Source organism: Coenobita brevimanus, chromosome 51 (genome assembly GCF_032717465.1).
Source record: "Coenobita brevimanus isolate Jiangsu-jjx chromosome 51, ASM3271746v2, whole genome shotgun sequence".
Classification (NCBI taxonomy): Eukaryota; Metazoa; Arthropoda; class Malacostraca; order Decapoda; family Coenobitidae; genus Coenobita; species Coenobita brevimanus.
Window position 1 is genome coordinate 30,882,132 of NC_137004.1, and position 144,179 is coordinate 31,026,310.

At 42.3% G+C, this 144,179-nt stretch overlaps 2 protein-coding genes and 1 non-coding gene across 4 annotated transcripts in view; 1 reads left to right on the forward strand and 2 right to left on the reverse strand.

Moving 5' to 3' along the window:
- Window positions 1–7,440: 7,440 nt before the first annotated feature.
- On the forward strand, window positions 7,441–104,598 carry LOC145400196 (uncharacterized). The gene is made up of 16 exons (XM_080272711.1): window positions 7,441–7,567; window positions 15,741–15,873; window positions 26,972–27,040; window positions 33,584–33,801; window positions 50,201–50,341; window positions 50,610–50,936; window positions 51,077–51,280; window positions 54,372–54,566; window positions 69,964–70,065; window positions 76,731–76,922; window positions 81,198–81,394; window positions 84,507–84,664; window positions 87,142–87,332; window positions 91,291–91,372; window positions 102,448–102,575; window positions 104,404–104,598. Exons 2-16 carry the CDS (start codon window positions 15,765–15,767, stop codon window positions 104,596–104,598), a joined length of 2,508 nt encoding a protein of 835 aa, XP_080128837.1. The 5' UTR covers window positions 7,441–7,567; window positions 15,741–15,764.
- LOC145400341 (5S ribosomal RNA) lies at window positions 16,091–16,209 on the reverse strand. The gene has a single exon (XR_013897429.1). It is a non-coding gene; the product is annotated as a 5S ribosomal RNA (ribosomal RNA).
- A 15,354-nt stretch (window positions 104,599–119,952) lies between the features above and the next one.
- The window catches only part of LOC145400101 (vesicle-fusing ATPase 1-like), a 116,529-nt gene continuing 92,302 nt past the window's right edge, over window positions 119,953–144,179 (reverse strand). For both annotated transcript variants that reach the window (XM_080272610.1, XM_080272609.1), the window contains exons 4-8: window positions 140,338–140,569; window positions 139,426–139,562; window positions 137,092–137,278; window positions 134,982–136,261; window positions 119,953–121,633 (exon numbers count right to left, since the gene is read on the reverse strand). In XM_080272610.1, coding sequence (XP_080128736.1) covers window positions 121,463–121,633; window positions 134,982–136,261; window positions 137,092–137,278; window positions 139,426–139,562; window positions 140,338–140,569 — 2,007 coding nt within the window. In that variant the 3' untranslated portion in view covers window positions 119,953–121,462. The remainder of the gene's footprint in view (window positions 121,634–134,981; window positions 136,262–137,091; window positions 137,279–139,425; window positions 139,563–140,337; window positions 140,570–144,179) is intronic.

Genomic DNA, 144,179 nt, shown 5'->3' on the forward strand with positions numbered 1-144,179 from the left:
GGGATACTATGGTATTCTCCGGAATATTCTGGAGTACCGTATGTGTGTCTGTTAAAGCCACGCATTTCACCACCGTGTTCTTGAAAAAAGTCACGTCCCTGTGGCTGGAGGTGGAACGCTAGAGTGTTGGAGGTGGTGTGAACGGGCTGGAGGTGTCGGAGTGTGTTCTGCCAGGCGACAGTGTAAGAATTTTCCTCCTGTGCTTGGTCATAGGTGAGGAAGAGGGCGGAGGGGGTGGTGGTGTGCTGGAGGATATTTAACAGGTGGTGTGGCCCGCGGAGTCGGTGGTTCTTGGTAAGGGTAGGGGCCCATATGGCCCGCTTAATTCTCATGTTGCTTGGTGTGGCTGTCGGTGTGGTTGGAGGTTGAATGCTGGATAGAGTGGGTGAAGGCTGGGTTTTGTGTCGCGGTAATGCGGCGTTGAGTCTCTGGGGAGTACAGGTAGGAGGGATTTGGGCCTGATGTAGCTTGACGGTGTGTGTGTATCGGGTGGGTGGGCATAAGAGTCGGCCGGAGGGGGTGGTGGTGGTGGTTCTGAGGGTGGGTGTGGGTGGGGAAGCAGGCGTGCGGGGTCGGTTAGCGCGGGCCGTCGCGCGCGTTGGGGACGCGGAAGAAGGTGAGAGCGTCGGAGTGGGCGTGCGTGGGTGTGGAGGGGAGAGGGCGGTGGTAGTGGGTTGTCCTGCGGGGGTGGCAGGGTGGGCGGGGCACGTGGGCTTGGGTGGAAAGGGTGAGGCGGCGGAGGGAAGGGGTGAGGGTGAGCGAGGCGTGGCGGGTGAGATGTCAGGTGTGGTGCAGGGGGTGGTGGAGGCGGTGGAGGCTGAGGTGGTAGGGGAGGTGGAGGGGGATGACGAGGAGGAACCATCGCACTCGTATGTGGAAGTGACAGGCGGTGTGGGAGCAGGGGGGGGTTGGGGTTGTGAGGTCGGTAGTGGTGGTGAGGTGATGGCGGTGGGTGGCGCGGGGTGGGAGGTGGAAGGCAGTAGACGGGGGGAGGTGGTTTTAGGAAGTAGGTTAGGGGAAGATGTGGAGAGGGTCCTAGGAGGCCTGTGAAGAGGGAGGCCGGTTTTGTGTTGCGGGAGTATAGTGGTGTGTGGGGTGGGAAGGTTAGAACTAGGGGCAGGAATAGGGGAAGGTAGAACAGAAGAGATAGTGAGAGGGGGGGAAAAGGAAAGATAACGTTCTCCCCTGTCGTAGACTGGGGGAGAGGTGAGGTGGCCCCCGCCATTACGGTGGGATGGGGGGGCAGGGGGGCGCTTTTTGTTTTTCCATTTTTGTTTTTCTTCCCCTGGGGCTTAGGGGAATTCGCGTAAGGTAGGAGGTTTGTAAGCGCCCTCGTGTCATTTGGCTGCACTGGGCAGCTTCTAGCTGCTCACGGATGTCGTGGATCGGACATCCGTGGTAGCACGGAGAAAATTCCCACGGGTTGATGGTGATGAGATCAACGGGGAATTGATTTATTTCGCTGATGCGTTGAGGGGTGGCATGGACGGCTAAAAGGCGCCTCATTAAACTGATATCTTTATCCATGTCTCCTGTTGGATCATGGATAGTGAAGTGTTGTCTTACAACACTTGGGAGTACTCTGAGCAGAGTATTAAATGTGTGTTGATCCCGGGTTTCTTCATCTGCCTCCGGGTAGGCAGCAGTAACCAGGCGTCTTGCCTGTAACAGGGTATTATCTAAATCCCCGTCATAAGTAAAACTATCCAATTTGGATAGAGCCACCACTTTCCCTAGTGATGGGGTGATGGCTTCGACAGCGAACTTGGTAAAGTTCTGCCAGGTGAGTTCTGGGACAATTTTCGGCGCAATATTCGCTGCGGCTTTACCCAGTAGTGGTAGTGTGACTGCAATTTTTTGTTGGTCATTATCGAAGCCAATATCTAGTAAGGGTTTAACTATTGCAAGATATGTGTGCATGTCATACTGGTCAGGGTCAAACTTGGGTAACTGGACGTGCGGTTTAGTTGCCATTTTTCCAAATATTTCCTATTTACCTCTCTTCTACGCTCGGATCTAGAACCACCGCTGGCCACCAGTGTAATGCTGAGTAGAATTTGGCTCGACTTCTCGTCCCAAATCAACTCAACACGGAGCGGGGTCCTCTTTCGAGACCGGAGCTAGTGCAATGAAGAGAGGCAGGACATAAAAACCTTCGGCAACACCATACACGTGTATTATTTCAGTCAGACACAAGACATTTCAGTAGACATTACATCACAATATAGAGCAATACAAAACCTTATCTAAAATATTGTGTATCTCGCAGGATACTAGCTTCCTAGATATTAATGACAATACAACAAATCTTAGTACTAGGAGTACAGTAAATACCCGTGCGCGTGGAGCGCGTGAGGGGAGACGGCGAGGGGGAAGTTATGGTAATATTTAATGAGGCCCGATATTAGCAAGGGAGTTTAGATGTTTTCTGTTGGCAAGAATTCTTTGACAATTAACTCTGGTTCTTATTTGGACTTTAAGAGCGGGGGTGAGGAATGGAGAGAGTTTTTAGGGATAGCGTGTGGAGCAGGGGAATATAGTTATTACTCGCTGTCCTCGTTGTTTTGGTGACACTAGGTTTCTGTCGGCACAACTTTTATATTACACATCTCCCCGGTATGTTATGTAGACTCGCACTTCCCAACGCGTAACAAAGTCGGAACCCTTGTAAATTCTATTCCACTATATTACTCAGAGCTTAGCCAATAGCACTCCAATAATGTGTTAGGGAGAAGTCCTTAGAAAACTTCAGGATGACACTCACACGTATTTTTACTTGAGGTCTCTACCCACATTCTCGCCCTTTAACGGAGTATTATGTCCTGGTTTACCCCAATGGAAATTACATGAAATTATTGCACTAGTCTTATTCTAAGGGGGAAGGAGTCACACTTAACCTACTTCATGATTATTACAGGATCACTCGTATTTCTCGTGGAGAGAAACACGGTTACCTCAGTGATGATCCGGTCGGACTGAGGGCGTCGTCAGGGTAGGGCGAGCCGGGAGGGCACGGGGCGACTCGCTAGGGCGTCCTCTCACGTCCGGGGGTTTCCGGACTGGGCTCCGGTGTAAGGCCCTTGGGACTGGGGCCGAAGAGGGCTAGGAACCTCTGGGTCAGGTCCCGGCGTCGCGGGGGCGTGGTGAGGTCTCGCCCGGGTGTCCTAGGGCGGGCCGGAAGAGGCGACGGACTGCGGTCTCCTATGAGCAGGGGCGCCGACAGGGGAGGACTGCGGCAGCGGCTGTCACGGGGGCCCGACAGGTGGGTCTTCTCAAGGGCCTCGCACAGGGAACAGAGGCCAGGGGAAACAGGGAGGTCTTTCCTCCTTACTATACCCTGGGAGCGACCATCGATCGTCTCTACCGGAGTGCTGAGGGAGCGACCGTGGATCGTCTCTACCTGAGCTTTCAGGGAGTGACCATTGATCGTCTCTTCCTGATTTTTATGGGAGCGACCATAGATCGTCTCTACCTTGTTTTTATGGGAGCGACCATTGATCGTCTCTACCGGAGTGCTGAGGGAGCGACCGTTGATCATCTCTACCTGAGCTTTCAGGGAGCGACCATTAATCGTCTCTACCTGATTTTTATGCGAGCGACCATAGATCGTCTCTATCTTTTTTTATGGGAGCGACCATTGATCGTCTCTACCGGAGTGCTGAGGGAGCGACCGTCGATCGTCTCTACCTGAGCTTTCAGGGAGCGACCATTGATCGTCTCTACCTGATTTTTATGGGAGCGACCATAGATCGTCTCTACCTTGTTTTTATGGGAGCGAGCATTGATCGTCTCTACCGGGTTTTGATGGGAGCGACCATAGATCGTCTCTACCTTGACACTATAGTAGCCGCAGCGAGAACTGAACGCTGTGGTGAGGCAGGCGGGATGACCTGGGATTCCCCCACTGTTGCCATATCCACATGTCACCGACCATAGAGGTAGGATGTCACCGACCATCGGCCACCGCTGCAGCCCCGCTCCATGATCCTTACCCTGTGTCTCTGGCTTTCTCTTTCTCTCTCGGTTTCTATATAAACTGGTGTATTTCCGAAACTAATTATGAAATTATTATGACTTTTGTTCCACACCACCACTGAGGTAAAAATCAAGGAGAGTTTTCTGTATAAAGGTTTCCCCCCCCTTGTCTGAGGGCAGGTCAGTTCTGGCGAGTGTATAATTATAGGTCAGGCGGAGGTATCGGCAAGGCCGCACTCCCCCGCTCATATGCCACATTTAGGAGGGGGGGGAAACCTTTATACAGAAAACTCTCCTTGATTTTTACCTCAGTGGTGGTGTGGAACAAAAGTCATAATAATTTCATAATTAGTTTCGGAAATACACCAGTTTATATAGAAACCGAGAGAGAAAGAGAAAGCCAGAGGCACAGGGTAAGGATCATGGAGCGGGGCTGCAGCGGTGGCCGATGGTCGGTGACATCCTACCTCTATGGTCGGTGACATGTGGATATGGCAACAGTGGGGGAATCCCAGGTCATCCCGCCTGCCCCACCACAGCGTTCAGTTCTCGCTGCGGCTACTATAGAGCGACCATAGATCGTCTCTACCTTGACACTATTAGAGCGACCATAGATCGTCTCTACCTTAGGGGCGCTGCCTGGAGTATAGTTTCTGACTCCACCCCTAGCTAACTCGGTGATTCCGCCACGCGAAGGTAGTGTCTTTCGCCTACGGTGGCGGCGGCGTGGTGGTTGAATGTCACAGGGGCGCACGGCCCGGGCTGACATGCGTCGTTGTTGCCCGGAATGGTGGTGGCTGGTGGCGGCTACCCCGTGGGGTCCGAGTGGGGGTGTCGGCATTCTCGTGGGCGAACTCCGTTGTTTCTGGTTCGCCTCGTTGTCGGGGATACTATGGTATTCTCCGGAATATTCTGGAGTACCGTATGTGTGTCTGTTAAAGCCACGCATTTCACCTATTATGCATGAAATATTTATACGGCAATACAGAAACGTGGCATAAATATTTTAGTGTTGCTTAAAAAAAAAGTAGTCACTTTTATTGGCTTTTACCGTATTTCTGGGGTGGGTAATAATGTCACAATTGTGATTATAAGATAATGTGCAGGAATATAAGTAAAAATATGCCAATTTCTTAGTAAAAGAAAAAATAATACATTAAACCCTCGTGAGCGGCAACACTCAGACCCAGACTAACTCGAGAGCTTCCTCGTGTCACTTTGTGTCCTTACCTCCTGGGAGGTGTGAAAATAAAGTCAAATTTACAATATGTACAATATAATGTTAAAGAAAATAACCAAAATGTATCCTAAAACACCATAGATGAGAGAGAGAGAGAGAGAGAGAGAGAGAGAGAGAGAGAGAGAGAGAGAGAGAGAAGGGGGGGAAGAAGGCAGGCGAGAGGAGGTGTTGAGGGATGGAGGAAGGGAGGGAAGGAAGGAGAGAATGATTGAATGAAAAATCATGGCGCCGCACCAGCGAGGTCATCTGGCGACATATGCAAAACAATAATAAATATTTTTAAATATAATTAGATATAATAAAAAAAAAATAAAGAAATGGAAGTCACTTATAAAAGAAACAAAATTCCCCAGGGTGACGCATATCTCCCCTGGGAGAGAGAGAGAGAGAGAGAGAGGGGGGGGGGTGGCATTGCGCTATGGAAAACGTGGCAACACTGTACAGAGCTTCGTGCCCCACCCTAGCCGCAAGTTGAGATTTGTCCTACTTGTGACTTGTGTGGAAGAGAGTGGAACTCTCTCCAAGGCCGTCAGGGATACGGGTAGGGTGCTGTACAAGCTGCACTAGGTATTAAGGATAGAAAAGATGTAGGCTTGTTCACCAGGTGGATCAGTGAAAGGAGACGAGAACCAAAGGTTGTGGTGAACATTGAAATCTCCTGGAATGGTGATTTCAGAGAAAAAAGAAATGGATAAGACGTGTTCCATCGTAGAAGTAAGATAGTCAAAGAATTTTTCAGTCAGTAGAATTAGGGGATAAGTAAACAGCTCATATATATTAGTCCGAGAATGACATGAAGGCGAAGCCAGGGAGTCAAGAATTCAGAAGAATCAAGTTTAGGAACACAAAAGCAAGATAAATCGTTGCGTACATACACACAACAGCCACCTTTGGTAGTTGGTGGATGTGGTTAGGTTGTGTATGTGGGTAGGTGGTGTATGTGGGTAAGTGATGTAATGGGTAGGTGATGTATGTGGGTAGGTGATGTAGATGGAATACATAAGTGAATAGATGGTGTACGTGGAATATGTGGGTGGGCGGTGTAGGTAGCGTATGTGAGCAGGCTGTGTAGGTGGGTGGGCAGTGTAGGTAGCGTATGTGAGCAGGCGGTGTAGGTGGGTGGGTGATATAGCTAGGGGGGTCGGCAGTGAAGGCAGACTTCAGTGTTGGTGAGTGGTAAGAGTGGTGTGGGTGGGTAAACAGTGTAATTGGGTGGGTGGAGCAAATGGATGTTGTCAGTGTAGGATAGTGCAAGTGTGGCTTGTATAATTTTTATCAAATCTGCGGAATGAGTTTTCTTTTTTACGTGCTTAGCTGCAAAAGATCATGTACGGTGATAAGGGCAGTGCCGTTTCTAGCCTTTTGGGGGCCTATGCGAAATGCTGTTTGGGGGCCCCTATTTAGTAAAACTATGGTGGAGGGATTCCAAACCCTCTAAGGTGGTCCGGTGGCACGCCTTTAATATTTAAATGCATCAATCTGGTGCACTTTGAGAGGAAAAGAGTGACTCAACACATTTTAATGTAAAAAAAAAAAAAAAAAAAGCCAATAATGGCAGCTTGGGGGCCCCCTGGTGGATTCGGGGGCCCTATGGAACCGCGTAATTCGCACATAGTAAGAAACGGCATTGCATGTAGCAGTAGTACTCGTAGTTTTCAGAGTCCGCGCTGGTTTGATCGGGAGCACGCTTATTTCGCGATGCATGTGCCCTAGTTCCAGCCTCATGCTATGTGGTGCACATTTGAAAGTGGGTGCAGGTTATGTGCCTTTACATATGCTTGCATTTGTACGCACCCTGTCGATTTTCGCCGGCTTGGCGAAGGGTTACTTCAACTAGCTATCACTTCCTTCACGAGGACAGTCTTGTTTTGCAGAGGACCTACGACGTCGTACCGATAGGCTACAGATGACTCATGGAGAACAGGGAATACGGTGTCGCAGTTATGCTTGATATCTGGCTACTACATTTTGTACTTAATGATCACATTGTAATTTTAGATTAATGGACTGTTACCACAAAATCGAACAAAAACAAAACATGACCTAATAAAATATAGGAATGCTGTACCCTTTTTCTACTCCAATTGGTGAAAAACATGAACAAAATTGCTTCCAACTAAACTTTGCAGAGGCAGTAAAAGTGTGTCTACAGCATCTCCCTCTTGGAGAGTTGCCAATTCGCTTCCCGTCAAGCAGTTTACGTTTCTCTTCGCCAGGCGCCAGCAGTGGTTCGTGTGTGGGAGAGTGGGGTCTCTAAGAGAGGGGAGGCACTGCTATACCAATTTCTCAGTTTACATACATGTAAGTCTTCAAGGAAGGCATACAGCTTCAGAATTCTTCACAGTTAACAAGGTAAGGTGAATGGCTAAGCTATTTGGTTGGTGGTGATGGTCAAGTTTTCCTAGGGGACTTAATGTACAGTACAAGTGTCGTAAACGACATCTAGATTTCTCACTGACAGCTTTTGAGTGAGTGACTGTTGTTCACGCAAAATCAAAACAACGCTAATGGATGTAGACTTAGGAAAACTGTGAATGAGGTGAATACTGTACTGTACATCACTAAAATTGATATACTACCAACCGTGCGGGGCGACTATTTGATGACAAGTTTCCAGACGTCACCACAATGCAGTAAACAGCTGTGTGTGTGTGTGTGTGTGTGTGTGTGTGTAGTCTCGCAGCACTTAACGTACGGTATACATTTTTCCCTCTCTACAGTATAGCACCATCGAAAAGTATGCATTAAATTTCTCGTATTTTGTCAGCTATTATTTTATTTATCTATTTGTTGACTAAATGTGCAGCTGTTCGCCGTCCCATTCTCACAGAAGGGCTTTACCGTGTCATTCTGTTGAGATGCACAGAATATAATCGAAATCACATTCCCAGCTCTGAGTGTGGGGTGCATTGCTTTTAATTTCATAGAGGTTGTCGTACCTTACGCGCAGAATAACTTCTTCCTTCTCCCAACATTCTCTTCCTCACCATTTAATCTTTTCTCTGTCCCCCTACTTCCCACCGACTTTAGCAAGCCTCACATTTTCCTTGTTTGGTGCTCTCCCCATGAGCTACTCTGCACTAGATTCTAGCATGGGGAATGGCTGAAATCACATGCCATTTTATTTAATGGTAATAGCGTAGAGCAAACATAATTCCCACGTCTTGTTAAATGGTGGTCAGACGTCCGGCTTTTAAGCGGTGTCATCCATCCCACATCCATCCGGTGCAACGGGTCGGTGTTTTCACCGAGGGCCACACTATTTTTCTTGTATGATCGTTTTGTCTTTCGCATCGACGTACAGTACATGAATCACATTGAAAGAATATCAACGTCTTGTCTGCAGGAGAAAAAAAAAAATGATGAAGGATGTCTTCACCGAGGCCCACTGAGAGCCACCAAACCTAGTCTTATCTTTTCCTCTAGAGCCACCGTGCCACCTAACCTAACCTAACCATGCTTTTCCAGTGGCCCGCGGTGAAGAGACTCACCGGGTGCTACCACTGGAGCCGGACATTTTGGGGGTCTTGATAGTAGCCTACCGGTGTATTTTCAGAATTCCTGTTATCATCCACGGTGAGCTTTTGCTGGCTCAGTACCGTATGTCAGAAGAAACACATTGCTTTGTTTTGTTAACGTAAACGAAGCAACACATGATAATAGGAAAAGACAGGTGTATATATCATATACAAGGCGTCACATTGTGTAGTTGATTTGGGCTTTCATTTCCTTTTAAACAGTTTGTGAATAAGAGTTCCGTTTTAGTGAATAACTACCGCCCTCTCCCCCCCATTTTTCCAGTATCCCTATTTTTTAAGAGATGATATGTAGAACACAATGATATGTGGACATTTTGAATTCAGTGAGCTACGAGTAGAATCATCTTGATCCCAACACTTGTATAGGAGTGAGACTGACTATAGAAGAGTTAGTGACGTACTTTGAAAGGATGAGAGGAGACCTAAAATTAGGTAAATTAATTATGTAAGAGAGGGTGATACTGTGCCGCTGGAAGAGGGTCATTGCTGCATAGGGATAGACGCACTGGGAGATCCGCAGAGGTCACTCCTCACAAGATGCGGTGTCAAACAAAAATTTGTTAATAGGCTATAGTATTCACACTGAGTCCGGTAAGTCAAAGTAGTCTATATACTCTGCGGTGAGTGATCGCTGCCGTGTTCTAAAGGTTGTGGAAGTGGCCACCGTATTCTGTTGAGTGGGGATGGAGGGCTGGATACCTCATTGTAGCCTACTCTTAAGAGTAGTGGCATTCCCACCGCCCAGCATCTGTTGCAAGCATTAACTATCTTGTATGTCACAAGAGGGGAAATTGTTCCTGGGACTTGGATTCTCTTATCCATGACCCAGCAAAGTTGCAAATAACAATGTTTTCGTTTTCCTATCGTCATGCGAACAGATGCAACAGAGTATTTCTTTCCCCCCTCTGATTTGCAGCGTTTATGTGGCTCATCGGAGTGCCAGAATAAGTGAATGGTCGAATATATATGAACCGTGCACACCAGTGTTTGTTTACTCTTACATACCTGTACATATATTCTAGTACTGTGAGCGCCATACATGTCAGTCATCACAATGATAAAGGAGTACCTTTAGGTGATTATAAAAATGGACCTAGGATGACACGAGAAAAACAAAATATACATCATAGGTAATATAATGCATAATATACATAAGCAAATACATAGTCACAAAACTGGGTCCAGGATGGTACTGAGACTGCCAAAACAGTTTAGTCATTATGCCATATCACCCTCTCTCTGTCTCTAGGCGTAGGCCACATCACCCTCTCATATATATATATATATATATATATATATATATATATATATATATATATATAAGTGGCACTGTGTACTTAGGTAGACCACATTACGTGTGGGGGGAGGGGGTTGAAAGAGTTGAGAGTGAGCCCAGAAGTTCACATATAGTTCTTAACAAGTGCTCGTGGGCCCTTCGGGCCCCTCGCACATGCTCCTGCGGAGGGCTCTCGCACTGCTATATTTCAGTTATAGCTGTGGGCAAAAAATTCCACGGAGATCCTATGCCGGGCGCCTGGAGCAGCGTTTCTTTGTCAAAATCTGATCGCTCATTAAATATAGTAAAGTTTTTCAATCGTGATGGGACCAAGTTTTTCACATCAGGGATTTTTTTTTTTTTTGTGATTTTTGTGCCAGTTTTGGTGCGACCGTTTCAAGTAATGCGGTTTAACGATGGAACCTGTAAAACTATGAATTGCATTGTACAGTTCACTGGAAAATATTTGCCTTACGAAAATAGAGCGAACATCATCAACGTTCAGTGTGAAACCACCAGTCACCTGATTAAAGATACTTTTTTTTTTTTTTTCCGATGTACAGTTGGAACCAGTAATAATGCTCTACTTTCCCCTTCATCTTGGCCTTGGGCGTACACCTTTTTACCAACATGTTATAGTGGGGTGGTAGGAGGTGGAGGGAAGGGTGGGCGTGTGTGGAAGTAGGATAGGTGGGAAGGGATGGAACAAAGAAATGAGTAGGGTCAGGATTAGCTCATTCTATGTAAAGAGGGATCATCTTCATGTGACATGCTTTCCCGCACTGAGAGTGAGAGGTATGAGGAAGAATTTGGCTGGTAATGTCAAGTCAGGGAAGCTATCTGGATTTTACTTGAGACTGATGGCATGGAGAAACTACTGGTTGGCAGACTTAAATCCATGCATTTCAGGTTTGTACTGTATTCATGAAACTAGAAGTAAGTAAAATGTATCTAGTAGACCGTGGTATCCAGATTTACCTTTTAACATCAGTAATTGTTTACAACTCATGGCATTGCTACTGGAGTCTGTGTTTATGTGTAACTTTGACGACAGCCAGGGTTGGGGCCAGCGCTTTGGAAACGGGATAGTGTGTGCGATTCCTTGCAGAATTACTACAAACCTGAATTCGTTCTGACTACCAGATTCCTCAGTATTAATATACCAAATCCATCTTTTCATTAAATGATTATGTGTTAATATGCAAAATATAAATTGCATAACTATTTTTTGGTAGCCATCATTTTTTTCATATAAGTAATCATTGTTTTGCCGAAATGGGGGGGTGACTCCCATCTTATATCCGTGTCTGATAACATTAGTGTGGAAGCTAGTCACAGGATTCTATATTTTCGCCTTTTAACAGTGGAACACAATTAGTGTCGTTATCCCAACCCCAGTGCCCTCCTAGGGGATTGGGTGTGGTATTATTAATAAAATTGTTATGTTATCTAGGAACATTTACTGCAAGGTGCTGAGATTAGGCTAATGTTCGGTTGTTCAGCCAGTCCACTTAGACATGGTGTTTCACTTACCACGACTTAATGAGCATTAGCCACTAAATAGCCCGTCCTTTATAAATGTTTTAGTGTCCCTTTTTCATACCGTTTAATACCCCCTGGAGGATGGAGCCTGGATATTTCCAAGTGTTAGTATCGTGGATGTTTACCCTGAAACTTGACATCATGTATGAAACTCGGCAAGAAGGGGAACGTTGGGTGGATGAGGGGTGAATATCGAGTCTACAGAATATCAGAGTTTCCTGTGACACTAGGGTTCAGAACAGCATTAAACTCGGAGTAGATTCTTCCTGTGTTTTAAGCACTCTATTGGGCAGTCTTTCAGTTGAGTATAAACTACAAAACTGCATTCTATAATGGGATCACGGCCTACTTTTTTGCCGCACCGTAGGGGCGGCCGAATAAAGTGCTTGTCCGTGTCACCCCGTTCTTCCCTCACTCACTGAGTTACTGTACTTTCCAGTAGAACAGGGTCCAGGTTTTATGGGAGAAGTGGTAGGAAAACGAAATTTTGCATAGTGGAAGACCTCTTCACGGGCAACGTTTCAGACAGGGTGGGTCCCCCTCGAGGACCCCACCACCCACGGCGATTTTGCTTTCCTTTTTTTTTTTTTTTTTTTTAATATCTAGGAATATTAATTTTTGAAAAGTTGTAGAACGTCACTCGCGCCAGGCTGTAAGTATGGTGGAACCACCGGGGACTGCCCTCCACAAGGGGGGCGGCTCTTAGTGGTCTAGGGCAAAATCGTTATGCACGGCCAAAGTTTCTAAGCAGAGAACATGGAGTTTTGCATATTGATAGGTGTTCGCCCCGGTCACATTTTTGGAAGGCTAGAACCACCGAGGATCACCCCTCATGGGGGAGGGGACGGCCCCTGGGGACCCCGCAAACCCAGTACAGTATGCACGGTGATACTCGTAGTTTATAACCTAGAGGCACGAAATTTGGCATACTGGTAGGCGTTTATTCCGGCGCCACGTGTTAGCCCACATGGGACCCCAGATGACCACCTCCCACCTCCCACGGGCAGGTGGGGGTCAGTGCCATAGTTCAGCTAAGAACAACTTCGCACACTGGTAGATCTTTACTGGCGCCACGTTTCAGTCAGGGTGAGACCCCGAAGACCACCGGGGGGAGGGGCGGTCCTCCCCTCTCGGGGGGTCCTGACCAAAGCATTTATGCACGAGCGTGGTTTTTCACATATGAACACGATATTTTGCGTACTGGTAGACGTTCATCATGGCCACTTTTAGACCGGCCCCCACGGGGCGAGGATTGTCCCCAGTGGGTACGCACACAAAATTTTGCATAGTAGAGATCTTAACTCGGTCCAGACTGTAAAGAGCGTGTAACTTCCTTGGTCCGTCTCCCCCTTACACTACTGCGGGGGTGGGTACGGCTATCTAAGGTTTCCCGTTCTGTTGCTTTAAACAATAAAGCTCGTGTATAGTTTTCTGTATGGGTATATATTCACACGAAGTTATTTTATTCTTAAGTCGAATAATCTGTCTACAGAAAAACCTCATCCACTTAGTCACAGTATCACAGCACTAGTTTTCAGCAGAGCTGGGTAGTACTGTATTTAAATACACATGTGTATTTAGAACTGTATTTATAAATGCACTGGTTTTCATGTATTTAAATATAGTATTTAAATACTTTAATGAGTATTTAAATACAGTGTATTTAAAGCCTCAAAATATGAAAAGGTAAATACTTTTTTACCCGTTAATTTGGCCATAAACCCGTCCAACTATCTGGCAACCCTGAACACCGAACACGGTGTGAGTCACGAGCTCTATCAGACACGGTTGCCAGGTGTGGCATAATTATGCCAGTTTGGCTTTTTTCGGGAGTGGTTGGCATGAAAATGTCTATTCCATATGCAAGGTACCGGCTGACTATATTTCTGGCATATTTTTGGTGTGAATAACAAACTATATTTTTAACTGTTCTCTTAATTTTGGCATTTTAAGCTTGCAAAAGTTCAAAAAGCACCGGTTGAGCGACTGTTCTCATGTACGAGAATCACTCATGACTCCCAAAAGAAAGTCTTTCAGACGACTTTTGAAAGATTGGTTTTGATCCGCAGCAACCGTGAAATACAGTAAATAAAAGAGAATTCGTAAGATGCCGTATGTTTGTCTTATGTCTCATCTACTCATTAATTGTTATAGTTATGTTACTCATTATGCAGTGATATGTGTATAATACTTCACTGGATGTATTGTACATTGTAAGTTCTTTTGTTTTTTGTTTCGTTTTGTTTTGTTCTAAAAAAGGGAAATATATATAATTAGAAATTTTCCTTTATTAAGCATTTATATTGTTAATCATGAGTTACTGAATACATGTTAAAATCTGTATGTATTTAAAATGTATTTACAAATGTTTTTAAATACAACTGATGTATTTAGTATTTAAATATATAATTTCATAAAATGTATTTAGAATTTTATATGTAAATGCATTTCTCCCATGTATTTAGTATTTAAATACATTTAATGTATTTAGTGCCCAGCTCTGGTTATGAGTCTCTAACCTCTAATGTTTGTCAATGAATTATGGAAAAAAAAAATAAATAAAAGCAAGCTTCTGTAGCAGTTGAGATGGAGCTACAGGATCTCTCTCTCTCTCTCTCTCTCTCTCTCTCTCTCTCTCTCTCCTTGAATGGGGAGCGCGGTAGCACAGAGGTAGCGCACTGGACTTGTGATCGGGGGATTGCAAGTTCGAGCCTCGCCCGGGCTACCGTGCCGGGAGGGGTAGCGCCCTCCTGTAACCCTAGCGGGGCTATATAGTCCAATACAGGGCTTAGCTCGGGGGAACCTCATTTCTCCCATTTCTCTCCTTGAATCAAATAACTGTTTATTTCTGCTATTTCCCGATGAGTTTATTAAACCTGGGAATAGCCGCTAGAAGCCAATGAAAGGGTTTAATGAATGCCATATGTAATTTATTTAGCTTGGTAGGAAGGCCACTTCTAAGTAAAATATAATCGTCGAAAGGGAGGTGGCAGTCATTTGGTCTGAGAAGTCTTGCCAGACGACTTAATCCCGTAAGGGGCGGCCACAAACAAATCGCCTCCATGTCGCCCTGTCCCCCGCTATTTCACTGCCCTGCTTCCAGCTCACCCCCCCCCCCTCATGTACCTCTCCACTCCACTCCATCCCTCCATCGCATCCTTTGTCTTCACCTCACTCACATACATTTTCCTCGTCAGTCGCTCACTCTCCATCTTCTCCTCATGACCAAAGCACCTCAGTGTGTTTCTCCTAACGCATCCTGTCACATCCACATCCACACCACAACGCTCCTTCACTTTCCTACTCGTCAGTCCGTCCCTCCGCTCTCCGAAAAGCCGAGAGTTCGATCCCATGCTGCGGCAATAACTGTTCAGGTATTTGGATTTTGTAAATACAGACTTTACTGATCTTCCATAAGACCCACCGAAAGTTCATAAAACTACCCTGCTAACACTTTCACACCGGAACTTCTGTACAACGCAGTTTGACATAGCTGTAGAATCTTCATTGTGAACGGTGGACATTCGCACCAGAGTTGTGACATTGAAGATGTGTGACTTTTAGGGATAGGACATTCATGTTTGTAATGTCTCTCGTGCCCACACGCATGCACGTGCATAATAATAATAATAATAATAATAATATTATTATTATTATTATTATTGTTCCCAGGGTGATGAGTTAATAAACTGGGAAAGAGGTGCTAGGGATATGCTAAGTCTATGAGAGTATGGCCACCCAGGTTAGAAAAGGTAATTATCTATGTCTGTATGGCGCATTTGATCCTGGGACAGCATTACCGTGAAGGGAAAGTCTACGTTTTCCAGCATTCATGCATCACTTCATTCTCGTTACTGCCCTCAGCAAAGATATAAATATGTTAAGGTTAAACCGTTTTCACTCGGTCTATACTTTCGTCCTTTTGCTGCTTATATCACGTAGCTGTGTGACATTGACACTCTACATGTTTTACATAGCACTTCTTAGTGACCATTATCATAATCTAGCGTTAATCTATTCTTACAACTCTGCATCCAACATGGAGATGAAGTAAAATGAGTATAGGTGTGCTGGTACCAGCTATCAGACTGTTACATATTGATGTTGTCTCAGGGTAAAGTGTGGTTAAATGTACAATACTGAATTAATCACTAACATAACCCGCCAGTGTGTGGTAAGGGCTCCGGGCAGGATGAGCAGCGAGGCAGAGTATGGCACGTGGCGGTCCCCCATTACCTCCCACCTGGTCACTAGGGGCACCACCATCATCTCAGAGCCGCCCTTCACAGACCCAATCACAGGTGAAGAAAAGTGAGAAATGTACCAAGATAGGTGACGGAAATGCAAGGACAGGTGACCGAATGCAAGGACATACTGACAAAAATGCTATGAAAATCATCATTCATTTATTGCTAGACGCCATGTATCCCAAACAGGGTGGTCAAGGGCTTAGAGTTAATTGTTTTACAGGGAGGGGCACTAATCCTCCACCAACCCCACTTAACACGTAGGGAGTTATGCCAACAGCATCTGGTGTTCCCAGGCGGTCACCCATCCAAGTACTAACCAGACCCAACGTTGCTTAACATCGCTGATCGAACGGGAAGCGGTGTACTCAACGTGGTATGGCCGTTGGCTATGAAAATTACGAGGGTAATTAAAATGTAGGAATTTGGAAAAAAAAAAAAAAATGAAGGCGAAATTACAACAGGTAATGAAATGCAAGGACGAGTGACAAAATGTGATGAAAATAGGAGACAGTAAAGAAAAAGGACAAGATGGAAGTCTAAGTCTACTAGATGGAAGTATTGTAATATTACCTTACTGGTGTCGAAACAAAGACCGGATACTTAAAACACACATGACTCCTTTATGAGAGTCATACCTCACGCTTGGATGTTGTAAGTGCACTCCATCAGTACTCAGAAACATTTAAGTTCCCATATTGTGATGTCATGTAACTGAGTTTCAGATCTTAAATGGCCTTGTAGGTGTCAGTGAAACACAAACTGGAAAAAGTTACCGTAAATCTCTTTAATGTGACTCATAGAAAAACCTCTCGCCCCCAGCAGAGGAGTTCAAAGCTGGGAATATGCAAACAGGAAATGAACTGGGTTGAGGAAAATATTCTGAATGAAGAAAAATGGCAAAGAGGTAGATAAAATCACAAATGAAGGGTTTCCATGTTATACCATCACACCGGAAATCGGTCATGTTGGAAGCAACAGTACAGCACACTAACCTAGTGGCTTCGCTATTAGCGAATTTAGCGACGCCATAGGGGGCTGAAGCGCTCCCATTAATCCTATCACCCCCCCTCTACCATAGGTCCTTCTGACTCTGCTACTTGTTGCCTCGCTCTTTCAGCGCTTGGGTCGCCACAGCTCCCCTTTGTTCCCAAGAAGCCCCCCCCCCCCTTGAAGACCTCCCTATTAAAAAAATGAAAAAATCCTAGAGCCACCATTGTATTATCTAAAATAGAGAAACTACTGATGTTTCCAGAACTGCCATAATAGGCAGGATCGAGAGAATATACGAAGATAGCCCGAAATGAGGAAAAAAAAAAAAAAAACAGGAAAGCAGATACTTGTGGCTTGCTCTGATGAACCCTAATCGCGAAGAGGGGAGGTTCATATCTGAAACTGTGTGGCCTGTTTTGTATGTGGTACATAACATTACTATTTTTTTTTCTGTTGGGAGGGGGGGAGTTTTCTGTTGAACAGCACGGTAGCACAATGAGGTGTAGACCTTCATCTTTGAGATTACAGTAACAGTTTCTCATGGTTATGGTGAAATATGGGCCATTAGATATTGCTTCCCGCAGTGACCTTATGCTTAATTCCAACGGGAACTACACAATCGAATGAACAGAGTGGAAATGTCTGTTAACTTAGGGGATCACTTGGATCCCCGATTAGGTAACAGCTTTGTCTCGCACAGTTCCCCACATGCAGCATACATATTTGGGCATACTACTTTTAACAACTGGTAATGACAGTCACCAGTTAGGCATTTTCTATTAATTGTTTCGACATCACCTCGAACCCATCCACGAACCATTTGATTTTAGGCTTCGAGATTTTAATACATTCGGAAGTGTATGAGCTCAGTGAGTTGACCAAATAAATCACGATTTTTGGGCAAAGTATCTTAGGAAACATTATGATCAGTTAACTTGTCCGTAGGTGGCACATTCCAGTTAATAGACAACTACTCGCCCCATGTGGATCTTCATTTATATCAATTTTTGCTGTATAAAGTTCTTTCTCTTCAGGTTGCAGACCAAAATTGTACTGTACATGTAAGGAGTTGCGGGACATACTTTTTGTGTTTTGGCAGCTTGTAACATAGAGGCCCACTAAGAATCGAAATTTTGTTGGAGACTGTATTGGCTTTTGTGTTTACCGTCCTGCCAAATTGGTGACGCATGTGTGACTTAATGCAAACCCTCTAAATCAGAGGCACATCTGGGAGAGATCCATTAAGGAAAAACAAGGTTGCAAAAACGAAAGAATAGGTATGGAAAAAAATTACGCAGAAATAAAAAAGAACAAGTAACAGTGAAGTACGTTTGAGTCATAACATCTATCAGCTCCTGTGTATACCCAGCTACTGTATATGGTTGCTGGTTGTTATGGCTTAGCTGCCATTGGCTCCTGCATCAGTGGGCTGAGCTGTTGACTGGCAGAGCACCCATCAGCCGGTTCTCTACTGAAGCTTTAGCGAACTCATGACTGCCATACAATATCATAATTGTTTTGAGTAGGATATGAGAGCTGGTTTACTCAGTTGCTTAGACAGTTTCAAACTAATCACCAGAATCACAACACAAACATGGAGAACAACACCAAACTCTCTTGCCAATTACTTACCTGGTAGACATGCACATGTTACACCAGGGATAGCCATCATGAACTTCCCTAACGGATTTCCACATGGGTCCGTTCTTACACCTACACTTTCAGCCTTTACATGCATGATACTCCCACACCTCAACCACTCACAAACATTGCCTCATATACAGACAACATTAGCATAACGCCCACACATCACATCACAGACAGCCTGTACATTGCAATATGGTTACGTCATCACACTACAGTCATGAGTCAAGGACAACGGGCTGAGGATCCCTCCAGAGAGAGAGAGAAAAAAAATGCAGCAGCAAACATGAGCACGGGTACACCTAACATTACGCTAACATACCTGTGTCATTGCCACCCACCACAAGGATCCTTGGAGTGACATGACACTGGACTCACCTTCAGAGACCACCCCCAGACTCAGTGTATTAATGACACTTACAGGGACAGACTTTGGGGAACAAAAAGAAACACCTTCCTAATATACATGCAATATATATATAGGATCAATGATGTCCCATGCCTCCCTGGTATGTGCCTCCATCCTCACTAACACTTGCAACAACGCTATGCAGACCATGCAGAACAACACCGTGCATCATCACTAGTTGGAAGGATACCCTTAGTTGTAACCAACTCGCCTCCCATTTGACCAACTCGAACATATTTGGCCAACAAATTAGATATAGCACCTATACTATTTTAAGAAAAAAAAAATAGCCCTAGGATAACACACACACACACACACACACACACACACACACACACACACACACACACACACACTCTGTAAATGCACCCTGAAGAGTTTTTTCATTCATTCATTGCCAGACGCCATGTATCCCAAACGGGGTGGTCAAGGGCTTAGAGTTTATTGTTTTACAGGGAGGGGCACTAATCCTCCACCAACCCCACTTGACACTTAGGGAGAACGTTATGCCAACAGCATCTGGTGTTCCCAGGCGGTCATCCATCCAAGTACTAACCAGCCCTGTGAATATTCATTGGACTTCACAATATACCCTACTCCATGTGTTGGAAAAGCTGCTTGTCTTTTTTTTTCTTTTTTACCAACTGTGAGCGTTTGACCAACTCTGAGCCAAGTACGTATTGGGGGGTAACACCCCCCCCCCCTGGTCGGGCCATCTCTGCCTTTACTCAAATCCACCTGAACTTGGACCCAAGCCTGAATTATTGTTGACAAGAAAATTGACACCATGTAAATTATTTAGTAGTCTGATTAAATGAATTCACCCAGTCTTGATGTTTGGAGTTAATGGCCAGACTAGCAGCAGAAGTGCATATAAATTTGCCCGCATCCCCTTGCTACCGTTCCATGGGTGAAGGGGGTCCAGGTCAAGACATGTTGATTAATATGGTACTCGATTTTGGCCCAGACCACAGTATTCTCTTGACGGGAAGGAAACTAAAGTATGATGTATCTTGTCCTCTAAATAGACATATAAACAGGAAAACATGTAAAAAAAAATATTTGTCCTCTCGGAGACCTTTTGTTTTATGTAAAAAATAAGTCTTCTCCATTTTCTACCAATTAAGTAATTTTTTGACCAACTCAAAAACAAGTACTGGAGGGGTGACCCCCCTCCCTAGTGAGGCCATCCCTGACCAAAACCACTCTCAGCTCATGTACACTGAAACTACCTTTCTGTTACAGGTTATCTTCACATGACAGGTACGCGATTCTACACACAACACCCACTGTCGTCAGAGCCACACAGCACAACTAGGCTAGGCATATAAAACCATCACCACATAATCATTACCAAACTCTCTTCAGCAACATCTCTTCTCCAGATATTCAAACACTAGCAATGAAGAAGCATCTACATATTAATTTCACATGTAGGAGCAATACAACACCTTGATCAAAACACTACTGGTATATTATAAGCTCCCCCCAGCCCCGTATCCACTTATCAGAGGTATCCCTAAATAGAGCGGACCGACTTCGACTTCACCTAGCCAAGCATAGTCATGAAATAACCCAGCCCCCCACAGTTACCAGCTTAGATTTATGGTGAGTGGAACCACAGATGACACATACTCTGCATATATAATAGGCCCATCAACAGAACCCATGCAGTGGAACTCTGCTCAACACATGCCACACTAAGGTGCAGACATAACGGTGTAGAGAACCAGTTATGGAACAACCCCATAGCCATAGGCCATAGGGGCAGTTGCATACCAAGCACTAACAGGTCTGCTCGACCAGAAACTATCTATCTATCTATCTATAGCCCGACGCCCTAATCCCGCAAAGGGTGGCCGCAGACAAAACGCCTCCAAGTCACTCTGTCACCCACCATTTGACTCCCCTCCCCCCAACTCACCCCCCCCTCCCTCATATACCTCTCAACTCCATCGCTCCACCTCATCCTCGGTCTACCCCTCCCTCTCCCTCCCTCCACCTCACCTACATACACCCTCTTAGTCAGTCTTTCATTCTCCATCCTCTCCACATGTCCAAACCACCTCAGTGTATTTCTCCTAATCTTTTCAACCACATCCACATCTACCCCACAACGTTCCTTCACTTCTTCATTCGTCAACCTGTCCCTCCATGTCACTCCACATGCTCCTCTCAAGTAACTCATTTCCACTGCTCTCACTCTTGACTTGTTCCCCTCTTGCAAGGTCCACGCCTCGCTTCCATACGTCAGGGTAGGGATCACAATACCATCATGCAGTGACTTCTTACCTTCCATACTCACCTCCCTATTTCTCATCACTGCTTTCAGTGTGCCAACAACCTTCCTTCCCTGCTGTACCCTTTCACGTACTTCATCCCCCAAAGTTCCATCCTTACTCATCACACTACCCAAGTACTTGAATGCACTCACATTCTCCATATCCTCACCATCCAACCTCACTGCACACTCTGTGACTTCATTCCTCTCAAACACCATAACTTTACTTTTGTTTACATTAACTTTCAGCTTCCTCCTCCTACACACTGTCCCAAATTCATTCACCAAACCTTGCAACTCCCATTCATCTTCACTCAACAATACTGTATCATCAGCAAACAGCAACAGAAACAATACCGGATTAAGCTCTTCCTGGGGCCCTAGTTACCAAGATTTTTAGAGTCCCTTGTATCATTATACTAGTGAACAACAAATTCTCATCAAGGTCAAAAAACATTGCGTGGACTAGACATAACCCTGCAGTTGACTTTGTGACCTCGCACATAAGGTTTAGTGATACTGAGCTCCCTCACTTGAATATTTCCGTGTCTTAGGAATGTTGCGCCCACTCCTGCTGTGGTTTGGGCCTACCATGGTAAGTAAAAAGAACCAAATTAATGTCCAAATATCATCTGTGATGACCTTGTACAGGTATAAGGTAAACAAGTGTGAAGTAGATTTTAAAAATTGTGGGGGTGAGTAAGCATGGTGTACACCGGTGGTTGAAGAAGTACAGGAACGAGGGCACCAAGCCGATGCCAACCCACATGTGACCTAGAGGGAGGCTTTGTTTAACTTTGCCACATAGTTTAACACTGTTAAAGAAATACCAAAAATAGAACTTAATCCACGTCAGATAGCCTGGGAGTTAAAAGAAAAGAACCATCTCTAGCTTGGTAATGTGTTAAGTGAGAACTTTTTTTTTGTTATGCTGGGCGTTTTTAGACCGACTCCTCGCTCTAAAGAAACCCGCGACTGAGCGGGGTCCTCTTTCTAGACCAGAAGTAGAACACTTATATATATATATATATATATATATATATATATATATATATTAGTGGTAGGTGGTGGCGACCATCATCCACTCACTTGATGTAGTGCTGCCTACTTCTTCCTTAGCCTTTATCATTCTTTTTCTGTGCCAGCCCTCCTCTCTTCCTGTTTCTCCCATCTTTCCTGTCACTTCTTATTGCTTTTCTTTCCATTACAGGTGGCTTTACATTGAGTGACAAGCCAAATGGTTTCCTGTAAGCCAAGAAACCATTTACAGTGCTGGGTGGTAACCATATAACCAAACCATATGTGCTCCCTACGTGTCAGCAAGTAGGTTGGTGAAGGGTTAGTGCCCCTCCCTGTAAAACAAATAACTCAGAGTCAAATGGCCACCCCTTACGGGATTATGGCTCAATCGGTAGAGAGTTGGCCTGCAGTCCTGACGGACCCAGGTTCAAATCCCGCTGAGGCAGGGAACAGTTTAAGGATTTGAATTTCAGAAAAATCAGACTTTACTGATCTACCAGAAGGCCCACCGACATGTCGTAAAATACCCCCGCTAATACCAATACACCAGTCCTGTATGAGACAGCCCTAGCATGTATTCAGTATGGACGGTGGGTGTTAGCACCGAAGTGGTGACATGTAGAGGTGTGCGGTACGTAGGAGGACTACTGGGCCTTGAAAGCAGGCTGTGAAGCCTATGCCTAGAGTCGGTCACATAAAAATATATATATATATATATATATATATATATATATATATATATATTATATATATTATATATTATATATATTATATATATATATATATATATATATATTATATATATTATATATTATATATATTATATATATATATATATATATATATATATTATATATATTATATATATTATATATTATATATATATATATATATATATATATATATATATATATATATATATATATATATATATATATACATTATATATATATATATTTATATTTTCATAAAGACCGGCATGCTGCTTGCATGCGTTAGTCATAGTCATCAAATGGCGGACCTCTACTCCGGTTGATCTCTGGCAGCCTTTGTTCAGTCTCATATCCCTGAGGTCACACTGTGATCTCATACCAGGTCTGTTCTTGGTCCGACTTATAACCCTACCCTCCACAATCACACCTCTCACCTTCCACAGCTAGGTTTCATCTAACATTATCTCAGCATGTGCAAACCATCTCAATCTACCCTTATTACAACACCAGTGCATTCAAGACCCAATCTTCCTCTCAGCTTATCAGTCGCATTCCTAATGTCAAAACTTAAAAGGCCTCTCATTCAAGGATACACTACACATCAAATTGTTATAATTTATGTATATTTGAGCCTACAAATCTCCTCCTCTTTTACTGCCTAGGTCCCACCACAATACAGCCCTGCATTCCTAGCACATGCTGCATACAAGGACCCCTTAGCACAGTGGGAGAACCCTCTCAGTGTCAGGAGAGGCAACATATCCCAGAGCTTCTTCCAACCATTCCTTTCCCTAGCCACAGAGCTAGCTCCAGCCCCACCTCCAGCATATCATGTGTCCCAAATAACAGAACTCCTCCACACACTCAAGAGCCTTTCCAGCAAGGTCAATCATATCACCCCTCTTTATGTGTTTGTGAACTGCAAGTCGTCAGGCTGGTGGAGGTTAGTGGCCAGTTTGATAGATTGGTGTGCAGGTGGGTGGACTGATGGGCAGATGAGTGGAATGGGATGGTGGGTGTGTGGAGTGGGTAGTGTGGGTGGTCATGTGGACTTTGGACAAGGTGGACAGGTAGCCTATGTGTGTTAGATGAATAGGCAAGGTTGGTTGGGTGGGTGGGTAGGTGGGGAATGGGGTCTAGTGGGTGGATGGGCAGGTGGGGAGTGGGGTGGAGTAGGTGGATGGGTGGTAACTAGTGAGAAAATGGGTCCATGGTGTGAATAGGCCCATGGTAGGAATATGTCCTTGTGGGAAAAAGCTGTAGCTCCACAGGGAATAAATGATGTCTATAGGGAAATGGCCTAAGTAGGAACACAGGTCCAGTGAGTAAAAATGGGTCCATGGGGGAGAGGGGTCCAATGGAGAAAGCAGTGATATTTTGGATACTATTAAGTGGTTACAACATGAGTTAATTGGGTTAAGTGGCCATAGAGGTTCACTCAAGTTTGACTTCAGTTGACCCTCACCAAAAGGACATTGTCAAAATATATTCATTACATGCATAAAGCTACAAACTACCTGAATCAGAAGTCATACAATAAAAACACCTAAATCTTCACAATACAGTACTCTTTACCTGTACAAGCAACAGACATCTTAGGCTGTACATAAACACAGAATTTACTTAACATCAAGAGTGAACTCTTACCCTTGCTATCCCATGTCTGCCATCTTGGGTAAGCCAGCTGATCAGCTGATATCAGAACAGTCTCTGAAGACAGAGTTTGCTCTGTGACATTACCCAGCCAGTCATAATACGGGTTAACCCCACAGTATAGCCTAGTTGGGTTATGTTCCTGGAAAACTGATCAGATAACGGTGAGTCGTGTAGCGAGGCCATTATAACAAGTGTTCAGTGGGGTCCATTCTTGGCCAATGGTCAGTCTCCAAACATAAGTCTAAAAATAAGTTTTCAACTCGCCTAAACTGGTTCCATGTCAGGTTCAAGTCTTCATCATGGGCCCATCTCAGGCTGGGGGAGAGCTGGTATCCCAGGGCATTCATCATCTTTAAAAGCAGGTGGATGGGTGAGGATGGTTGAGAGGAAGTAACTTTTTAAATTGATCTCCGGGATATTTTTGCATTTGGCTATCTTATAGTGGTTTTCAGATTGTGTTTAGTGGTATTTGTGGCTCGGAATTAGCAACCCTATGCTCCTGAAAGGGACAGTCCCTGCTGAAGGCAGAGGCTTGCACAGGCTAGGCTCAAAGAGGCTAGAGCCCCTGTCCCTTTGCCCTGACAGTTACAAAGTGCCCCCTTTTAGACTGTTTTCTCTCTCTCTCTCTCTCTCTCTCTCTCTCTCTCTCTCTCTCTCTCTTGTAGTAGTGGTAGTAGCTGTTCCCTGGGTAGTCTGGCCGAACAGCCCCGAGTCGCTAAGGAAGGCCATGGCCGGGACCGGGCTTTCCCACAGAGCTCTCAAGGAGTGTATTTTGTGTTGTTGGCAAAGGCGACTGTGTGCAATGCAGTCTTCCATAATGTGCTTAATAGTATGGGGTGCTGTGTTGCATCCTGGACAAGCATCAGCGACTGAGTCATCCAGCCTCTTCTGATAACTCAAGAGGGCTGGATGATGTCCTCACGAGGGAGGTGGGATTCAGAAGGGTGGATATCAGGAGGCCATGCATGCAGCTGTGTGTTGTCTTTGAGTGACTGAATGGAGCGGCAATTGACTTGAGTACGGATATGCTTGTGGAAGCTGGTTTGAGGGGGGAGAGATGACAGTATTTGTGTATAATATCATGTGCTGGGTATTGTTTTGATGTTCCTTTGTGTGTGTAGATGTGCAGCCATGTAGTGTAGTGGATGGTGTGGGTTTGTGGAGGCTGCAGCAAGAATTTGTGTGCCTCTCATGTCTAGATGATCCTTGACTTGAGGACTTTGGTTTCTTGGTGTAGGTGGTCTGTATGTGCAGTAGCTGTGCAGCCTGTGATTATTTTTAGGGCCTTGTTCTGTATGGTTTGTAGGGTGTTGTAGTGTGTTTTAGTGAGGTTAGAAGCCAAAGCAGGGCTCTCGTAGTAACTGGCAGAGGGTGTGTTGCCTCCCCCCCCTTTATTTTGTTTTTAAGCTAGGGCCCCTGCCTCCTGGCTGAAAACATCATTTTTGTATGGAATTTCATAGTGAGAATTTGAATCACTGGGAATACTGATGTGAATACTATATTGAGGTATGGTGCAAAAATGGCAGTTTCGATAAGCAAAAATTTGGATATCTGTCATTTGGATACTGTGGGGTTATCTGTACCTGGTATGTTAGCTGGTCTTGATAAAAGTAGGTTGTATGACCAAATAAAAATATAGTGTGACTAAAATAGGTGGCTTTAATAATAAATGAATATGGTTAGTATAACTTAAGCACTAGAGATAAAGACATATGGTACCTTTTAACAAACAGAAGGGGGCTCCAATCGGATTGAGCCGGTGAAGGTTTATATCCAAGGGGTAGTTGGGGTTTATTGCTCACGTAATGCCACTCAAGGATGAGTGAGGCTGGTCACTCTCATCTTAAATGTCAGGACCAACTGCCTAGCCCCGGGCTCCTACACTCCTCATGGGGCAACGTAGGATTGGATGATGATGGATGGATGGAGAAGGGGGCAAGTGTTATAGTGACAAATTCCTCTGATGAAAGCCCAACAGTTTACAGATATTTTTTCCTTAATGTAGATTGTACAGATAACTTTGTTTTAATAGGCTACCGGTATGTGATTTACTTCAAGTACAGTATTCTTTTCAAGAAATTCCAAAGTGCTTTTGTGTATAGCTTCTGTAATGGGGAAATATCGGCAAAAGTTTCAGAACAGTAGCAGTAGGTCTGATATAAAAACAAAACATGGAGATGTGGCCAGACTCACAATATATGATGATCATCTCTGAAGCATATAAGGTTGATAGATACAGATATGTCTAACCTTCAGGTTTTGTAACTGACTATACTTTGATATGTGTGATGCAGCTTGATCTCTCCAAAAACAATTCAGGTGTCCCATAAATGACTGTCAGAAATTAAGAGCTTGCTTACACCTTCATGCACTCAGTTTTGATAATGTAGCCTTAAGATAGAAAAGTCTAAAGCCCTTTCTTGATCTAATGAACAGGTCGAGTGTTTTGGTGTGAGCAGCTGAGCAGTGAGGATGGGAGGAATGTAGTCTTTCACTTCGACCCAGGTAAGTTTAAACTCTCTCTCTCTCTCTCTCTCTCTCTGTCTGTCTCTGTCTCTGTCAGTCTGTCTGTCTGTCTGTCTGTCTGTCTGTCTGTCTCTCTCTCTCTCTCTCTCTCTCTCTCTCTCTCTCTCTCTCTCTCTCTCTCTCTCCTCTCCTCTCCTCTCCTCTCCTCTCCCACCACCATATCGATCCCATCTCAAGACTCTCTCTCTCTCTCTCTCTCTCTCTCTCCCATTTACATTTAACAGTTAAATTTTCCGGATACTAGACTCTCCCTATAACAGATTAATTGAGGGGATGGGGAATGCTGATCCAGTAAAGCTGGAAATCCATTATATCCAATGGCCCCCTCCTGAGGTGGTATTTCATGTACATGTTTGAAAGTAAATGAGTACAGTAACATATTCTAGTACCAAAAATGAGAGCTACAGCCATGTTGCACTAACATGGCCCATAATTTTGCCATTCTGCAGTTTATTTCACATCCTTGTCATTGCATTTCTTCATGAACCACATGTATTGCGCCTCATTTGACAGACATTGTTTGTTATAGCCAACGGAAGTCCGGTGACTTTGTAGTTCCTCTTAAATCCAGTATCTGGTCTGTCTGGGTATGCTAAATTGATGGTTTACTGTACTTACTCTAGGCCCAAGCTTCGTTAGGGTGAAGTTTAACTTCTCTCCAGTTCAGGTGTGCTGACAACATTTGATTTATTTATTTATTTATTTTTTATTTTTTTCTTTTAGGAACAGGAAAGGATGTGTGGCCTAGTGGTCAGAACATGTCAGTCACAGTGATAGTTTTTTTTTTTTTTTTTCCAATATGGGTGGGTTCAGGCTGTAAAAGGTGATTGAATTTTTTTTTTTTTTTTTTTTTTTTTTTTTTTAATGCCACCAAGGGGGATGGGATCACCCTCTACCTTTAAATGTACAGTATATCCTCATAATTTGTGTAGGCAGGGTTTCCCAAAATCTTTGAATACTGAAAAGCACAAACACTCTTACTGACATAAATTTACTCCATGTTTTGCTATAATCATATAGGAGTCATCTACAATCATCATATTGTATTGTACATTACAAAATAGCGTAAAGTTGTTTCCATTCCCTGTAGTACCATAAGCAGATGTTGAGAATATATATAACTGTATAAGTGCAGTACGAAATGAATAACACAGTTACTAGAAATAATGGACAGTAAAATTAAAATGGATAGTCATAAATGAGTTCACTACTCACCATTCCAAGCATAATACACATGCCTAGTGATGTGGTTGATTGAGTGCAGGACTCCCAGTAAAAAAGAGAAGAGTTCAATCCTGCTTTAGGCTGCACTGCTAGCATGAGGGAAGTGAACTGTCTCCTGTTGGGTGTACCTCAAGATGCACTGTGGTGAAAGACCCACGAGGGTCTGAAGTTCAGTGGGAATACAGATTAGGTGATCTGTCTCCATGTACCTGTGCTGCACTCCTGCTTCAGTGAGAATAGGAGCCTCCACAAACTGGAAAAAGATGCCACCACTCGCCAGATAACTTAATGTAAAATGCAAAAGTGGGGTCAACTTGAATTACCCTCTGTAATACAAGTTTTGTGTTACTTTACTGAAAATAGGATATTTTTTTATTTATCTACATCTAATACTGGAGAAAAAATGGCTTCTTTATCAAAATATAATAGATATGGAAGGTTGCGTCCATCTCAGTTTAGGGACGGTTTACATGCGATTATTATGTTGCCTGAGTATTGATAACAGTCATTTTTTTAGGTGATGAATGTACATCTGTAATCTATATTTGAGTATAAAGAAATTGTACCTTACATAAGAAATGAAGGAAATATGTTACTTAAGCAGTCGAAGATCGTTTGAACCCACTGAGGTCATATGGAGGCGCTTTCTTATGGGTAGTGTGGCGTAGTTTGTACGCCCACCACCAGGGGCCCAGGGTGGCGCTGATGGTGTGTATACACCACACCTGACTCCTGCGCCTTTTGAAATTACCCGATGATTCCGGAAAATATAGTGTCATGGTCCACTGCACAGGTAAAATGTATGTGGAAAAATAGACTAGCAGAACTGAGACATTTTCTCAAAGCAAGAGGAATATCACACCTTTAAAAATTTGGGTCGGCTGATCTTGACCCCGTAAGATTTCGGCCGTACAATTCTTACTATTATTTAGTGTATAATGGATAGAATCACGTCAGGATTTGCCAGATGAAAGATTACGATCTCTGGAAACTGTATGATATATTTTTCCAACAATTGTGATTCATAACACTTGGTAAAAATGTGCTGAATGCAATAACACACAGTAAGCTTTCATGTTTTCTAGTAAACTCCATGGAGAGCTTTTCAGTGTAAATCTCATGTAGAGCATCAGTAAAATATCTGCGATGAATATAATACTGGTATAATGCTTTATGCATGAGTAATAATCCCAACAGAAATTTTTTTAAAGGTAGGTATACCAGCTCTGAGTGGGTAGTGACCCCATGCAATTTAGTGATCCGGCGAACACTGGCAACTTTCAGGAGTTTGTGGGGGCTCCTATTGGTAGAGTGTTGGTGCTGTTCAAGAGCAACTATGGTCAGCTTTTATACCTCCATAGGTTAGGATACTAACATAAGGCACTGTGTGTTTTCAGTAATTGGTTATAGTGGATTTATTTAAAAAAAAAAAAAAAAAAAAAAAAAAAAAAAAGCACAACAGCAGCAAAAACTTGCAGCACAAATTTTCATTCATTTGAAATTAAATTATGGATGAAAAGCACAATATGTAGTTCCTCTGATAATGAAAGAAGCATATTTTGAGGCATTTCCAACTTGGCTAACTCTGCTTATTTATCCTATAGTATCTGTTTGGTCCATTTGATCTAGCTTAATCTGTGTAGTCCACTTACTTGGCAAATTAGTCAGTAATGGTGTGCATAAAAAATGTGAGGTGAATATAAAGCATTTTAACTGAACATAACAGAACATGTTGTAACATGTTTGTATTCTCATAAAAATTTTATAAGTAATTATTGTATCTCATTCTCAGTAAAACTTGTTCTACCTTTTGTTTTTAAAAATGTATATATTATCCCTCTTCATATACAGTACTGACATGCTGCCATAGATTGAGTCATGGCATCTAGTAAAGAAGATGACCTTAATTTCCACAAAATTTGTTTTGTGGGTGTAATTGCCAGCAGTTTTTTGCATATTCTCTCATTTAATACCAGTAAAACCAAATATATACAATTTACTAATGGACAGATAATGCCAGATTCTTATATTACCTTCAGTGCTGCTAATACTCCTATCACTAAAAGTATTGAATTTCTGGGTGTTTCACTTAACAATGCCCTCAGCTGGACCACTCATGTCAGATCACATGCCAAAACCACCTCAAAGAAACTTGGATTATTGTACAGGGTCCATAGCTTCTTCACTGATAAGCAGTTAGCTATAATTTATAAGAGTCATTTACGCTCTCAGCTGGAATATTGCTCACCTTTGTGGAATTGATGTGGAGAGGTTGCACTAAAACAATTAGACAGCATTCTGAACGAATCTGTTAGAATTATTAATGATCTTCTATCACAGATAAACTACCTCCCATACAAGTAAGAAGGAATGTTGCCTTCCTTGTATGATTTTACAGATACTTTTGACGAAAATGCTGAGACGAAGTTGCATTCATTATGCCACCTCTCCATGTCTTCTGCCGTGCTACACAGGCATCTGGTAGCATTCATGACTGGAATGTCACACAGCCATATTGCAGAACTTCTGCCTATCAGAATACTTTTATTCCCCGAACTGCATCTCTTTGGAATTCGCTTCTCCAGAGTTGTTTTCCCCCAAACTTCAACCTACAGCTGTTCAAATCTAATTGTTGCAGATTTTTTATGAATGGAGGACACCAGTAATCTGGTGTATGGATTTTTTTTATTCATTTGTTTTTCCTTCCTCTGTTCTGTTATTGAAAGAAAAAATAATAATAATATATATATATACTGTATATATATATATATATATATATATATATATATATATATATATATATACATATATATATATATATATATATATATATATATATATATATATATATATATATATGTACAGTAGGCTCGCACAGTGCGCGAGAGATTGGGCGGTCCACGACCTCGCGCACTGGGAATTCACGTACTGGGAATACATAATCTTATGGGAATAATTACATATGGGCGGTACCCCCTCATACCTGGACATTTTTTGGCCCTTAGAGACATAATAAAGGTAATATTTTTTAGACATTGTACTAAAGCTATAGCTACAATAACAAAAATATGGGTAGTCACCTTAACAACAGTAGACAACAGGCCTGATGACCTTAAGTAACGGGTTCCAAGGCGCGGCAACGCTTACAGCGCCGCACTCCCCACTGCACCTCCCACTGCACCAACACTTCCCTCCACAGACTCCTCTTGAGCACGTTCCCCAGGAGCATCAAAGTCACTCACTTCGGCCATAAACCCTTCAAAGCCCAATGCTGACACTCCTGACTTTGCATCCTCTTCATCCTCAACAGGAACAGGAGCAGACGATGTCGCTGGTTCCGCAATTTCACCAACTTGAGCCCGCTGTGTGTAGCATGTTATGAGCGTCTGTCATCTCCTGTTTATTTTTTCCCTGTGCCTGTCTGTGTAGAATCGGAAGAGTTTGTCGATACCAGAAGTTCCTCCATTCTTAGGTTGTTCACTTCCTGTTCCTTCACCTCTTCCTTGAGCTTATCCATGGCAGCAAGGATCTTGCTAATGTTTGACATACACAGCTCAGTCCTGCCTTCCATCACGCTAGGCTGCTCAACTTGACTCTGCATGGCGTCGGGCTCTGCGTCAGCCTCGTCTATCCGTTGCAACACTTCCTTGGGAGGCTGTGCCTCAGTAGCAGTGTGCACTTCTTGTATGTCCGCCAATGTAACAGTGGCACTGTTTCCTTGACCCTCCTCCTTCATCTTAATGATCTTTAACTTGGTGACGTGCGTCAGAAGTTTCTTAACTTTTGGGGTTGGAGCCATGGTGTGGCAAAGTACAGGCAAGGATGGAGCAGTACAAAAATCACCACACATTGTACACGACAGGTTAGCTGTAGAGAGCGGATCCGCACAGTGCACGAGCCAGGACTGTTATGGCGTGCCCGCTCCCTTGTACCCCAAGCTGCGCAGCAGAATGCCCGGGAATTTCTGCGCATCAACATGACGGCATGTGACGCACTATGTGAGGGGTGGTTGCGCACTAATAGAAAATGGCATTTTTGAGCCACTCCTTGCCTCTGCCTCGCGTTCTGTGCGGAAAACTCGCACATTCAAGGGTTTTTGGTTATGATTTTTGGTCACTCGCTCACTGTGATGACGCGCACTGTGCGAACCTGCTGTATATATATATATATATATATATATATGTAGTTACCTGTAAAGGTAATTGTTTAAGAGCACAGGAGCCTTGTGTCGGATTACAAAACTTAGTTTCGGTGTAAAGCAGCAGGAGAAATAGTGTTTATTCAGATTCAGTTTTTTTATCCATTTCCTGCCTTTGAGTGCCATCCCTCGGTGTCATTATCAAACATTGACACCCTTTTTGTTTTATTCTTGCTATTTACAGACAGTTTATTTTAGCTTTAGGGAGGCCTTTTGAACTGTATGGGTTAGATATAGGGCACCTCTCCTGAATAAAATTGATAGTTAACAGCAAGAATAAAACAGATTGAAAAGGTTGAACACATTCCTGTGCTTTACATAATTCAGCAGCTCTGCCAAAGCTCTGGGCTTTCATTATGTTGTAATCATGTGAACATGCTCAAAAATTCTGCAGCTGGACTATATGGCACAGACAGCTATTGAGATAAATTATTTGACCTAATATTACAGCTGAATGCAGTCTGTAATTCAAGGTCTTGAACCTTTCACCATATTGCCTAATGCCAGTAGAAGCTTCAGCCACATATTGTTTTGGTAGTTGGTCATACAAGATTAATGATTATTTTCATGAGGTACAGTACCTGTTTGCACCAGCAGTAGCATAAGTGTATGTGTGTGGTGAATGGTATGGGAAAGGGTAGAGTAGATCCTCAGTATGTTGTCTTTTTTTGACATTCTTTTTGTTGTTAATCCCATGAATATGGTGATATACGATCCATTTTGCTGGGTATTCTGTTAATTGTTCCCCAGCATTTATTCATTATTACTATTTCTCATCCACTCCAGTTATGTTTTAATGGAAATTAATGTGAGGAAAAAGTTGATTATTGTAATGTCACACTTGCCTCTAAGCTGATACTGTAATAGATATAAGCCTGTAATCTCATTGGCTATGGTACTCCCTAGCAACTGTTCCTACCAGTCGGTTTTTTTATCTGGTACCTTACTGTATGCACATGTATGTCAATCTAAAAAGATACAAACAACATACAAGAGAATCATAAACAGTAATAAGCAAATTATATTGCCAAGGCAGAGGTGTTAGAAAACCTAAGCCATTAAGATTATGGTTCGTAGAGTAATATTTCTAATGCTTACAGACAGCTGTGAAGTGGTGCGGTGGACTCCCAGTGGTTATGACGTGAAGACGAAGGCTCATGAATATGGTGGTGGGTCATTCACGGTCCACAACAACATCCTGTTCTTCTCCCATGCCACTGATGATGCCCTGTATCGCCAGCAGGGCCACCAGGCAGCCCCCACACGTCTTACACAGGCACCTGGCAGGAGATATGCTGATGGAGTGTACTGGCCACAGGTGAGCTGGGACACTTGAGAAATAATGGAAATGTAATTATATTATTAAAACTGAATACCAGTAAATGAAAGTATAGGCAAGCTCCTGATAAATGACAGTTAGTTTTAAAACTTCTGTGAGGATAGGAAATGATGAGACTATATTCTGCTTTGTATAATTCATGCCGGGTTAATAATGGGGAAGACGGAGTTGAAAGGAAGGGTGGGACTTGAATGTATTGGTGTTATGAGAAGTGGGGGTAGACTGAGATGGTTTGGGCATGTTGAAAGTATGGAAGATGACATTTGGGTGCAGAAGGTGAAAGGTGCGAACGTCAAGGGTTGGAAGGTGAGAGACAGACCAAAAAAGACCTGGGACTGGGTTATAATGTGTGACCTCAGGGATAAGGGACTGAATAGGGGGCTACCAGAGATCGAGCAGTGTGGAGAGCTGCCATTAGATAAGTAAGGCCAACACATGCAAGCACGTTGAGCATTTATAGACTATACAATATAATGTAGTTAGCAATGAAGAAGAAAGATATTCCTTTTATTTTCCATCATGCACCTTAAGAAGGGTGTCAGAAATGGCGGGGTTTGCTTTCCTATTGATGATCTCCAGTTTATTAATGTACAGCACATCCCTGGAAAAATTACCTCCAAACACTTGACCACAAAACATACATCAGCAAACTGTACAAAACACTAAACAGCATCACACTTTCCAACAGCAACACCACACAATTTCACGCTGCCATCACAACAACAGACACCATACCCTCAAACAAACAACAAGCAAACATTCTCATCAATCACTTTTCACAAGTCAGACATCTAAACCCCAATCCCGAAGACCGACGTATCATCCGATGTAAGAGACAGTTCCCCACAGACCCAGACTACGCACCTTTCAATTACAGCCAGACGAAGCACATCATTAACAACTTCAAGCACTCATCTGCCTGTGGACCAGACAACATAAGCAACATTCACCTTAAACACCTAGGACCACAAGGCATTCAAGCACTCACCAACATATCAAACTACAGCTACTCACACAACATAATACCCAACATCTGGAAGCATGGCAATATCATCACTATCCCTAAACCCAACAAAGACCCCACGTTACCCTCCTCACATCGCGCCATCACACTCCTCTGCATCCCCTCTAAAGTCACTGAACGACTGGTACTACAACAAGTCACACCTCACATTCCCCTAGCCCAGTCACAACGTGGCTTTAGGCCACTACACTCCACACACACCTTTCTTACAGACCTTACACAGAGAGTTTTCGATGGCATGAATTCAGCTAGGCCACCACACAGAACAATCCTAATCACAATAGACATTAGCAAAGCTTTTGATGCCATCCCCCGCCACAACCTCACAAACAAAATACTCAACACAAACATGTGCAATAACACAAAAAGATGGCTGGCAAACTACTTAGCAGGCAGATGTGCACACGTAACATTTGCCGGTCAGTCTTCTAACATCAGAAACTTCACAAACGGCATCCCGCAAGGATCTGTTTTGTCCCCTCCACTCTTCAACCTATACATGCACGACATACCCACACCCCACACACCACAAATACACATAGCTTCCTATGCAGATGATATAACACTTACATGTATGCACCAAAATGCAAACACAGCTGCACCATTCAACCTTACCTCAATACACTACATGAATGGTTCACCACAAACAGGCTCAAAATAGCCCCAGCCAAATCTACAGTGACTCTTCTCGCAAACTGGACAGCAGAACACAGTCACATCCCACACCTCACCATAAACAACACTCCCCTACCACACACACACACACACACAAAATCCTTGGTATAACATACAATACATCAATGTCATTTTAACAACACATCACAAACATTAAAAATAAAATAACACCAAGACTCAATGCCTTGAGGTCACTTGCCCATACAACATTCGGACACAACAAAGAAACCACCACCACAGTATACAAACAATACATACGTTCAGTGATGAATTATGCAAGCCCTGCCTGGGCTTCTAACCTTTCCAAAACACACTACAACACTCTATAGACCATACAGAACTAGGCCCTAAAAATAATCACACGTTGCACAGCTACTACACCCACAGATCACCTACATCAAGAAACCAAAGTCCTCAAAGTCAAGGATCACCTAGATATGAGAGGCACCCAGTTTCTTGCTGCAGCCTGCACAAACCCACAGCATCCACTACAGTACATGGCAGCATATCCACCCACACCAAGGAACATCAAAACAACACCCAGCACACGATACCATACACAAATACTGTCATCTCTTCCCCCTCGCCCACTACAGACCAGCTTCCAGAAGCATATCCACACTCAGATCACTTGCCGCTCCATTCAGTCACTTAAAGACAACACACAGCTGCATGCACGGCCTCCTGCCATCCATCCTTCTGAATCCTATCTTCCTCGGGAGGACAGGGTCCACCTGGCCAGGCTGAGATGTGGGCACCATCCAGCCCTCTTAAGCTACCAGAAGAGGCTGGATGACTCCGTCGCTGATGCCTGTCCAGGATGCAATACAGCACCCCATACTATTAAGCACATTATGGAAGACTGCATTGCACACAATCACCTATGCCAACAACACAACATACACTCTTTGAGAGCTCTGTGGGAAAGCCCGGTCTCAGCCATGGCCTTCCTAAGGGACTCGGGGCTGTTCGGCCAGACTGCTTAGGGAACAACTACTACTACTACTACTACTACATCCCTGTTATCCAAACTCTCCATGCAAGCATGTTGAAGTCTTTATAAACTATGTGATATGATATGATAATGCAGTTAACATTGAAGGGGAAAGATAACACTCCTTTTATTTTCCATCATGCACCTTAAGAAGGGGGTCAGAAATTTGGAGTTTACTTTCCCTTTCATGATCTCTGGTTTATTAATGTACAGCGCACCCATTATCCAGTTTCCCTATAATTGATAAATTGCTATGATGATGTGACATAAGTTAGGACCTCTTTCTTGTAGACAATGTATGGCTCCCACTGTAGTGATGACAGATGAAGGCCTGCCATCAGTGCCAACACACATGCAAGGTGATCATCAGCTGTCGGAGCCAAGATGGCTGCCAATGTATATATACGCAGAAACCCATTCTGATGCTTCTGTTAATCCATTCAGTGCTGGAGCCTTTGTCGGCTTTTGTGCCTAGATTGGCGAGGTTCAGGGCAGCAGAGTTGCCTAAAATGCCGGTTGTTTTCAACTTTCCTTTTTTTCTTTTATGAATAGACCTGAAAAATGGTCAAAATATGCCTAGTGATAGTAAAAGTGCTCACTTCGGCTGTTTTCTGCCCGAAAACAGGTGTTTTGGTCAAGCACGCCCAGATTTGTGTTGGATGACTACTTTCAGATACTGCCAGCTGCTGATGTGGATAGATGGTCCATTTGGTGTGGAGTTGCTGGATGTGTGTAGTACTTGTAGTATGAAAACGCAAACTGGTTTATGTAATGCAGCCAGTCGAAACTATGATGATGGGAAGTAGGGGTTCCATGCTAATTTTACATATTTTCACTGTTGCTTTTTTTTAATTATATTGGTATAAGGCACTGTAAACACTCATATAAGGCACAATAAACACTTATGCAGCACACAGTCAGATTAGTTACGATAAATCACACTTTTCTTATTTTCCATACATTACTTGATTTCAAGATTTACTTGTATTTACCTAACATTTCCGTATACCACCTTCACTATATACACTATTTGCACATCACTGAATTAGTTCATCATTTGGAAGGTCTCCAACTTCAAATGGAAGTTGGGATTAAGCACAATATCTTTGGCAGAGCGGCATGACCCAAATTTGCGTCAGATGGCCACATTTATTTACTGTCAGTGGCTGATGTGGATAGATAGTCCATTTTGGTGTAGAGTAGGTGGATCCATGGAGTATTTGTAGTATGGAAATGCAACCTGGTGTATGTAATGCGGCCATAGTCAAAACTAGGATGATGGGAATTTTTGGTTCCATGCTGATTTTACATAGTTTCACATTCACTTTTATTATCATATTGGTATAAGGCATGGGAGGGGAGGAGGGGTGTCAGTCATCCCATTATCTGTCACACTCTAAGGGCAGACTCAGACAATTTCATGCAGATGTGTGAAAAACTGTGTTGGCCATTTAGGGTACTATGAGTTAGTCTGTATATACAGTGCTCGTCAGAAGTATTGAGCGCCTATGGCAGGGCACGCAATACTTATGGCCAAAAAAGAATCACTCGTTTTTGGTACTAAAAATTGAGCCAGATGTTTGCGGCGCTAGCATGACGTCACGGTAGCCTGAGGCCTTACTGCACACTGGTTGGTTCCCGTCTCAGTTGCCTACGGGCTGCCTGAGAGAGAGGAATTCCGCCGCATCTCCCTCTCTTTTTGCGCCATTTTTAACCGGGTATCTTGCAGTGTTTTGGCTTTCGCCACTTTGTTATGGCACCTACCCGTCAACTATCGAGTGAAATCATATCCCAGATCATTGCTCCAAAGGAGGCAGGCCACCAAATGAAGGAAATTAGTGAATTGGTTGGTGTGGCTCGATCAACTGTGGGTAGGTGGTGCGCCCATTTTCGAGTGGAAAAAAGTGGTGACGTTCCCACAAAGAAACCGCTGTCTGGTAGGCCTAGGAAAACTTCCCCAAGGTTTGTTAATGTTTTAAAACGTGCAGTGGAGTCTAATCCTCGTGTGAGTGCAAGGAAAATAAAGGAGAGCAACCCAGAAGTGTTTGGTGAGGTTTCTGTGCGCACAGTGTCTTGAAGGGTCCATGAACTTGGTTGCACAAGTCACAGGCCTGTGAGAAGGCCTCTTCTCACACGTTACCAGCGACTTCGTAGGCTTGCCTTTGCTAATAAATATCTTAACTGGGGTAAGGAGCAATGGTTGCCAGTGTTGTGGTCTGATGAGGCAACGTTTAGTGTTACCTGTAACCGAGGAGCACGTGTGTACCGACGCAAAGGTAATGACCCGCTTGACACACGTTACGTGGAAAGTACAATTAAACACCCTGATTCACTCATGGTATGGGGTTGTTTTTCTGGTAAAGGTTTGGGGAAGATTGTTGTGAACTGCAGAGTGAATCAGCACATTTATCTGGAGCTTCTGTCTGATCATTTACCAGACTCCTTCGAGCTCACAGGTGCACGAGTGTTTCAGCAGGACGGTGTACCTGCTCATAAGGCCAAATCGGTCACAAATTGGCTTCGTGACTGCGAGGAATCATTCATGAAAGTCTGAGGCAATAGCCCAGACCTCAACCTGACAGAAAACCTCTGGTACCTCGTAAAGAAGAATCTCCAAGGGAAGGACGTGAACTCTCTGCCTAAGCTGGAAGCCGCCATACGTGACTCCTGGGACAAAATACCCCTCCAGCACCTAAGGAACCTTGCCCTTTCACTTCCAAGACGTCTCAGGTCCGTGAAGAACCGTAAAGGATACTCTACGAAGCACTCAAGGTAAATAAAATGCATTATTTATATGTTTTTTCAATGTTGAAAGGATTGTTTCGTAGGAGGGACACAGGGCGCTCGATACTTCTGACGAACACTGTATACGGACTCGGCAATTTTGACAGTATTGGTTTGTTCGTATACAGTAAGCTCACCCCGAACACGTTCTTGCCGAACGCGCTTGCAGTTATACGCGGTAAGTGCTGGGGTACGTATAAGACAACATAAGATTAAAGAACCATTACGAAAACTATAAATTTACGCAAGAGAGGCCTTTGAAAGACCAAATCCTCGAACATCAGCATAGCACCTCGCACGGTTTGTCTTGATCATGTGATCATGTCCTGCTTTTCCACAGTACTGCACTGTATTTGTAAGTTAAATATTTACATTACTGTTCTGGTAAGTTTATGTGCAAGTTAAAGTACTATTAAATAATGTTAAAGCAAGATATAAAGTCTTATAACCAGTTTACCTGCTAAGTGTTGGAATATTGCCTTTGTTCTTTGTTTGTTTAATATTTGCTGTACTGCTTTTCCGCAGTACTGTATGTGTAAGTTAAATATTTACTATTCTGGTATGTACTTGTAAGTTAAAGCACTTAAATAAAGTTAAAGCATTAAATAATGCCTTATAACCAGTTAACTTGATTTATGTGATTACCCATGATTGGCGTCAAGTCAGTTTGCTGTCAGACAATTCCCTGTCAAAACATGGACGATCCCCATCAGGACAATTCACACCTTGGATGATTCCTCATCATTCTTTAAAAATACTTATTATTAATTAATCAATACTTTTATAAATATACTTATTATTATTTAATCAATACTTTAATAACTATATTTCAGGGGGATCCATCAAAATCTATGTTCAGTAGTGTAGGCTTTGGATATTATTTATTAGTTGCACCTTTAGTCAATAATTGTTTCTTCCTCAATGTAGTCGCCTTTGAATTATATTTTAGCGTCACCCATAGCTGTCTTCAATAATGACAGCAAATTGTCTTGTTATTGTTGTGACGGTCCCAAAACCAATCGGCTTCGGAATGTTGCCTTGTGTTGACGTATTTGTATGTTGTATTTGTAAGTTATATCATTAAATAAACCTTCTAACCACTTAAAATGCTTCATATTGATTACAATTGGCAGATAACAGCAAAATACCACATTTAGGGGGTCTAGGGAGCAAAATAAGGAGTAGTTAAAACTTACGCGGTTTCGCGCCGAACCCACCACGTTAGGAATGAAACCCACGCATTTGAGGTGAGCTTGCTGTAAATATAACGGCACGGAACGGGTTAAAGTCCGATAGCTCCCACCACTCCACAGGTGGGCCACTCCATCCCTATGCTCTCTCTCTCTCTCTCTCTCTCTCTCTCATGTCCTGCAGCAGTGATTGCATCTCTTGTGTTCATTGTGTTGTATTGTTCATTCACTCTCCAACACAGCATCACACACCTGCTGCAGTAATTTGTGCGCAGTGCTAGTTATCAAAAAGTGGATTTTTTATTTTAACACGTTGACCGCTTATCGGGCCATTGATGTACCGAGCAGAAGTTTCCCCCTCAGCGTATTGGTACATCCTTGACCCGAATGTCCTTTTTCAAAAGCTTTTGAAAACGTAAGTATATAATCAATATTTATTTCCATTTGCATTTATTAAAGCTACAGATGTGCTGCAATGGTATTATTTAATACAAAAATACTTATACATAGGTAAGTTATTGATTAATAATCAGCTAAAAATTTATTTGTTTTTCGTTCATCATTTTTTATACAAAATCAGTTGTCACACAATACAGTTAGCTCAAATGCATTATAATCAATATCATAGAAAGGGAGGTATCAAATATAACACTTATGAATGCATTTCTTGTGTAAAAAGTAAAAAATCAACACTCCGTTTAAAAAAAATTGAGATAATATTTCATAAAATAAAACATAGTTCCAAGATGCACAAGAAGCCTGGTAACAATTTATAAACAAAGTAAATGAATTACATAATGTAACAGTAAGTAACTGTAAAGGAAAATACTGCTAAATTAAAAGAAAATATAAAAATTTAAATCCTATGATAAATGAAGGTTATATAAAACATACAAAAATAATTAACTATTACACTATATGACTCGTAATTTGCAAAACTGAATATCCAAATATCTAATTTTTGCCCTGTATAATATAACCTATTAGTATGAAGCTGCATGCTTTTCATTGAAACATGAAATACAAAAGTGGGGTTGTCCATCACACCCAACACAGAAGGTTGATACTCTCCTTGGAGAGAGAGAGAGAGAGAGAGAGAGAGAGAGATGTGCAGCTTATTGAAATAATAAGACATATTTTATAGGTACTAACAGGTATATACATTAGAAAATACAAATTTTTCTAAACTAATGAAATGGTACATCAACGCACCAAGTCGCAGAGCAACAAGATATGATCAGTAGGTCGCGTATTGGTACCCAGATGCACCGAGGCAACCTCGGTACATCGATGCACCAATACGCGAGGGGAGAAAAATATATTAGTAGTCGGCGATTCGGTATACATATGTACCACGACTTTTACTTCTCTAACCAATGCACCACCCTCTAAGAGTGAATCATACCTCCTTTCCCTCCGAAAGTCCAACGGACACTGGCAGGAGAGCGAAGTGAAGTTGATGCTGGGAGGGCGAGAGTGCAGGGTTGCCAAACGCGGCGAACGTGTTAATAAAATAACTGAAGTCTGAACATTTCTGGTCGAGGTGCCACCCTTAGTGGAAAGTGTGGTGCTCAGAGTGCTGTCCCTGACAGAAGGAAGGTGAAGCACTAAGGAAGAGGATGATGAGTGAGTGCCAAGGGACATCACTTCTCCCTCGGCTCAGAGGGGGGACCCATGACGATGATTCATTCGCTTATAGTTAGTTATATTTGTTTCCAGACTTTATGACCGTAATTTTCATACTTCTGCTCCACCTTTCTTATTACTTTTTCTGTCATACCCATGGTTGATACAGTGAGGGAAAGTTTTCTGTACCTCTTGGTCTCAAATGTAACCTCATTGAACCCGTGTTATAGTTGTCTCAGTATCCGATAAATTTTTGTCCAGTACACTTTACATAATGTAACCCCATCAGTTAACAGGGATGTACCAATAACACTCAGGCTCTTATGACTCACTCTTAGCTGAATAAATTGCAGTCAGGTCTCGTACATTTATTTGGCATGCAAAAAATCGACAACAATGAATTAAAAGCCATACCCATTTTTGTGATACTGATATTAAAATTTGCTCATATGATAACTGTGATGGCTGCTTAAGACAGTCTATGTGGACGTGGTGACGCACGCAGACTGACAGTCAAATGTTTGACTCAAGATTGCCACCCAGTGTTTGCATGCTTAGAACCCCCATCTCAGGCCTCTGATCATGTGACCTCTTTCATGCCACCCCTTCGAAGACCCCATCACACTTATCCTGTCACTCACATGTCCTACACCTGTGATCGTCTCCTTTGCATTCCCTGAGTTACCTGACCATTGCATAAGTGCAAGGCCATTGAAATAACATTGCAATCACCAAGTAACAGTGCAAGTGCACAGTGAATAGTGCAGTGTGCGATAATAAGTGGAGAGAGAACTTTTTTGTGTGAAATGCAATATCTGAAACTTGTGACATAGATATAATATCTGGGGCTACCCCTAGTGGAAAGCTTAATGCTGCTGATGCTGCGAAGGACAAGGCTAAAAGGATAAGGCACAGCCTTTTCCTTGATATGAAATTGGACTTTATTAAGCTACATAAGGAGAGGTAGGGAGCTTGCAAGATCGTCAAGGCCCTAAAGCTGCTCCAGTCTCTACTGTAATGAAAAAATCAGATGCTGTTCTAGTAGCATTCCAGAACATGCCTACCCTGACTGCTAAGCGTGTAACCAAAACTATGGAGCTAGGGTTGGGCTGATTAATTGGCAGGTAATTGGTAATTGGCCTGTTTGGCCACTTTGCTAATTAATCGGTAATAGGCCTTTTGACCGATTAATCGGGGCCGATTAGCAGAAGAAGCATATTTCTGTCTTTTATACTAACCTGCATTATGTATTAATGTCAGTATGTGAGTATAGTGATATTACCAAAATTCTGATACCCTCGTCAAAGGATTTGTTTCAGACAAGTTCCTATACAAATGTATATTAGTTACCGTATATTATCTGTATTAGTTTTATATGCTCTTTCTGTTTATTTTTACCATTTACCCTATTATGGAACAGATTGACAGATAATGAAAATAAGAGAACTGAGGTTTTCATCTTGTTATAGTTCTTCTTAAAAATTAACAAAAAAAGAATGAAAAAAAACTCTTCATTTCAAAACTTTTACTGATCCATTTGTAGTAGAGAAATAGTAGATGCAGTGTTGGTGACTTGGTGTGTCATGTATGTTGATGGTGTCATGTTTTCTTAGAACTGTATGTTCAGGCAAACGTATATTTTTGTGCAATTAAAAAAAAAAAAAATACAATCATGTTTTTTTTTATTAGAATATACAATCAGATTGTTTTTTTTTTTAATTAGAAGTAAAAATCAAAAGCAGTATTTAAAGCAAACACACACTATGTTAAGATCCCAGAATAAGAAGTTAATAGAGGGCTTGAGATTTTGATACAATTTCTGTACATTACCATTTCAAATAGCATCTAGGATCACCACAAGGGCAAGAGAAATGGCAAATTTTAACAAATTACAACCAGGATGCAAAGAATGAGATGTTGCAACAAAGCAAAACTCTACTATAGAAGAGAGGCAAATGAATAAAACTATTACGTGCCATACAGGAGATGGCAGTTTTTTTTTTTTTTTTTTTTTATGTGTCCGACTCTGGGCATAGGCTGCACAGCCTGCTATCAAGGCCCAGCAGTCCTCCTACATACCATACACCTCTACATGGCAGTAAACAAGGTAAAAAATAACATTAGGGTGATGTCTTTAACTTTGTGCCACCAATAATGTTATGAAAATTAATCACATTTATAATTTCTAAACAATTGGCCAACTAATCGGTATCGGCCGATTGTTGACCACTGATTAGTCAGTAATCGGCTGTTGGCTAAATTGCTTATCGGCCCAACCCTATAAGGAGCCCATTATGGAGGAGATGGAGCATTTCCAAGCACTCGTTTCGTTTCGTTTCGTTTCGTTTTTAAAGGCTCCAACATGCTTGCATGTGTCGGCCTTGGTCACCTAATGGCGGCTCTCCACGCTGCACGATCCATTGCAGCCTCCCTGTTCAGTCCCTTAACCCTAAGGTCACACTTAATGACCTCGTCCCATGTCTTTCTCGGTCTACCCCTCATAACCCCACCCCCAATATTAACACTTCTCACCCTCCTCACCCAATTATCATCCCCCATCCTCTCCACATGTCCAAACCACCTCAATCTACCTCTCCTCATCACAACACCAATACACTCCAGTCCCATCCTACCTCTCAACTCTTCCATTGTAAACCCAGCCCCTCCAGGCCTTGGACGCAGGGACGCACTGCACATCCACCTAATCATTATCATTTCTGTACGCCTGAGCCGGCGCATATCTTCCTCCTTCACTGCCCAGGTCTCACTGCCATACAGCATTACACTCCTAACACATGCTGCATACAAAGACCCCTTAGCACGTAGGGAGAGCCCTCTCAATGTCAGGAGAGGCAAGAGCTCCCTGAACTTCTTCCAACCACTTCTCACCCTAGCCACAGAGCTAGCTCCAGCCCCACCTCCAGCACACAACATGTCTCCCAAATAACAAAACTCTTCCACACACTCAAGAGATTCACCAGCAAGTTCAATCCTTTCATGTCTGACAATCTCCACCTGCTCACCCCGGCACGCCTTACACATAAAATCAGCATTATCTCGCAGTCTACCTCTGATACCACTACATCTCTTATGCACCCATTTATCACACACACCACACAAGATGGAATTACTTCCCACACCCTTGTGGCAAACTGCACATGGCCACTCTCCCTCGTCTTTGACAGTACCGCCACCAACCCTAGATATCATCACTTTTGTTTTATCTGCATTTACCCTTAAACCCTTTTGCTCCATACCATCTCTCCACTTCCTAAACCTTTCCTCCGCCTCCCTTTCATTCTCTGCAATCAACACCAAATCATCAGCATACAACAACTCCCACGGGAGTCCGTTTCTAAAGTCACGTGAAAGGGCTTCAAGTACCATGATAAACAACATGGGACTCAAGACTGACCCCTGATGCACACCAACATTCACGGAAAACTCATCACTCAAATCTCCATTCACTCTCACCTGGGTGAGCACCACCTCTCCTTCTCTAAACCTCACCTTCTTTTTCTGACGGAGACTCAGCTGTCTGAGGCAACCGACAGCAAACCCTTTTCTGTATCCTCCTACTTTCTCTATACTCATTTCAAAGCCAAAGGTGGCTGTTGTGTATACATACGCAACGACTTATCTTGCTCTCGTGTTCCTGAACTTGATTCTTCTGAATTCTCCACACTCTGGCTTCGGCTTTCCTGTCATTCTCTGACTAAATATATCTGTGCTGTTTACTTATCCCCTAATTCTACTGACTATCAAAAATTCTTCGACTATCTTACTTCTACGATGGAACACATTCTGTCCATTTCTCCTTTCTCTGAAATCTCCATTCTAGGAGATTTCAATGTTCACCACCACCTTTGGCTCTCCTCTCCTTTCACGGATCCACCTGGTGAACAAGCCTACATCTTTTCTATCCTTAATGACCTAGAGCAGCTTGTACAGCACCCTACCCGTATCCCTGACCGCCTTGGAGAGAGCTCCAACATACTTGACCTCTTCCTCACAACTAATCCTTCTGCTTACTCTGTTAATCTTTTCTCTCCGTTGGGCTCCTCCGATCACAACCTTATTACCTTAACATGTCCTATCACTCCAGTACGGCCTGTGGACCCTCCAGGGAAACGTCGTCTGTGGCATTTTGGACCGCGAACTGGGGGGCCCTCAGGCAGTACTTCTTTGATTTTCCCTGGAATGATTATTGCTTCCATGGCCGTGAGCCATCTGAGTGTGCCTTGCGCATTACGGAGGTTATTCTCTCGGGCATGGAAGCATACATTCCTTTCTCATATCCTTTGACTAACGCAAGAAAGCCTTGGTTTAATCACGCTTGTTCTAATGCTGTCCGCAACAAGGAGAAGGCCTACAAAAGGTACCGGAGCCAACCCACCCCTGAATCACATCATCTTTACGTTTCTGCCCGGAATCGTGCTAAGTCTGTTCTTCGCTCTACTAAAAATAATTTCATCCATACTAAATGCTCTCAACTCTCCAACTCGAATTCTTCCCGCTCCTTCTGGCACCTTGCCAAAAATCTTTCTAACAACTTTACCTCATCATCCTTCCCTCCTCTTTTCTACTCTGATGGTTCTGTAGCTATTTCTTCTACTGATAAAGCAGATCTCTTCGCACAGACTTTCTCCTCCAATTCCACCTTAGACGATTCCGGTGCTGTTCCTCCATCACTTCTCCCCTCTGACTTCCTCATGGCTGACATTAAAATTTCTTCAGTTGATGTATTTTCTGCCATCACTGGCCTCAGTACTAACAAGGCATATGGGCCTGATGGGGTCCCTCCTGTTGTTCTCAAGAACTGTGCTTCTGTGCTTACACCCTGCCTAGGCAAACTCTTTCGCCTTTGTCTGTCAACTTGTACCTTTCCTTCTTGCTGGAAGTTTGCTCTCATTCAGCCAGTCCCAAAGAAGGGTGACCACTCCCAACCCTCCAACTATCGTCCAATTGCTTTAACGTCCTGTATTTCAAAAGTTTTCGAGTCAATTCTTAATAGAAAAATTTTAAGGCATCTTTCCTATCACAACCTTCTTTCCGATCGTCAGTATGGGTTCCGTCAGGGACGCTCCACTGGCGATCTTCTCACCTACCTTTCAGACTCCTGGTCATCCTCCTTTCGGGACTTTGGCGAAAGCTTTGCCATTGCACTTGACATCTCAAAGGCTTTCGATCGAGTCTGGCATAAATCTTTAATTTCCAAACTGCCCTCCTACGGTTTCTATCCTTCTATCTGTGCCTTCATCGCTAGCTTCCTTTCTGGTCGTTCTATAGCCGCTGTTGTAGACGGCCATCGTTCTTCTCCTAGATCTATCAACAGTGGTGTTCCTCAGGGCTCTGTCCTATCACCAACTCTCTTCCTTTTATTCATCAATGATCTTCTAAGCTGTACATCTAACCCTATCCACTCATACGCTGATGACTCCACCCTTCACCTTTCCATTCGGTTCCCGCAACGCCCATCTCAACAGTTACTTCAAGAAACAAGGGATGAGGCTATGGCACACCTAATGTCTGACATGGCTCGTATCGCTGACTGGGGTAAAAATAATATGGTTGTCTTTAATGCATCTAAGACTCAGTCCTTACACCTATCAACCCGACAGAATCTTCCACAGGTATACCCATTAATGTTTAATAATATTCAGCTTAATCCTGCATCATCCTTGAACATGCTTGGGGTTTCATTTACTCGGGACTTATCTTGGAAAGACCATATTACATCTCTTGTAAAATCTGCTTCCAAGAGATTGGGTGTGCTAAGCCGACTCCGCTCTTTTTTTACCCCTGCACAAATGTTGACTCTATACAGAGGTTTTATCCGCCCCTGTGTGGAGTACAACTCTCATGTGTGGGGAGGCTCCCCACATACAGCTCTTCTCAATAGGGTGGAGTCAAAGGCTTTTCGTCTCATTAACTCTCCTCCTCTTACTGACTCCCTTCAACCTCTGTCTCTTCGCCGCACTGTTGCATCTTTATCTCTTTTCTATCGCTACTTTAATGGTCACTGCTCCTCTGAACTGTCTGCTTGCATTCCTCCACCTCTACGACGGGCGCGTAGCACCCGTCTGGCAGCAAACTCTCATCCCTTTTCTGTCCAACTCTCTAATGCAAGAGTTAACCGTTACTCCCAGTCTTTCATTTATGCAACAGGTCAGCTCTGGAACTGTCTCCCTCTATCTGTATTTCCTGCTGCCTATGATCTCCAGTCTTTCAAACGCAGTGTGTCCAGGCATCTCAAAATGATCGGATCTTGAATTTGGCTCTCTATTGTATTTTGTTTTTCTCTTGGAGGGAACTGTTACTGCGGGCCATGGCCTTTGGTTCCTTCTTCCTCGCATAAAAAAAAAAAAAAAACATACATGGCCATAACCACCCTAACCAGCCACTCCTCCAAGCCAAGCTTTCTCATTGCCCACTTCACCACCTCTCTAGGGACTCTGTCAAAGGCCTTTTCCAAATCAACAAAAACAAAATAAAGATCCCTTCTCCTACCAACATATTTTTCCTGAAGCTGTCGAACAATGAATATGGCATCAGTGGTCCCCCTACCTGGCATGAACCCGAACTGCATCTCATCAATATTCACTCTTTCTCTAATCATACCTTCTAAAACTCTCTCCATTACCTTCATTATCTGATCTAAAAGCTTTATACCTCTATAATTTCCTCTTTCCAGGGCATCACCCTTCCCTTTATACACATTTACAGTTACACTCTTCAGCCAATCATCTGGGACAACACACTCATAAATAATCCTATTTATCAGGTCAGTGACTAAACTCACCCCTATATCGCCTGAGGCCTTCAACATTTCGGCAGTCAACCCAGACACACCTGCTGCCTTCCCCACCCTCATCCTACCTATTGCCTCACTCACAGTAGCAGTATCAATCAAAGGCCAAGGGCCAGACACTGGATCTGCTGGCTCCAAACCTTCCCTGTCCCAGTCAAACTCCTCATTCAACAACCGGTTATAATGCTCTCTCCATGCATCTTTAATATCCTCACTGTTCACCACTACCCTTCCTTCATCATTCTTCACACACTGCTCACCTATGATATCCCGATTATCCCTCTTCACCTGACCTGCCACCCTAAATATATTTTTCCTTTCCCCATGATTTAGGTTAGCAAGTAATTGTCTCTGTGATTCAGACTTTGCCCTGTATACCTCTCTTCTAGCCCTACGCTTGGCAGCCAAATATTCCTCTTTGCTACCACCCTTCTTCCATTCCCGGAAAAGCCTTCTTTTCTCCTTAATTGCAGCTTCTACACCCTCATCCCACCACCAAGTTACTTTATGTCTTGGTGGTCCTCTTGTCCAGCCGCATGTTACATCAGTAACTCTCAAGAAATTGTTCTTGAGGGCTCTGTACTGTTCATTAACGCCTCTGTCTACAGCTCCCTGTTCAGCCACCACTCTCCTCAACTCGCTATAGAAGGCATCCCTTACTGCTTGGTTTTTCAGCTTCCATATTTTCCTCCTAGGTACATAAGTCCTCTTTTTCATCACTTGTTCTTTAAGCACCATATCACAAATCAACAGTTTGTGCTGCTGCACACACTCCTCACTTCCTATAACTTTAACATCCCTCACTAACCTCCTATCGGCCCTCCTAACCAGAAAATAATCTATCTGACTGCTATTTCCCCCAGACTCATACGTAATTAACCTACTGTCTCTTTTCCTAAAATATGTGTTGCACACAATCATATCCGTTGCCTCCCCAAACTCGAGTACTGTGGGTTAATTAACTTAATCAAGAGTAGCAGCCCCTGCATCATAATTTTATTTGTACTAAGGGTGTCAATTTGTGGAAGGATCTCAGGGACAAGAAAGGAATGGCGGCAGAGGAGGAGGTCAAAGGCAGCGCAGGTTGTTCGAGCAGTTTAAGGCCCATGCTGACCTTAGACATGTGACCATGCATGGGGAGGCTGCTAATGTTGACCATGTGGCAGCTGAGACCTTCCCCTTGAAGTTGAAAGCATTCAAAGAGGAAGAGGGATACTCTCCAAAACAGGTCTTGAATTTCAGTGAGACGGACCTGTTTTGGAAACATATCCCAGAAGACCTACATCAGCAAGGAAGAACAACGTGTGCCAGGGTTTCAGGCAGCCAAGGGCCACCTCACTATCCATCTTGGTGCAAATGCAGAGGGGAACCTTAAGCTCAGACCCCTCTTGTTTTATCGTTGGGAGAACCCCCAGGCACAGGCAGGGTACATGAATGAGAACCTTGGGATTATTTGGAAGAGTAACTCCTGGGGTTGGCTGATCTCCACACTGCAGCTCAGTACATGGCAAGTTATCTGTCCCCCCTGCTTGCATGACTAGGCTATGCCAGCTGGCACAGTCTGGTGAACTGTCTCCTTCTTCTGATGGACCATGCTCCAAGCCACCCTGACAGCACGGAGGACCAGGTGAATATTATTGAAGTGGTGTGTATCTGCCCCCTGACACAACATCGTTGCTCCAGCTTATGAACCAAGGCGTCAGTGCCTCCTTTAAGGCCCACTACTTCAGCTGCACCGTAGAGCAGAAGGTGAGGGTGAGTGACTCGGGGGAGACTGATACAGTGGGGCATTTCTGGAAAAAATATTATATAAAGAACACCATTGACAGTATCACGGTGGCATGGAAGGAGGTGCAGCCAAGCACATTGAATGTCATCCAGAGAAAAGTATGGCTAGAGTGTGCACACTCCTTCTTGGGGTTCCTGATGGTGGAGAACATCTGGCGTGAAATTCTTGACCTCTCGCATGAGGTGGGGTTTAAAGAGGTCAACGAAGTAAATGTTCATGAGGTTCTGGACAGCCACCCGGCAGCACTTTTTCATGACTTGCATTTCTCAACATAAAAGTACATTGACCTAGAGGTGGCGGAGGCAGAGGAAGGTGGCAAGGACAGCGCGGAGGGTTAGCCCTTGGTGTTCTGGACATCAAGACCTTGAAGGAGTTCGTGGCAAAGATGGATGAGGCAATTTCATACATTGCTGCAGTGAGGAGTGATGCAGTGACATACGGCATGGAGCAACACTTCAAGCCATACAGCGTGCTCCTGGCAACCAAGAAGATGGCGGCACGGCAGACCACCATCACCTTCTTCTTCTCCCTTGCCACCAGCACCAGGGAAGAACCAAGGTCATCAGCAAGTGATGTGCAAACGCTATGTCCTGCATCAACTGCCTCCGTCATATCTGTCTTATCTTCATCACTGCCTGGCCCACCCATGCCTTCGCCCACTGCCATACCACCACTCTTCCCGAGTGCCACACCACCACACTCTCCCTTGGCCTCACCGCTACACTCTCCATTGCTCTCACTGCATTGCTGTCCTTCAGCCTCACCACTTTGTGCACCACATCTCTCTTCACCTCCTCCCTAGGACTAAGCGATCATCCAGACCCTCCAGCTTTGGGGGGAGGGGGAACCCTTGAAAATGACCCAGACCAGCTTAAGACATACTTCATGTGGGTAGCACATTTTTTTTTTTTTTTTTTTTTTTTTTTTTTAGGGCCCTTCCTTGTCCCCATTAGCCCATGTTCTATTAATCTCAGTAAACAGTAAATCATTGTGTGATGGGTTTTCACTTGACATAACCCCATCGTATACTGAGGGATGACTGTATTTGGCATTATGAGGGGAGGAGAGGGAGGGGGAGATCAGTGATGTGATGGTAGGATGAAATAGAGAGGGATGTATGAGTTCGAGAGAGAGGAAACCCTGATGGCAGAGGACAGGGTGACATGGAGTCAGGGAGGCCTGATGGCAGAGGACAGGGTGACATGGAGTCAGGGAGGCCTGATGGCAGAGGACAGGGTGATATGGAGGTGATTTGTCTTTGGCTAAACCTCCTGGGATTTAGGCATGTGGGTATAGGTAGAAGGATAGAGGCTTTACCTGGAATGGAATGCTGGAGTTGTTTTGACCTTAGGGGTTAATGGTGACAGTATTAACACTCAGTCTTCTATGTTGTTTTGACCTTAGCGGTTAATGGTGACAGCATTAACACTCAGTCTTCTATGGCTCATTGAGTTAGGTGAAATCATTGCTTAATCTTCAGCAAAATATAATAAAACCCAACTTTTGACCATTTGACTGAAGCAGGACCTGTATAATATATCTTAATTTTTTACTTGAACAGATCCATCCATCATCATCATCCAATCCTACATTGCCCCATGAGGAGCGTAGGAGCCCGGGGCTAGGCAAGTTGGTCCTGACATTTAAGATGAGAGTGACCAGTCTCACTCATCCCTGAGTGGCATTTCATGAGCAATCAACCCCAACTACCCCTTGGATATAAACCTTCACTGGCTCAATCCGACTGGAGTGCAATAATCACCCACTAAACCACCAGGCGCCAAAATTTGGTTATATGGTTACCACCCAGCGTACTAAATGGTTTCCTGGTGTACAGGAAACCATTTGGCTTGCATAACCTAATCTGTAACTTGTTGCTCCACCAAAATAAGGCCTGATGGTAGTGATGTGATTGGAAGCATTGTGACCTTTATCAGTCATTATGATTCTCATCAAAATGTCAGTGTCCTCTTATGGAACTCCCTTACTTTAGTTAGCTGTGGTACAGCTGAAAGTTTTGTATAGGTGAGAAGATTAACTAACTTCCATAATTAGCTAAATACTATGTTCCCTAACAGTTGGAGAAACTGGAAGTGTAGTAAAACTCTTAATGGTGTCATAGTCTTAGCTTAATGGTGTCATAGTCTCAGCTTGACTCTATGTACTGTAATTGTTGTTGAGTTCCATGCATAAGAGTGATTTTGTGGTAAGACACTAGGCTTTTAGTCATAGTGTTCTTAAGGTAGTATTGTAGTTTGTAGACCTGCCATTCATGCACCTTCTGACTGCATGTAGCACAACATACATGGTAGTATAAACCTCTATCCCGGTCCTGTTTAAATGATTCCAGTTTCATTTATGTGGGAAAATTGCTGACCAACACTCCATTTTTCCATATCCACTTTCATAATATTCACCAAGACAAGTCTCAAGGGGGTAGTGGTACTGCTCAGTCCCTTTGCTTTAGCCTCTCAACCTTGGATACTGTGAATTGCCACTTTATCGTCAGTCAGAGTGGGACAAAATTCCTCTTATTGGTTTTACCGTTATACTGTATTCTTGTTTGTGTGCTACTGCATTAGGGTCATAATAATCAGTTTGTTTTTAGCATGCTTTTGGTTGGGGTAAATAAGGGATTTAGGAAAATGCTGGGATGCCATCCCCCCATGTTAACCAGATGCCAATGGTTCTTTTGGCACTTTTTACATGTTTGCATTTACACTGTAATTTTTGTCCTCAGAAATTAGCCACATAAGAGGGTCTACTGTACTTCCATTGTTGATAGCAACCAGCCGGTTTTGATATTATTAAAGGAAGAAATATATACTTAACCAGTAAATCACATTCCAACACGTGTAAGCTTGGTGGTCTAGTGGGTTAATGTGCTCTAGCAGAATGTAGTCCAAAACTAATGCTTTAAATCTTAGGGTGGTTGGGATTTCTTGCATATATAATGTCATTCAGGAATGGGGGACTTGTCACTCATGCATTAAGCAGCTATCAGGACTGAGCTACTTTCTGAGTGGTTGGAATATCTTGTTTATATAATGTCATTCAGGAATGGGGGACTTGTCACTCATGCATTAAGCAGCTATCTGGATTGAGCTACTTTCTGGGTGGTTGGTATATCTTGCTTATATAATGTCATTCAGGAATGGAGGACTTGTCACTCGTGCATTAAGTAGCTACCTGCATTGAGCTACTTTCTGGGTGGTTGCTATATTGTGCTTGTATAATGTCATTCAGGAATGGCCTTGTGGAGAGGATGGAGAGCAAGAGACTGGCAAGGAGACTGGATGCGAGTGCAGTGGAGGGGGGGAGAGGGAGGGGGAGGCTGAGGATGAGGTGGAGGAATGGAGCTGAGAGATGTAAGAGAGAGGGGGGTGTGAGCTGGGAGCAGGGGAATGAAATGGCATTGGACAGGGCAACATGGAGGCAATTTGTTTGTGACCTCCCCTTACGGGATTGGGACATCTGGCAATAGATAGATAGGTAGATTGGAATGGGGGACTTGTCACTCATGCATTTAGTAGCTGTTTGGACTGAGTTACTTGATTCTGGACCCCTACATTTGTGGAGGGACAGTAATGAATTGGTTGTTGGATGGATAACCTGAAAATTCTACATACTGTAATTTTTAAACCATCACCTTGCAGAAAAATGGTATTGTGATAGTGTGTGAGGACCACAGTGCAGGGGAAGGGATTGAGCCCATAACTTCGCTTGTGCTGGTGGACGGCAGTGATGGAATCACTACTACACTCGCCAGCAGTGCAGATTTCTTTGCCTCACCTGCTGTGTCTCCCTCAGGCTTGCGTCTTGCCTGGGTGCAGTGGAACCACCCACAGATGGTAGGGGTCTTCTACTCACTTGTCTGTTTGTACCTGTTTCTATGCCTTTTCTGATTTTCTCTCTTCTCTGTTTAGTACGCTGTTTTGCCTTTTGTGCATACTACTTCTGCCTGTTTGTTTGTTTCTGTACCTTTGTTATTTCTGTCTCTTTGGTTCTGTCACTTGGAATGTTCAGCTTTCTGTCTGCAGTTCAATACTTCTTTTCAGTTGTTTGAGTTTGTGCCTGTCTTGTTGCCTTTTCTGTCTTTATCTTCATTGTCCACTTTGCCTTTTCTTTATATGCATACTTCTTCTATTATAGTATCTGTCTGTTTTTCTGCCTCTTCCTGTTACTATTCTGTCTTTGTTTGTTGAGCTGCCTTGCCGTCTGCTTCTTCTGCTTGATTGTTTGTGTGCATACTTCTGTAACTTTTGATCTAAGTGGTTACTTGGTTTCTTTCCTTCTCTGTGAATATCTGTGTCTGACTGCCTTACAGTCTCTGTCTACTGGGCTGTTTTGCTTTCAGTCTGTCATGTACCAGTGTGCATGTCTGTCCTTGTTTGTAGTTATGTATATGTTTGTTTTGCTTTGTCTCTCTCCTATGTTTTTATATGTACAGCACCAAGTCTTTCAATGGGATCCTCCATATTTGTTATCCATATCATATTCTTTTGACAAAGGCCAGATACCAAGTACCTTTTGTCTTACTGGCATGTGACAGATTACATTTCTCTTCTTATATTCAATGTCTCCCTCTCTCAGTTTGTTTATCTGTGTCTGTATACCATGTCTGATTTCTGTGTGTGTGTGTGTGTGTGTGTGTGTGTGTGTGTGTGTGTGTGTGTGTGTGTGTGTGTGTGTGTGTGTGTGTGTGTGTGTGCACCAATTCACACTCTCTCTCTCTCTCTCTCTCTCTCTCATCATTCAATATTGTATAATTTATAATCAGCCAGCATGCCATTGTTTGTACAATGTAAAATTAACTCTTTTATAATAGTCAGAATATTCTCTCCGCTAAGTATATTTGTCTGATATTAATCAAACTAAAATGCTGAAGAAAGGCCATATGCTCTAGAATAGTTATGGATCAGTAATTCAATTAGTAAATGAAATAATAGTTACTGACTGAGCATATCCATCATTCATTTATGTACCACAACATTTACTGTAAGTAATGAAGGGTTATATAAAGTCTCGTCTGATTGAGCCAGTACATTTAGCTATGTGTAGCCAAGTTGTGGTAAGTTTGGTCTGGTTAGGTCAGTAGGTTAGGTAGGTCATAGTTTGGTTAGGTCAAATTAGATTAGGTTAGGCTAAGTTCAGCTGTCTTGGAGTGAAGTTAAAGCCAGATGAGGTTAGGTAAGAGTCAGGTGTCAGGCTGGAGTGAGATTTAGGTTATGGTTAGATCAGGTCAGGTTAGATTAGGTTACAGTAGGCTGGATTGGGTAAAAGATGGTAGGTTAGAATGGGAGATACTTTACTGTATAGGAGTCAGGTAATTAGGTTTGGTCAGAGTCAAGCTGTGGTAGGTTATGGTCAGGTCAGGTCACATTATGTTAGAATAGGTTGGATCAGGTATAAATCAAGTACTGTAGGTTAGGTTAGTTTGCATTAGTGACAGGTCAGGTAAGTTTAGGTTGGAGCAAGGAGAAGTGTAATCCAATCATCTCTATAGCCATGGGGGGAGACTGAACTGCGTGTGGGAGAGATGGGCAGTGGAGGTGAGGTGACAGTGCTCTTCTCCAGACACACTGGAAGGTGAGTATGGAGAGAGAGAGAGAGTTTAATTTGAGGCCGTTTAGATTGCCATAATATTTATTATACAGTACTTTGTTTGTGATTTTACCCTACAGCTTTCTCTTCATGCTTTTGTCACTGCATCCTTTGAAGGGTGGTAACTTTAGCAAAAAGATGTGTAGTTCACTCAGTTCTTACTTATGATCCTCCTTCCCTAACACACCATTTTCTCTTCCTTAATCTTCGTAAGTTTGATTTCCATGCTGATTATAGGACTTTTGGACAATGTCTTCTTTACCCCAGTCTGTTTGTACTTAGAACTGAAGGAGGGACCTGGATTGTAAATGTGATGGTTACCATATATGTCATAATCCAGGAAAAGAGTGGGACTTAGTAAAACTTGAATTTGTGCCTTAATGATGCCCAAGGTCAATAGGCAATAATCAGTGACTTGCATTATATTCTTGAATGACCCCCCCCCCTCCTACAAGTCACCATCAAGAAATGACCCCCCCCCCTCCTACAAGTAGCCATCCTTCTTCATATACTCTCTCACCTTATTTGTCCCCCTCCCCTTTTTTTTTTTATTTGTCATAAACCATCATTTTTCATTCATATCACCATATCATTGTTATTACTGTATACCTTGACCCCTTTGATACAGCAGTGTAATAGTTCAATTTATTTTTGCCACTTCCTGATGGTTTTGTTCAGTTCATGAAAAACTCCCCCATGTTATTGGGGTTAGTGATGGATATTTCTAACCTCTAGTTAAAAAGAAGGTCTCTCCTTTATTGTATGAAAACATCTGGTTATAGCAGTAATAGAAAACAAATTACATCAATAGAGTTCGTTGTTAATAGTGCAGTAACAACTTTTTACCCAGTGGTGACATGTGCTTTTATTCTGTTTAGTCTTACTGCCCCTCTTCTACATGCATCTACTTCAGTCTAGTGTGTCCATTTCAAAGTGGCAGCAATGTTTGCATTTAGCAGCTTATTTCCATAGTTAAGTACAGTACTAGAGTAAGACAGTACCATGGCTCTGTGTTATTTCCATAGCACTTTTTCATGACTTGCACCATACTCTTATGTTAATTTTCATGTTACAGGATATCATTCAAGATCAGGAAGTGGCAGTTTTAGATCAGGTTAAAATAGTCTGAGTATAATTACAACATTCCCAGCAATACAGTGTCAGCAAGGCCTCTTTGCAGCAACAGTCTAATAACCCCACAGTAGGACTCAAGTGGAGACTTGTTTCATTCCCTTTATTCTTGGGCTGTCTTCCTTCTTCTACAGTTGAGTACAAAGTTCACTTAATATTTCACCTTTTCTATTTTCACTTCTGCTGGCTGATATTCTTAAGCTGAGAGAGACTTGGGATGTTTCTCTGTTTATAGAAAATTCTTTTTTTATATGAAGCTTTAGAAGGAAGAGTGAAGGACATGTGCCAGGTGTAAATACACTTGAATAGTAGATGGACTTTGGTACCTTACTATACATTGACGGTCACAGCACTCCAATAAAAGTACTGTAAACATATCCCATTCAGGCCACTCCCTGATGACTCTGAGTTATGACTCGTACAGTATTCTGTTGTACATCCATTCTCTCTCATTCGCAGTCTCCCGTTCGTTCTTCTATCCACCTCACTCTTGCAGCACTTTTATAAAATATTCAGTCAAAAGATGCTATACTGTCTCCTAAAAGAATTCCCATATTGAGGTTGGCCACAGTATAGCTTATGTTTTCTGCAGACTGGAAGCTAAACCAAGTGCCAGAACCAAGGGATTACTTCCCAACAGCTGCTGGAAACTGAAATGTGTAATAAGATTTGTAAAAATGCAGGTGTCTCATTTTGGACTTTGACTGTCTGTACATTGAGTGTGCACTGAAAGCTTCCTTCTTGAGAGTGATGGTTATAGCCACATTTTGCTCTTATGGTAGTACATTCTAGGGTCAGTGGTAGCCAGCTATATACTGTACTACCTGTAAGCCACCTATCTATTACCAGCTACTATTTACAGTATATACAGTATACCAGCACCTGAATCTGATGATATAAGTTTTATGGTAGTTTCTTCTTGTTACTTCCACAGTTTTATTCAGCATAGAACTTTTTCAAATTGGAGAGATGTGAGGTTAAGTGCAGCCTTCATTAACCCTTTCTGTAAGAACAGTCTTTCTTCAGGTGCATAACATAATCTGGGATTGTTATTTATAACCTTTATTAGCCTCCGTCAAAAAGAATGGCCATTTCCAAGCATAATAAAATTGTTTGGAAGTATTGGTTGCAGCCTTCATTAACTCCTGTAATAAAGAGGTTTTTCCTAAGTCATGTAATTTGGAAGTAACAGTGGTAAACTGCAAAAATGTATTATTGTACTGAACTGGTTAACAGATTCTTTTATGACCACAACAGCATCTTTTCTTCATCCATTTTCAGTAACTCTGTCTCCATTGTCTTCTACCACCCACCATGGTATCTCAACACTTTTCATTGTTTCAGTTAAGGAGGTTTTAGTTTGATTGTTGTTGCTATCCCCAGATGATTAAACTCAAACTGAAGGAGTTAGATGTAGTTGTCATTAATTTTTTTTTTTAGACTGAAGGAATTAGATGTTGCTGTCATTAACCTTTTTAAGACTGAAGAAGTTAGATGTAGCTGTCATTAACTTACTTTCTGCTAAGGGTTTTTCCTGAGCTGAATAAAGTCATCTGGTGGCTGCAAAAAATAACTGCAGTACAAAAAGACATCATTGTGGTTGCAGAGTCAACATTTCTTCCATTGATGCAAGTGGTGACCTGCCCTTTTAATTCTGAGTCTCCCTTGTCTCCTTATTCTTGCGTCCATTTCCTCATCACTTCATTCTTAGTCTCCCACCTCTGTCATCTATCTGTTTGTCCATTCAACCATCATCCATTTGCCTAGTAATCCATCATCCGTCCACCTAACTGTCTGTGCCATCTATCATCCATTCGTTTAGCTATCTGTCCCACCTATCATCCATCCATCTAACTATCTGCCCCTTCTGTCAGCCATCCACCTAACTATCTATTCCTTCTGTCAGCCATTCGTCTAACTATCTGTCCCTTCTATCAACCATCCACCTACCTGTCTGTCGCTTCTATCAACCATCCACCTAACTATCTGTCCCTTCTATCAACCATCCTCATAACTATCTGTCCCTTCTATCAACCATCCACCTGTCCATCCATATATCATCTACCCACCTAACTGTCCATCATCCATCCACCTGACTGTTCATCATCCATCCACCTGACTGTCCATCAATCCATCATCCTTTCACCTAACTGTATATCCATCCATCCCATCTGCCATCATTCATCCATCTTAACTATCCATCCCATCTGTCATCCATCTACCAAACAATCCATCCATCGTCCATCCACCCAAGTATCCATCTGTCTGCTTGTTGATCCATCCATCATCCTTTTACTATGGTCAGAATGTTTACACCTGACAAAAATAGTTGCCTGAAAAACGAACCTTTCAGGCATTAGCTTGGTCAGTTTGAAGTCTGGGGGAACTGTATAACTGAATGATCTTTGAAGAAATGATGGGTGACTAAAGTATTTTAATGAAAGCGTGCTTCTTCCAAAGTGGCTGATGCCATCTCCTCGCTCTTTACATGTACTGAGCCCACAAATTGTCATTTAAGCATATGGCCATTGTTCTTCGTGGTTGTAAGTCAAATCAGTCTCCCAGTCTGACTACATTTGGGTTAGGAATCATTGTTAGGGTAGAAGAAATGCATGTTAATTTTTTTTCTCTGAACATAGCATGATGAACCCAGCCTTTGGCCCAAATGGGGACCTGTTCTACATCCACGACAAAACCGGGTGGTGGAACCTGTACAAGCTTACTGAAGGACAGCAAGAGGTTAACCTTACCCCAGAAGAGAGAGAAGTTGGCTGGCCCATGTGGTTGTGAGTACTGTTGTGCTTGTATGAGTATCTATAGAGTTGTTGGTACTGCCTCAGGCTCATCTGAACGTGAAGCCAGTAGACTAAAGGCTCAACGGTAATTTCTCATTTCTTGCAGTTCACCATCCTCATCCTAGGGGATAGGAAATGGGTTGAGGGATGCATATATAAGGCATTTGTATGCCCTGATATATTAGTCTGATTGCATGAAGGTGTCCCTCTCCAACACATAACTGGAGAGTTTGACTGGAATACAGGCATTCCCCATTAGGTTAATTGTTATGTAACCCCAGGCTCAAGTAGATGCAATTCGTGGTGAAGTCGCCCTTCGCTTGCAGTCCACCATCCTTCCTTCAGAGGATAGGGAAGGAACTGAGGAACATTTGTACTGTATAGCAGACAGACCTCGTGGGTGTATTAGTGCTACCTCAGGAAGGCATTCCTCTCCAGCATCAGTCCCCATTATACATAATATTTCTAATATCACAACTTGATCCATACATTTGGAGAGCTTTATAGGTAGCAGTGGAATTTTAGTAGTAATCTTTTTGTAGTTTACTGTGGGCTGAAGAACAGTAAAAAAAAATAAAAAATAAAAAAATAAAATGAGGATTTAATGTGATTTGCTTGGTCGTTAAAATTATAATTTGGTTATTCAGGGAGTCATACAGTGGTAGTTTGTTTATTCAGGAGGTTGTACAATGATGGTTTGTTTATTCAGGAGGTTGTACAATGATGGTTTGTTTATCGAGGGAGTTGTACAGTAATAATTTGTTTATCCAGGGAGTTGTACAATGATGGTTTGGTTATACAGGGAGTTGTACAGTGATGGTATGGTTATCCAGTTAGTTGTGCAATGATGGTTTGGTTATCCAGGGAATTGTACAGTGATGGTTTGGTTGTCCAGGGAGTTGTGCAGTGATGGTTTCGTTATCCAGGGAGTTGTACAATGATAGTTTGGTTATCCAGGGAGTTGTACAATGATGGTTTGGTTATCCAGGGAGTTGTACAGTGATGGTTTGGTTATCCAGGGAGTTGTACAATGATGGTTTGGGTATCCAGAGTTGTACAGTGATGGTTTGATTATCCAGGGAGTTGTAAAGTGATGGTTTGATTATCTAGCACTGCATTCTTTACTATGTACAATACCCATTATAGTGTGATTATCCAGCAAGTTGATCAATAATGATTTGATTATTGAGAGTTGTTCCAAGATTCCATTGATTGAAGTCCAGTTGGACAGTAGCACTCTGATTATGCAGAGTTGTACAGAAATAGTTTGATATCTAAGGTTGAACAAATAGTCTGATATCCAGAGTTGTAGAAACAGTTTGATGGCCAGAGCTGTTCAGAGATAATTTGAAGTCCAAACTTGAATAGGGATAGTATGATATACAAAGCCTTACCGTTTTGTTTTGATATCCAGAGAGTTATACAGTGATAGCATGTATATTAGGACCCCTGGTTATTGAAACACCCACTGTTATGAAGATGTCTGATTACTTAGATTCTTGATAATTCATACACAGCTGTAGTTTAGTTATATGAATACACCATAAACACTCTGTGATGGCATTTGGGATGAATTTTTCTCCCAACTGCAGTCCATCACTTCATTTTAATTCCACCTTCATGCTTATCCTACTCAACTGATTTTGTTTTTTCTTCATTCCTACACCCACAGGGTGGCCAAATACAGTGTGTGTGTGTCCCTCACTGTTTCACTCACTCACTCACTCGCTGAATCACTATACCATTTTGAAGGATGGGGTCCAGATTTTATGGGAGTGTTTTAAAGGATGGGGAGTATACATATAGTCTGTATACACATACACTGACTTAGGACCTGGGGGAGGGGGTTGTAAATGGTACCAGAACAGCAACAACAGGGCCCTGGGGTTACTTGGAGAGCAGACTTGGAGCTTACTAGTGTCATCAGATCTAAAAATGATGCCATATTTCCTCTTAAGGAATCCAGGTATTGGGGTTAGCCAAGGTACAGCTGATGTTCTGTATGGACTAGAAGCTAAATCAAATGCCAAACTCCTTAATTACTTGACAACATTTGCTGGGAACTGTTGGGAAAATAAATTTAAGATGTGTAATAAGATTTGTAGCGGTATGAGGGTCTCATCTTGGACTTTGACTCTTTTTATTGTCACATGGAAGAAGGATCAGTGAGTGACTGTACTTGTGGCTGAATGTTTCCTGCCTAGGGATGATGATTGTGTGGCCAGCTACCAAGCTTGTAGCCACATTTCACTCTCATGGTAGTACCTTGTAAGTTGATGGTGGTCATCCATTCGCTACCTAAAAGCTTACTGATGTGTAGTAAATATTCTTCAGTAATACATACTGTACTCTAAATCTAGTATGTTTAGTCATCAGTGAACACAAAGGAGATAAAATATATCATCAGAATTATTTTATTTATTTATTTATTTATTTTGGAAGGGTGGACCTGTCAGTACAACTGAAGGGTCAGGGAACTATGTTTCTTAGCGCCAGGTCCCTACGTTGTCTTGCCTGTGCCCTGTACAAACTTACACGCACACAGAAGGACAGTACAAAAATCTGCCTCTGTCTGTCTGTATATATATATATATATATATATATATATATATATATGTGTGTCTGTATCTGTATCTCTTTATCCATCTATCTATCTTTATCTCGTAGTCTGTCCATCTGCCTGTCTGTATTCATCTATCTATCTATATACCAGTATTTCTTTCTCTGTCTATATATATTGATGTATGTATGTATCAGTCCATCTCAGCAAATCTCTGCATTTCTGTCAACTTGTCCATATCTATTTCTGTCTGTGCATCCAATTTATGTGCCCTTCTCCCCTAGGTTTGGCCGTCATCCCTTTGCATTCAATCCAGCCAGTGGGGGGAAGGAAGTAGCACTGATCTCTGGCGATGTAAGTATATGTAAGGTTACTGAGGATGGATTTACAGAACATTTAAGGCACTGGATCCCCACATGTCACCTGAACAGTCAGGTAATTCACAGAGCATGGGGGCAGCATCTTGTGATGATATCAGGGATCACAAGTTGAGTGCAGGGAGGACATACCTTAACCAACACCACAACATAAAAACAGTGTATTTTTCATGTATGTAACACCATGGCCTGTTGATAACATTTGGCCCTGATCTGTGCAAATTAGTGTTATTAAAGTATCAGTGGAACTGCAGCAATGATAAAACAAGTGCCATAATTGTTTTTTGTGCAGTAAGAAGTTCTGAGAATAATCAGTCATTGTTAAAATAACAGGAATATGTAATATATGTAGGTAGGAAGAGGAAAGCCATCTTTGGGTTCAAGCAAGGAATGCAAAACGGTATTTTTTTTTTTTCTAATTACACTACTTCTTCCTTAGCCTTTATCATTCTTTTTCTGTGTCTGCCCTCCTCGCTTCATATTTCTCCCATCTTTCCTGTCACTTCTTATTGCTTTTCTTTCCTTTACAGGTGGCTTTACATTGAGTGACAAGCCAAATGGTTTCCAGTAAGCCAAAAAACCATTTACTATGCTGGGTGGTAACCATATAACCAAACCATACGTGCTCCCTACTTGTCAACAAGTGGGTTGGTGGAGGATTAGTGCCCCTCCCCCTAAAACAAATAACTCAAAGTCAAATGGCCACTCTTTACGGGATTGTGGCGTCTGGCATTAGATAGATAGACACTCAGCTAGCTGTCACTAAGATTAGTATATGCATCACTTATTTTTAGAAAGCTCTAAGCAATTTCTCTTCAATAAACATCCATTGCAAATGTATTTTTATGAATAAAGAGGGAGGAGGGGGGATTTTTTCCTTCCCATATTGTAGCATCTTCGAAGGTTGGGTCAGGTCTGGTTAAGTTAGGTTAGGGTAGGTTTTCTCTCATTATGGCATTTACTTTAAAATTAGGTTAGGTCATATGTGGTTAGGTTTGGTTTTCTCCATCTGTTTCTATGCTAAATGTAGGTTAGGTCAGGTCTGGATAGGTCAAGTTAGGATAGGTTAGGTTATATCCCTCCCTTTTTTTTTTTTTTTTTTTTTTTTTTTTCACTATCATATCCCCTTCCTTTGATAAGGGCTAAGGCATTGCCCCTGGCTAGAGGACTTTGATTTGGAGTGTATAGCACTTTATGACCAGGTGCCCTTCCTGATATCAACCAGTGTCCCTTGGGTGGACTTGAACCTCTGACCTTTTGGTCAGAGTGGAGCATTCTAATCCACTGAGCCGTGGCTGCTATGATAAATTTAGGTTAGGTCGTGTCCGATTAAGTTTGGAAATCTCTTACTATTATATCAACTACGTTAAAATAAGATTGTCCAGTTCAGTTAGCTTGGGTGATCTCCCTCTCTTGTGACATATATGTTAAAAGTAGGTTACACCTTGTCTGGTTAGGTTATCTCCCTCTGTTATGGCATGTACATTATAATTCAGTGAGGTCATGTCTGGTTTGATTATCCTCGTCCGTTATGGCATTTACATTAAAATTAAGTTGTCAGGTCTGGTTAGATTATCTCCCTTTCAGAGCTCTTGTTTGGCGAGCCACAGCTCGCAAATGCGAGTACCTGTATTTTTTCCCTTCGGTGAACAAATTTTACATGCAAGTCGCCTTTTGGCGTGGAGAAAATACATCCACTTCAAAACCCAGTAAACAGCAAAATAAGTAAATCTCACTTAAATGAACAAAAAAAGCACTTTGTGATCAATTATTAAGTCTTTCTTTGTCGCCTTTTTGAATGTTTAAAACCTCATTATATGATTCTAATCATCACAGTGTGTAAATAAATATATTTATTTGCTTGTAAAATATCTCGGCTTGTAGTCAGTTTGGCTACTAAAAATTTATTTGGCTCGTAAATCTGAAACCTTAGGAGCCAAGTGGCTCGCAACCATCGGCAGTTAGCAAGAGCCCTGCCTTTTTTGTGGTATTTACATCAAAACTAAATTGGTCAGATCTTGTTAGGTTTCTGTTATGGCATTTATAGTAAAATTAGGTTTGATCAAGTCTAGTTAGTTTATCTCTTCCTGTTATAGTATTTACATTAAAGTTAGGTTAGATTAGGTCAGGTTAGGTTAAGTTAGGGTAGGTTAGGTTACGGTATCTCCCTCTTATGACGTTTACATTAAAATTAGGTGTGGTCAGGTCTGGTTAGGTTACCTCTCTCTCTTTTGGCATTTACATTAAAATTAGGTTGTCATGTCTGATTAGGTTTGGTTTAGTTGTCTCATGGCATTGACTCATTATTAAATTTGTTTGTTAGGTCTGGTTAGGTTAGGTTAGGTTATCTCCTTCTATTATGGCATGTACATTAAGTTTAGGTTAGGTCAGGTCTGATTAGGTTAGGTTATCTTCCTCTCCTGTGGCATTAAATTTTGGTTTTGGTCGTCTGATTAGATTAGGTTTGTCTCCTTTTGTTATGGTATCTAAGTTAAAATAACATTAAATAAGATTGGTTAGAATGTTAGGTTTTCTGACCATGTTATGACATTTACATTACTATTAGGTTTTGTCTGGTTTGATTATGTCAGTCTGGGTTAGTTGGTAATTATTACACAGGGCTAAGCCAGTCTAGTGTTATCTAGTGTTATCAGAGTAGTCATCCAAGTGAGTCATGCTGTATAAAAACTAGGAGAAATTAAGAATCCTAGAACAGTGAAGGAGATACATAATTTAGAGCAAGGACTTCGTCAAATACATAGATTTCCAAGCATAACTATCAGCACGTGGGGCGTATTTTCCCATCAAGGAACATAAAGAGTTAACAATAGAAGAGGTAAAAATGAAAAATCCTCAGAGTCTTGGCAGTTTATCAGTGGAAAAACTGAGATGACAATTGGCAGGTTTTGTAGGGATGGGAGTATTTCTTTCACTGTTCATGTTTCCATTGCCTTAAATAAATAATGAGGTAGTTGTGTTCTTCCCTGTATTAGTGGATGAATAAACTCTACATTAGGGAGCCCAACAGCTGATGAAGAAAACTCCGTAATTGGTTGAGTGTGCCAAAGGTCCACTTATATAAATCCCTGTCATTGGCTGGGCAAAAATCATCTATTGCGACAGACTTGAGACAGGCGCAGTTTACAAACTGAGTAAAGCACCTTTAAAAATGGTAATGAAAGCCAAACTGCTGTGTTTGTGTAATGGTGCCATAACAATGCAGAACCTGAGCTACCGAAGTTAAGTTGGGTGCCTCAGCTTATGATCATGTTAGTGAATCCAGCCCCCGATGACCAAATGGTCAGTCTTATTTAAAGTCTAAGATGAATGTAGGTAAATTGCTGCTTTAACTAAAACAGCTTTAAGTGAAACATGCTTTAGGCTGTAGATTGAGAAGTTAAAAACACTCATTTTAGACTTAGTAACAGTTTATTCCTGAATAAAAAGAGTGTGTTAATGTATTAGCTTCAAAATACTGAAGCAGTTTTAACTGAAGCAGCTTAAAATGAGGACTGTTTGTATATAGATGAAAGAGGTAGACACACATGATACAGTAAACTCTCATTACCCATTGTTGCAATGTCCACCCCAACGCAACATACAGTGCACTTTGTTAAAGCAATATCCGGTGCTGAAATGGGATGTAACCGGTGGTTCAATACAGTATCTGGCATTGAGGTGTATCAACCAGCTTGAAAATGATAGCCAGCTGGCTGTGTATTACTGTGTTACTCTATTGTATCATTCCTTTTTTGTATTTTATGCTTAATTTTCATCTTTTACTCATGGGAAAGTTTTTAGGATAGAGGGTTGAGACAGATAGTAATGCAATATCCGGCTCGACACCAAATATTGAGCTGATGGGGGTTACTGTGCGATATTTGGTGTTTCACGTTATTCGGCGTAGGGCTTGGCAGAATTACACCAGATAATTGAGAATTTGCTGCGTGAGTCAAGCCCACCTGAGTTTCGTAGCTGCAGTATGACATCCCATACAAAACTTAGGTGTGGACCAGTGTTGCATGACTGATGAATTTGATTAATGTGTGAAAGTAAGTTTATAATTATTATTATCATTAATGTGTGAAAGGAAGTTTATCATCATCATCATCATCATCATCCGGACCTCCTTTCCCACGCTAGGGCAGGTTGGGGACTAGCAACGTCCTGACAGCCTGAGTTTGCCCAATTCAACTGGCTGCACTTCCATTCACTCATCATTGAAGTCGACAGAGTCCTGGCTTCATCAGATAGGCCCCCCAAAAAATTTCAGCACGTTGTATAGCTTCACCTATACCTATCTGATACAGTCAATCTGAATGCTGTCATGCTAAAAAGGGTGCCAAATCCCAGATTATGCGCTTCTCCACACGAAATTCATCCAGCCAGCTTGGTTGCCTGTCAGCCTTACCAACTTCCATACCTCTCTTTCCCACACACTCATCCACCATATCTCTCCACCTTCTTCTTGGCTCTCCTTGCCTCCTCCCTCCTTCAGATTTGCTCAGATATGCCTTTTTCACCACTCTATTGTCATCCGTTCTCTCCACTTGACCAAACCATCTCAGTACACTCTCATTGAGTCAGGTGTCACAGACTTCCTCACTCCACATCTTTCACGATTCACATTATTCCATATTCTATCCACTCTCTGTACTCCACATAAATTCCTCAGCAGTCCTGCTTCCACTGCTCTTGGTCTTGACTTTTCATTTTCATGCTGCACCATAGTCTCACATCCATATGTTACACTCCTATATGTAAGCCATGTGCAGCTGCAGCTGCAGCACTCAAGCCTCTGTTTTTTATCAAGGCCTTCATTGCAGCAGCTACTTTCCTTCCTTGTTGTCACTCTGCTTATTATTATTATTATTATTATTATTATTATTGAGTGTCAGACTCCATCCATGCAATTTTTCATTATTATTATTATTATTATTATTATTATTTATTATTATTATTTGTGAGAGAGTTCAAGTACCAGGATACAGTGATAGAAAAGAGAGGAAAATGTGCAAAAGAAGTGGAAAAAAGAGTTACACAGAGAAGGAAAGTAGCTGGTGCTATGAAGGCCTTGATAAGAAACAGAAGCTTGAGTGTTGCAGCTGCACGAGGCTTACTTGGAGTGTTAGTGCCAACTTTAACATATGGGTGTGGGACTATGGTGTGACATAAAAATGAAAAGTCAAGAGTGAGAGCAGTGGAGATGGGGCTGCTGAAGAATGTATGTGAAGTACGGAGAGTGGATAGGATATGAAATAATGTGATTCATGAAAGATGCAGAGTGAGGAAAACTGTGAACACCAGAAACAAAGAGAGTGTACTGAGATAGTATGGTCATGTGGAAAGAATGGATAACGCTAAAGTGGTGAAAAAAAGGTCTTTGAAGGAGGGAGGAGGTGAGGTAGGCCAAGGAGAAGGCAGAGGGGTATGGTAGATGAGTGTGTGTGAGGAAGAGAGGTATGGAAGTCGGTGAGGCTAGGGGACTGACAAGAGATCAAGCTGGCTGGATGAACGTTGTAAGAAGAAGTGCATGATGAAGGATTTGGCACCCCTTTTAACGTGGCAGCGTTTGGATTGACGCTATTGGATAAGTTTATGTGAAGCTGCTGAATGTCGTGAAAGTTTTTTGGCGTATCAGGTAGAACCAGGATTCCAGGGGCTTGAATGATGAGTGAATGGAAGCATGGCCTATTGGACTGGGCAAACTTGGGCTGTCTGGGCATTGCTACTCCTCACCCTGCCCTAGGGTGAGAAAAGAGGTTGGATGATGATGATTAAAATTATTATTATTATTATTGAGCATCAGGCTTCACCTATGCAATTTTTCATTCATTAACCATTTATATTTGAGGTGTCAGTCTGTTGTAATTTTTCTTACTGAAAATAAAGGAAAGCTCAGATGCCAAGTCCTTGAATACATTAGAGGTGTCAAACTGTTGTAATTTTTCTTGCTGAAAATAAAGGAAAGCTCAGATGCCAAGTCCTTGAATACAGTGCTAGATGTATCAGTTTCCCTTAAAAAAAAAAAAAAAAAAAAATCTTAACTGACACCCTTCAGCCTGTATTTCAGTATTGCTACTTCGTTTCTGTAGTCATTATTACACTGATCATCACCATTTTCAGTTCTCTGACTGTACCACTTTCTCATAATGGTAAAATCACAGCAGCCATCCAGCATGTACATTCCCCGTTTTTCTCTCCAGCTCTCTAATGTAAGAGTTACCTGGTATTCTCAGGCCATCCTGTAAGTAAGTAGTCAGCTCTGGAAGAGTTCTCCTCAGTTTGTCCATCTGGGACTATCTCAGATCTTTGAAATGCATTATGCCTAGGTCTTTCACAGTGGATGGATCTAGACTTTAGCTTTCATTTATTCAGTTTTCTTCAAAAAGGACATCCCTGCATGCCTCTAGTCTTAGAGTCTTTCTCTTTTGCATAACAAAGCAACAAAATATAAATCTCTTGTGTTTTAAGAGACTTGATAAGTGTGAGAGCAGGGACTGCAGACTTTTCTCTTTGTACTAGCAAATAGGTGTAATAACCATTTAACTCTTCTCTTGTGTAAACAGTATACAGTATTATATGTATGGCATGAGAGTGAGACTCTCACTTTTTGTTCAAGTCTCCCTGAAAACACAGTGAGCTTTGTTCTAAGTCTTCCTATTCTGTGTGAACATAGGAAACAGGGCCAGGGTGATGATGATGCTGATGATGATGATAATGATTATGATGATGATATTGATGATAACATAATCCAACTCAATTTGTACTACTCTGACAGGAATTAAGGATATTAGACACAGAGAGTGGCAAGAGCCGGACCCTTCACACAGGCTATACCGTTCACATGTGTGGTCTCACATATTCCATTGATGGCACCTCGGTATGTATGAATAATCTCCTATATTGTCTTCATCTCTCATATTTGCTAAGTCATGGAGCCAGAGAAGTATTTGGAATGTCATTATATTATTGTATATTCCATACTTCATTTTCATTGCTTTATCCTTCTGTGCAATTCACTTTTTTTTTTTTTTGGTAGGTGGGGACACTCACCATCCATTCACTCGATGTAGTGCTGCTTTGGGTGTCTGCCCTTTCCTCTCTTCCATCCTTCCTCTTCTGCCATTCTTTCCTTCAATCTTTCCTCTCTCTTCTGCCTATGGATGACTTTACTCTCTCTCTTCTGTCTTTCCTTCCTTTATTCTTTCCTCTTCCTTCTGCGTATGGGTAACTATACACAAAGTGACAAGTCAAATGGTTTCCTGTACACTAGGAAACCATTTCCTTTGCTGGGTGGTAACCATATAACCAAATTATGGTGTTTGGTGGTTTAGTGGGTAATTTAGGTACTCCAATCAAATCGAGCCAGTGTAGGTTTATATCCAAGGGATGGTTGGGATTTATTGCTCATGTAATGCCACTCAGGGATGAGTGAGGCTGGTTACTCTCGTCTTAAATGTCAGGACCAACTTGCCTGGCCCGTGTTTCCTATACTCCTAATGGGGTGACATAGGATTAGGTGATGGATGGATGGATTTTTTTTTTTTTTTTTTTTTTTTTTTTTTTTAATAAGGAGGAATTAGTTTTCTCCCCATGGGTGTTCATGATGGCCAGCCTTTTTCCCATTGTGCAAGGGTTGCTAAATTTTTCATGGCACAGAACAAACTCCCAAATCCAATAATCCATCTCGCAAAACCTTCACTTTCCTAAAAAAAATTTCATACTGTAGGGAGTGTTGATATTACTTGCCTTCACATAGTCAGTGCATATTTGAAGACAAAGTTTTTTTTTTTATGAACATGTATAAAAACAAATGATAATTACTAATATAGCACACTTAGCCCTACTATATTTACTTTTAATGGTACTGTTGGCAGTTTATGACATGATTGTCTCATATTTTTAATTAAATTTGTGTATTCCAAAATTTTCTATTTTCCATAAAGCCTTTGGATTTTTATATTTGATTTTTTCTGTATTGTATGTATATTAACCCAAGTTAGGCAACCTAACCAAGGTAGGCAACCTTGTAGAGTAGTCTGTAGCACTGGTCTAGCAGGGCAGTACTCTCATGGTGGATGGAAAGCTGATGACATGGAGACCTGGAGCTCCCGTTTCATCAGCTCTTGAGACTAGTTCCTGACCATCCCGTTTTCTATCTACCTATCTATCTATTGCCAGACGCCTCAATCCCATTTGGGGTGGCCACAAACAAATCGCCTCCAAGTCGCCCTGTTCCCCGCCATTTCACTGCCCTGCTCCCAACTCACACCCCCCTCTCTCTTATACCTCTCCACCCCATCCCTCCATCTCATCCTCGGCCTCCCTCTCCCTCTTCCCCCCTCCACCTCACTCACATACACATCTTCGTCAGTCTTTCACCCTCCATCCTCTCCACATGGCCAAACCACCTCAGTGTGTTCCTCATAACGCTTCCTATCACATCCACATCCACACCACAACGCTCCTTTATATCCCCATTCGTCAGCCTGTCTCTCCATGTGATTCCACAGGCTCCTCTTAAATAACTCAGTTCCACTGCTCTCACTCTTGATTTGTGTCCTTCCAACAACGTCCAAGCTTCACTTCCATACGTTAGAGTTGGTATCACAATACTGTCATGTAGTAACTTTTTCACTTCCATGCCCACTTCCCTGTTTCTTATCACTTCCTTCAAGGAACCAGCAACCTTTCTTCCCTGCTGTACCCTTTCAAGCACTTCACCCTCCAAACCTCCATCCTTACTCATCACACTATACAAGTACTTAAACGTACTCACATTTTCCAATTCCTCACCATCCAACCTCGCTGTACATTCACTGACTTCACCTCTCTCAAAGACCATCACTTTACTCTTCCCTACATTCACCTTTAGATTCCGTTTCTTACACACTCTCCTAAACTCATCCACCAAGCCTTGAAGCTCCCCTTCGTCTTCACTCAACAACACAGTATCATCTGCAAACAACAGTACAGGGAGTTTCCAAACACTATCCTCTCTCACCAGGGCCACTCCAACATCCACTACCCTACCTTGTACCTCTTTTATTACCCCATCCATGTACAGATTGAACAACCATGGAGACATGACATCCCTGTTTCAACCCAACTTTCAAAGAGAAAAATTCACTTAGTTCACCATCGTACATACTCTTCACAGCATTCAACAACTTCCCACCTACTCCATATATTCTTAACACTTTCCACAATCCTTGTCTATCCACCCTGTCATATGCCTTCTCCAAATCCATGAAAGCCGCATACAACTTCTTTCCCTTCTCTAGAAACTTTTCCACTAAAGATCTAAGAATGAATATCTGATCTACACAACCTCTTCCCTTCCTGAAGCCTCCCTGTTCTTCTCCAACTAATTTCTCTGTTCTTTCTCTAACTCTGTCAATAAGTATCCTACCATACACTTTTCATGTACTTTTATTATATCTCTTGTAAAATCTGCTTCCAAGAGATTAGGTGTGTTAAACAGACTCCATACTTTCTTTACCCCTGCACAGTTGTTGACTTTATACATGGGTTTTGTTTGCCCCTGTGTAGAGTACAACTTTCATGTGTGGGGAGGCTCCCCATATACAGCTCTTCTCAACAGGGTGGAGTCAAAGGCTTTTCATCTCATTAACTCTTCTGCTCTTACTGGCTCCCTTCAACCTCTGTCTCTTCACTGCACTGTTGCATCTTTTTCTCTTTTATATCACCACTTCAATGGTTACAGTTCCTGTGAACTTTCTTCTTGCATCCCTCCACCTCTACAGTGGGTGCATAGCATCTGTTTAGCAACAAACTCCCATTCCTTTTCTGTTCAACTCTCTAATGCAGGGGTTAACCATTATTCCCAGTCCTTCATTTATGCAACATGTCAGCTCTGGAATTGTCCCCCTCTGTCTGTACTTCCTGCTTCCCATGATCTCCAGTCTTTCAGACACAGTGTGTCCAGGCATCTTGAAATGAATGGATCTTGAATTTGGCTCTCTGTTATATTGTTTCTGTTTTTTTCTTGGAAGGAAAAGTTTGCTTGCTCCTGGCCTTTGGTTTCTTCTTCCTTGCATAAAGAAAAAAAAAGCACTGTAGGTAACCTGGGGTAGGATATACCCAACAGAAGAAGAAAAAAAAAATGTTTTGGATTTATTGAGCTGCAAAACTACAGGAAAAACTTAGAGCCATTGTGCTTTCTTTTTAACCCAAAACTGAATATCATAGTTTCTTATTATGAAAAAAAAAAAAAAATGAAATTTATATAAAAAATTAAGAAATTATTTTGTAGACATTGCTGTTGTAAGGTTTGTGTCTTCTTATCTTGTCTTCTCTGACACATGACCACACACTATCGTCGATTACTCATATACAGTATTTTATAAAGTTCATATGAAACACAAAAACATGAACAAAAACATAAAAAAAATAAATAAATAAATGGTTCACTATAACGGGGTCCAGAGGGTCCTGGGGTCACTATAAGTTGATCCACTTGACCATACACTGTCAAACAGTACTCAAATATCTTAAAAGTGTTCACATAATGTTCACATAACATGCAAATGCCATTATCACTTTCTGTCACTACAGTACAGTATATGTAAAATTTGTACTGTAGATGCAACCTGATTTATATAATTCCCACAAAAAGGCATCTAGGAGCAGGGGACCCCCACCTGCAAAGAGGGCCTAAAGGGGGGTGAAGGTAGGGGGATGCAGAGATTCGCAGCCCACATAATTACCACTTGACAATCAGTGATGCAGTTAGTGGGAAATTATCAGGTTGCCTCTCTACTGTGGACGGTAACCTGGGGTGTATGATTCCCACAAGCACAAAAAAGGTATTTAGGAGCAGGGGTAGAAATAAGGCACCCCCACCTGCAAAGAGGGTCTAAGGGCGGTTGAAGGTAGAGGGAAGCAGAGATTTGCAGCCCTCATAATTTTCACATGACAACCAGTGACGCAATTAGTGGGAAATTATTACCCCTGGTTGCTGATTCCGGGTTAAATTTATGGTACATATCGTATAGGCGAAGACTTAATTTAAAATAAAAATTCTGCCTTCGAGAGCAGTGTTTGCATTTTTCTGTTGTTGTTGTTGTTGTTTCCTCTTGTATTCCACTTAGGGTGTTGGATGCTTTTATTACTGACTGTACAGTTTCAATTTTATGGAACAGTAGTGACAAAACTACTGTATTGCAGTTTCAAACCAGAATTAATATAAATCTATTGTGGTAGGTGGGGGCACTCACCATCCACTTACTTGATGTAGTGCTGCTCTCAGGTGTCTGCCCTATCCTCTCCTCCATCCTTCTTTCCTTCCATCCTCTTCAGTCATTCGTTCCTTCAGTCTTTCCTCGTCCTTCTGCCTATGGGTGACTTTACACTCCCTCTTCTGTCTTTCTTTCCTCTTCCATCTGCTTGTGGGTGACTCTACACTGAGTGACAAGCCAAATGATTTCCTGTACACCAGGAAACCATTTACTACTCTGGGTGGTAATCATATAACCAAATTTTGGCACCTGGTGATTTAGTGGGTAATTATGAAGCTCCAATTGGATTGAGCCGGTGAAGGTATCCATCCAAGGGGTGGTTGGGGTTTATTGCGCATGTAATGTCACTCAGGGATGAGTGAGGCTGGTCACTCTTATCTTAAATGTCAGGACCAAATGCCTAGCCGCGGGCTCCTATGCTCCTTATGGGGCAACATAGGACTGGATGATGGATGGATGGATGGAATGAGGATTGGCACGAATTAGTGCTCAAGAACCTTGCTGAGCTTAAAAAATGAAATGGAGGAGACCATCATCCACTCACATGATGAAATGCTGCCAACTTCTTCCTTCACCTTTATTATTCATTTTCTGTGTCTGCCCTCCTCTCTTCTTATTTCTCCCATCTTTCCTGTCACTTTTTATTACTCTTTTTTCCTTTTCAGGTGGCTCTGCATTGAGTGACAAGCCTATTGGTTTCCAGTAAGCCAGGAAACCATTTACAATGCTGGGTGATAACCATTTATCTAACCTATATGTGTTCCCTACTTGCCAGCACATGGGATGACAGAGGGTTAGTGCCCCTCCCTGTAAAACAGCCAACTAAAAGTCAAATGGCCACCCTGTACGGGATTATGGTGTCTGGCTATAGGTAGATAGATAGATTGAACAGTAGCCCAATTAGATATAATAGAAATTGACAACATACAGTAACACTGTAGCAGTTTATACAGGAACCCAGAATCATCAGATAATGTCTGATGAGTGACATACCTGTGATGTTTTGGAAAAGTACGTACAGTAACTAGTTTTGTGTAATTTTATTCAGTGGTAGGTGGTGGCGACCATCATCCACTCATTTGATGTAGTGCTGCCTACTTCTTCCTTAGCCTTTATCATTCTTTTTCTGTGCCTGCCCTCCTCTCTTCCTATTTCTCACATCTTTCCTGTCACTACGTATTACTTTTCTTTCCGTTACAGGTGGCTTTACATTGAGTGACAAGCCAAATGGTTTCCTGTAAGCCAATAAGCCATTTACAACACAGGGTGGTAACCATATAACCAAACCATACGTGCTCCCTACGTGTCAAGTGGGTTGGTGGAGGGTTAGTGCCCCTCCCTGTAAAACAAATAACTCAGAGTCAAATGGCCACCCCGTACGAGATTATGGCGTCTGGCAATAGATAGATAGATAGATAGATGTAACTAGTTTTGTGTAATTTTATTTTTGTATCATTGAGGGAGGATTTGTACAATCATGCTGGGAAATGATGTCACAAAGTCCATTGATTTTTTAGTGAACTTTGTGACATCACTTAATATGGCAACTGTACATGCTTGCATATACTCAGTTGAGGTACATAAGTATAGAGAAGTTCTTTATTCAAAATATACAACAGTTTTGGCCAAAAGAAGCCTACATTGGGCTGAAATCATTGTACCTGTCTTTGCAATAAATAACTGTTCATATGTACAGCAGGTACACTTCATACATCTGAGCAGGTCATGGTGTGGAGATATGAAGACACAACTGATTATATTGTTGTTTGATCTTTGTCTGTCTGACCAAGCAGACTTGTTGATCACAGGTAAGCATTTGCTGCTGTGTGGTCATCCTAAAAGCACAGTACAGTACATACACTGTGTAATGATCCAGCACCCCCCTGTGGTAGACATCACCTCACCAGGGTCAGATCAAGGTCCTTCCCATAGTGAGGTGGAATAATGTTGCAGAAACTGGCAGATCAGCTTTATAAGTAATAATGGAAATTCAGTAGGCAGTATTTTCTCTGTACTTACAATGGAATTAAAAGGAAAGAAAATATAAAAATATATTTAATGTGTGTTTTTTAGGTGTTATGATCTGGCACCCTCTTATGGTAGACATCACCTCCCCATGGTTGGACCAAGGTCCTTCCCGTAGTGAGGTGGAATAATGTAAGAGAAACTGGCAGATTAGCTTTATATGTAATAATGGAAATGCAATTGGCAAGTTTTTTCTTTGTACTTACAATGGAATTAAAGGAAAAGAAAATGTAAAACCATAGTAGCATGTGTTTTTTAGGTGTTCGTTGTGGCTGGTGATGGTGGTCGGTGCCCTCGTGTGGTGCGGGTGCAAGTAAAAACAGGTAGTGTAGAGACAGTAAGCAGTGTGCAAGACCTTTCCATAGACTCTGGCCACATCAGCATCCCGACCCACATCCAGTTTCCCACAACGCTTGACGACGTGGCATATGGATACCTCTACCTGCCCAAGGTTAGTAATGCATGAGAATAATGTCACATTTATGTAATGCACTTGGCACAGTCATAGTGGGATACTGTATCTCATTGCAAAAGACTTCTTAATTTTACACACACACACACACACACACACACACACACACACACACACACACACACACACACACACACACACTCTCTGAGGATAGTTAGGGAGTTCTTATTACAGAACAGCTGGAAGAAATATATATATATATTGTGAATACTTCAGGTTCTCTAAAACACAAAGTAGTCCGATGAACAGATATCATAAATCAGGGATCAGGTTATCAGGAGTGTTGCTCTTGGGCTAATGGTAAACAGACATAAAATTAATAAATTTATTACAATAACAATAACAGGTCCTTATAAGTCCCCTTCATGAAATATGATATAGTTTCCCAATGTTAAAACTTTGAGTGTTGGGCCTCTCCTGTATCCCTGGGTGTTCCATAATATTAGCCATCCGTGTACCACACGGGCAGGAACGCCTCACAGGAGTCACTAATGGGTCATGAAGGATGCCTTTTCTGTCCGGCCCTCGACAAAAGTAGGACCCTAATGAAGAAACCCACAAAATAAACAATTCACAGCCAAAAGTTCACCCAGTAATGGAAAAATTACCACAGTCATGACGAACTCAATATAAAACCACAAAATTAACACAAAATCACCGAAGAGAAAGGAAGTCAAGAGTTACTTTACCTGGATGGCGGTTGGGGAGCAACTGACGGTACTGCGAACGGAAACTACCATCTAACCTCCTATACCACATCATGCCCCTTAGCTACTTGCCACCTCACCAGACGAACCCGAGCCGAATAACAAACAAAAAGGACAAACCAGTGTCCAAGCTGAACAACAGTCAGGCATAAAGCACTTAGCATACTATACCCTCACATCTATATCAAACAACATACTCCCACACAATCCCACAGGAGCAAATGAAAGTGCCCACCCCAACCCAGTTTGTACCACTTCCCTCCCCACTTGTATCATCATGATAATAGTACAGGACCTCACATCAGAACACCTTCCTAATGTTTACTTAGCCAGAGTATGACATGGTTGTAACCAGTCTTTACTTCAATACAAATACAGACTCTGCCTTTCATTGTAATGCCACCCCTCTTATCAGTGCATGTACTGTCTCCATACTCACTGCTGTTACAAGTTACAACATATTTAAGCCATCATCAAAACCTTACAAATGATCAGTTTCAGCTAAATGGCTGGATTTTTGCAGGCCTCTGGTTTCACATCAGGATGAGCCATGGGTAAGAATAACAGCAGCAGCAGCAACATGTTCAGGATATCTTCAGTTATCTATACAGAGTGTGGGTCTTCTTAATTTATGGTGTATTGAACAGCTTTGTTGAGTACTGGTAGTCATGTTTTCTTTCCTCTGCTAATATTTTTCACTTTATTATCTTTCACTGCAATTTGTTCTGCCTAGTTTACCTAGGTAGGCTGTAAGTAGAGACAGTTCTTGAGAATGGCAGGAGGGACTTCATCAGGCCTATATGCCTTGCCAGTATTGAGACCAGTGAGGGCAGAAATTTTTTTTTTTTTTTTTTTTTTTTTTTTTTTTTTTTTTTTGTGTCTGACACTGAGCATAGGCTTCACAGCCTGCTCTCAAGGCCCAGTAGTCCTCCTACATCCCATACACCTCTCTACATGTCACCACTTTGGGGCTAACACCCACCGTCCATATTGAATACATGCTAGGGCTGTCTCATACAGGACTGGTGTATTGGTATTAGCAGGGGTATTTTTACGACATGTCGGCAGGTCTTCTGGTAGATCAGTAAAGTCTGATTTCCTGAAATTCAAATCCTTAAACTGGTCCCTGCCCCAGTGGGGATTTGAACCTGGGTCCAGTAGGACTGCAGGCCACCTCTCTACCGACTGAGCCAACTGAAGATATTTTATTGTCAGTCATGAGGTAGTCAGATAGGGGAAGAGATGGAGATAGCTCCAGAATTGTTCAAGCTGTTATTGGAGGAGAGAGTATGGGCAAAGAGTTCATACTTATCGGTAGAAGAAACAGATACAGAGCCATCGGATCATAAAAGAGGAGGGAAGGAGGATGAAGTAAAATTGTTTGAAAGGTGTTTGAAAAGATACCAGAATAAATGGAAAGAATTTGAGTCAGAGTTCAAAGCATTTAGTACAAATGAAATTATTCTTAGCAGAGCAAATAATAGACTGCACACTTCCAGGCAGAAACATAAAAGAGATGAGATTCTTTGGTGAGTTTGCATTAGTACCTTTTTTAGACCTTTTCCTTGTTGTGGGCAACATTAGAACAAGTGTGACTAAAACATTTTTTGTTATTAGTAAAAGAGTAAGATAAAGGATTGTATGTTTCCTTGCCCGAGAGAATAACCTCTGTAATGCGCAAGGCAGACATAAATGGCACTTGGCCATGACAGTAGTAATCATTCCAGGGAAAATCAAAGAAGCATTTTCAAGGGCCTTCCAATCAGGAGCCCCAAAGTACCACAGACACAGCTTTTTGGAAGGGTGCACAGGCCTAATTGGACCAATAGGACAGATTAAGGTGATAAAGGTCATCAGAGGAGCCCTAAGGAAAGAAAAGATCAACAGAATAAACAGAAGGATTGTAAGCAAAAGGTGATGTATGTTGGAACTCCATCAAAGATCATTAAGAATATGGGTAGGATGCTGTACAAGCTGCTGTAGGTCACTCAGGAGAGAAAAAATGTTGGCTTGCTCAACAGGTGGTTCAATGAATGGAGAAGAGAACCAGAGATGGTGGTGAACATTGAAATAATCTAGAATGGGGATTTCAGAGAAGGGAGCAATTGATGGAATGTGTTATATCTAGGAAGTAAAACACTCGACGAATTTTTCATAGTCAGTGTAACTAGGGTATAAGAACACCGCACAGATATATTCAGCAAGAGAATGAGATGATAGCCAAAGCCATAGTTTAGAGAATTCAGAGGATTCAAGTTCAGGAGCATGAGAGGAAGATATGTTGTTGTATGCAGATATAAAGCAACCACCTTTGGCTTTGAAATTAGTGTAAAGAATGTAGGAGGATACAGAGAAGGGTTTGGTACCAGTTGCCTCAGATAACTGAGTCTCAGTGAGGGAGTGAAGGTGAGATTTAGAGGAAGAGAGGTGGTGTTCAACAGTGAGAAAGTAGAGGAATGGCAACAAATGTTTGCAGAAATGAATAGAGAGAGAGGCAGATATTGGTACCATACATCATGCTGGGTTGTCACCATGAGAGGGGCGAATGGTGAGGGCTTTTATGGTCCCCTCCCCCCTCCCCCTGGGAATGTGGAATTAAGGCTTTTGGATATAGCTAGAAAGATTTTGCAAATCATTACATCTTCCCTGTTTCCCAGTTACTTTTAGAGTGCTGAAGAAAGACACCTTCCCACAGTGGCACTGATATAACTGGGCACCTTTGCTGTCCAGTGACACAATTGCCCCACAACTCCTTCCATATCCCCCTTAAAAATAGATGATGGACTGCAGAAGGATGACTTCAGCTTGCAGTCCACTGGTATCACATTCGTATTAACATGGGGTTAGAGTAGCAGTAACAACATCAACAACCACAATAGCAGCAAGAATATGGGTTGAGAATAATCTAAAAACAGAGTGCTTGTATAGTACTCATTCCACTCTCACAGGTGTCATCTCTCCATCTTGAGTGCTGAACTGTAACATGAGAGTAATATAGAATTTGGAACTAGTCATGAAGAAGTGTTTTGGAAAAGTTCTCATATCGTAATATTGTCTTATTGTACCACTGAGTTATGGGAAATAACAAAAGTGCAAAGTTAAGGTGGATGAATTACAGTGAAATACATGTTGTTGACTTAGAATGCCCTTACCAGAACAAAGACTATTACAGCCTGGTCCAAAGCAAGCAACAGCCCACAGAGAGTAATAAGATGTGTACAGAGGTCTTACCTAACAACCACCTTTGATTCTATTTTTTTGGAAATTCTGAAATACAGATATCATGCTATATATACAGGCAGACTGTACTGTGCACTATGTCAGGAATATGTTCTAAAATATCACAGCTTTACCCTTGCAGCTAATTCTAAAAAGTGGGGGAACTGTCAACTGGCAGATTAGCTTTATAGGTAACGATGGACCTTTACCAGGCAGTTTTTCTGTATGTTACTGTATCATTACTGTGAAAATGTTCATATCATACTTGATAAATAAAAGGGCAACTTATGAGGACGTACTGTGCTGAACTATCTTTGGTGTGGGTCAGAACAAAGACTACCACGCCCCAACCGGAAGCAAGCCACCCCTACTAGTGAGAGTCCATGGTGGCCCTACATCCGCTGCTACACCCGTCCTCAACTTGGAGTATCAGTTCTTCACCTCTCGGGGCTTCACTATCCTTGATGTCAATTACCGTGGTAGCACTGGTTATGGGACGGAATTTAGGAACAAGCTCAATGAAAAGTAAGTTGAGAAGTGAAACAATATTGTGCACTGTAGTATCGCCATTAGAAGTGTTAGAACTTCCTTGTTTACTATGGTTATGAAAGGTTTTGCATGAAAATTTTTTATATGATAGCAAAATGAAATTTATGGTTACATTGACATTTACAGACCATTGCCTTGCTAGTATGTGTAGGTCTTTTTATCTAATGATAGCTGTCCATGGAGTGCATTCTTGAGCCATTTCCTTGCTTATTTCCCTTAGCCAAAGGTCTCTATGCAGGACTTTACCCTAGATCATTGTCTGCTTGCCTCTGGGCATTCTAACTACCACATTGAACTCCATTGATCTTCCTCACCCTGTCATCCTTCTCTCTCCTCTCAGCATGTCCAATCCACCTCACCTTCTTGGTTTGCATCACTTACATGATTCTTCTAATGCAAGATTTCTCATGCAAAATACTAGTCACATTTCTGTTTCTTTGTGAGACCTGCTTTTCTGTCTCAGTTCTCATTTATTTACATTCCAAACTACATGTATCCCTTTATTTCACAGGCCAATCCTTTATAACACTGCACTGACATACTCTGTAGAAAGTGCTCTTGGTTCTTGTTGCTCAATCTTGATCTTTCTGACTGAGCAGACCCGTTGGGTGCAGGTAAGCTACTGCCCCCGTGGTCTGAAAGTAAAGCCCATAAATTTCATCCATTTGCTGCTCATTCTGCCAGTGAATTTGTACTCTTCTCTTCCCATGCACAACATGTTCCTCTGAGATCAAAGCTCCCTGTTGCATTCCAGGTGGAATGAGAGAAGGAAGGAAACTCTCTGATATTCAGCATTTGGGAAGGAATGAGATATATGGAAGGTGGAACACAGTAATAGCCTGGGATTGTCAGTGACAGTTTATGAGTAAAGCAATGTTGCGTATGATACAGAAACAAGCTCAGTGAAAAATATGAATCATATACCAAAGCTTTATATGTATTAAAAAGGGAAAGGTACACCCCCAGTTTTTTACAGTAATATCCCAGGCTGCTTAGTCACTGGCAGCATCCCTATGCACTCCCTTATCCCTGAGGTCACATTCTGTGACCTCATCCCAGGTCTTTTTTGGTCTGTCTCCCGCAGCCCAACCCCTGACATTCACACTTCTCACCTTCCGCATCCAGTTATCGACCTTCATCCTCTCAACACGTCCAGATTTTCTCAGTGTAGCCCTCCTCATCACAATACCAGTACACTCCAGTCCCATCCTTTCTCTCAACTCTTCAGTAGCAATCCTGCCCCCCCCTTCCCCCCTGCGATTTTTTCCTCTTCCTGAAAATGAAAACCCAGTTCTAGGATGTGACACCATCGAGGAGATCCAGGAGGAAATTGCAGACGGTCCTGAACAAGCTGATTCTCAAGGACTTCCAGAACACTTTCCAGTCATGGGGAAAGCACTGGGATTGATGTCTGCACACCCAGAGGGACGATGTTGAAGAGGATGATGGTGATTAGGACTTAACATAAGCTTTTTTCCTTCTTTATCCAATTTTTGACCAGCATCTCATACTCTCATTGCATTCATGATACATTCCACCTATTTCTCCTCAACCAGCATGCTCACATCACCATATCCGTCTACACATCCCACCCAAAATAACGTAGCTAATGTTCTTTCCAGCAGTCATCCTAGCTGACCCTCCCCTGAATCTGACTTATGTAGGTAACAGACATTCACCATCCTCCTACTCACAGTCTCTATAGCTTCCCCCTCTCTACCCTTCAAACTCCCCACATTCCATGATGCCACTCTGAACCCCTTAGACGATTTTATTTCAGCGAAGTTAAGTAACGTTGGGTCTGGTTAGTACTTGGATGGGTGACCGCCTGGGAACACCAGATGCTGTTGGCATAACGTTCTCCTTACGTGTCAGGTGGGGTTGGTGGAGGATTAGTGCCCCTCCCTGTAAAACAATTAACTCTAAGCCCTTGGCCACCCTGTTTGGGATACATGGCGTCTGGCAATGAATGAATGAATGAATGAATTGTTTTTAATGCTTCTGCTTTTCTTTTTTGTCGTAAGTTGGGTAAATAAAGGAGGAAGTGGACCACAGGCTCTGCAAACCTACCCAGTCCCAAGTCCAGGCATGGATTCAGGAGCCCATAGCCCACCAACTGTGGCCAATGGCTGTGGCAGTGGCCTCATGGCACCCTGCGAGGACAGCTTTAGAGGCACCCTCCAGGCATGCATTGGCACTATAACTGCCCTGTGATTATACACCCACTGATAGGGCAGCCTCCTGGGGTGCTACTCCCAGGTTTGGGCCCCCCGATTTGGGCAGAAGTGGCATCTTGGGAACCGCAGTGCCCTGTACCTACTGGCACAGATCTGAGCCCCATCCTATCCCAGTCTCATAACCCTGCTGGTGGAGCCCACACCATGCGTCCCCTCAGGTCTGCCACTAAACAATGGGGGCAAAGTTTTCTGGCCGCATGCCCTTGCTGACCCCAACCCCTGTGATGTAGTGGAGTATGTTGTCTGGTATGTGAGGGTCATGTCAAGTAGTGCAAAAGATAGAGAAAAGTGTTTGAGAGAGTATGCTGGCCTACTGTCTGTATTAGTGCCACACTGAAAATGGTCAGCAGAAGAGGATGTTAGGGTATCCTGATGGCTAGTGAAGCAGGAGCTCCAGTTCTTCCTATCACCAGCATTCCTGTCATTCTCAGGAGTACTGCTGTGATTGGCTAGTGTTATTGCCATAATAAAGTATTGGGTGAATTTGAATATGCTGTACAGTACACCATAAAACCATGAATAATAGTTTGTGCTTTCATAAAGATGTTTAACCCTAGTCTGTCTGGCCAAACAGGCCTGATGACCATAAGTAAGCAACTACTTCTGTTGGATCATCCTACAGGTACAATATAGTATATAAACTGTGTAGGGATCTGGAACTCCCTTGTGGTAGCCATCACTTCATCAGGGTCTGACCAGGGCTCGTCCCACAGCAAGGTGCAGGGAAATATGAGGAGGTTTAACTCCTGGGTGGATACCATAGCTGCTTCATTTATACTGATGTTTATAGTGTATATTACATGAAAGTCCATAAAAATTTATACAATATAATGTATTGAATCATGCTACAGTTGGGGTGTGTTGGACCTGGCTGACATACAGGCTGGGGCACGCCACCTCGTGTCAGAGGAACTGGTGGACCCTGCCCGTCTCTGTATTGATGGATGGTCTGCAGGAGGTTTTGCTACTCTGGCCATCCTCACCACTCCTGGATCTCCTTTTTCTGTTGGTGAGGGCAGCTAATTTTTTTTATTTTTTATTTTTAAGTAAAGTACTCTTTCCTCTGTTTTATTTAACCCGACATTTTTGGACCTTTTTTTTGGGGGGGGGGCTCAAAGATCCGCTTTTGGTGAGAAACATCGAAAATTCATAGAGAAATCGCTCACCTGAGGTTTAAAATACCGGATTTAGGTGTGAGTTCTTCCTAACCTGACTGGGTTTTCTAACAGGCTGGCACCAAAGAAAACGAGTTCTATGGGAGGGTAACTATTTTATCCACTCATAAACAGTATTTATTTATTTACTTGGTACGAATTTATATGTAGTACAAGAATATATTGGTTTTCAAACAGTAATATAGGCATTATAAGCATTGTTTCACTCACTAACTCATCACCATTCATGACCTTTTTTTTCCCCACATTACCTGATCATCATTTCTGACTGTTTCTTCCTTTAAACTTTGTCCTCCACATTGTCATCGATTGGGGAATCACTCTGGCCCTGAATGTCTTTATTGGCCAGGTCACTGGTAACAGGTGAATTGCCGAGACAATGGCATGAAGGGGTGGGGGGGAGAGGAGGTTATGCGGTGTAAGGCATTGTTCCTGCTTGGCATCTTGTAGAGGAATAGAGGAAGGTGTCCCGTGTATACGTGCCAAAAATTACTCGCGAAATCACTTGGGAAAATTGAAAATTGTGCAAATTAGGGACCTTGCAATGTTGCCGCGTTAATTCACGTCGCCGGGACGGCGCGGGTTAACGAGGAATTTGTTTAGATAAAACCATCCATGAGAAGAGCAGGATGTGGAAGTGGTTACTTAGTTTAGTAAGTAAAGTACTCTTTCCTCTATTTTGTTTAATGAGGAATTTATTTAGATAAAATCATCCATGAAAAGAGCAGGATTTGGATGTGGTTACTTAACTCCTCATCTAGTTGCAGTGAATCAGATAGTCTACGAAACCCTAGAACTTTTTTTGTAAGTCTGTGTTTAGGCCATATATTGTAGACAAAAGAAAAGAAAAAAAATTGTTGTAAAAGTGGGATAAGGGATTGAATAGGGAGGCTACCAGAGATCGAGCAGCATGGAGAGCCGTCGTTAGGTAACCAAGGTTGATGTATGCAAGCATGTTGGAGCCCGTATAAACGAAACAAAACGATGTCACAGGATCTCTTAATGTAGTACTCATTCATTCTTTCATTTAAATAGTACTACTGTGATGTAAGTCATAAAGATATAGACAATATCCTCAGACAAAGGAAAGAGATAGGGCAGTAACATTTCCACCAGTCATCTACATGGTGTTTTGAAGAGTTTTTAACAGCTAAAATTGGAGCAAAAGAAGTTTTAAATATTACTGGAATTATTGTACATCGCCAGCTGAAGATTTGCAGGGGACATTTTGCTGCTGTAAATAAAAAAAAAAAAAAAAATGGCAGAAGACTTCTAGATGATACTGAAAAATCATTTTATTCAGATTAAGAGACACATATACGGGTATAGTGAAGGAGTCGATAGTAACTCAAAACCTGTGACTAGTAGTTATCTATTCTTTAACCATCCTTTCAACCCATGGACATGGGTGACATTTCAGTTTGGAGGAGTTACATATAGCCTTCATAAACCCAGTCACTACTGGAGTGCCTTCCAAGTTGGTGTTAGGAAGAAGAAAATAAGATTTATCTCCTAAGTTGAAATTTTGAGAGTGGGTACCCTGGCATACTAATAGGGCCATAAACCACTTCAGTACAGTGATGTCTTTCAGTTGTTTACATGTGCTGCTACCAGGTAAGTCCATTCAGCATAGGAGAGCTGATGGTAGTGAAGGGATTAATGAAAGCTATGTCCAACTCTTCCAGCTTGAACAGTCTGTCATTGTGAATAAAACTGTCTGTAGATGACAGTATTAAGAATAAGAAGATATCCTAGAACTGAAGGGGTTAACTGAATCCCTGGACCTGCAGTTTGTCTTCCTGAGTTTGGCAAAAAAAATTTGTCCATTTAGACAGGAGCCTATTACTTGTCACTCAGTGGTGGAATAAGACAGTACTACAACTCCACATTCTTTCTACGGCACTTCTTTGTGGCCAGCATTATATTCTAGTGTTGATCTGTTTTTAAAGCTCACCATTCAGGATGATGCAATGGCAGTTTAGAACAGGTATAGTTATTAAAGCATCTGTACTGTATGCAGGTGCCAGGTACTGCAGTGCATTGGACCTGGAGAAACTGGACACTGACACTCATAAGTTAGAGATCCATTACCTGGATACATAGATTGACCCATTAACCCTTTCAGTTCAGTGACATCTTTTTGTAGGTGTTGCTGCCAGATGATGGAATGTAACACCAGGTAGTGAGAGTACTAATAAAGACTGACTCTTGGAGATAGCAAGAATACATAAAAAAGATGTGTTAGGTATGAAGTGATAAATTGAATCCTTAGACCTGTACCAAGCTATTATCTGTCCTTTACTGACAACAGGTGCCAGTTACTATGGTGTATCGGACCTGGAAAAGCTGGCCATTGACACCCATAAGTTTGAGAGCCGGTACCTGGATACACTGATTGGGCCTCTACCAGAACAGAAGGCCCGCTATGATGCTCGCTCTCCCCTCAAGAACAGTCACAAACTACAGACTCCGATGATCTTCTTCCAGGGTACTGAGGACAAGGTTGGTTGAACAGGAAATGAGATTGAGGAGTGGCTTTTTTTATTAAAATGATGTTACAAAGAACAGTATATCTTGACCTCCACTTCAAACTGATGCTCTCCCAGGTTCAAATTTGGTCAAATGTGGTCTGTAGATGCAAATACAGACCACACTTGAACCAGGGACAACATCATTGTGAAGTGGAGTTCTAGCTATATTTTTTGATAATTCATGCACTACAGTTACAGTACACCCTCTCTATACTGGATCAATTGGAGGGAAGCCATTACTCTTTTGAGCTGTCCTTTCGTTATACTGTACTTATGCTGTGAGATCCTGGTATTCAAAGCTTTTCCAAATTGTCGTATGCTGTATAAAGATTAGTTTTTTTTTGTATTAAATTTTATATACAACACCTGAATTGCTTGATAAGCTGTTCTTGATGAAGGTTTTCTTGATGGTGTTTTCGTACTTGAAAGCTGCATGGACATTACAGTATAACTTCGATATAACGGACTTCAGTAGACTGGAATTCGCTTTTATCGGACTCGAGGTGCTACCGGACTAAATTCCTATATATCGGAAAAAGTCTGATAAAGCCAGAAGCAGTCCGGACTGTCTGACCACTTCAGTTATGTTCACCACAATAAGGTAAATAAAAGACATGTTTATCAGTGTACAGTAGAGTATTATTACGGTACAGTATATATATATTATACTGTACCATTTGATTAATGTAATGAGGTTATAACACACTACAGTACCGCAGTGGTAGTCAAAACAGTTTTAAAACTGTTTGTACAATCCAGAATAATGTCTGGTATATCGGAAAAGTTTCAGGTTAACAGAGGGAAGTCTGGATGTCACTTTAATCGGAATTTCACATTTTTCGGAATGGTTTGTGCCCAAATTACTCCATTATAGTGAGGTCTTACTTTTTTTTTTTTTCAGTATGTGAACAATATCCACTCACTCGATGCAGTGCTGCTTTGGGTGTCTGCCCCTTCCTCTCTTCTTCCTTCCCCTTCTGTCTGTCTTTCCCTCATTCTTTTCTCTTCCTTCTGTCTACGGGTAACTTTACACACCCTCGTCTTTCTTTCCTTCACTCGTTCCTCTTCCTTCTGTCCAAGGGTGACTCTGCACTGAGTGACAAGCCAAATGGTTTCCTGTACACCAGGAAACCATTTACTACACTGGGTGGTAACCATATAACCAAATTATGACGCCTCCATAGAAATTAAGGCTCTCCAGTTGGATTGAGCCGGTGAAGCTTTATATCCAAGGGATGGTTGGGGTTTATTGCTCACAGAATGCTGCTCAGGGATGAGTGAGGCAGGTTACTCTCATCATAAATGTCAAGACCAACTTGCCTAGCCCTGGATTCCTATGCTTCTGCTGGGGGAACATAGGACTGGATGATGGATGAATGAATGGATGAACAATATCAAAAAAATTTTCATGGAAGGGGGGGACAAGGGTTCTTTGGCTGGGTTGGCATTCTGGCCAATTAGTTTTGCCTCGACAGAAGTGTTTTCTTGATGTATTGTGACACTAGGTTAGTATGCTGAGTGGATACAGTATTTAAGTTTCTTCCCTTTTTCCTGAATCATTAGTAGCCCTACATGTAGAAATTTGGGGTCTGAAATATTGTATGTGAAGGATTATTGTGGTGTGGATGTGGATGTGGATGTGATAGGAAGCATTAGGAGAAACACATTGAGGTGGTTTGGCCATGTGGAGAGGATGGAGAGTGTATATGAGTGAGGTGGAGGGGGGGAGAGGGAGGGGGAGGCCAAGGATGAGATGGAGGGATGGAGTGGGGAGGTATATGAGAGGGGATGGTGTGAGCTGGGAGCAAGGCAGTGAAATGGCAGGGGACAGGGCAACATAGAGGCGATTTGGCCAAGGATGAGATGGAGGGATGGAGTGGGGAGGTATATGAGAGGGGATGGTGTGAGCTGGGAGCAAGGCAGTGAAATGGCAGGGGACAGGGCAACATAGAGGCGATTTGTTTGTTGTCACCCATTACAGATTTAAGGCATCCGGCAATAGATAGATAGATAGATAGAAATGTTATGTGCTCTCTAGTACTGTATGAAGAGAGATCGTTTAATATTAATTGATGATTCAAATAATACTGCACATAAGACATTATGTTTGTAGGTTTTCTGTATACCTTAGTCTTTAGAACACCTTTATCTCAACCTCTACATCCAAGAAAGGCAGTTTAGTATCCATTCTTACACACACACACACACACACACACACAAATGGGATGCCTAAATGGCTCACTTGGTAAGCTGCTGTACTCACGCAGTTGCAAGCGCTGGTTCGAATCCCCGCAATATTTAATACACCGCTCGCTGGCGCAGTGGTAACGTTCTCGCTTGCCATCTGGTAGACGGGAGTTCGCGCCTCGCTCAGGTTGCGAAAAGTTTCACTGAAGAAGTGGGTGGTTACTGTCCCCCTTGAGCAAGGGGACGGGTGTGTGGGTGTGTGAAGGTCACAGCCTTGCCCTTAGATCGGACTATATGAGCTCTCAGCTCCCTTCCGGGAGGGTAAAATGCTGACGATCACGACCATCAAGTGATCCTGACCGACCCGGTGAATTATACACACACACACACACACACACACACACACACACACACACACACACACACACACACACACACACACACAGATGCACCCCTCCAACATACACACATTGCTCATTGCCTGCTTCTCATCTCTTACCTCATTGTTACCACTCACTATTTATTTTTTGTACTTTCAGCTAAGCTGTATGTTTCTTTATGCTGTCACCCACCTGTAGGTAGAGAAGTTGTCATCTGAAGATGCTGAACCCAACTCAGTGTGTAGTTATGTCTCCTGTTGCTGCTTTATCAGTGGATGACAGTGCAAAATATTAATTATGTTGAACTTCCATCCACTCATTCGATGTAGTGCTGCTCTCGGGTGTCTGCCCTTTCCTCTCCTCGTTCCTTCTTTCCTTCCTTCCTCTTCAGTCTTTCTTTACTTCATTCTTTTCTCGTCCTTCTGCCCACGGGTGACTTTGCACTCCCTCTTCTGTCCTTCTTTCTTTCATTCCTTCCTCCTCCTTCTGCCTATGGGCAACTCTACATTGAGTGACAAGCCTAATGGTTTCCTGTACACCAGGAAACCATTCACTACACTGGGTGGTAACCACAAAAACAAATTATGGCACCTGGTGGTTTAGTGGGTAATTACGGCATTCCAGTCGGACTGAGGTGGTGAAGGTTTATATCCGAGGGGTGGTTGGGGTTTATTGCTCACGTAATGCAACTCAGGGATGTGTGATGCTGGTCACTCTCGTCTTACATGTCAGGACCAACTTGCTTAGCCCCAGGCTTCTACACTTCTTATGGGGCAATGAAGGATTGGATGATGGATGGATGGATGAATGAACTTCCACCATGTAATTAAAACACATCATATGTCCAAAATTAGATGTTTGTTTTTCAAACAGTGAGTATTTGCATGTCACGTTTTATGCACAAAATTAAATATCTTTCTAAGTAAGAAACATTTTCGTGAATACTCATTCTGACCTGATCACATTGATGGACAGGAGAATGATGTTTTTTTTTTTTTTCCCTGCTGGGATGAGAGAGTGGCACAAAACTCATTTGCTTCTGGCAGGAAAATGACATGCCAAATTTGAAATGCTAAATACTGTAGAAATTATTTGCTTAAAACTGACAATGTATCTTTACTGGAGAGTCATGGTTTGCATCAATAATCTTAAATCAAGATTTGTTCAGCTGGTGTTCGACTGTATAACTTTCTTATCCCCTCGCACTTGTCTTACTCTGAAAATGTCTTGAAACAATAAACAAAAGCTCAGTACAGTATTCCATATGTCATATTCCTAGTGAGTTGTACAGTATATACCATACATACAGTACTGTATTTGTTATTTTTTCGTCAAACACTAATAAATAATTATGTATTTCAGATTGTATTGCCCAGTCAAGCCAAGGAGATGTATGAGGTTGTTAAAAACAAAGGTCTGCCAACAGCCTTTGTCCTTTATGAAGGTAAAATATTAAATTAAGCACAGTAGAGTATATAATTCAGTGCATGAAAGATGATGACCTAGCCTAACCCATACCGCACTAGGGATGTAGATACACATCCCCCTCTAAAACGCCAGCAGCATAGATCTACGTCCTGCAACATTGAGAAGTCATTGCAAGCAACCTAAGTAAAATGGAAAGTTATAACGTATCTCACTAACTTCATACATTTCTCCGCTACGCTTAAAACACTGATTTAGGAGCACGGGAGGCGACTGACAGTCTTGACAGACTCACAGCCACTCTGCTCTCTCAGTGACCTTGAAGATTTCAGAAGTCGAGTGGCACCAATCCGACTCAATTCAACCAACTTTCTGGCATTGGTGATTACTTTTATTAGTGCCAGGGATCTTGTAAAATGATGTATTAAGCCCATTTAGCTAGAAAAGAAAAACTCCAAAATCGGCTGGCATTGAGGAGTATATGTGTGTATATATACAGTATATATATATATATATATATATATATATACTGTAGATATAGATCTATCTGTCTATCTCTTTCCAGACGCCACAATCCTGTAAGGGGTATCCATTTGACTGCTTTATTTGTTTTACAGGGAGGGGCACTAACCCTCCACCAACCCACTTGTTGACACGTAGGGAGCCCATATGGTTATATGGTTACCACCCAGCGCCGTAAATGGTTTCCTGGCTTACAGGAATCCATTTGGCTTGTCACACAATGTAAAGCCACCTGTAAAGGAAAGAAAAGCAATAAGATGTGACAGGAAAGATGGGAGAAATAGGAAGAGAGGAGGGCAGGCACAGAAAAAGAATGATAAAGGCTAAGGAAGAAGTAGTCAGCACTACATCAAGTGAGTGGATGATGGTCACCACCACCTACCAAAGTGATATAGATATATATATATATATATATATATATATATATATATATATAGTCACTACTCGTTTTATGATGGGTTTACGTCAGGTCATACCTTATCGTATACCGATTTTATCATAAATCGGGAGATTGAAACACGTTATAAAAGGGGGGGTTACGTCAACCCTGCTTCCCAAAGTCACCTACCCAAGACTGAAATAAAAATGACAACCCACCTTAATCACTTCCTGTGTCAGTCCAAGTCGTCTCCAAGACCAAAACAAACACTATCACACCAATATAGGCGGCATTACTCACGTACAGTAAATCGTTGCAACAATACAACAATCACACTTGCGTAACGTTGGCCTGGTGCTACATGATGTATAGGCCTACTGTAGCACGATGCCTGGCTGAGAGGTGACGATAGTGGGGGGGGGAGGGGGCATACATGAACGAGTGGAAAAGACAGGGCTTTGAAGGGATGACGGGGCTGCAACTGAACCGAAACAATGCTCTGCACGCTGTGGTTGCCATCTTGCCTGAGACAAGCGACTGTCGCCTTGCGTGTGCCTGGTGCTTCGTACAAAATTTTCCGAGGGCAATATCGTTATGGCGGGAAATTCATCAGAAATCAGATTTTGGGGTGGAGCTTTTTTGTTATCGTTGTAGCGAATTATTGTATACCAAATCAACGTAAAAGGAGTAGTGTCTGTATATATATATATATATATATATATATATATATATATATATATATATGTATTTATATATATATATATATATATATATATATATATATATATATATATATATATATATATATATATATATATATATATATATATATATATATATATATATATATATGTATTTATATATATATATATATATATATATATATATATATATATATATATATATATATATATATATATATATATATATATATATATATATATATATATATATATATATATATATATATATATATACAGTACAATCTCAGCTATCCGGTATCCAGACAAACGGAATACTCAGAAAAACGGGAAAATTCAAGGGCTGGTAAAAATGTCAGTAAGTTATAACTGTGCGCCAATTTGAATGGACCGCCAAACCGCCGTTTGATCGTGTCACGCGAGGCTGGGTGAAGTCAGACAAAGCGAGGTGAAGGCATTTCCGGCTAATGTAAATCCCTAGCAAATCCTCTTAACCACCCCTCCTCTCCCCCTCTTTCCCCTACTTGAATTCAGTCATCCTCCACACCCTCCAAAAATCACCAGTCTGCTTTTTGCCACCAGACAGTAAACAAGCTCTCTTGCTATTGTGTTCCTCTGATAGACGGTAATTTGTACACTCCAAAATGCCTAAAGTGCAAACTAAATGTAAGCGTATCGTGCTTACCTTGAAACAGAAGCTGGACATATGCAACAGACTTGAAAAAGGCGAACATTATAAAACACTAATGGCTGAATATAAATGTTAATAGGAATGAAAGTTTACTTTGTTGAAAGAAAAATAAATAAATAATATGCCTGCATTTCATACGTACATCATTTATTTTATTTTCTGCAAAACGGCTGAGTGGCGGGTGAGGGGTGGAGTGATGGAGGTCAGGTGGGGAAGAAGAAGAACAGTCGGGGTCAGAAACGTAAACAAAACTCACGTGGGGGCACAGGTGTCGTGATAATTCTACAGTGCAGTCTTAACACATCATCAGTTCACTAATAAATGTTCAAGCTTTTATTTCTTTATTTTATTTTTCAATTTTTATGAGTACAGTACATATAATGAATACAGTAATTCGGTAAACAATGGACTGGTGCAATTTGCAGTACTGCAAATTGCTAGACATTGCACGCACGTGCGTTATGACCATGGTGTGTGTTTACAAGGCAGTTTTTCAGGCGGAATCTCTTAGTGTAACCCCTAATGTGACTGGTGAGTACCTGAACTGTATTTACTGCTGTGACAGCCTTTGTATAGATTTGACTTGAAAATCAGAAATACGGGAAAAATCTGTAACCGGGAAGGTAAATTCCCCAAGCCACCCGGTTAACTGGGATTGTACTGTGTATATATATATATATATATATATATATATATATATATATACAGTATACAGTAATCCCTCCAATATCCGACTTAATAGAGCCATAGGCAGGTCCGGATAGTGGTCCTGTCCGGATATTGGGCCTCAGCTTATGGACTTGTACTTATGGACCCTAACTCAGAGAAACACCTATACAACTCCCTCTGGACATGCATAGCACCTATTTAAGACCCAAATCACACCAATAAGGCACATAAAAGACTGAAATAAATGCAAAAGAAGCATAAAATGAGGGTTTTGAGGTAGGTTCATACAATATTCAACATTCTGGGTACAGTACTTACAAGTGCCTGGCTCCTAGACTGGTACTTATGGACCCTAACCTAGCCTAACTCAGAAAAACACCTTCCTACTGCACATGCATAGCTCCTAACACCCTATTCACACCAATAAAGGGCATTAAAGAGTGAAATGAGGTGTTTGAGGTAAGAATAGTATGGAAAAAAGTACAGTATGAAACATTCTGCCTACTTATAGCAAGTCCATGGCCATCTCGATGAATAACCGCCTCCTCTCGGACTCTGACAGTAAGAAGGATTTCCTGAAGCACTTGCAGTACACTGTTCATGAAGTCTTGCACCGAACTTAGTCAATCGCACTCAGAAGTCCATTCTCTTCACAGTGCTCATTCTTGTCTAACTTATGCTCCATTGTAACATACTAAGTGTTGCACTCTGCACTTTAACTTTTCCCACTCTTCTAACCATTTTCCAAAGCAAAAACAAACAAGTCTATTTACATTAAATGTTGTTCCAAAATTGTATTCTCACTCACAACTGTAAATCCTTAACACAATACGCTGTTTTTTTCACTGCACAACACTGTAAATTCCCGTGTGGTCTAGTGGAGAAGTTCTTGCTGTTTAATCACTGTCAGAGTCTGAGAGTATCACTGGCAGGTGACCTAGGGATGCGTCGCTGGGTCACGGTAATGGCGTACCCACTGCAGACTACTCTGAAGACAGACGCAAGCTCACGTCGAGCAGTGACTCCACCGTGGCTGATGTGCTGGGCTGTGGCTCGGAGCATGACGGCCTGTCTTGGGGAGGCAACGGAGTGGAGCCAGGGCTGGGCACAGCGGGGGTCACGGGCCTGAAAAAACTGTCAATGGTTGATTGACGCAAGGACCGACGATTCTGACGATTGATGATGCGCTGCCTGAAAGCACGCACTTCCTCCACAAGTCCCAAGGGCCCCATCTCCCTGTCGCAGTCCGGGTGTTCCAGGTAGTCGAAAACGAACTCTAGGTGTTCCCGGAGTGCGCTCAGCTTGGAGATGGCTGGGGTAATGTCATGCTGAGAGGAGTCCGCATCATCGTCGCCGTCCTCGTCGGAATCTTCAAGCTGGGTACTGACACCTGCAACTGAAGATGCGATCTCGATATCAGACAATGTCTGATACCCAGGATCGCCCTCGTCGTCATCCAACCACTCACGCACATCGTCCACATCAACATTGTCGCCATGCGTATGTAGCCGTGCATGGAAGTCATCCACGTCAAACCCTAGAAAATCGTACTCCACATCCGTTCCGAGAAGCAGACGAGACCAACCATTTTCTAGAGTCTTGACAGGGACTTCCTTCCATGCACTGGCCCAGTTGTAGATTGCAGACTTGATGTTGTAGCGGCGAAGGTTTTCCAAAGTCCGCTGGCCTCGCGTGTCCCATCCCTCCCTGCGCTCATCCTCGTCCTCGAGAACAACCATCATCTCGTCCAGGAACTTCCTTCGGTATAGGCGCTTTGTTGCCACGATCACTCCTTGGTCCATTGGTTGGATGAGAGCAGTCGTATTAGGTGGCAGAAACATGTACCTAATCTGGCCATTCTCAGCCACCAAGTCCTTGTCGCACGGGTGGGGAGGTGCAATGTCGAGGAGAAGGAGGGCCTTTACCTGGTCGCGCGGGATTCCCTGTGTCTTCGTCTGGTAATGTATGACCTCCTTGACGAAGTGGCGGTGGAACCAGTCTTTGAAGATCTGAGCTGTAAACCATGCTTTCAAAGAATGGTACCAGACGACAGGAAGGACATCCATCACCCCACGAAGACACCGAGGCTTCTTTGCACGGCCAACAATAACGGGCTTAAGCTGGTGCATGCCGTTAGCATTGGCACAACACAAAGCAGATATCCGTTGCTTGGAGAGCTTGTGGCCAGGTACCCGCTTCTCCGTCTCCTCAGCTAGAGTGTTTGTTGGCAAAGAGCGATAGAATAAACCAGTTTTGTCAGCACTGTAGACTTGACCGAGAATGAGGCCCTCCCTGTCAATCAAGCCCTTCACCTTGTGCCGAAACTCGTCAACTCCATCCTTGTTAGTGTCCAAAGCTTCGCCATGAGCTTTACGGTTGGTAAGGCCATGCCGTAATTTGAACACGAAGAGCCAACCCTCGGATGCCTTGAAGTCTAGGGCATCGTGAAGCCTGGTGAACTTCTCAGCAGCAGCCTTCAGCTCCGTTCCACGTGCCATCACACCAGCAGCATGTTGCTGTCGATACCAAATCAATGTGGAGCAGTCAATTTCAGCAAACTTGGGAGTAAACATCACCTTCTTCTCCACGTTGCGTTTGCTTCTCGACAAGAAGTCAGCCGTGTACTGCATGAGTTTGTCTCGGGATCTCTTGATATCGAACAAAGTAGATCGGGCCAGGTTGAACTCGTGGAGGATGCGGGAAGAAGACCACCCTGCATCTACTTTCTCCAGTATCTCCCGTTTCTTCTCCAGAGTCAATACAACTCTCTTCCTCTTCTCAGGCAGCGGGGCCATCATCACAAACACTAATAAGAGGCCCGAGAGCAGCAGGAGTGCCTGCAGCAGGTAAGGAACCACCACAAAAGCGAGCATGTGGGGAGCCATGACGACGAGCGTGCACTCGCACGAGAGACAGGCGGAAAGTGGGGAGGATGCAGTGGCGCTCTATCAGACGTCGGAGGAATGACGCACCACAACAAAGCTGTCCTGCGCTGCGCGCGCCAATTCAAATTATGGGCAGGATTTTTTTTTTTTTTTTTTTCGAATTTTTTGCGGTTTTCGGACCATTTTGGGAATATTGGATCCCGGGACGATTATGTCTGGTTAGTGGGGATGTTGGGCGTTCGGATATTAGAGGGATTGCTATGTATAAATATATATATATATATATATATATATATATGTATATCTATCTATCTATATATACATATATATATATATATATATATATATATATATATATATATGTATATCTATCTATCAATCTATCTATCTATCTATCTATCTATCTATATATATATATATATGTAGGAGCCTATGTGGTACAGTGGTGAAGTGTACGTTTTTGTACACTGAAGAACGAGGGTTCACGCCCCGCCAGGGTAATAAACTTTGGGAGTGTTCTTCAGGCCACGTACTACTTTGGCGGACACAAGGGGTGCTGTGGTTGAACCAGTGTCTCATACTATAAAGTATGCTTGCACCCAGTCGGTTTGTGCGGGCCGATTACACTTGGTTCACAGACTACACACACATCCAAAGCCACTCCAACACAACAATTACAGATACAAGCACTTCTTACCCTACATACAATCTCTACTAGACAGCCTAAGCCACTTGGTAGAGATACATTGGCTGTATCGTCCCCACTTTGGTAGAGATAGGCCAGTCCTGCAGTGGATACTCAAACGGCTGATGATGATGATGATGATGATGATATATATATATATATATATATATATATATATGTATATTTATGTATGTATGTACTGCATATGTTTTGCCCAGCGTGATACGGGTTAATGCTACGTTAGTGTTATTAATATTTCTACAGTAAATGAGATTTGTAAAATTGGGTATTTCACTTAGTAAAATTACACTCAACCCCCTGCTCTCGCGCCTAATTAGTTACAGCAAACGCACTTGATAGCTGAATTCACGATTGCTGAACTGAAAAATCAGTGGGAAAATTTCTAATTGGTTTTTTGGTGGTCCATTTTTCTAACTTTTAACCACTTCATGCCTACGATTTCCAGCTAATCTCTCCTCCAACATGAAATAAAGCATTATTATGTTAATAATAACATTATAATGAATAAATGAATAACATAAAAGGCCATCAAACTTTTTATAAGGATTAAGGAAGGCTTGGGTGGTTTGAAGGGTTCTGAGGCTTTGGAGTGGCTTGGTTGGCGCCAGATCTCTTTGGCTTTCTCCATGATTCCTTTAGTGTCCACAGCTAAAGGGTGTATCACATGGTACCTCGTATCAGGAATGGCCAGGGAAGATTTAAGTGGAACAAAACTTGGACGCTATCACACACGTTCCTCGTATCCTCGGCAAAGGACATGCCTCTCACATTGTCAGGGCCCCATCTCGGTTGTAAACACGTGATTACTTTGTTGACATCGCAGTTTTCTCGGTATAGGAAGTATTAACTCTTTATAAGGGTTTTAAAACGATTGATATTTATTCTAAAATACTAATAAGTATTCAGTGTTAGGCTGAATGTTCAATGCCATAGTACGATATATTCTCTGTTGAGTCGCCTGGGTTTTGGTCACACTGTTTTGCCTGTCGTATCCTCGGCAGGAATCCATCTAGATGAATTTCAAATGTCCGTGGTATTGTTGACGATGGTGGGTGTTTTTTTGTGCTGTCTGTCAGCCATTATATCACACGCAAAAAAACAGTGGAAGGAATTCCTCTTTCACTGTCGGCAGAGAGCTAATGCGCATTCAACTTAAGTGGCTGGTCGTTGGGGAGCGTCAGCCAATCACCAGTGGGGGTGCTCTGTGGCGTAGGCAGATGAGTTGCACCAATCCGGTGTGGCGTTCACATCCTGGGCGCTTCAAACTCGACGCGTGATAGCGGTCTTGGGGTGCGTGATAGTATGTATGGTTGTGCATTTGATGTGTGCGCAATAGCAGATAACCGCAATAGCTGAACGCGCTATAGCAGGGTGTTGAGTGTATATAATTATCTGTACTCTGCCCACTTTAATATTTTCGAAACTTGAAATCTCTCCGCCTTCAATGCCAGAACTGTAATGAGATTAATGCATAATATACTGGTCATGAAGTAGTAGTATGGAAAAGATATAAAGCATGATATTGTCATAATCTGCAGTTGAGCAGAGGGAGACTACCTGCAAAGGATAAAAACCATCAGTTTAAGGTGGATGAACTAAAGGCAGTCATTGGTATAAGTTAAGACCTTCCATATCACAACAGTTTTCTGCCCACAATTTGTACTGTTATTTGGGAGAAACTGGCCATTAAGCTTTATAGATAGCAGTGGAACTTTAACAAACACTTTCTTTAATTTACTGTGGACTTATTGCAAAACTGAAAGGTAATGAAAGGCAACTTGAATTAGAACTTAATGTATCTTGTGTGATGGTGTCATATACATTTAAAAGCACATGGGGACTGAATGAGAGAGGATGGGAAAGATGTTTTCCTACCACATTGACAGGTAGAGTAAACCTTCACTGACCTCCCTGCACACCCCTTTTTCAAGCACATTTTTTTTGTTTTCTTTTCCCCCCTCCCAGCTGTCGGAAATCTCAACAATCAGTGCCCCAACTATCTGAATGAGGATGGGAATACAGATTCTCTGTATTATTTCTCTACAAATCCTTCCTCTTACAAACACATCCCAAACATTTTCACCCTTTAATGAAGACTATGAATACATATGGAAGCAATCTAGAAAAAATAATTTTTAATCATAACTAACTTTATTGGTCATCCAGAAGCACTTACTGTAATCATATTTGCCGCCTACATTTCCCAGAGATTGTTGAGATTTCTCCCAGCTGAAAGAAAAACTACTTTAGACAAGACAGGCACCTGGGTTGCCCAGCTTAGTTCATGTCTGTCATTTCTCTGGCAAATAATCATGCAAAAACAGTTCCAGTTGTTTTATTCATTACTCAGAAATCTCTCCCCTCATGTCAAATGTGATATAATATTCAATGAGTTGTGTAGTCCAGTGAGTTAAAGCAGTCTAGCTGGATGTAGCCCATAAGGGATTACACGTGAAGGGTGGTTAGGGTTCAATGCCAGCACAAGGCCACTCAGGGGAAAGCAACTTGTTATCTTTGCCTTAAATATTGCAGCTGAGTACCACAGCCCCATATATCCTTAATTGGGTAAAAGAAGAATTAGTTGATAGATGGAATGCAGTATACTGTATTGTTTATTTTCTATTATTACAGTAAAAGCTCGATTAACCGGAATGCATGGTTATTCTTCCATTACGGATATGGAATTTTCTGGATAATCAGATGTTACTTTTAGAAATTTTCTGGAAAGTCAAACAAATGAAATAGTACCAAACTTGGAACTTTATTTCATAAAGTACATTATTCAGTATTAGATACAGTACAGGTAAGATACAGTGCAGGTACACTCATGCTCACTAATATCTGCCCAGGGGTGCCACCTTCCTACCTCAAAATACCCAGGGAAGAGGGGAGGGGGGAACGAAATGAGCTCCACCCGCCACTACCCCAGCTCCCGACCATCGCCCATACCCCTTCCCAACCCCTCACCCCACCCATCATTCTTAACTAACAGTTACGTCTCAAGCTGATTTCATGCTTAACATTCTTGGTCCAACTACTAATACAGACAAAGAACGTTAGGATATGTTAAAAGAATATAACTATCAACATGTTGCAGCAAGAAATTAATGCATCATGACGTTGAGAGTAAAACAAAAATATTAACAACGGCCACCTCAGGCCTCCTGTGTTGGGTGCACTGCTTTGCAAAAAAAAATAAACACACACACACACACACACACACACACACACACACACACACACACACACACACACACACACACACGAGGCCTGGGATGGCTGTTGTTAACGTTTTTGTTTTATTGTCAGCGTTATAATGCATTAATTTCTTGCTGCAGCGTGTTCATAGTCATATTCTATACTTTTTACATATCCTAGTGTTCTGTATTTGTGTATTAGTAATGTGACTATGAGTGTAAAGTATGAGGTTAGCTTGAGATGTAACTGCCAGTTAAGAATGACGAGTGGGGGGCTGGGAGGGGTAGGGGTATGGGGGAGGGTTGGGAGCTGGAGTAGAGGTGGGTGGAGCTCATTTCGTACCTCCCTCCCGTCTTCCCTGGGTATATGAGGGTACGAAGGGGGCACCCCTGAGCAGAAATTAGTGATCGTGAGTGTACACTACAATACACACAAAAAGACCAGTATCCGGAATATTTTCGACCCCATGCCGGATCGAATTTGCATTCCAGTTATATGGATGTGCCGATGCATCGGATGCTGGTTAATCAAGCTTTACTGTATTATTATTATTATAATTTTTTTTTACAGACCAGTTCAGGTATCTGGCAACATCTTCAGGGGGCCCATTGAGCCATTTTTAGAGCAGTGGTGCTTCTTCACTATCTTCCCCTAATTTTTTCAGTCTTCAGGACTAAAGATGTGTACTTCGTTGAAACCTTCCTTTCTACAGTACAGTTTTTAATATGCATGTCATGGCAACAGTACAACTGCAGTTGAACTGGGTTAGTCAGGAGTCAGGAGCCTAAGGAGGCAATATTGTTTTTTTTTTTTTTTTTTTTTTCAATACTTTTATGTGTCAGACTCTGGGCATACTCGTATACTTGACAGCTCATTTGCTTTAGCCCAAGATTCTTATTACATATAATACACCTTCACATGCCATGACTTCAGCACTAGTACCCACTGTTTATATTGAATAAATCCGGGACTGTCTCATTCAGGAGTGATACATTAATATTGTGGGGATGTTTTCATGACAGTGGGTCTTGTAGATTATAGTTTTTTATTAAAGCACCAGGCTTATCGGGATGTGAACCCATTGAACTGCACGGTGAAGCTGCATTCCCCCTGCAGTTCACCGTCCTCCTCTTGGGGACAGGGAGGGAGTGAGATATGCTTGTATAAATGGGCTGTGGAGCCACCCAACTGTATATGTTTCACAATATGAAGCTGTTCCTCACCAGCAAGTACAGTACAGTAATCAGATTTTCCTGCCTCTCCCTTTTAAGGCACCAGATGATTGCTTTAATTTTTGACCACCACCTACTCCCCCTGCAGTTGACCATCTTCCTCAATTACAGGTGAATACCATGGATTTGTTAAACCAGAAAACTTGAGGTTGGCATTAGAAGCTGAGATGGTCTTCTACTCGAAAGTTTTGGGCTTCTCTGCTGATGTCACTTCACAGGTAAGGCTTATTGGGAATATTGTAATTTTTTTTTTGTTATATTGTTCTCTTCAGTCAGATTATGTATTTTTAAAGTTTTTTTGTTATTAGTGGTTGGTGGGGGCACTTACCATCCACTCACTTGATGTAGCTCCGCTGGTGAATGTCTGCCCTCTCATCTCTTCATTCTTTTCATCCTTCCTCTTCTGTCATTCTTTCCTTCATTCTTTCCTCTTCCTTCTGTCTCTGGGTGACTCTGCACTGAGTGACAAGCCAAGTAGTTTCCTGTACACCAGGAAACCATTTACTATTCTGGGTGATAATCATATGACAAAATTACGGCACCTGGTGGTTTAGTGGGCAGTTAAGGAACTCCCAATTGGATTGAGCCAGTGCAGGTTTATATCCAAGGAGTGGTTGGGGTTTATTGCTCACGTAATGCCGTTCAGGGATAAGTGAGGCTGGTCACTCTCATCTTAAATATCAAGACCAACTTGTCTAGCCCCAGGCTCCTACCCTCCTCATGGGGCAACACTGGATTAGTTGATATATGACTAATTGAATTTTCTTAGTATTCCCAGGTGATATTATTCAGTACTTGCCTGCTGATGATGTCACTTCACAAGTCAGACTCATTAGGAATGTTGTGAGATCAGTTGTGTTGTTTTAATCCCTTTAGCTCAGTGATACATTTTTAATGTTATTTTTGCTACTACCTAATGATTTTGTTCAGCTTAGGAGAAACTTGTATTGAGTGAAATGCAGAAAGTGGATAGGATAAGAAATAATGAGATTCATGAAATATATGGAGTAATGACATCCATGGACAACAGAGTTTAAAAGAGCATGCCCTTTTGGAATCGTCTTATGAAGAGAGTGGGTATGGAAAGTATGGTGGAAAGGATAATTATATGCAAATGATTTTGAAATGAGTTATTTGAGAGGAGCATGAGGAGTCACATGGAGAGACAGACTGACAAATGAGGAAGTGAAGGAGCATTGTGGTGTGGATGTGGATGTGATAGGAAGCGTTAGGAGAAACACACTGAGGTGGTTTGGCCATGTGGAGAGGATGGAGAGTGAGAGACAGATGAGGAGAGCGTATGTGAGTGAGGTGGAGGGGGAGAGAAGGAGGGGGAGAGCAAGGATAAGATGGAGGGATGGAGTGGAGAGGTATATGAGAGAGAGGGGTGTGAGCTGGGAGCAAGGCAGTGAAATGGCGGGGGACAGGGCGACTTGGCGGCAATTTGTTTGTGGCCACCCCATATGGGATTAAGGCGTCTGGCAATAGATAGAATTTGAAGGTGGGAAGATGTATGGTAGGCCAAGAAGAAGTTGACAGTAGGGTAGATGAGTATGGAAGAAAGAGGTATGGTTGGACGAATTTTTGTACAGAGAAGTACACGACGAGGTTTTGGCATCCCTTGTTTAACCCCATCTTCACTGAATGTATGTTTTGTGGTAAATGCTTACCACACACCCTACCACCTCTGACGCCCTGGATCACCGGCCGTGGTAAGCTATTACCATGCCAATAAGCTGGTGTGAATGGGTCCCCGAGAAGCTCAGTTTGGGATTTGTCTTTGTATAGGGACCATATGTGTGTGTTTTATCTGCATTGAGTGTGGCATGTTTCTGACATCATGTAGCGTAATAAAAACATGAATTTCAACCAAGGATCTACCGCATTCCGTGACGTAGATTCTCATTGACCAATCATTTTTTTATTTCCCTTCAATGGAGAGTAGTTATATAACACTCTCCAACATTGGCACCAACTCTTCCAGGTGAGGCTGGCATATCGGTTGCGATTTAGGCGTAGAGAGAGAAATTTTACTCTCTTCGTTATGGAGTCATGTGTGTCTTTGAGAGTGATGATGACGTTGGTGATTTTGATATTGATACTGACAGTAATGTGGAGGTTTCAGAAGATTCTTTAGATGACTGTGACAGTAATTTTGACCCAGAAAATGCAAGTGATACAAGTGGCAGTGTAGAAAGTGAGGGGGAGTCGAGCTCAGAAACGATAGCTGCAAGTAATGATGATGACTCGCCCCAGTATTAGCCAGCACACACACACACACACACACACACACACACACACACACACACACACACACACACACACACACACACACACACACACACACACACACACACACACACACACACACACACACACACACACACACCTGACTAACATAAGAGTAGCATTTCATTATATGGATGAGGAGATGATGAAAAAATTGATAATGGCCATGATCCGCCCCAGGTTAGAATATGCAGCGGTAGTGTGGTCCCCACACAAAAAGAAAGATATAAACAAGATTGAGAGAATACAAAGAACAGCAACCAAGATGGTCCCCAGTCTGACAGACCTGTCATACAGAGAGAGGCTGGAAAAACTGGATTTGCCTTCCTTAGAGGAAAGGAGAAAGAGGGGAGACATGATTGCAGTGTTCAGGACCATGGTGGGAGTAGATAAAATTGACAAAGAAGATCTGTTTTTATGGGATAAGAGAGCAACAAGAGGACACGGAATGAAATTGAAAAAGTCAAGCTGCTTGAAGGATATCAAGAAATATAGCTTTCCTTACAGAAGTATAGACTTATGGAATAGCTTGGACAAAGAGATCGTCCAGTCTAAAAACTTAAACGAGTTTAAAGCTAAATTTGACTTACTGAGAAACAGCGACGGAAACCCACGAGCATAGTACATTCCGTGTATATCATAATTAGGTATATTAGGTAAATACTTAAATATTTGGAACGACTTAAACGAAGAGGTGGTGCATGAGAAAAACATTCATGTGTGTAAAGGTAGACTTGATAAATGTGGATATGGAGACAGGACAACACAAGCATTGCTCAATTCCTGTATACTACAAATAGGTAAATACACACACACACACACACACACACACACACACACACACACACACACACACACACATTTTTCTCCCACTTTGTTATCTTGTCCCTCTTCATTTCTTTTATTTCATTCTTTTCCTCCCTTCTCATTCACTCTGTCCACTACATTTCTTTCCTTTTACTCTGACATTTCACTATCACACACACACACACACACACACACACACACACACACACACAGAAAGACAGTTTGGTTTCAGAAAAGGAAAATCATGTGTTACTAATCTGTTGAGCTACTATGACAGAGTAACAAACACAATACAGGAAAGGGAAGGATGGGTGGACAGTATTTATTTAGATTTCAAGAAAGCATTTGACACAGTACCACACCAAAGACTTTTATGGAAACTGTACCATCAAGGAGGAATTCGAGGCAAACTGTTTTGTTGGATGCAAGATTTTCTCATAAAAAGAGAAATGAGAACAGTACTAAGGGGAAACTACTCATCATGGAAAGAAGCGACTAGTGGAGCACCACGGGGCTCAGTGCTGGCACCAATCGTGTTTTTAATGTATATAAATGATATAGACAGTAACACTGGAAATGAAAGCTATCTAAATATGTTTGCAGATGATGCAAAAATACAAAGGAGAATTACTAACACAGACTCTTGTAAAGAGCTACAAGAAGAATTAAATAAACTTCATGAATGGAGTAATACACGGCATATGGAATTCAATGTGGACAAGTGTCATGTAATCAAGTTTGGTAAAAGTGGATAAAGACCTGATTGGGATTATACGTTAGGAAATAAAATCCTACACACATCAGAAAGAGAGAAGGACCTAGGTGTGATTATCAATAACAGACTATCTCCGGCTGACCACATCAGTGAGAAGGTACGGAACATGTATACACTGCTTGCAAATATGAGAATAGCATTCACGTACATAAATGAAGACATGCTAAGAAGGATAATAACATCATTCATCAGGCCAACCCTGGAGTATGCATCAGTAGTCTGGAGTCCTCATCTCCAAAAACACATAGACAAGATTGAAAAAGTTCAAAGGGCCGCTACAAGATGGATACCAAACTTAAGGGATCTAAGCTACGAAGAAAGACTAAATAAACTGAATCTACCAGCACTACAGGAGAGAAGGAAAAGAGGTGACATGATAATGCTATATAAATGCATATCAGGGAAGGAGAAAAAAGACATAATGATTACTTAACATATGGGGAAACATCAGCAAGAGGACACTGCAAAAAACTGCATAAGAAGAGAGGTGATAAAGATGTAAGGCTGCCAGCCTTGAACAATGTTTTATTGTACCGGTGTCATGTGACATTGAGTTAGGGAGTGCCATAAAAACTGCGAACAATTATGGGAAGGGAACGGAGGTCACTGGTATGTTTATACGACCCTACTCTTCCATCCCAAACAGCCAGCCGGTCCTTTCATCCGAGATGTTTTCGCCAATATGTTTAAACGCTCAAGTAACATGCACCCTAATTTTATGTTTAAATGCTAATGTAACATGCCCCCTAATTTTATTAATTCTTTCACGAATCATAACAAATCACAAGGTGGGTTTAGGGAGGAGGGGAAAAAGCCAGGTGTACCAGACAAGTCTTTTCACATCTGTAAGAAAAAGAAACTGACTTTATAACTTTGAAAAAATGGTTACAAGGTCTGCCACGGGAGCACACAAATTTCTGAACTCACGAACATTGAGGGGGGTAAACAAATGCTTTGCTGTAAGCAGTAAAAGCACCTTACCAAATCAGTTCATCCTGATAGTCTTGTTATATTTTTCTGATTATTTCTGGGTTGGTAAATAAACATTTCTTGTTAAATCTGTTTCCCCACTATTTTTAGCTGTTCTGGTGTTACGACTCTGTTTGATTCGTTAATGTAATGGCAGAAGACACTTCTAAAATAAGTGTTTAAACCTGGCCTAACCTAGCTTAACTGCACCTAATAATTTAACCTAACCTAATCTTCAGTTGGGAAGTTGGGAAACAAAGTCCACATTTGAGTAAGATGAGTTTCGTCCATTGTGCTGAAAACAATCGTAGGCACAGCTTTAGAACGTGACGATAATAAGAGGGAGGAAATCTTTCAGTAAGAAAAAGTAATTTACCAAACTGAATATAGTCTGAAAAATACTGAAACAAGCTGGAGGAATATACATTGAACTGGAAAGTTCTTTCTGGTACTTAAAGTATACATTTACTGGTAAATAAATCAGTTTAACAGTACAGTACTTGTGTTTTGTTTCCGTTGGATTAATTGTGCTTTCGGACTAATCAGGCAACCGTTAACACCATATAGCCCGGATAATCGGGCTATCTCTGTATACATATATATATATACAGTAAAACCTTGATATAACGGACTTCAGTAGACCGGAATTCGCCTTTATCGGACTCGAGGAGCTACCGGACTAAATTCCTATATACAGTACCAGAAAATGTCCGATAAAGCCAGAAGCAACTGCCTGACCACTTCAGCTATGTTCACCACAATAAGGTAAATAAAAGACATGTTTGTCAGTGTACAGTACTGCATTATTATATATATTATACCATGTGACTAATGTAGTGAAGGTATAACACAGTACAGTGCTGCAAGAGTAGTGAAATAGTTAAAAAATCATTGATGCAATCCAGACTAATGTCTGATATATCGGAAAAAGTCTGGATTAGCAGGGGGAAGTCCAGATGTCGCTTTTATCGGAATTTCTCTTTGTACGGAATGACTTGGGGCCCCAAGTAGACCATTAAAGTGAGGTCTTACTGTATGTGTATATATATATATATATATATATATATATATATATATATATACTGGTATATATAATTATGTACAATATATATATATATATATATATATATATATATATATATATATATATATATTATATATATATATTATATATATATATATATATATATATATATATATATATATATATATTATATATATATATATATATATATATATATATATATATATATATATATATATATATATATATATATATATATATATATATATATATATATATATATATATATATATACAGTAAATCCTTCATAAGGCGAACTATATGGGGCTCTAGGGTACTGTAGTTCAACTTGCCAAATTTTCCGACTAACTGGAAATAATTGCTAAAAGAGCCTGTATTACCCACCCTCAATAGTCGCAAATTTATATGTGATTACTTGCTTATTAACACTAGACTAAAGGAGCATTTATATGGCAATAAAAATAACCAGTAAAAACAATTTGGTGCATGTCATAGACTATGCTACGATAGGAGGTTGCATAGATGGAGGATGCGACAGTCACTTAATTACATAGAGTTATTTACTTCACTTTACAATCATTTAAACTAAAATGAAACACCTGGAATATAATAAACTAAAATGTTGCACTTGGAATATAAAATACTAAAATGTAACCCTTTGAATAAACACTAAGTCAAACCTAAGTCAGAGTTTGACTTACTGGAAATTCCGCTTTCTGCAGGGTCAACTTATCAAGGTTTTACTGATATATATATACAGTATGTATAGGTCCTTCCCCACTTAGTCAGTCAGTTTAAAATTTCAGCCATGAACTCATTTAACTGAGAATTAAAGGATGGCTACTTATCCAGCCAGGCTTTAAATTGTATTCTGTATTCTAGGCAGTTGGTTTCATACGTTGACAGCTCTCATATCGTATCATTTATAAAGGCTCTTGTGTGCTTGCATGCGTTGACCTTGGTCACCTAATGGCGGTTCTCCACACTGCTTGATCTCTGGTGGCCTTTCTTTTCAGTTCCTTATCCCTGAGGGCACATTCTGTAAACCTGTCCCAGGTCTTTTTCAGTCTGCTTCATGCAACCCTACCCCTGACATTCACACTTCTCACTTCCGCACCCACTTGTCATCCTTCATCCTCCTCTCATGCCCAGACCATCTCAATCAACTATTCCTCATCACAACACCATTACACTTTAGTCATCCTCCCTCGCAACTCTTCAGTTGTAACCCTAGCCCCCCCCCCCACCAACGCCTCACATTCAAGGATGCACTACACATCCATCTAATCATTGTAATTTCTGTACATTTGAGCCTTTGAATATCCTCCTCCTTTACTGCCCAGGTCTCACTACCATACAGCATTACACTCCTAACACATGCCACATACAAAGATCCCTTAACATGGAGAGAGAGCCTTCACAATGTCAGGAGTGGGAGCAGTTCCTTGAACTTCTTCCGAGCACTCCTTACCCTAGCCACTCCAACCTCACCTCCAGTGTCTCCCAAATAACAAATCTCTGTTGGAGAAGAAGAGCTTCATTAGACTAGAAAAGTTGATGATTTTATAGACATACCTCTAGTGTAATTTGGCTGGTCAGGTGTGAAGTACATGCCAACTACCATATTGTCATGTCCCTTAAGATTTTTTATTCATGAATCAGATCCCCTTGTAATCTGCACTTTGATAAGTTAAATAACTTCAGTTTTTCTAAACATTCCTAATGTGGTTTGTTCCTAAAGCTGTGCATAAATTTTGTGACTCCTCACTGCACTCTGTATAATTTTTCCATATCTTTTATGTAATAAGATAGCCAAAACTGAACACAGTACATCAAATAGGGCCTTACTAAGGAACTGTACGAGGTGAGAATTATGTCAACTGATTTAAATTCAAATTCTTTTCCAGTATATCTGATGAGTTTATTAATTTTCTTAATTGCATCAGTACACTGTCAACTTGATTTCATATCATTTGTTCTTATTATTCCTAAATCTTTTCCCTCGTTCACATTCTTGAGTTGAATATTGTTCATTGTGTACTGAAATTGTTTCATTTTTACTCCTAGTATTTAAACTCTTGCATTTGTCAGCGTTAAAATCCAGTTGCCACATGTGAGGCCAATTAAATAATTTACCTAGATCTCTTTGAATCATCAGTCTGTGTTCAAGTGTATCAACTTTTTTACCAGTCTTTGTATCATCAGCAAATTAGGATAATTTGGCAACTCAAATTTTCATCATCATCATCAGTATAAATTAAGAACAGAGCAGGGCCCAGAACTGAATCCTGTGATACTCCACTTGTGACATTCATCCAATTTGATTCTTTCCCATCAAGTACAACATTCTGTTTATGGTCTGGAAGCCATCTTTCAGTCCACTTTTGTACATGGCCTCTGAAACCATTGTCTTTGTTTCTCAAGAAAATGTTTATAGGGAACCTCATCAGATGTCTGCAGGAAATCAAGATGGATTACATCAGCAGATTTAGTTCCTTCATACATATCAGTAATATCACTGACAGTATCAAGGAGATTTGTAAGACCTGACCGTTTGTTCCAGAATCCATGCTGTGAGCGTTTAATGGGATTGTTTACTTCTAAATGCTTGACTATTTTATCTCTAAGTATGATTTCCAATCACTTATGCACTTGTGATGTTAAACTAATAGGACAATAATTTCCAGACTAATTAATCACCTGTTCTAAATGTTGGTTGACTGTGTCTGATAGGTAATTACAGTAAGCTCGCCCCAAGCACGTTCTCGCCGAACACGCTCGCAATTATACATGGTTAGTGCTGGTATACGTATAAGACGATGTAAGATTAAAAAACCATTACAAAAACTATAAATTTACGCGAGAGAGGCCTTTGAAAGGCCAAATCCTCGAACATCAGCGCAGCACCACACTCGGTTTGTTTTGATCTTGTGATTCGCTGTACTGCTTTTCCACAGTACTGTATTTGTAAGTTAAATATTTACATTACTGTTCTAGTAAGTTTATGTACAAGTTAAAGTACTATTAAATAACGTTAAAGCAAGAAATAAAGTCTTATAACCAATTTACCTGATAGGCGTCGGATTATTGCCTTTTTTATTTGTTCGTTAAAGATTTGCTGCACTGATTTTCCACAGTGCTGTATTTGTAAGTTAAATATTTACTGTTCTGGTATGTAAGTTAAAGCACTTAAATAAAGTTAAAGCATTAAATAAAGCCTTGTAACCAGTTAACCTGATTTATATGATTACCCACGATCGGTGGGTTCCGAGACATTTCTTCGTCAAGTCAATTCGCTGTCAGACAATTCCCCGTCAAAACATGGACGATTCCCCGTCAGGACTATTCACACCCTGAACGATACCCCGTCAATCTATAAATATACTTATTTTGCCTTTGAATTATATTCTAGCGTCACCCATAGCTGTCTTCATTAATGACGGAGAATTGTCTTGTTATTGTTGTGATGACGAATCGTCCCGAAACAAATTGGCATCGGAATGTTGCCTTGTGTTTACATATTTGAATGCTGAAGTTTTGCTGTACAGTACTGTATTTGTAAAGTAATACTTTAAATAAATCTTCTAACCACTTAAAGTGCTTCATATTGACCACCAGTGGCAGATAACAGCAAAACACCACATTTAGGGGGTCTTGGGAACAAAATAAGAAGTTAAAACTTATGCGGTTTCGTGCCGAACGTGCTGCGGTTGGAAAGAAACCCTCACGTTAGGGGCGGGTTTGCTGTATAAGGTATGTAGGAAAGATGTTGGCTGTATAAGGTATGTACGAAAGATGTACCAGGTTTTTATGAGGTGGAACCAGGATTCTGGAGGCTTGAATGGTGAGTGAATGGATATTTGGCCCAGACCTTTGGGCATGTTATTGATTAGTTTGCCTACTATTATATTCTATCCTTCTGCTTGCTTTCTGAACCATATCTCACCCCACCTACCAGTTGGGAAAAACAGGAGGGATAATGATGATGATGAGAAACTTTTCGAGCAGGAGGTGGATTCTTGTATAGTATCTTGCTATATTAGATGCTTTATTGATAGAAAGGATGGCTACAAACAAATTGACTCCATGCATTCTATTCCCTGCCGTCAGGCTGCCTTCCCTCAAACATACACAACACTCACTCATACAGTTCATCTCCACCCTATCCCTCCACGTCATCCTTGGTTTCTCCTTCCCACCTCTCCCTCCCCTCCACTCTCTTACATACACTCTTATAATTGATCTCCCATTCTCTCATCATTTCTAAATGGCCAAACCACTTCTTGGTACTTCTGTTAAAGTACCGCCACATCAACACCTCAGGTAGATATGGCCTCAAGTAAGTTCTTCATTTCCAAAGCTGACACAAGAAAAAAAAATCAGTTATGTTTGTCACTAGTTTGGAAAGGTTAATGTGGAATTCAGAAGTAAGATTAAAGTCACTTCCATTCAGTAGTAGTAAAGTTAACTCTTGCTAGCAGTAATTGTATGTTGTGTCAGGTGTTAAGTGAAAATTACAGCAGCTTGTTGAGTCTAATATTGATATACTGATGATTTTGTATTAGGAGAGAGAGAGCTGTAACAAGCTTCTTTTGCTTTGCCTCCTAACAGGTGAAGATTGAGAACCTGGATGGTTGGAAGGTTGGAGGACAAGAGTAGACTGCCCATAGTATATATTAAGTCTTTCTGCAGGCACTTGTAATTTTGCAGTAATTCTCTATGCATCATGCTTTTGAGGGGAACTTAGCAGATGCTCATTTTCATTCCCAAGTTTGTGTTAAGAAAGCACCCATTTTTTTATATTGTTTTACAAGTTGGAAGTGATTTAAGTTTATTTTTTGATTAAGATATATGTTTAGAAGTTTTTTACTCAAGATTTTTTTGGTTGGGATATATTGTTAGTATAAGTTATATTTTGTAGGGATATGTTATGTTATGGATTTATTGTTAGAATTTTACATGGTTGGGATAATGTATATTTTTAGCATTAGGTCTCATTGATATATACTGCTATGTTTGGTTGGAATACATTGTTAAGGTATTTTTGTTGAAATATATTGTCCCATGATTACTGATTGCAATTTATTGCTAAGGTTATTTCTTTGGGGGAACTTGAGATATGCTGTTAGTATAGGGAGCTTTATAAGCAGATTATATTTTGTGCATCTGAGCCATTTCTCTTAAGACCTGGTTAAATTAAGTATTCTTTATATGATGCCTTTTTATCACCTGTTGTACAGCTTTGTCCATATCAAATTACAGAAGGACTGCCTGTGAAAGTGATTGCCAATTTTCCCAGACTTACAGTGCTAATTGTTCAGAAATTGTCATTTTTTAAAATACATCCCTGATGTTTAGTGAGGACTGTTTGAAGCTGAATTTATACAGCACCGTCACACTCTCCCTTGGTAGTAGTTGGTGCTCTTGCAAAACCAAATTGTTTAGTGTACAAGGGAGCTCTTGGCTGTGTTAATCAAAATGGTTGCTATACAGGGTGGTGCAAAAGTAGGTTAACATTTACCATTTATTCCAACACAAAAGTCACTCTTTTAGTCTTGTAAGTGTTCAAAATGTCCGCCCTCACCATTGACACATTCCTGGAGTTTGTCAGCCACACTTTGACATACAGTAATGCACAGGTTCAGGTTGGTGGTGACATAATAATGTCAACCTACTTTTGCACCACCCTGTATATAGTTGTATGGAAGCTGACTGAAACTACTTGTCACACTAGGCAATTGAACAAATCAGAAAGGAAAGGAATCCCGCCTCCTGTGCTAGACCCAGAGGGTTAAAAATTACAGGTGGGATCATGGTTAGTGTAGAGGACCTTCTCCTCAGTGGTTTATTTGGCACATTGCAATCTCACATTATCTTGTTTGTTGTTTTTTAGTGGTTAATTTGTTTGTGGCCACCCCAAACGGGATTGAGGTGTCTGGCAATAGATAGATAGATAGATAGACATAATTGATGGGCTTACAGATTTATCATACAAGATACTCTGTCATATGTATGAATAAACTGTTTAGTAAAAGCTGCTAGGGAGCCTCTTAAGCTGACCAGAGTACTGATGTATATGTAACTATAGGAATACCAACTATCCAATGGGATTATGTTAAATGATGTCTTATCAGATATCAGTCTCTTGTGCAGCAGTTATGGTATAAGTTCTGTGGAGTTATGTCTAGTGGCCATGTATGGTTACTCGTATGATTTTATCTGACCCCGAAGTGCATATACAGTTGTAATACAATTATTTAAACTCTTAAAGCATCACAATACCTTTAACAGAAATAAGACTACACTCATAACCGAACATCAGAATGTTAGCATCATTATCTACTTAAACCATGGTTTTCAACCATAACATTGCTTTGTCATTTGCACTGGATGCTGTTTTCAGTTGCCCACACTTCTTTTAATTCACAGTCATCAGACAATACTGCACGTGCTGTTAAGTTGTGCTGTAATCCACACGCTAGTGGTGAACATTATGCACCACATTAGTATAACAAAGAGAAAACTTTGGCCCTGTTAGAATATGATAAAATGGAGGCACTCCATTCTTGTGAGGAGTTCAGGCTGGGGCAACATGTGTGAGTGCAGGTAATGGGAGTGAGGGAGTTAATGAAGCAGTCATTATGGATTTACGGCTGATGATCAGGGTACACAACATCCAGACAACAAACCTTGGCCATAGGGTCAGCTGGCTATTTTTTTTACTCACCCTGTGTAGTGCTGCTCTTGGGTGTGTGTCCTTTCCTTTCCTCCTTCCTTCTTTCTTTCCTTCCTCTTTATTTACTTCATTCTTTCCTCATCCTTCTGCCTGCCTGTGACTTTACACTCCTTCTTCTGTCTTATCTTTCCTTCATTCTTTCCTCATCCTTCTACCTATTGATGACTCTACACTGAGTGACAAGCCAAATAGTTTCCTGTACACCAGGAAACCATTTGCCATGCTGAGTGGTAACCATATAACCAAATTATAGCGCCTGGTGGTTTAGTGGGTAATTACAGCACTCCAGTCAGATTGAGCTGAAGGTTTAGATCCAAGGGATGGTTGGGGTTTATTGCTCATGTAATGCCACTAAGGGATGAGTGAGGCTGGTCACTCACATCTTAAACATCAGGACCAACTTGGCTAGCCCTGGGTTTCTACGCTGCTCAGCTGCTCATGGGATGTAGGATTGGATGATGGATGGATGGATGGATTAATTAAGTGGATTCTGTAAGCTGGAGAACTCAACACACAATGAAAAAAGATGATAAAACCAATAATCAGTTAAGTGAATTATTGGATAATGGTTAGTCATATAGCAGGGATAGCTGAGTTTTCAATATTTAAAGAAAATGATGGGCAAGAAAGGCAGTGCTGAACACACACGATAATCATTTTATTATTACACTCCGTTTGGGAGAAATATATAATGTACAAGTGACTAGAAAACATAAATATCACCTAAAATATGACATGGGAAATATACAACAATTAAAAAATAGCTAACAGATTTTTTCCTATACCGTATGGAGTTACATCAACAATAAATTCAATGCCCAGTAACTAATCTCTAGGTGAATGATAAGTAGAGTATAAAATTAAGTGTATTCTGGAATTAAAAAAATCTAGTTTATTTCTCCTGGGTAATTTTTCTCACCAGAAAATGGGGATAAACCTTTCTAGAAATAACAGTTACATTAAACTGGTGTTTTGGTTACTGAAAATGTTTGAAAATACTGTAGTCTTAAATTCTGCAGTCATGCTAGATGGTAAAAGAGTGCATGACAAACAAGGATTTACTAAGGGCTCAAAGTCTGACAACAAACCATGGAGGAATTTGCAGTTCAAGGAGACATTAAATGTCACCACAGTTACCTACATATCAGTATTACTGACCTACATCTCAGTATTACCACACAACTACTTACAGTCCTGCTCATAATGCCAGTGTTTGCAAACATACCAAATCCACACACAGAGTAAAGAAATGAAACTTTAAACCATTATGTCAAAAAGAAGGACAGTAACTGAGTTGTGCCCACAAATCATCATGTTCTAAGCCTTACCAGTAGTGCAACAATTCATTCACCAAAGCTCATGCAGTTTTGATCATGTATAGTACTTCAAAATCACATGCTGATGTGGTACAACCAGAGTGCACTGCCGCATCTGTAGATGCAGTATCAGATTACCAAGTAAATTTGGTGAGAGTGTTTTCATGTATTTATATCATATATACATAGAGTGAAGACACAGTTATTGCCATGTGGTTAGTTAACATAATTTTGGAGTAAATGAGGCATTATTTCAAATGATGAGTGTGTAACATACATTAGGCATTCTGTTAGTTCCTTCCAATACAATTTTTGACCTTTACAAGTGCAGTCAGTTTTCTCAAGTATGAAGGGAAATGAAGGTAACAGCAATGATATGAATCAGTGATACTTTTACAAAAATAAATACTGTAGAACATTCCATCTTTTTCTGTATACATACCTGACGGGGAGAGTGGTTTGGATTCTAGTTAGACCTCACTCTTCATGTCTTAACACAATTTTCTGTAAAATTAGAGGTAACAGCAGAAACAATTTAAAAAAATTTATTTATATTTCCTGCCAAGAGTGTAGTCAGCAGAAAAAGCAGCAACAGAGGAGCATCCATACACACACAAGTAACATAAAGTGCCATGCTGAAAGACTTGTTGAGATTCACTCTGTTGTGGCTGCTCTTTGCCAGTAGGGTTCCTGTAGATTAAATAACTGGACAGTTCCACCATATTACATCAGTACACATTCAGGTTAATAAAATTTTGACCAGGTTACAGATTACATATAAGAATTAATACATTTTCATGGACAATCATTACATCTCAAACTAACTCGTTTGTGGACAGCTCGCTGGCATACTTGGTAAAGTAGCTACCTCTTGCTCATGAGATACAATGTTCAACTCTCCTTCTATGATAGTCCTTTGCCAGATTGTCATCAGCTAGCATGGTGTTATATGGTTTAATTACCCTCATGAAGAGACCCAGTCATACAACTTGCCTTGATCTAAGGTCACTGCATTATTGTTGAGTTCTAAACAAACTGGAGATATGACTTTAGGGCCATATTCTGGGCTGAGACTCTTAGAACTTCATTACAAATCTGTATCTAGATATTTCACCAGAATTATTCTGTATACAGTAATCTCTTGATTATCCAGATGGCCATTACCCGGACCATCCATTGCCCGGATGATGTGATCAGGCTGTTCCAAATCATCATTCGTACATTTTTTCCCACTATCCAGACGAAATGCATGCAAAATTATGGTCGTGCGAAAAATATCCGCCTGGACAGGCGAAAATAGCCTGGCGATGCTGTCACGTCGAGCTGGTTTGTCAACTCTATGTCTACCAGACACCTCTGTTGCTCGCTGTCAGTTTGTGTGCGTCACGTGTCGTGAGCAGCTCTTCCCGGACCATTGTTATGGCAGCGCTTGTGGTAGCTTTCATGGTGGTTCCCTACCTGCTTCAGGCCTTGCTATTCCTTGCATGCCTCTTCCTAAGGTGTATGAAGATGGCCACTTCACCAGTGAAAAGAAAGAGGGTAGTGCTGACTCTTTAGAATCAGGAGATCCTGGGTAAGATTGATGCGGGATGGTCGAATTATGAGTGTTGACACTGATTTTATTCTAGCTTACTGTACTGTACCATGGTTTTATTCTATTTTACCATGATTTTATTCCATTTTACCATTATGTTTGTGCCCACTGTATTTTTCTTGTGTAGGCATTTTTTTCATGTTTTTCATGTCACTGCAGGGGATGGCCTGCAGTGGTGATTGCTTGTCTGTGGTTGATGGGTCCGCTTGACCATAGTAATTGCTTGGCTTTGGTTTATAGGTCTGCTTGACCAGATAGAGTAGTATTAAACAACAGGAACAAGTGCTGAATGAAGTACTGTAGTGGTCTTTTACACAGGCTTTCAGTGTTAGGTTATGAATGAATGAGAGAAGTCTGCTATCCAGACGGAGCCACTACCTGGACATGCCTTTGGGTCTATTAAGTCAGATAATCGAGGGATTACTATATTACGTATACTGTACTATATTTGTTGATATAAGAAAAGGCATAACGAACATTAGGAGAATATCGAGATGAAGTATGCAAAGAAATATATGAGTAAACATGAGGTGGTAGAGAGCCCTCTCAGTTATTGAATCAGTACAGTCCTCTGATTCATGGTGATAGAATTTTACAGTGACTTATTCCATAAGCTTAGTCTTCAAGAAGATTAAAAATAAACTGTAAACAACTGTCATGAGATCAGTGGCAAAGATATACAAAGTGAGATCAGTGTCAAAGGTAAGTGAGATACCTATATACTGTCATAATGGGATAGGAAAACAGACATAATGTCAAAGAAAAAGAAACTGATAATAGCGTCGAAGATTTTGTGTGTCAATCTGTCTGTATTACTGATATGAACCAGTAAGATGTAAACATAATATGCTGGCACATGAAAGGCCATACTTTAAATGTCTGACCCAGCCTGATTACAACTGAGACTAAAGGCACCACAAACTAAAGACAAACACAGTATCCACAGCTCTATTGATTCCACCAAAGTCAAAGAAACTATTAAAGCAGCAACTCTAAGTTTTCTGTCAAAGAAATGAGAAACTTCTGTATTAAACGAACAACTCTGGAGATCTGTATCAAAAGTAACGAAACAGTAAGAAAACAGCTTTGAGATCAGTGTCCTCTATTTGGGTGATGGGCTCGGAATGACATCACTGCCAGTCAGGCTCTCTTTCCTAATAGTAAAATGATCAACAACAACTGTGAACAAGCCTCAACTTTAACTATACAATAACAACTAGATGTAAAGAGTTAAGAGCAGGATTTTTATTCACAGACAAACTTACAATCTAGTCCGTGTGTAACCTTTGGTGTTATTTTTACCACTTTGGGAGGGTGCACTGTGGCACAGGTGTGTGATTTCTTTTAATGTAGGAAGAACATGAAAGGGAAGTGCAAAGACTTCCCATGTTCCTTGTTCTTCCTACAGAAACAGATCTTGGTTACAGTAGGATAATCATTGCAAGTTACTCTGTAAATCTCAGTCCATACCAGTGTGCTACATCCAGTAGAAAGAATATGGTCTAAAATGAAGTAAGCTATTTATAAATGCATGAACAATGAGGCATTCATACCTCCAAGTGCTATACATGCTGTACCATATTAACATCTTACTTCATTATTCCTATTTTGAAAATTCTGAAATGAAATCATTGGCTGGATATTCATAAATTGTGTTCATCATAGGAGGAAAAAAAGTGCCACAAGTCTGACTGACTGTGCACTGCAACACTCTACCACCAGTTTCCTCCATTGTTACTTGATTTATTGAACCTATGAATTTCTTTTATTTTTACAAGCTTCCTAACTAAAGGGTAATTCTCTGACAGAAGTCTAATCGCCAAAATGTACAGTACAATACAGTAATTTACAATAGCCATTCCACTTGCAGGTAAAAGGAGAGTTAAGCTTACCACAAGAATAAGTCTGGTTGGTATATTTCTGTATAGTCTCACCAATATTTGGAACTTTAGCCATCTGTTTATCTATGACCATATGCCTTAATTCTAGAGGGGGTGGCCATAAACAGATTTCCTCCATGTCACCCTGTCATCCACCATCAGGATGTCCTTTTTTCATCCCACACCACCTCCCATCTTGAAGGATATACTCCTTTCAACTTTGTTTTCGAGGGTGAATCTGGGAGATTACTAGTAGGAGAAATGACTAGATTTAACTACAGGATCTGGATTAATGGTGATGGCAATTGGCTGGACTACATGTTGCTTTCTAATTTGGCTGCTAGAGAGCAGGCATTCTCCAAGGTAACTCTAATTTCTATATAATGCAACAGTGGAGTGGACATTATGGTATTATCTGTGGCACTGGCAGAAGTAGTACAAGTTAGGGAAGCATTTAATCCATCACTGCTCTATAGTACTGTAATGCCACAAGCTATAAGACAATAATTAATGGCTGTGTCCAGCTTGACTTTTTCATTGATATGGATGCACTTAAGTATTTCATTCCACCTAAAACCAAGCAGTTTTCTTCAGCTAAGCTAAAACCTACCATTCTGTGGGTTACTATACAGTAATCACTCATCAATGAATGCTTGCCCTTTTCACTAACCTGCACTGTTTTGAAGTTTGGTTTCTTAGTGGATAAGTCACTGTACAGGAGATTGTTATATCTTCCATCATAGCTCTTCCAGCCAACTGGTTTTCATTTTCTAGCACATGTTTCTCTTGATATTCTGGAAATGGACCTTAGTTTGTTATGGAGATTACTTTCCATTCTATGAAGAATCCATAAAATTGGCTGGAATCATTTTATTTTTGAGGCTCCCACCAAAAACTTCAGTGTACATACATATCTATGTATATATAATGAATATGTATTAGCTTAGATTTCATCCATATTCAACAAAAGTATACTGAAACGGTGACCAACCGATGGGAGAACTCGGAAAAGTTTTACTACATTATTATACCCGAAAAGTAAGGGTTAGAGTCATATTCTCTTGGGCTTAGGAACCCCTCTAGCACATCTCAGGTATTTACTTGCATATTGATTGGCATATTCTTCTGCATTTATATTATACAGTACTTTGTGTTATAATTAAATGAAGAGATTAATAAAGTACAGCAATGGGAAATAAACCAGTAATGGAAAGGTGCTAGAGATCCTTCTAAGTCCCTAGGAATATGGCCCAGGTGCATGTGAGATTTCATTACCAATTTTCTAGGACTCTAATGCCCTATATAAGGAAACCATAGAGCTTCACTACCTTATGTGAGGTTCTGGAGCTCCACCATCATGAAGATGTTCTAGAGCTCCAACATCCAACAAAAGACTAGTACAGAGCCCAACCACCCTGTATGAAGTTCTACAGCTCCATCACTCTACATAAGGCAAGTGTAGAGCCCCTACAACCCTCTGTGAGGGTGCCCTTAAGATCCATCACCCTACATAAGGCTCTAGTACTCTACATAAGGCTAGTATAGAGCTCCAGCCCCTATATGAGGATGCCCTAAAGCTCTATCACCTTACAAAAGGCTGCTATAGAGCTTAAGCTTCCTAAATGAGGATGTTCTAAAGCTCCATTGCCCTACATATGGGCCCATCACCCTACATAAGGCTAGCACAGAGCTTAAGCACCCTACATAAGGCTGTCCTAGAGTTCCGGCGTGTAGACTCCCTCATCCTCCAGCAGGTTGACGAAAGCAGCCACCCGCTTGCGTGAGTCAACACCCTTCATGACACGCATGGTGTCCAGGAGACCTAGCAGCTTTTTCACTCCCACAAACGCCTTCCCATGACTGATATGGTCGATTACTGCATCAACCTGGGGATGAAAAACAAGGTTCTTGTCAGCAAATTCTCTCTCTCTCTCTCTCTCTCTCTCATCCTGTGACAAATATGGATAATTGCCATGTAAGAGGTTGTTTGATTATTTTCCCATCTGTAATTCTCTCTCTCTCAATTTCGTAAAGTGCAACTGACAAGGAGAGCACACAAAATTGAGAGTCCTGCCACCTAGCTGGAAGGAAAGTTGGCGAAAGAGGAAGTATGAGGTGATGAGGAAGTGAATTTCTGAAAGAATGGTGTTGAGTCATATCCCAACATGCTCAGGCAGTATTTTGCATGTAGGACTCAGGACAATCATAGGCCTTAAAAAGTTGTGGCCTTGATGCCGAGAGTAGGCCTCAGCTCCATGCCTGATCTGTATTATAAATTTATAATAAGTCGATTGTGTAATTGGGAATAATGTGTTGAAGAATATAGAAAACTTTAAATATCTGGGAACGATTGTATCATCTAATGGATCATTAAACAATGAAATTGAGGAGAGGATTAGACAGGCTTGGCGAGCTGTTGGAATGTTGAAATCTGTTTGGAATAATAATATGCTTTCGGTACATACTATAATGAAAATTTACAAGTCCATGGTTAGACCAATTTTAATTTATGGGCATGAGTTATGTTACAGTACAATTGCAACAGATCAGAAAGTATTAGTATTTGAGAATAAAATACTGAGAAGGATTCTTGGGGTAAAGTGGCAAGACAGAGTTACAAATGAAAGTGTAAGGGATATTACGAGAGTGGAACCAGTTAATGAATATGTGAGACTATCTCGCTGGAAGTGGCTGGGGCACATATACAGAAAAGAAGGCAGTTTAATACAGGATGTGCCAGAGTGGACTGCTAGAGGAAGAAGAGGTAGAGGTAGGCCTGGTTGAGGACAATGAAAAAAAAAGCAAGAGAGGAATCTTGGTGGGAACTGAAGGAGATTGCAAGAGACAAATATTGGTGGAGAGAGTTCATCGAGGCCCTATGCATCCCGTGGGGTCCCACAGGAAATGACTGATTGATTAATTGACTGACTGTGTGTGTGTGTGTGTGTGTGTGTGTTCTTACCTAATTGTTCTTACCTAATTGTATCTTTACAGGAATGAGTCAAGCTCGTATTGTCCCGTGTCTTAGACCATATTTATCGTACATATCCTTAAATTTGTGGATTGTTTTGGCACACACTATTTCATTCGGTAGTGCATTCCATTGATCAATTGCTCTGTTTGGGAAACTGAATTTCCTTACGTCTTTATCACCTCTCTTCTTATGCAGTTTTTTGCAGTGTCCTCTTGCTGATGCTTCTCCATATGTTAAGTAATCATTTATGTCTATTTTCTCCTTTCCTGATATGCACTTATATAGCATTATCATGTCACCTCTTTTCCTTCTCTCCTGTAATGTTGGTAGATTCAGTTTATTTAGTCTTTCTTCGTAGCTTAGGTCCCTTAAGCTTGGTATCCATCTTGTAGCGGCCCTTTGAACTTTTTCAATCTTGTCTATATGCTTTTTGAGATGAGGACTCCAGACTATTGATGCATATTCCAGGGTTGGTCTAATGAATGATGTTATTATCCTTCTTAGCATATCTTCATTTATGTATGTGAATGCTATTTTCATATTTGCAAGAAGTGTATACATGTTCCGTACCTTCTCGCTGATGTGGTCAGCCGGAGATAGTCTGCTATTGATAATTACACCTAGGTCTTTCTCTCTTTCTGATGTGTATAGGGTTTTATTTCCTAACTTATACTCCCAATCAGGTCTTTTTCCACTTTTACCAAACTTGATTACATGACACTTGTCCACATTGAATTCCATTTGCCATGTACTACTCCATTCATGAAGTTTATTTAATTCTTCTTGTAGCTCCCTACAAGAGTCTGTGCTAGTAATTCTCCTTTGTATTTTTGCATCATCTGCAAACATATTCAGATAGCTCTCATTTCCAGTGTTACTGTTTATATCATTTATGTACACTAGAAACATGATTGGTGCCAGCATCGAACCCTGTGGTACTCCACTAGTCACTTCTTTCCATGATGAGTAGTTTCCTCTTAGTACTGTCCTCATTTCTCTTTTTATGAGAAAGTCTTGCATCCAGCAAAACAGTTTGCCTCGAATTCCTCCTTGATGGTACAGCTTCCATAAAAGTCTTTGGTGTGGTACTGTGTCAAAAGCTTTCTTGAAATCTAAATAGATACTGTCCACCCATCCTTCCCTTTCCTGTATTGTGCTTGTTACTCTGTCATAGTAGCTCAACAGATTAGTAACACATGATTTTCCTTTTCTGAAGCCAAACTGTCTTTCTGTTATCATACTGTGTTCTTCTAGATGATTTACCCAAGCTTTTCTTATAAGTTTTTCTAATACCTTGCTTACAACACTGGTCAGTGATACTGGTCGGTAGCTGAGAGGATTTTGTCTATTTCCTTTCTTGAATAAGGGGACTATATTTGCTTTTTTCCAAATATCAGGTAGTTTCCCTTGACTCAAGGATTTCTTGAAAATTAAAAATAATGGTTTACTTAACTCCTTTGCACATTCTCGTAACACCCAACATGAAATTTCATCAGGACCACTTGCTTTTCCTCTGTCTAATCTACTTAACTCCTCCTGTATTACTTTTTCTGCTATTTGTATATCTGGTAGTATGTGTGGACATGCGTGTTCCACATATTCCCTCTCAGAATTTTTTTCTTCTGTAAAAACTAATTGGAAATTCTTATTTAGTGCTTCACAAATATCTTTCTCTTGTGTATAGGTGATTCCCTCGTTCGTGATGGATTGTATTATATCTTTTACTTTGGTTTTGCTTCTGATATAGCTGTAAAACAGCTTTGGTTGATCACTACTTTTATTTATTATATCCTCCTCAAACTGTTTTTGGGCTTCCCTCCTTATTCTTGTATAGTCGTTTCTTGCCTGTTTGTAATTATTATACGCCCTTTCACTATTGTGTTTTCTGTATCTATTCCACAACAAATCTCTTCTTTCTTTTGATTTTTTACATTCTGTATTGAACCATTTCTGTATTTTCTTATCTGCTTCTTTGTGCTGTGGGATGTACTTCTGGACTCCTATTTCATAAAATTCACAAAATTTTTTATATACAGCATTTAAATCTTGTCCTCTAAGCTCATTTTCCCAATCAACTTCTAAGAAATACTTCTTTAGGTCTTGATAATTTCCCTTTTTATAGTTTAGTCTCTTTTTGTAACTGTCATTGCTGTTTACTATGTCATATGCTATCCTGAAGTTATAATTTAGTACTGCATGATCGCTTTTGCCGAGTGGAGGGTGATATATTAAACTGTCAATGTCATTTTCTTGCCTAGTAAATATTAGATCTAGCACTGAAGGTACATCAAGTCCTCTTTTTCTAGTGGTTTCCCTCACATGTTGCGTTAAGAAAAACTCTTGTACGAGATCCAGGAGCTTTTGGTCCCAACAGCTTTCTTGGCTATTTATATCTAGAGTATTCCAATTTATATTTGTATTGAAATCCCCAGTTAGTATAATTCTTTCCGATTTCTCTTCCATTTTATGTAGCAAGGATCTTATACTCTGAATTGTACTCTCTGCCAGGTCCTCATATTCGTCTCTTTCCCATGTGTTTGATATGGGTGGCATATACAAATTGGCTACAATTACTTTACCTTCAGATGTGTCGATCTCTACTGCAATCAGTTCTACTTGTGATGGTATATCTAGGTTTATTTCCTTGACTTTTAGATTTTCCTTAGTTAATATTATAATTCCTCCTCCTTTTTTTAAGTTTCTGTCTCTTCTCCATATATTGTATTCCTCTAAGTTTAGTATGTCATTGGATATCCTTGGTGTTAATTTTGTCTCAGTTAGGCATATTATTTGTGGTTCATTTTCTCTGACATAATCATTCATCTCTAGTAATTTAGATACCATTCCATCCACATTTGAGTACATCAACTTTATCATCTTGTTTATATACTTGTCATGACATGGTTCTACTAACTTCCTCCTTTTTCTTCCATCCTGTTTGTGTACGGTACCACTTTCGTACCTGCCGTCCTATTACTTTGTAAAAAAATTTCTTCTTGTCCTCTTCTGATCTTCCCTCATTTTTTGTTTTGGCTTCCTCCCTTTTCTCTTTCAGTAATTCCAGTTCCTCTTGTGTTAGGCATCTTTTTATCCATACATTTTTGAACTCCTCTTTTTCCATAAGATTCTTTGCATTTTTTAGTATCTCTTCCACAGTGTTTACACTCTGGAAAGTCACCTTTAGAGGTCTTGTCTTGCTTTTCTCGTATTTCCCTAACCTTTTGTGTTCCTCTACAGTATGTCTTTACTACAGATTTCCTCTGATACTTCTTTCAGTAAGCTCATTACATTTGCCATCTCCTTTTTGTCTCAACTAGATTTTGTTTTTAATTTCTTCCTCTTCTATACCAGTGATTACTATTGATTTATTTATTTCTACTGAATCTCTGACTAACTTTGGATTGTTTTGGATTATTCTTTTCACTTCCTTTTTAATGTTTTTTTCCTCCACCCTTGTTTCTAAGTCTTTCTTTACTTTCACCATTTCAGCATACGTGGTTTCTACATCATTTTTGTAGCTTTGCACAGCTTCATTCACCTGTGTTATCTTCTCCTCAATATCACTGCTCTGGTCCATAAGACTGCTTGCTTGTCTAATTGTCTCTGTGTCATTTTTTAACTCTTCCATAACACTTTTGTGATTAACTACTGTACTTCCCATTTCACTCACTTTCCTCCTAAGCGTATTCAATTCCACTGTTAGTTCACTGATGGTTGTGTCTTTCTTATTGGCCTCCCTTCCCAGTTTTTCTCTCTCTTCCTTTTGCAAGTGCATTTGCTTCTTTATTTCATCAATTTCATTTTTGAAAGCCATTTCTAGTTTGTGTACACGTTCAACCAGTCTATTGTGAGTCTCCACTTCAACCAATTCTTGGTAGAAATCATCATTTTGCTTTTTACTTTTATCCCTTTTCTTTTCCAAATTTGTTTTACTGAAGTATGTATCCATTTTGTAATACTAAATGAAGAGTAGGTCTTGGTCTTGGTGTTGATTGAAGGGCTGGACCCGACGTGTAGTCAGATGTAGCCCTAACGGTGGTTCAGGTGTAGCAGAATTCTTTAATCACAGGCGGCGAAGTTGCCCTGATCTGCGAAGGAAGACACAAACATGGCGTAGAACTGAGTGGCGTAGGTGCCGATCTAGGCCCACCCCACCAAGAAGGATGGGGAGGGTGAAGTCCAGGATACCAAGGGTTGCTAGGAGCTCCCTCAGGGCGGTGCGGATGGAGTAGAAGCGTGGGCAATGCAGCAGAAAGTGGGCCAGTTTCCTCTTGATTCACACACCACTGGCAGTAGGGATCTGGGTGCAGTCGCAGCCGATGCAGATGTGATGCCAGTCCAACATGTCCAATACGCAGGCGGGTGATAGCGACGTCCAGGATCCGGGAGACAGAGCGTACCCAAGGTTGGTCCGATGAGTCGGAGCGATATAAGCCCAGCGCCGTTGTGGGGAGGGAGGCGTAGAGATCAGCATTCCATGCCTGACTACACCTGGTGGCTAAGAGGCGACGGTGAGTAATGGCTGGCAAGGGGTAGGGCTCCACATCAGGAGAAGTCAAGGCCATCCGAGCTGCTGCATCCACCACATCATTGCCCCTGATGGCCACATGGGAGGGAATCCATTGCAGACGTACCTTCCAGCCTCCCTGCAGCAGCTGAGCAAGGTCATCCTGGATTTCATAAACCAGATGACGTATGGAGCAGGGTTTAGAGGAAGCGATGAGATGAAGGGCTGCTCTGCAGTCAGTGTAGATGACCACCGGCCGAGGAGAGGAATGAGACATCAAAAAACGCAGGGCCCTCAAGACTGCGAAGAGCTCAGCAGTGACTACATCATGGGCATCCCCTAAGCGCCATGTCTAGCAGATGGAGTAGTCCTCTACGAAGATGGCAGCTGCAGTTGCTGCAGGGGTGGAGGAGCGGGAGCCGTCGGTAAAGATAGCCATGAACCCTAGATAGGTGGAGCCAGCCATCTGCAGGAAAATGCGAGGGGCCAGGTGGCCATCCTGTGATTTACAAAAGGGCTCTGGGAGGTCTAAGGACACAGGTGAGGACAGGTCCCTCCACGGGGGCACAGGAGATACTGATCGGACAGGGTGGCTAGCTGGTGGAGGAAGTCCCAGAGTGTGATAAGTGTGGAGAGCACGCACCAAGAGGGGCCGTCGAGACCTGATGGGCCACGATGGATGAGATGTCGAGACCCCTGCCGTCGTAAAGAGCTCCGGGAGTGGGTGGTCATCAGGCAAGCGCTGGATAATAAAGTAGCGGCGACAAGTCAGCTTCATCCTGGTATGACGGAGGGGGGGAACACCTGCCTCAGCCTGCAGAGACAATGTGGGTGAGGAGCAGAAAGCACCCAGCGCAATCCGGAGAGCGGTCGTCTGAATAGTGTCCAGCCGTTGTAATTGTGTAGATGCTGAGCCATATACCGAACAGCCATAGTTGATCTTCCCCAAGATGGCGGATCGATAGTACGCCAACAAAAGGTCCCTGCTTGCCCCCCAGCGGGATCCAGCAATACTCTTCATGATGTCAAGTCGTTTTGCACAAGATGACCGTAAGTATTCTATGTGACTGCGCCAAGTGAGGATGGGGCCATCCAACCGGAGACCAAGCAGCACATGCTCCCGAACAACAGGGACTGAGGTTGAGTCCAGAGAAATTGCTGGAGATGATGGCAAACGGCGTAGAGTGAAGGGCATCACTGCGCTCTTGTCAGCATTGATGGCAAGGCCCCAGTTCTGGGCCCAAGCCAAAAAAGTGGATGCCGCTGACTGCAGAAACTGCTGCGCCTCCACAAAGGAAGGACTCTGGGACACGATGGTGATGTCATCTGCGTAAACCAGGAGAGTAGCATTACGTATCTGAGGCAGGCTGGACAGCAACACGTTGAATAAGAGTGGGCTGAGCACATACCCTTGCAGAACCCCCCGATGAACAGGATGGGGATCCGACGAGGCCCCACCCACCAACACCACAAAGCTGCGGCCAGCAAGATAATTCGACATCCAAGCCAGGGGTGGGCCCAAGACTCCCAGGCACGACAGGCGGTACAGAATGCCATCGTGTGGGGCTGAATCGAAGGCCCCCTTCAGATCTATAAAGAGGGCAAGCATGTAGAACCGCTGTCTATAGGTGTCATGTACCATGTGTTCCAGTTGACATAGGACGTCCAAAGCTCCCTGGCCCGGCCGGAAACCACACTGAACCCTGGAGAGCAGGCCACGGGACTCCAGCCACCAAGAGAGCCGACGAGCCACCAGCTTTTCTAGCAGCTTCCCCACACAGGACAGAAGAACGATGGGCCAATAAGACGACGTGATGGTGGGGTCCCTGCCTGGCTTTGGGAAAGGCAGCAGCACTGACTCCTTCCATACCTCAGGGAATGTGCCGGTCTGCCAGCTGTTGTTGTAAATTGACAGCAAGTGACTGTGTAGGCTGGGCGGCAGATGTAGGAGGAAGTCATTAGCCACCATGTCAGGGCCAACCACCCTCCTCGGGTGTAGAGAAGCAACGGCATCCCGGAGTTCAATGGCCGTGAACGGGCAATAGAGGTCACTGGCAGGGGGAGTTGAGACGCCCCTGTGGATGGCAGAAATAAACTCGGGAGCTGTAGGTAAAGTCGGTGGAACACCCAGCTGTGACACAAAGAAGGACGCCAAGAGTTCGGCCTTGGAGAGGTCATCCAGCAGATCCGCTCCATCACGACATAAAGGATATGAATATGTTGTCGGGCCACCCTTCATGGCCTTCAAAAACCTCCAGGTGCGGGAGCATGTGGTGGAGAAGGAGAGGCTGGAACAAAAAGAGGACCATGCCTTCTGCTTGGCTACCTTGATGGTGCGCTTACATACTGCATCCAGGCATCGGTAACGATCCCCAAGGGCCCGTGTGGGGTAACGACTCCAGGCATGCCAGGCCTGGCGGCGGGCTTGCACAGCCGAGGCACAAGCAGCCGACCACCATGGCACCCCCGATCGGCCTATACTACGGCGGGCTGACTGACCGAACACCCTATGTCCAGCCTGCACCAGCATCTGTGAAAAATCCTCAGCCGAGAGGCCCCAACGACCAGGGAAGATAGCAGACACTGCCTCCTGGAAGGCCGTCCATCTATCGTCGTGAAGCTGCCAGCGAGGACGACTCGCTCGTGATATTCTTGGAGACAATGTCGGGTAGTCACAAAAGACGGGAAGATGGTCACTGCCCATGTACGGTCCCACATGGACCATCGGATGATGGAATACTGCGTCACCCAAACCGAGATCCAGTACAGATGCCTGTCCACTGTGAGGAGCAAACCGGGTATGAAGACCTGGAGGCATAAGAAGGCTGAACCTGTGAGACTCAAGGAGCACCTGGAAGAGAGAGGAACCTGTGGTATTGGGGGCTCCAGCCAAGGCGGGGTCCCAGTGGTGGTGACGGGCGTTGAAATCCCCCATGATGAAGGCAGGGGCTGGCAACTGGTCAAAGTAGTGGAGGAGCTCCTCTCTGGACACATCCTGGCAGGGGTTGTAACAAAGGAGGGTTGAAGCCCAACCATCCGTGAGGGCCACCCTGACAGCCAGGACCTCCAATCGTCCCCCAGGATACGAGGTGAGGGCGAGACGCACACTCTGGGTGTCCTCCCGCACTGCTAACAACAGGCCCCCTCCCCTTCCCTGAGGACGGTCACACCTGTATGTGAAAAAAAAAACCCAGTTGGAGCCGCAGGTGAGGGTGCAGCCAGGTCTCACATACCCCCACAACACAAGGCTTCGAATCATGTAAGAGTACTTTAAAATCCTGTGACTTCCGAACAAGGGATCTCGCATTCCAAAACAATGCTGAGATGTTTCAGGCCTGGCATGAATAGGACAAGAGTAGGGACAATACCTTGGGCCAGAGGCGGGAGCAGATGTCAAGGAATGGTAGTCCGTGGCGATAAAGTTGCAGGGCCTCAGAGACAAGATCAAAAAAGCCTTGGCCAGGTCCTGAGGGAGGAGGGCAGTCCGAGGAGGGTGAACAATTGCTGGAGGTGGGGTCAGATACTCGCACTGGATGGGCACGCACTGAAGGGGCTGTAGGTTGATCACACTGTCGTAGACGTGGGTCAGGAGAGCTAGGCAGGGCAGGAACATCCCCGACACCCTCAGCAAGGACCGCATCTGGTCCAGAAGGAGCACTAGGTGGGGGGCGGTGAAGGGCACGGGGGTGGAGGCGGCCTGGACGTGAAGGACGGGCCTCATGGATTATAACAGCAGCAGGGGAGGCAGGGTTGGTCGACACCTCCACTGACGATACATCCTGGCGGGAGCAGTCATCACTCAAGTCCTCCAGCACAGCGAAGCGGTTTCGGCCAACAACACTGTCTGCAAAACTCACACCCTTCCTCACCTGAGAGACCTTGGGAGACGACTTGGGCAATGCTGAAGGGGGACGGACCAAGGGCTGGAGAGCATGCAACTGTCTATTGACCTCCTGGGCCGGCGTCACACCCTGGCGGAGTTCTTCATGGATCTTGAAGGCCTTCTGATATACAGGGCAGAGCTTAGACACCACCCTGTGATCTCCACCACACATGTAGCACCTGGGGCTGCAGTCACAGGGCTGCCCCTCACTGGATCTAAAAGGGTGGTATCCACTGCACATCGAGCACCTGGTCTTGTTGCGGCAAGTGATCCGCGTGTGTCCATACTGAAGGCAGTTATAGCAACGCAACAAAGCAGGAGTATACATACCTACATTGTAGTAGATGTATCCATACAGCACCTTGGATGGGAGAGGGGCCCGATACACCAGGCGCACCCACTGGGAAAACCGAGGAGCATCTGGGGCAGGAAAACGTACAGGGATCCTAGAAGCCTCTAATAAGATAGACGACTCGTTGTCAAAAGGCCGGAGGCCGTCTACCAAATCCTCTATGTCAACATCCAGGGAGATTGGCCCAATCTTCCCATAGCTGAGGGCTGCTGCATCACCAGAGGACCGGGCCCTGCGGCACGTGACCTTCCACTCACCGAAGGTAGTCAGAGTCTCCATTGGGCTGCTCAGCTTTGCCAGATCACAATGGCGTAGATGAAGAGAGAGGGAAGACCCATCACCCAGTGGTTTAGTACCACCCTCTACACAATACTTGGAAAAGGGGGATGAGTTGATGGCGTCAGACAGCCGCCGGGGATTGTTAAAAATCCTGGACCCCTGCACAGATCTAATGATAAAACAAGCCAATCCAGACTCACCCTCATCCTGGACACCCATATTGACAGCAGTGGATGGTGTTGGTTCACCCCTACTAGGGACCACCCTGGTAACAGCTGCTGCTGACACTGACTCACCGGCACCTTCGGCACTCTGTCATGCAGCCGCATCCTCACCCAGGACAATCTGCGATGCAGCTGTGGGTGGTGACGACACCCTAAGGGACTTGCCAGAGGTCACCTTATCCTCCTCCGGGGCAGCCTCGCCTATGGGGCGCTTTCCCGGTGGCCTGAAAGGGTCTGCCTCCGCTACATCCATGGCCGACACCACAGTATCCATAGAAATGGGCTGGGTCATACTCCACCTCGCAGCAAGAGGAAGCACTAGCTGCCGAGGAAGAGCTATACACTTAGCTGACAATCACTCCGGGCACCTAGGAGAGAAGCACGTCTGCTTGGTACAATAGGCAGCACCGGACTCCTAAATGAAGAGTATGTACTTACACTTTCCGCGTGTTGCCGTAGTATAAACAAACCCAGCTGACTCAACGTATCGTGGTTCTTTGTTGTTTGAACAAGTCTTATTTAAACTTATTATTTCTTTTCCTTTTAATAATGAAAAATCATTTAGTCTAACCTGGTACAGAGCTTGACTCATTCAAAGATACTTATTTAGGTAATGCCTCTGGCCGTGTTGAGCTGGTATGGAGCGCCGGTAAAGGACGTCTTCCTCCGACGATGCCGTGTGTGTGTGTGTGTGTGTGAAGCTGCTGATTCATCCTGCTAGTGGGGCTTGGTGGGTAGGTGGGTGAGTGGGCAAGTGGAATGAGTGAGCAGACTGGGTGGATTGGAGGGTGAGTGGGGTGGATAGGCAGGATTGGTAGGTGGGTGAGTGAGCAGGATAGGTGGGTGAGAAGGTGGGCAGGGTAGGTTTATGGGTGGACTGGGTAAGTGGAATGGTGGGTGGGGTTGATGTGGTGATTAGGGTGGGTGCGTGGCTGGATGTGTATGGACTTGGTGGCTGGGTGGATGGGGAGCTTTATGGATGGGTGGGTAAGTTGGTGGTAGTTGGGTAGTAGTAGGGAAGATGGGTGAATTGCAGAGGGGGTGGGTGGGTGGGTGGGCGGGTTGATGGGGTGAATAAGTTAGTGTGGGTGGGTGGGATAAGTAGGTGGGTGGCAGGGTGGGAGGACATCTTGGTGGGAAGGTTAGGTATGTGGGGTGGGCATGGCGGGTGGGTGGGTGGCAGGGTGGGAGGACATCTTAGTGGGAAGGTTAGGTATGTGGGGTGGGCATGGCGGGTGGGTGGACTGGGTGCGCAGGGTGGGTGGGGGTGGGCGGGTGGATGGATAAAATGGGTGGGCAGGGTAGGTGATGAGGAGGCAGGATGGGTGAGTGAGTATGAGTGGACTGGATGGGTGGGTGGATGGACTTTATGGATGAGTGAGTGGGTAAGTTGGTGGATGGGTGGCTTCTCGGAGGACAAGGCAGGATACGGGCTTATGTTGCTAGTAGTTTCTTATTATACCTCGACTACACCTGCTACCTTTCCATCTTTTGAAGAGGGGTAACTCAATAAAGCATAGCCAGTGCTGATTTATTAATAATGAAAATGTACTTGTGTATATGCTCGTATGACTGATTAAACTATTTAATTTTCGATTTCAGTCCTTCATCCTGTTCTATGTTATCTCTTCACACTTGCCGGTGACACTGATTCTTTGTGCATCATCCAGTCCAGTCACGATCACCTCTGCTATGCTCGTCGTTCCCACTCATCTATCTATCTACTTTCTACTGCCAGACACCATAGTCAATTTTTCAAAATATGAAATTATTGGTGACCACACTCGAGAGTGTGGGACTTTCTTGAACAAAGCTTGCCATAAAAAATAGTGTTACCGTTTTATCGTTCCAGCAGTGTGCACAATTTCTCTCTAGCTTTAAAAATTATAGGGATAACCCAGTTTTGGTGCTCGATGAGGTGCTTATTGCCTTGTTTCCTCCGTGTTTTACAGCAAAATGGTTGCTAATTTTGAGAAAGACCACATAAATAACTGCTCTTTCTTTTTCATGATCTTTCCAATGATGTGCGTAACTCTTATAATACCACGATAACCAACTTTCGATGAGAAATTGGACGCCTTTGCTTGTTTTCGGTACTGTGGTGGCGAATTATGAGATAAACTACTAAAGAAATACAGTGTATCGATTACTTTTCCTATACCCTTCAAACGATGTGTACTGTATGATAAATGATTGAACAGAGCTTGTGCACAGTTAGCCAGGTAGACTTCCGTCTTTACCGTGAATACAGCTGTGCTGTCTCGAAGTTTTGTATTTTACTTGTGACATTTCTTAAAATTCGCCATCGTATTGCTGAAGCGAAACAGCACCAATCTGAGTACAGGTACCAAGACTGGAAGCTAAGGTAGCTCTGAAGTTGTTAAAGCTACAGCGAACTACAAATACCACTGGGAAACTTCCGGAAAAAAACGGGTGTTCCTTAAGCAGCTTTTCTCAAAATCTACCAACATATTACTGAAAAACCAAAGCGCAGCAAATGGAGCACAGAAGTGGAGTTAAGCGTGTTACCTGCCATGGTTTGGCATGAGGGTCCGAAGCCCTTATAGGTCTTAGTATGCTCATGATGAAATAAGATGGACCAGTTCAGTAATATCAGGTAAGAGAGATGATACACTTCTTTTAGCTAAATAACATTAGCAAACTTGTTTGCTCGAGTGTGTTCCACATTGTCAAGTACGAATGCCTATCAGTTCATATGTATTTTTTCTACCTTACCTTACCAGTCTACTGACTTCTTACTCCCAGTATGTTCCTTCTTTCGTTCAGCTTTATTCCTTTACTGCATCCACCCCAACATATTCGATATCTTTTCCACTGCTTTTCTTTTGTGCTAGGTGACATTCATGCAATACCACATACTCGTATGTATTTAGTATTCATAACCAAATAGTCTGCGTGACTTTTCAACGGATTTTCTTTAGCTGTCTGTCTCTAATTCATCAGCTCTAACTTACAGAGCGAGAGAGAAAAATACAATTTAGTTTGTGTACTGACCTCTTCCGGAGACATGGCTTGAGATTCATCGAGCACGAGCTTGATGTCGTCCTGGTCGGCGATGTATGGAACCCTGATGACTGCAGTAAAGGCTGAGAGGAGTCCCAGCTCCTCGAGGACTGAACGCCGCTTGGACGTACAGATGATGAGAATCTTACGGCCGGGTGGAGGTGAGGCTGAGAGCAGGGAGTACATGGCGTCCAGCACCAGGGACTGGTAGCGTGGCCCAATGGGTGAATAACCCATCAGGTGTTCCAGGTCATTCATAAAGATGCAGCTCAGTTCTGAACGGTATGCATCATCAAATATTTTGTTGATTCTCAGACACTTGGATGACTCCATGAACCCAACCATTTCTCTAGAGTTGATAACTTTGATGAATGGGAAATCAGAGTTTTTAGCCAAATAAGCAGCCAAAGCTGAGGTTCCTGCAGTGGGTGCTCCTTCCAACAGTAGACACAGACGGTTACTTGTCTCTGGGGACCGAGCCTGTCTTACAAACATCATACCTTTCTCCACAAGTTCCCTCGTTGCTCCCCAGTTGATTATTCCACGCTCAATGAATTTGGACAAGGCTTCATCACTTGTTCCTAAAGATGGCTTTACATCGTTTTCTAAGGAGTAAATAAAGTCACTTCGTGTTATCTTTAATTTATCTATTGCATTTGGGTCAACTTCAATTTTATTTCCTAGGTGAATATATCGCTTGAGAGCGGAAGATGAGGCTGCCTTCACAAGACCTTCAAGTTCAGCGCCAGAGAAGTTTTTAGTCAAGGCTGCGATCTCTGCCAAGTCAACATCACGGTCAAGCTTGTTGTGGTCCTTCATCTTGGCAGTCTTGATCTTCAGAATGTCAAAACGACCCTGTTCATCTGGAAGACCAATCTCTACCTGGATCTCCAGTCGTCCTGGCCTAAGCAGAGCTTCATCCATCATGTCCTTCCTGTTGGTCATGCCGATAACCAGGATGTTGTTCAGCTGTTCAACACCGTCAATCTTGGAGAGTAGTTGGTTGACAACAGTATCATTTACACCGGTATTACCTGCAACTGAGCCTCTCTGCTTACAGATGGCATCAATTTCATCAAAGATGATGATGTGCAACCCAGAGTTGGGCCCCATCCTCTTCTCCTCCTCCTCTGCCTCAGCAAACAAACGCCTCACGTTGGCCTCAGACTCACCCACATACTTGTCTAAGATCTCGGGTCCATTCACTATCTTGGGTTCTCGAGCGTTGAGCATCTTTCCAATCTGGCGAGCCATCAGGGTCTTGCCAGTGCCTGCAACAGTGAAGGTTTAGGAATTGAATGTGAAATAATTTCTTCCAAAACGGTGTATCATCACAAATATAACTATTCATGCTTCATTTAGCATTTAGCAAACACACACTGAGTTTTTTTTTATTGAACATTTAATTTAGTCAGCAGAGACGCATGGATAGTATTATTCAAACTGGATACTGCCTGTGCTTAAGAACTATATATGTTTATCAGTTTAGAAAATGTAAACAGAAATTTTATGGTCTCCGAGTATGAAGAACTGTTGAATGAGATGGAAGACCTCAGCGGTGTAACCTTGATTTTTACGCCCTTTCTCTCTGTTCTAGTATCGCTATAGCACTGAGGATATACTTATTAATGAAAGAAGTTTACTGTAGACTTGTCAGTAACCATGACCGCGGAGGGGTTTTTATAAAGTTCTGTATGCAAGTCAACAGTGATTATAAGAAACAGTAGGAAAGATCCGAAAAGAGGTGAAAAGTAGCGTACCGTAGAGCAGAATGCCCTTGATAGGTTTGGCCACTACCATACAAATAATGGTAAAGTGAGGAAACTGTTGAATGAGATGGTGACTATGTACTGTCAAAAGCAAAAGTTTGCCGACACTCTCTTACCACTGTGTCCTGCCACAGTTCTCATTCCTGAACATCGGAGAGTATTCATTCTTCTCATATTCTTGTTGTGTGCTTCCAACTTCCAGTACTGAACATCAAAATATATCATGTAACACCCTCCATCACCACAGCTGGCAAGGAAGTGTAGGCCAGATTTTGGTCGTGACAGTACACTGTATAGTAAGAAACAACCCGAAATAGCGAGGAATAACATACCAGGGGGTCCGTACAGCAGGAGACCTTTGACGTGCTTCACTCCTAGCTGTTCTGTGACCTCTGGCGGGAAGACCCTGGACGCGAAGGCCCTCCTGAGGATTTGGATGAATTGGTCATCCAGTCCACCGATGCCCATCTTTTGGAAGTCCCAGTCCGCTGAGAAGAGGCTGGTGTGTGCCGAACGTGCCTTTAGGAGGGGAGTGGTGGTTACGGCTTTGGTGGGCCTGATGGCTTTGTGGTTGTGTCTGATGATGTTCCTGCTGGTAGTGGTGGTGAAATTTTGTGTTTGTCATTGTGGTTGCTGTATTTGTAGTGTCAATAATGGTGGTGGTGGTGGTGGTGGTATTAGTAGTAGTACTAGTAGTAGCAGTAGTAGTAGAATTATTATTATTATTATTATTATTATTATTATTATTATTATCATCATCATCATCATCATCATCATTCAGTCTCATCTTAAATGTCAGGACAAACTTGCCTAGCCCTGGGCTCCTCATGGGGCAATGTAGGATTGGATGATGGATGGATTATTATCATTATTAATTTGTTAGTAGCAGTAATAGTAGTAGTAATAGTAGTAGTAGTAGTAGTAATAGCGGTAGTAGTAGTAGTAGTAGTAGTAGTTGGAGGAGAAGGAGGAGGAAAGTGTAACTTCCATCTATTTGGAGTTGCATTGCGAAGAATAAAACTAGTTTGAATAATGCAGTCTGTGGTCACTAGGTATATTGCTACTGCTAGTACTAAACATTATTATTTAGGATACAGTGTTACGAAAACTCTTAATCTACTCGAGCCGCTGGTCAATGTAACTCGTGACCACAGTGACTTCGTAATCCATGCCAGCCAGAGACAGGCCTGAAGGACGATGGTCTGGTAACCTTGAGTCATAGTAGTCGATATTTCATCCAGGCCATAGCAGAACTCCGAAGGTGATTGATGCATTTCTCTGAGAGTCTCTTAGCAAGTAGTAGTAGTAGTTGTAGTAATAGTAGTAGTTGTAGTAGTAGTAGTAGTAGTAGTTGTTGTTGTTGTTGTTGTAGTTGTGGTAGCACTTGTTAGTTATTATTCTTGTTGATGATGTTGTGGTGGGAAATGTGGTTGTTATGGTTGTGGCTCTTGTATTACTGCTATTACTGTTGTGGTTAGTGGGCGTAGGAAAAGAGTCAAGTGAACCTAGACATCGCCTTTATTGTGTACTCTGTGCTTCTGTATGTCGTCAGGGCTGAAATTCACGAACACAGGAATGGTCAACTTCCCCTTTTAACTCAGTCTGGTTTCTGCATGATGGATAAGCAGGGTGAAGACACTTTCCGTATCACTTGTTTCTGTCAAAGCAGTATTGGTTATGATATAATAACTGCGTGGGATATTTTTTGTTTTTCTAGGAAGGAGACCAGCTGGCCACATTCACAGTAGCCGAGTGGGGGTTATGGAGCCCCCAACCCGACAGCATCGGGATTCGAGTCTTGGTGCCACTCAATTCAGGTGCCCAATCACTCTCTGTGGGTGTCAGATAAAATGATTCCCTAGGGTAACATCTAGGGGAAGTGTGTTTGGTAACCTGGATTATATACCCGGTAGTGACCTTGTGTCCCCATGTAATAACCGAAATGAAACTTAACAAATTAATCACTGGTCTGGGCAAGATTCAATCTGAGGCCCCTGCGCTCCATACACGTGCACGTTACCACTGAGCCAATCAGAGGATCCCTTGCCTCTAGGCAACGCAGGTTTTAGAGACCCCATTACATCACCCTTTTCTCCCCTTGGTGATTAATTTGGTGTGTTTGAATACACATGGTGGTGTAGCAATGAAGGCCACCATTGGTGATGGTGTGGACCACACTGAACAGCTCATCCCCAGTATGTAAGGACTAGGACGCTGTCAGCTAACCAACATCATTGCCTTCCAAGCCTCGCCTCACATCCCACCGCTGCCACCAATGTAATGACCGAAATGAAACTTAACAAATTAATCACTGGAGTGGCCGAGATTCGATCTCAGGCCCCAGGCTCCATACACACGCACGTTACCACTGAGCCTAACAGGGGTTCCCCGCTTTGCCTCTAGGCAACGTGGGCTTTTATAGACCCAATTACACCCAGATAATGGGTGAATAATCATTTACGGGCTCAATAGACCCAAACTACGGATAAGCCATGGCTCCTGCTCCCAACTTTACTTTTTATATGAAAAGGAGAGTAGACTGCAAATTCTCTCATGTCTCTTCTTCCTGTGAATATAAAAGTTACAAGAGAAAACTGCTTGTAAGTGTGTCAGTGAATCTCACCGCAAAATCGGACGAAACAAATAAATGAATAAAGTGTGATTACCTTGGCTTTCCCCGTGAGGATTAGGAAGGATCCCTCACTCTTCTCAAACACGAGTTGTGAGTTTGCCTGCAGGACCCCAAACTCAATCTTGCGTGGCTCCCTCTTCTTGCCAGACGCCACGGCCTCTGGGTCAGCGGCTGCGGCAAGTAGGTGGGAGGCATTAGAAAGTGTTATCTCTTGAGACAATGTTCCTCTCCTGCTTCTCTCTTCAGGCACTTTGAACATCAGTGTGGTGAATCCTTAGCAAATGACGTCGATTACTTCATTTGGTCTCTAATCATTGCCATAAGCGTCGTTTGTTAAAGGTCTGCCACACTGAAATACGAAGTCCGTGGAGAGAGAAGCACAAAAGGCGACCGGTCTTTTGATGCTGACTGTACATAGAAACGCTGTGATATCTGCACAATAAGCGTTTTTTTCCTTAGCTGGTCCCAGAATTTTGTCCTTTCACAGCTTTCTTCACATCTCACAGTGGTAGACTAAGACAGCACTGTAGCTCTACATCCTTCCCATAGCATCATATTCTAGTGTTAATAACTTGCTACATCTTAGTATTGAAGATAGAGAGACGGAAGTTTAAGGCCATGTTAGAGTAAAATGGGTATAGTGTTGATTGTAACCCCTATAGCACGATGGCGAAATATTTAATGTATCTTGGCTGCTGTGAAGGTAGAATAGACCTCTCAAAAGGAACGAATTAGACAAAATATAAAATCACATAATTAGTCGTTAATTTTACATTAGCAGATAACCTGGTTATAGATTAACAGGCCTTGTTTGCAAGTATAACTCTGCCTTCTTTGCAACTGCCATCTTATCCTTCCCTCCAGTCTCTCTTTCTCCCTCTCCCTGTGTGTGTGTGTGTGTGTGTGTGTGTGTGTGTGTGTGTGTGTGTGTGTGTGAAAAACCAACCTTCAATCTCCTTTACAGTAAGTGAGAGGGTCTTCTTGTCCTGAAACTTAAACACCAGAGGTTGTCCCACGGTGAAGCCAAACTTGGGGAACTGCTCCATGAACGTCATCGCCATCTGGTCCGTGTTGTAAGGGTCGTTGGTCGTGCTCTTCTTCTGCAGGAAATCCGCCTCCAGGACCATGGTGCCGATCAGCTGCCTCTGGGGGTCGTGCACGTACGGCTCCACGCGGATCTGTTGTTGCACCGTACCAGCTTAGAGTCTGATGGTTTGCCTGAATGTGTGTGTGTGTGTGTGTGTGTGTGTGTGTGTGTGTGTGTGTGTGCGTTTACTGGGGTGATGTTAGAATCTATTGGTGTGTTTTGATATGGGGGTTAGAAATTGATGGTGCTTGGGTAAGTGGGGGTTAGAAATTGATGGTGCTTGGGTAAGTGGGGGTTAGAATGTGTTGGTGTGTGGGTAAGTGGGGGTTAGAATGTGTTGGTGTGTGGGTAAGTGGGGGTTAGAATCTGTTGGTGTGTGTGGGTAAGTGGGGGTTAGAATGTGTTGGTGTGTGGGTAAGTGGGAGTTAGAATCTGTTGGTGTGTGTGGGTAAGTGGGGGTTAGAATCTGTTGGTGTGTGGGTAAGTGGGGGTTAGAATCTGTTGGTGTGTGTGGGTAAGTGGGGGGTTAGAATGTGTTGGTGTGTGGGTAAGTGGGAGTTAGAATCTGTTCGTGTGTGGGGGTAAGTGGGGGTTAGAATGTGTTGGTGTGTGGGTAAGTGGGGGTTGGAGTCTGTTGGTGTCTGGGTAAGTGGGGGTTAGAATCTGTTGGTGTGTGGGGAAGTGGGAGTTAGAATCTGTTGGTGTGTGTGGGTAAGTGGGGGTTAGAATCTGTTGGTGTGTGGGTAAGTGGGGGTTGGAGTCTGTTGGTGTGTGTGGGTAAGTGGGGGTTAGAATCTGTTGGTGTGTGGGTAAGTGGGGGTTGGAGTCTGTTGGTGTGTGGGGAAATGGGGGTTAGAATCTGTTGGTATGTGGGTAAGTGGATTATAGAGTCTGTTGGTGTGTGGGTAACTGAAGGTTAGAATCTGTTGGTGTGTGGGGAAGTGGGGGTTAGAGTCTGTTGGTGTGTGGGTAAGTGGAGGTTAGAATCTGTTGTGTGTGAGTAAGTGGGGATTAAAGTCTGTTGGTGTGTGGGGAAGTGGGGGTTAGAGTCTGTTGGTGTGTGGGGAAGTGGGGGTTAGAATCTGTTGTGTGTGGGGAAGTGGGGGTTAGAATCTGTTGGTGTGTGAGTACGTGGGGGTTAGAGTCTGTTGGTCTGTGGGGAAGTGGGGTTTAGAGTCTGTTGGTGTGTGGGGAGGTGGGTGTTAGAATCTGTTGGTGTGTGGATAAGTGGGTGTTAGAATCTGTTGGTGTGTGACGAAGTGGGGGTTAGAATCTGTTGGTGTGTGTGTGGGTAAGTGGGGGTTAGAATCTTGGTGTGTGATAATGGAAGGTTGAGATCTGTTAGCGTGACAGTGAATTCATCAGAATCTATTAGCTTAAGATAGTGGATCTGTTGGAATCTGCTGGCGTTAGAACGTAAATATCATGGAATCTGTTGGCATAATAAAGTAAAGAGTTTCGGATGTGTTGAGTGTGCAGGAGGGCTGAGAGGGAAGCATGAGTACCTGCCCATTCTTACTTCATGCATACAGTGACCTTTATTGACTAGGTTAGAAATTTAAGTCTGCACTAACGCTTGATAAAGCCACATGATTTTTATTTCTGAACACTAAGTTAAATTATAATATAATGAACTATAAGCTATCTCTCTGAGGCATGTATCCCATAGGGTTAGAAAAGAATACGAGTATGCATATGGCAGAGATGAAAATGGGAGTGTGGGAAGATCCACCTTCCCAGGATACCCCCTGCCTCTCTCCGCCTGGATCTGCCACTCCTCTATTCCATGTTTATTATGCACTGTTTTCTTTTACTTTACAAGCACTAACTCCTGGGCATGTATTCTATCACTCGGCACAGGTGATTCCAAAACCTATCCTTTTAACACACCTCTGTCATCACACAGTGCATGTACAGTGTTAAATAAAAAAAAGACTGGTCCTCAAACCACGGACTGTATGCCCATCACATCTCAGTTGTTAGACCAAAGTCCATGATACTAATATTCTGTATACACCATAAATACCCTAATGTTTTGTAACTGCCTTATTGCATCTGCACTAAGATCAAGTTTTCGGAAACTCTCCCGATCACCCAGTGAATGGGTGCGTCATGGTAGCCAAGTGGTAAGCGTTAATAGCTGCGAAGCTGGTGGCCCGTTTAGCGCCAGGGATTCGAATTCTGGTGCAGCCAGTTGAGACCACTCCACTCAGGTGTCCATTCACTCTTTTTGGGTTGGTAGGTAAACTAAGTAACGAAAGTAACACCTAGGGGAGGTAATTGTGGTAACCTGGATGATGCAGTGGCTTTGTCTCCCAGGACAATAGGTGAAAAAATTCACTGCAGGCCCAATGGCCAAAGTTTTGGAGATGAGCACCTGTGCTAAGGGCCTTCAGACATTTGCTCCCACGTTTACCTTTTTACCCTGGCTACCATAGCGATAGTCAGTAGTTGCCAACAAGTTATTAAGATCAGTAATTGATAAGCCTTAAAGTCAGGCCTGCCTTTTTTGTTTTTTTTTGTTTCGAGACAGGAAAACTAATAAATTAATTAATCTGTAATGACTAGAAATAATTCTAGCCTTCATATAAATCGATTTAATTAAAAAAATGTAGAGAAGAGAAAAATATTTTAGTCCCGTATATATGCAGTCCATTGTTTACATGCTGACAACAGGGGAACTAGGTACGCGGGGCAGTGTTCTACTTGGCTGGTGCCCTTTAACTCCGGCAGGAGTATTCAAAGCGTTGCTGTGGTAGGCGAGAACAACATCGACAACCAGTAAGTTTCCTATCAGTAATCATGGATTCACTTATATTGTACATATACGGTCATCAGCAAAACTGTTTCACCTAACGCGTTTATTTTTATTTTTATTTTTATTTTTTTTTAAGGCAAGCTGTTCAGTTACTCCTAATTAGGTAGTAGGTTAGGTATTGTACCAGGGATACACCCAACTATCGGAGACTATAATTAATGTGTTCACCATTTAGCTTATGCAGTTTTTCGTTGAGTAATTCATTATCTGTATACATCCCTTGCAAATGCACATTATAATATTTAGTACCGGTAAATAAGAAGTTGGGGTGGGGAATGTTTTCCAACTCCTAGCTCCGTCCGTTATCGCAGGTACGTTAGAGTACGTTATGTAATGTTAGTTTAGGTTAGGTCATTTTCATGTAGATGCAATAAATGACGGAGACAGGAGCTGGAGAATCTCCCTCATCTCATCCCCCCCCCCCCAAAAAAAAAAAAAAAAAAATGCAACGGAAGATAATAGAAGACAAGATATTGAAACTTTTTAAACCAGTAATGCGTGTATTAATTTCATTACCTGTTAGTTGGGTGTAATTCCGAAAATTTACCGTATGCTTTTGGGACTGTATTCCTGATCTTCCTTCTTTTTTTTTTTTTTTTTTTTTTTTAATGGAATTAAGTTCCATTGACCGTTCTATGAATGATTTTTGCTTTGTAAGTGAGCTGGTGTCATATTTCGCTGATGTGTTGCACCTTGCAGCCTTGTTATATATTCCTAGGACGAAAGGTCAGTTTCCTAAACGTCTGGTTCCTCGGTGAATTCCTGAGTGCGGGTCCGCAGCGACGGCGACATGACTCATGAGTCGTCCTTTCTTGACTTCGTCGCCACCGTGGAGATCCATAAGTGTATGGTGGCGTTTCGGAGAGCCTAAGGTTATGTGAAC

Coding starts and splice junctions, on each gene's coding strand:
- LOC145400196 (XM_080272711.1), top strand. CDS start 15,765: ATGAGCAGCGAGGCAGAGTATGGCACGTGGCGGTCCCCCATTACCTCC. Junction 15,874..26,971: donor CTTCACAGACCCAATCACAG/GTGAAGAAAAGT, acceptor TCTAATGAACAG/GTCGAGTGTTTTGGTGTGAG. Junction 76,923..81,197: donor GATACCTCTACCTGCCCAAG/GTTAGTAATGCA, acceptor GGTGTGGGTCAG/AACAAAGACTACCACGCCCC.